General features: G+C 34.6%; 1 protein-coding gene across 2 annotated transcripts; it reads right to left on the bottom strand.

The window, feature by feature from the left end:
- Nucleotides 1-14,410: 14,410 nt before the first annotated feature.
- On the bottom strand, nucleotides 14,411-80,958 carry TFPI (tissue factor pathway inhibitor; the record flags this gene model as incomplete). 2 transcript variants are annotated; one of them, XM_082658659.1, is made up of 8 exons in its annotated part: nucleotides 80,760-80,958; nucleotides 49,655-49,777; nucleotides 44,053-44,250; nucleotides 37,266-37,310; nucleotides 30,878-31,054; nucleotides 30,112-30,207; nucleotides 15,188-15,367; nucleotides 14,411-14,517 (listed from the first exon to the last, which is right to left on the bottom strand). In XM_082658659.1, exons 2-8 carry the CDS (start codon nucleotides 49,773-49,775, stop codon nucleotides 14,411-14,413), a joined length of 924 nt encoding a protein of 307 aa, XP_082514785.1. In that variant the 5' UTR covers nucleotides 49,776-49,777; nucleotides 80,760-80,958. The 2 variants fall into 2 exon arrangements, with proteins under 2 accessions (XP_082514785.1, XP_082514786.1); XM_082658660.1 differs by lacking the exons at nucleotides 14,411-14,517; nucleotides 15,188-15,367 and adding an exon at nucleotides 25,601-25,725.
- Between the last annotated feature and the right edge of the window lie 54,322 nt (nucleotides 80,959-135,280).

Raw genomic sequence — 135,280 nt, 5'->3', positions numbered from 1 at the left:
ATTACTTATCATTTAAAAGCCTTATTTAGAAATAACAGGCAAACTGCATCCCACTAATCAGATTCTAAATTGCCATTTTATAAACTCCAGATGAAATAAATGGCATGAGGACTTTCAGGGAGCCACTCTGGTTATGAAGGGACAGGTGAAAAGATGGATCTCAACACTGAAACATGACAACAGATATTTGGAAAAAATGCAGTAGAACAAAGTGAAAGCATTTCAATAATCATTGAGGTGATTCTTAACCAGTGAGGCATTAATCAATATATTAATTTAGCCTTATGTATTTTATTTATAAAATAATTTTTTTCCAGAACAGATGATTAAAGACACTTGCAATCATTTAATAAGTGATCAAACCTATATTTTGAGCTCGACACTGTACTAGCTGTGTTGGGGAATTAAGAAAAAAATAGGATGTATTCTGTTATCTAGTTTATACAGCATAGATTGACGAGCACATGAGGAATCAAGTGCCAAATTCTCTGCAATTAACAACTAATGTTGCAAACGCAGAGTCTAGATGTAACCATGCAGGACGCTGTCAATAAGGTTTTCTATAGAACTCAGGAATGATGTACAATGCAGAATGAAATATATGATAATAATTAGTCATGCTTGCCCATTTCAGAATCCTAGACACAGATTTGTGCCTACATTTGTGGTCCCATCTAAGGCACATGAGAGCCGTAGTCTACCAGTAATGAGTACCAATTACCATGTGAAATGCACTTTGACTAACACTCAGGAGGAGATTATCTCAAAATATCTGGATTACTGTTTATATTATTTGACTAACGTAGTCAAATTAGACCAAAAATGTGGTTTGGGTTGAACTGACCACTTATTTTGAATTCGTGTGGCTACTGCCTTGGAGCATAGTTCTGCCACAAACAAAACAAAACAAAACAAAACAAAACAAAACACTTTTAAATGAAACATATTATGAACAGACTGTCCTTCGTGAGAGTGCAAGAAAGAACTTTAAAAATTATTTCTATGAAGTTTTTCAGGTATTATTGTGAATTAATAATTCCTCTGTGTTCTCAACTGTTGGAAAGTCATTACTTATACTCAGAAAATGTATGCATCAACAAAATTATGTATACCATGCATTGTTTAAAATGAACCAATAATTTGGGGAGAAACACAATTTTTATAATCTTTAAATCAAAAAAATCCTAGTAAGGAAGTCGACCTGACCTTCTATTATTTTACTTAAATTGCTTAACATATTTAAAGTTATTTTATTACTAAATGAATTGCATTTAGTAGAAGGACCCAGATCTGATGGCTGAGCCATTGAAAGTGAATATGCTATTTTCCATTATTAAAACCAAAGGGCTGATTTCACTCTAATTTTACACATAATTTATCATTTCAAGGAGATCTTGATGTTGTTTTTAAAATATTTACTATAAATACAAATTTGAAAAGAACAGAAAACTTTAAATTTGAAGTGAGTACCATGACATCAGGTCCCTATATGGATAAATAAAACTATTTTACTAGTTTATATAGAGTATTTCTTTCAGTATTTTATAATGTGTTTCCCCAAGAAAGTCAAACAACATATCAGTAACAATTGGCTACAAACCTGCCTATTCTTTTCATTGATTCTTATGAAGTTCTGATGGATTTGGATCTTCTAAGGAACTCAATATTTTCTTATAGATTTTAATGAGTGTTTGAGCCTCTCCTCCTCCAAAAGGGCTAACTGTTGCTAGAATTAAAAGCTAAGACTGGCAAATGAGATATGTCATGGACTAATTAAAGATTAATTTTAAAATACAATAAAATTATAAATGCTCACAAAATGAACTTTCTGAGGATGAAGTCCCCTAAGCAGGGTGATCATGTGCCCCAGTTTGCTAGGGCAGTTCCAGTTTATATATTTATATTCAAAAGTGTCCTGGTTTGGATGAAAAATTATATATGGTCACCCTAGCTATACTTATCCATATTGCACTGACCAGTGGTACATAAATACTGAGAGTGAGTAATTCATCTGGGAAACTAGAATCGCTTTTCCCAGAAGAGTTTAAAATAGTTCTTATTTCTAGGATAGTATTAGTTGGCATTGAAAAAGATGCCCTTTTCATCGCTGGATATGTATTGTGAACTTATTCTGAAATGCTTCTTATTTGCTGAATATCCATCTTCATTGTGAAAATAAATGGTTTATTTAATTTTGTGTTTATGCATGTTGACCTAAGCAACATTTGATTAAGTGACCACATCTTACATTTTGCTTAAAAAATTAATTATTAAGTTCTAAGAATGCCAAATAGTATGAATGTTTTCCCAGTACAGACTATTTTATTCAGCTATTGTCATATTTATATAACTTGTAAAATTATTAGCAATTTATATTTTCTTTTCAATAATTTATTTGTGTTTAACATCACTCTATCATACACAGTGAAAGCTTTTAAATATAAAGTAGTGTGGAACTATATATAATGCATATATTAAAGAATAATGCAATGTATTTGCCTAAGAATTCTTAACACCTTTGAGAAAGTATCATTTTTTTTTAATACTTAGCTTTGAGGAGTTGCGTATCTACAGTCTCATCCTGCCATCTAGTGTTAAACATTCTCAAATTGCCAAAGTTGCTCTCTTAAGTGAAATAATAATGGAATTCTGTCCTTTTTTTCTTTAAATAAAAATCCCAATAACTAGGGAAGATTTCTAAGAAAACAATCTGATGCACATGATGACTAGAGTTATAGTGGGCATGTACTTATGGTAGCTATACAATTAAAATATCCTTTTATATACAGCAAAAAGAATATGTACTTCATACAGTATTTAGATGCAAAGGCAAACAATCATTAAATAAATATTAAAACATGAGTGAAACATTACAAATTAAAATGACATACCACCTTTTTTCTTCCAATGAATGTACATATCACATATATGTAACATACATACATTTAAATATTTGAAATGATCTAAAGCAGGACAACTCTGAAGCCTATGGCTACGTTAAAGGGGATTAACTCCTACATATCTGATCAGGAATACAAATCAGATTTTCAAAAGCTCACAACAGAGTGAAAAGTGTCTTTCACATTTGATAAACAAGGACCTCACTGTATTCAAGCATGAAAGATATTTGTTTTACCACTCTGTGTTAGGGAAAAAAATCAATGATTAATTGGTTATAATCCTGCCAGTCTGGCTTAATACAGCTGATATTTGAGAGACAGTATTTGGGGGCATATTAATTCCCCCTGAAATCTACCTTTCTAAACAGTTGTATCATCAGAAAGCAAGGTTTCTGAACTAGAGCCATCCATTGGATGTTAACTGATCATCATATTAATTAATCATCTGCCATGTACCAAGCATTTGGATGGTTACTGGGAGTACAAAGTTGGATAATAGGGACATGGTCCCTGCTCTCAAGGAATTTAGTTTCTATCCTCAGGTAGACATTTAGGGAAATACACTTATTTTTACTCATATTGCTCAAATACTCCAATTGCTTAAAAGCAATATGTTCAATGACTGAAACACATCAGGACTGAGTGGATAGGAAGGTAGGATGGAGGGAGGACATACTTCTTGCAGAAGAGCATTTTCTCTGAAGGTAATAATTACTCTGGAACCTAAAAGTCAAGAAATATGAGGTATTCCATGGATTAGAAAGGAGTCTGTTCTCCGTAGGGCCCAGAAGCAGAGATTGAGAGAAGGATTTAGGTTCCCACAATTTACTGAAGGAGTGCTCTTTAGACTTTAGGAAAAAGCATTAAGGGAGGGAATGAAGCAGGACTGGAAGAAGAATGAGGTGAGCAAGCATGCGGTCTCAGGTAAAATCTGGATTTGGCCTAATGCATAAGGCTAGGGCTCTGGAGTACAAATTGCCTGTCAGATTTGTCCTCCCCTGCTGCACAGGAGTCTGTCTTTTCATAGCTTCTTCTTAGTCAGTCCTTGTGTGAAGCGCTCTGGGAGAGGGAAACAACTTCTAGGGAAAGTAACTACTATCAGCTGAGGACAATTTGCAGAAGGACGCAGCTGGGAACTATTAGCAGCCAGTTCTCCCAGCAACAGGGAGGTGAGTGCACCAGCTCAGTACGGGTGGTAAACCAAAACAAAGCTGACTCGGAATACTACTGCAAGTAAGCAAAACCTGTCCAAGTGCTGCACCTCGATTGTTCCTAGAGTCTGGAGATCAGTGAGCAAGAAGAGAGTTGCAGGTGAGTATATCAGGACATAGTAAGTAGGGCCATGTAGGTTGTGATAAGGAATTTGTATTTTAATCTATTTGCAATGGTCATGCACTCCAAATCAAGTTTTATGCTTTATTCTGTGAGGCTGGGTGGGACTGGGGTGGTGGGGGTGGCGTGAGTAGGCAAGTACAAAACCTTTCCCTGAGAAATGTTTCTATGTCTTTCTGCAAAGTTATTAGGAAGTTAATGTCTGCAGTGTCGACCATGGTCCCTTATATATGGTATCCTTAAAATGCATTTTTCATGGTATTTGTGACTATTCAGAAAAAAAATACTATGGTTGGAGGACCCTCTTTTTTTGGATTAATTGTAAGGAAGCATAAAAAATAGATTCAACTTTGAGTTGTATTAATTAGTGTATCTTTAAGTACTTAATATCTAGCAGTGCTTCTGTGGTCTCTGCTCTGTTTTAGGGGAAGTTGAGGAAGAAGAGTAGCATTGTTGATGACTGGCGTTTTTCCAGAAATATGCTGTATGCTTTAGACATTTTCTTTAACTCTGAATAAGATTTTATTTTCACTTTTCAGGTGAGGAAATAGAATCTTAGTAAGTTTACACAACTGGATAAATTGGTAGAACTGGAACTTGAAACTTAAGTTGTTTAGTTTTCAAACCAGTCCTCCTTCTTCGTGACATTATGAGTAAAGTATTTAATCTGGCAAACTACTTCAGATATTTCTGGGAGAAAACTGTATGGAATATAATTCAAATGATATTAGCTACTGGAGTTTCAGTTAGATGATTCTGCACTGAGAAAAAGAAAATAATGAGTAGTAGCAATATAGGAAAACACAGAACAGCGTTCAGAAAGTTTGCATTAAAGCATCACCAGACGCAGATGTAGAGAATGGACTTGAGGACACGGGGAGGGGGAAGGGTAAGCTGGGATGAAGTGAGAGAGTGGCATGGGCATATATACACTACCAAATATAAAATAGATAGCTAGTGGGAAGCAGCTGCATAGCACAGGGATATCAGCTCGGTGCTTTGTGACCACCTAGAGGGGTGGGATAAGGAGGGTGAGAGGAAAATGCAAGAGGGAGGAGATATGGGGATGTATGTATACGTATAGCTGATTCACTTTGTGATACAGCAGAAACTAACACACCATTGTAAAGCAATTATACTCCAATAAAGATGTTTAAAAAAAAAAAAAGCATCACCACTAGCTTGGCTATTTTTCTATTCAAATATATTTATAATCTGGTTTCTATCCAAAGCACACATTTCCAATATTACTCATATATGAATAATAGCATAAGTTTCTGAATATTTGGAAGGATGACACAAGGAATAATGGTGATCATTTTTTAAACTTAAAATTTCTTAGAAACATAAGATATAGTTAAATACTTTAATATGAGTTTTACATAGGTTCATTATAAAAATAAAAACATTCACTGCTTTTTACCCCTTTTACCCATGTTCCATATTAAAAATTTTATAGCACCTCTTAGGCAATTATCTCAAAAACAAATTATTAAAAATTTCTAAAATTCTAAATATAAAATTTTTACATTTTTCTTCATTAATCTTGTTAACAGTAAAACTACTTAATCTCATTTCTCATTTTAAGAAATTGTTACTTTAGCAAACAAAATTTACCTAAAATTTCCTACTCTAACTTTTAATTGCCTAATTTATTTGAATAATTCTTACAGCTCAAACTATTTTTTAAAACTTCGGGAAATAATAAATATTCAACACATTTTAATATCAATAGCTATCATCTTATGGATACTTACGGTGCAGCAAACACTATGCTAAATACTTTCCATGTGTGCTCTCATTTACCCTCATAATCATTTCACAGGCAAAGAAGAGTCAGGCTTATTGAGTACAAATCCAAATTGGTTTGAATCCAAATCCTATGCTGTTTATTATTGCATTTGATTTGGTGTTTTATGTTTTTCTTCTACAATACTTAAAATATTCTTCATTTGTGTCTGACAGTTTACTGGCAGCCAGTAGATAAAGAGAAACTGTGGGATTTACTGGATTTTAAAGATTTTCTTCCCAATTAAATGATGGTATGTATGTGTGTGTAGCTTGTGAAGGAGAAAAATAAAGAGAATATGCAAAAGGTTGAATAAAATTTTTCCTAACGTATACTTAGCTTTATAATTCCACAAACTTTCTCATCGAACAGTGGCAGATATTTTGAGTAAAAAAAAAATGGTAATTGTTTATTTCTTCATCTCTGGAGTAGAAACTTCTTGGCAAGATGGATCATTTAGGTAGCTCACAGCTGTTTGCATTTTGAAACTCTCTGGAAATCTCCCTAGAGTGATTTACAAATTTTGTAGAACATTCTGTTGAGAATAGGGAATACGTTAAAAAAAAATTGACTTTTGAAGGTCAAAATTCTTGCTTTCTGATTCCAAAAATTGACTAAGAAGGAAGTATTGAAAGTTTCTTCTGACTTCTAACTTGAGAGCACCTGCAGCTTAAGAAAAGAGGTCAGTAAATTGGAATTACACTCTTTATGAAAATACAGATTAAATATGGATTAAAACCCCAAAGACACTCAGGTTCATAACTGACTTAGCTGATATTATCTCATGATAAATGAAGAAGAGCAAATTATCAGTAGTGTTGACAGAAATGGCTTAATTTTGGTTCAATTGAATTTGCTTAAAACTTATTAGAATAAATTGTAGATTGAAATAAAATATTTTGGTACTTGAAATAATTTACGCTTCACTAAATTTTGCTAGCTCTTTCAAGAATTATTACAAAAAGAGATTAAATACTTTATCATAAGCAAAAGCCAAATGTTAAGGCATTCAGAATCTTCCAAAGTGAGTGGGCCCCCTGTAAAGTAGTAACTTGGAAGCTTGTCATAAAAAACTTCTGTTGTTTATGGACTAATCAGGCACTGAAAAAGAAAATCTGTTGCAGGTGTAGTCAGTTTAGATAAGGCAAGCTGCATCCACATAGGCTAGTTTTGGAGGAATATAGCAGACCACTGAAAATGACTTCCTTAATCTACATGGAATGCGGTTATTACCAACAGAAGAGCCTGGCCAGTGTTGACTTTTGTTTTTTAGTCACAGAACATCTTCACATTTGTTTTGGCTTACCATGTATCGGTGTTGGAGGCTTTAAAATAGAGAACATTTTTATAAAATTCTAAAATGCCAAACTGGAAGAATTTTTATAAGCAGTCAAGTCCAAAACACTATTTCTAAATATGAGTAAATGTGGGGTAAACAAATTAGATGACAAACAAATTCATCCACCAGGTAGTGTCAGTATTTGTATAATAAACAATATCTCTTAGTTCACACTTCAGAACTTTTCCCCACAGCCTCTGATGGAAAGTGAAAGCCTTAAACAACTTTACATTTATTTTAGTTAACATCTATTTTTCAGCAAAGCACTCCAGGCACATAATTGAAAGATCAATTAGTACTAAATGTGTATAACAAGTAAAGAGCTATTCCTCATCCCTCAGACTTCCACATCCAACTTTTTTCTGGCTTCCGTCAATTCTTGCCATTGAGAGGCACAATCCCTTTTTCTATTTCTGCTTCTCTGTATGTGACCTATTCCTCCATATTTTCCCCTGTTCTTTAGAATTTTCTCATCTGTAGTGTTTGAAATTTCGTGTGTGCATGTGTGTGTGTGTGTGTGTGTGTGTGTATGTGTAGGGAGTGTGCTGGGTAGGTTTCCCTTTGTTGAATACAATATCCCATTTCAATAAAGGAAACATGTTAGTTCCATAAAATTTCCCTCCCCTCAATTTTATCTCTTCTATTTTTGTAGAACTTCTATTACAACAAGTTTGGGCTCTTGAATTGAATTCCGAATTTTCTTACTCTTTTTTTCCTCTCCCATTTTCCTTTTCTATGGCTTTTTCCTTCTATAGCTTAGATATTTTCATCACTTTTCTCTCCAATTTCTTAATTTTAAAAATGTTTATTGTATTTTAGTGTTTTTTCTTCATAATCTAGTGTTCTTTCTCTGCAAATACTAATTATAAGGGTTACAATAAATAGAAAGGTATTTAGCTTTTTTTACATCCCTCAATAACATATTGAATTTTTCTGTGGGGTTTTTCTGTAAAGGTCATTTACACATCTTTTGTGGGATTTACTGTTAAGTAGATTAGGGTTTTTGTTCTATTGTCACTAGTATGTATTTTCTGTTTTTCTTTTTTTAAATTTATTTTTAATTTTATTGCTATTTTCCTATTTAGCCTACAGAAATACTATCGATTTCATATGTTAAAATTGCATAAAGTAATCTTGCTGAACGCCAGTGTTCTGTTGTTTTAGATTCTCTTGGATTTTCAATTATGACAAGCATATTATATGCAAATAACTAATATCATGGTAATATTTATACCTAATTTCTGTTTCTTGTCTTTTTGCTTTGACTGTAAAACTAAGCCTGGATATGTTAATAGCAATGGTAATAAAGAGCATCTTGCTCCTGTTCCTGAGTTTAATGAATATGTTTCTAAAAGTTTACTCCGAAGTATTATATAATTTTTGGTAGATATCCTTTACCAGATTAAGGACGGTCTCTTCTCCTAAATTTGCTAAATTTTTAAATCATAAAACAAGTATCAAATTTAATCAAATGATTTTTCTTTATATATTGAAAATGATAATTTGGCTTATACTTTTTATTAATATTTTTTCATTACATTAAACAACAATCGCATTTGAACCATCTTTATATTTCTTGTAAATCATCAGTATTATTGGTTTTTCCTTTTGCCTCAAATAACAATATGGCTCAGTTACTGACCCTGTCTTTAAAAAAATTTTATATTTTCATCATGGATATTTGCTTTATTTTTGATTTATAAAAATACTACATTACAGTATATTTATCTTACTGAGTTTGTTTATGTCCCTTCAAACTTTGTGCCTGAGGCAAGTGTCTCACTTGTCTCACTCTACTCCCAGCCCTGCCAGTCAGATCACATATTTCAGATAGTGCTGATACCAACCAGATATTTGGGACTAAATTTGTGAATCAAATCTGGTCAGTCAGAAAGTTACATTTCTCTAAACATGGCATTTGGCTCAAGGCTGGCCATAAGACATTTGGGTCAAAGAGAGGGAGGCCAGGATTTGTTTTTGTTTTTAAGTTAAGATTTTTATTATTATTATTACTGCTACTACTACTATTATTATTATTAAAGCAGTTTTAGATTCACAGCAAAATTGAAGGAAAGGTAGAGTTTTCCCATGTCTCCTCTACCATAACACATGCATAGCCTCTCCCATTATCATTATCCCTGACCAGAATGTTACATTAGTTACAGTTGATGAACCTACATTGACACATGATCACCCAAGGTCCATAGTTTACATTATGGTTCACTCTTGCTGTTGTACATTCTATGTTTGGACAATATATAATGACATGTATCCATCATTATGGTATCATACAGAGTATTTTCACTGCCCCCCAAATCCTCTGTGTTCTGTCTATTCATCTCTTCCTCCCCCATGCCCCCAACCCCTGGTAACCACTGATATTTTTACTGTCTCCATAGTTTTGCCTGTTCTAGGCAAATGCCATATATTTGGAATCATACAATATGTAGCTTTTTCAGATTGGCTGTTTTCACTTAGTAATATGCATTAAGGTTCCTCCATGTCTTTCCATGGCTTAGTAGTTCATTTCTTTTTCGTGCTGAATAATATCACATTGCCTAGATGTAACAGAGTTTATCCATTCATCTACTGAAGCACATCTTAGTTGCTGCCAAGTTTTGGCAATCATGAATAAAATTGCTATAAGTATCTGTGTGCAAGTTCTTACATGAACATACATTTTCAACTCCTTTGGGAACACCAAGGAGCATGATTACTGGATGGTATAGTAAGAGTATGTTTAGTTTTGTAAGAAATTGCCATGCTGTCTTTCAAAGTAGCTATACTGTTTTGCATTCCTACCAGCAATGAATGAGTTGCTCTTGCTTTACCACATCTTTTCCAGCTGTTGGTGGTGTAAGTGTACCTTATTCAACCATCCTAATACGTGTGTAGCTCACTGTTGTTTTAATTTGCATTTCCATGGTGACATATGATGTGGAGCATCTTTTCATAAGCTTGTTTGCTGTCTGTATATCTTCTTTGAGGTGTCCGTTAAGGTCTTTGACCCATTTTTAATAGGGTTATTTGTTTCCTTATTGGTGAGATTTAAGAGTTCTTTGTATATTTTGGATAACAGTCCTTTATCCAATGTATGTTTTGTAAATATTTTCTCCCAGTCTGTAGCTTGCCTTCTAAGCTCTTGATATTTTGCAGAGCAGAAGCTTTTAATTTTAATGAAATCTAGCTTATCAATTATTTCTTTCATGGATCATGCCTGAGGTCAGGACTTTATTTCAATTCTTTGAGGTAAGAGAGTACAAACTTTTCTAGAAAACTTTACTCTGAGAGGATGTGGGACTTAAATTCTGGAAGTCATCTTGAAATCCTGTGAGATTAGAAAATAAAGGCAAAAAATGTTGGACAGCAGAATCAGAGGTGAAGATAGATTGAATTCTGATGACAATATGAGGCCCTGAATCCAACCATAATGCAGTCAGATACCTTTGACTTTTTCAATTTTTGTGATAAAAAATATCCCTGTTTTGTTTCAGACTGTGTGGGCCAGAATTTTTCTCATTTGTAAGCAAATTGATGAGGAGATCATACCTGTTGTCCTAAAGCTCTATTTTATTTATTGTTACGTTATATGATTAAATGCCTGTGCACCTCTCTCTCTTTGGTAAGATGAATTATCATGTATTATTACTCCCTTTAAAAGTGGTCTGAATAATCCTAGCCAAGACTTCAGCTATGTGGTTAGAATAGTTCAGAGGTTGGGCCTGAGCGGCTGACAAGATCAAGGTTTCCGGTTCTGCAAAGCAGAATGCAGGGAAGGCAACTAAGATGTGTCCATGTTCAAGTCCTTGAGAAAGAACTAAAAGTCAAAAATTGGAGAGAGTAAATACAAACGCTAACTTCATGAAAACGAGACAAGAGCAGGAAGAGCTGGTGAAAAAATCAGAAAGTCCCCTAAATAATTGGTTACTTTAATGTCATATTCTTCCTTCTTCTGGTATAAAAATTGGACAGGCCTCCTTCAATAGTCAGGATCGGAAGTCATTTATATAATATATTGTCATATGATATATATTTAAATATATTTGTACAAATATGAGATGATTGGTAGAAATATATATGGAATAAATTAAATGTAGAATATATGGATTATAAGGCATAGCACACTAATTTGCTGAGTAAGAAATCATAACACATGGATGCCCATTTATAACTGAAAGGATTATTAGCAAATTCCAATTAAAGGAGGTAAGTAGAGTGGAGCTTGTGGAATAATTTTTTTCTTTGTCTTAGAACTCTTTATCTTTGGAATAACTGAAGAGCATTAATTTTTATTTTTTGAAGTATAAAAAACTCATGAGTATAACAGTCATACTTTACTATTCAGGATAATATATTTTATTTCTTATACTGTAAAAAATAAAATCATTTGAGCAATTTTCAGCATACATGGTTAATTTTGAACAGAGAATAAACAAAGTCGGTAAATAAGCATTATATGCTGTATAATGTAATTCTATATAAAATTCACAGTTAGATGCATTTGATTATGCAAAATAAGGGAAAACAATACCACCAGCGACAATCTTACTTAAAAACACAGTAAACATAATATTCACATGCATTAAACATTGCAAACCATCTCTCAGTGTGTGTCTTTCTTGACTAAGTAATGAAGCCATGAATAGTTGTTGGCGAAAATAGTCAACTCACCAATGTGCTGTTTATATGTCCTTGGTAGCAACTTGCAACTTGACCTAGGGAGACTTTACCCTTTATTTAAAGCTATCGCTATCCATGTATAAAAGATAACAGGAATATTTCACAAGAGATTTTGATTTCCAAAAGTTCCAAATTCCACAGCAGAGACTCAGTTTAAGGCAGTTACTTATGTATGAATATTTGAAATCAAGATAGAGAAATTTTCTTAAGTGAACAAATTGACACTATTTTTCAATGATATAATTTTTATGCCATAGGGTGTATATTAGAACTTTTCATATTATGCCTCAAAATACAGTGATTTTATAGTTCACATCAGCTGTACCCTGACTTCACATGAATGGTCTGGAGGGGATCATATTTTTAAATAAAAAATCAGCATGAATAAACTAAGTAATTAAACATATATTCAGTGATCAGTGAATACCACTTTAAATTGAAATAGTCATGAAAGAGTAGTGTAGGTAAGTGCAAAAATATATATAAATATATCAAAATTGAGGGATGGGGTGGGGTTAAGTACCAATTACTGAGTCATCGAAGGTTTGAGTGGTGGAGAAATATATGAATTAATTCTTAAGTGGTTTTCAAGGTTTGGGGAAGGAAAAGGAGTGAATAGGTAGAGCAAAGAGGATTTTGAGGACAGTGAAAATACTTCGTTTGATACTGTAAATGGTGGAATCATGTCATTACACATTTGTCCAAACCCATAGAATGTACACCAAGAGTGAACTATAATGTAAACTGTGGACTTAGAATGATTATGTTTTGTCAATGTAGTTTCATCAGTTGTAATAAATGTCCCACTCTGTTGCAGGATGTTGATAATGGTGGAGGCCATGCATGTGTAGGGTCAAGAGTTATTTGGGAAATCTTGAAATGTCCTCTCAATTTTGCTGTGAACCTAAAAGTGCTCTAAAAAAATAAAGCTTAAGGAAAAATTTAAAAAAGAAAAGAATTAAATTAATAATGATATGAAGAATGAAGTAGATGTAAAAAGCCTGGGAGTTAGATGAACTTTATGAAAAAGGAAGCGTTAGTGTTTAGAAACTGATTGGAAGTAGTATATGAGGGAAAATAAGAAATCAAAATGGGTTCAAACTTTCAAACCTGAGGAGCAGGCAGAATTATGATACTATTGCTAGAGAGAAGTAATTAAGCTAAACTAAATGGATAAAGTGGTTAGTTGTTTCTAGATGACAAGTTCAAATTTTAATGTGAAATTTGAAGTGAACATCATAGAATCTGAAATATCTAGAAGGCTGTTGAGATGTCAGACTGTACATGACTCAGCAGAGAAGGAAAGGTATAGATCTGGATAAAGTGAATTAACTCCAGAGAAATGTTAGTTAAAAGCCTGAGAGTGAATAACACATATGTTTTCTAGTAGAATCTTCCTTGCTGATAATTTTCTCTTCCTTTTCTACAGAAATAACATGATTTTGTTTTAAAAGCATGAATTACTGGTTGCTTTGTGTGCAAAGCCTAATTATAAATGAATAGGTTTCAGGAGTTTTAAATATACTTGCTATTTTTGGTAAGAGAAAAGTTTGTCAAGCAATAAAATTAGGAAGTACATAAACAATTTCCTTTTGATTGCCACTAAGAAATTCCCTTTCCCACCAAGTCTTTTCTTATCATGATCTGTATTTAACACATAGCTATTCAGCCGTCTTTACTGATATGATGAGCCATAAGCAAATAAAAGTTACATCAATCAAAATCAGGCAGGCACATGACGTAGAGTTGACTTTCTTTGTTCAGATATGGTTTGGCTCAAGATTGTTCAAGGTACTGGTTAATGCAAAAGGAGAAAAAGTATGTCTAGGGAGGGAATCACATGACAGAATTCTGTTATTACCAGCTCTTTCCAAATGAGTGATCTTTCCAAATTGAGTGATCTTTATCAGAAGAAGATGCTTGCCACTATTTTAGATGTGAAACCCCAAAACCACTTGATCTTTAATAGTTGTATTTCTTAATCTGGACATAGGCTGTAAAAAATATAATTGTATACATGATCAAAACAAATAAGTGACAACATATTCTCAAATAGGATGATCACCAAATGGTAAAATGGACTGATTTGATGTCAGTTGTATGATAAATTGTAGTTATGGCAGATAGTTAGAAAGGGATTGAGAGAATAATAAGTTCATAGTAGACAGTTAATAAGTTATAGCCATAGAATAAGCAATTTGACCAGATAAGTAAAGGAACTCTGATGCAAATGCATTAAGAGCAGGTAATATATGCATAGAAAATTCATGAAAAATTCATTAAAAAGATTTCAGGTGAGAAAAAATAGGAATCATAATGAAAAGTTTTATCCAAAATATTTAGTAGAAATAATGTTGTAATGTAACAAATTTATATCTTTTTAACAAAAATTTCTTCATATACTATTTTCACTGGCTGCTTCTTTCTTTTTCTTTTGGTTTTAATTAATCCCCCTTTTGATATTCTTTGGATAAAACCTAAAAAGGAAGATAAATAAATTTATGCATGATAAAGTAACAACATAATAAAACATTTAATCTAAAATTTCTTCAAATTATCTTTTAATGTTTAAAACCAAAAAACATGTAACTGGTTTAAAAGTCTTTAATTTGTCTATATCTTTGTGTAAACAACCTCTTTCTAAGGATGTCACTTTGCATAAATGGGTAAACGTTATTGATTTTTATTATTCACCTTGAGCTACAAAATAATACTCATTTTATTAAAGTGGACATGTGGCTATGTAGAGTTATAGATGATTTTTATTTACATATTAATACTCTATAAATATGCAACATTTTTATTGTCAGAAGAAAATAAATACATTAAAGTTTTGTGCATTAGAAAGCTTAAAGATATTTTGGTATAATCCTTTAAAATGAAAGCTTAGTATGTAAATATTAAAAGAATAAAATATTTTGTTTAAAATTGATTTTTTTCTATGAAGACACATTAAAAGGAATTACAGTTAACATATCTGGCAATATTATCAAAATGTAGTTGAAAAGGAGACAGTTAAATAATAATACTGTTTCTTATCATAAATAGAACTCATTTCATACTTTCATAGATTAAAAGTCATTCATAATTTCAATATAATTATTATCTTAAACACTAGTGAATTAATAGGAAGAATGTCCTCTATACCTTTTTTACAAGTCTTAAGACACGCTTTTTTAGAGGTAAAATTGTTTTCATTCCCTCCACATCCACTGTACTTAAATGGGCGGCATTTCCCAATGATTGAATTGTAGTAGAATCTACTCTCATTGGCTTGACATAATCCTCTGTCTGCTGGGCTCAGACACCAGGAGGGGCCATAAAATTCTAAAAACATCAAGAAAACATGGTAAGCCATATATGATAGTTAATCTGAAACTTTCATATTTATTGTTTATAGATTAGTCTTGTGGCATGTTTATGTAAAACAGTAATCTGAATGAATTAAAGTAACAAAATTCATGTATTTCAATTCCAGGAAAATGTTTAACCAATCTCCAAGTGTCCACTATACTGACACCTTTCTCCAATAAATGTAAAAGTAGGTACATTTGTTAAAGGAAAGTGCCGGGATTACTCTTTATGTGACAAAACTAGTTGTACATAATACAAACAACCACTATTCAGCAATTTAATTTGTGAAAATTTATTAACCATATCAATTTTTTAAAACATTATCATTGTTTACATATCATTTGTTCATGAGTATTCAACTTTGCAAAACAAGTCCTGATGAGCAAAATCCTTACTCATTGTATGACACAAACTGAAGCTGAGAAAGAGTTCTTTCCCTGACTAAAGTTCTGAATGATATAACATATCACAATTTAAAGCGCAGGGAATCAGGTATAGCAAATTCTAACCTTAAGCTTTGGAAAAGCTCAGAAGAGATGATCTGGCTTAGTAATAAAGTTTTCTTGTGAATTGAACCATCAGTTCTAGATGAGTTAGATATTTTTGCAAAGGAAGGAATATTGCTAAAGGCAGGAAAGATCAAACATTTACAGGTTTAAACCAGACAGACAGGCTGGTCTGTCAATGGGACCAACCACTTTCAAAAACAGAAGGAAAAAAAACATGCAATTAGGGTAATGAAAGGATAATTCATTTCCTTAAGGCGAAGCAGAAAAATGGTTTCAGCCCAATGATAATTTTTAGCTCCTTCTGGAATTCCTGTCAGTGAGGGGAAGCTGGTACTCTTCAGTAGCAGAGCTAAACTGCTTGATATTATTGGTAAATCAGTACTGCAGGTAAATTGGTGGATGGTCAGGAATCAATAAAAGAGAGCTTTAGTGGCTTTGCCAAATAGTGAGATGTGGTACAGCAAATGCAGATGAAGAGGATTTGCTAAATGTACATCACTGGCAGAAAACAGAACTTTGAGGAATCCAGTAGCAATGAAGGCAAATAGGTTGTGCAAAAAAGCAAGAAGTGGTTTGATGGCAAGTGAACCCCAGGTGAATAGACTAAAAGAGAAATAAAACAATTTGAGAAAAAAATGAAAAAGATCTTAAATTGATAAACACAATTTTATAACCTCCTGCCTTCTATGTATTTAAATATTAGAGTGTCTTGATATAACGTCTCATGTAAAGAGAAATTCTGGAACATATAAGAGAAGCAGTGGGAATACTATGGGAATAATTTATGATAAAACATTTTAGAAAGGTGACATTTTCTGTCAATTCAAGAACTGAAATCACATTAAAAATTTTTGTATTATTTAGTCTTTGACTAGGTGTGTAGACACTGATTTTTTTTTTTTTTTTTTTTTTTTTTGCGGTACGTGGGCCTTTCACTGTTGTGGCCTCTCCCGTTGTGGAGCACAGGCTCCGGACACGCAGGCTCAGCGGCCATGGTTCACGGGCCCAGCCGCTCCGCAGCATGTGGGATCTTCCCGGACCGGGGCACGAACCCGTGTCCCCTGCATCGGCAGGCGGACTCTCAACCACTGTGCCACCAGGGAAGCCCTAGACACTGATTTTAAAAGAAACTCCTAGGATCTATAAAACATCATTCAAAATCATGTAGTCTAATTTATGTTTGGCCTCACCCCATTTGGGGGTTACAGTGCATGATTATTGCCATCATAAATCACATTTAAAATGTACTTGGTGAGAATGTGTGCTTAATTTTTTAGAAAATGTCAAGGTCTTTTTGCCCCAACAATGGCTCAAGTAAGAGGAAATTTCTAACAACCTAGGAGAGATATGTTCTAATTGAGTCCAATATTGTGCAAGCTTTTCCAATAGGTATGTTGTGGATTCTCATTAATCCACAGCCAAGAATATGAGATGACGAGATGGTTATCAGTTGCCACCACTTCTAATTCCATGAGTCATCCAAAGTCATCACCTATGTTCAGAAACAAATGAAATACCCCACAAGCAATTAGCCTGATTTGAGAAACAGAGAAAACAGAGGAAATTGCTATTCTTTGAAAAATTATCCTCAGAAAGCACCCACAGATGCTTCATAGTATATGTGTAAGTATGATGATATGATTTATACATCAATTTCACTTTAGCATTTTGTACACAAGATGTCATTAGCCCACAGTAAGTTGAAAATAATAATATGGATGTACTTGTAAGTTGTACACTTCTTTTCAAATGTTAGTTATTATGTCTTAATTGCAATGCCCTACCTAAAGTGCCTTATTCCGGGACAGAGAGAGTTTTCTGATGACAGGGAGCAAAATCATCCTTCTTTTTGCTTAAAACCTAGAGTAAAACTGGCCCCATAACAAAATCAATGCCATTTCAACTTGAGCAAAAGTTGGCTTGGATATCTGGGGCTACAGTCCCTAGATTAAAGGTAACAAGGGATGTGTCTCTGTTACCACAGGCCAGGAGCCTCAAACATCTTGTGAAAGCTAGAACCAAAATGATCTCTCCAGTGGGATCTGAAACCATGGAGCATACACCACAGTTTTGGTGGAGAGAGGTACTGCAGCGTCTGTATTCCTTTGGCGACCCAGTCTTCCAACAGTTTGCCACTGAAAAGAGCATGTTTTGCCAACAGTTTGCCAAAGAAAGAACATGAAGAAGGCAGGGGATTAGTTTGAAAGCAAACAGACAGTTGACAGCACAGATCCATCAGAAAGAGTTTTTCTACCTGTTAAATTGTCCCAGGCATCAGATTGCCTCTACCCGAAGCTCTTTGTGACTTCTGAATCAGAGGATGTGTGGAATGCTGCTTTCTGACAGCCTGGCATCTGGTGTGCAGACTTGAATTGTCCCTCTTACCAGATAGCAGGTCCTACTCAGAAAGTGTCTGTCCATGACTGACCGGATGACAGCTGTTTGTCTATCTCATTTATTTGTCCTGTTTTAATCACTACCTACACAGATCATCAAACACAACTCACATTTGACCCAGGTCAATATAGAGAAGTAAGAATATTTTGATTACGGGGTTAAAGCTTGAAATTAATCACTAAGAATGTTGTATTTTAAATTTTAAAAATTATGTATTTAATAATGCAATAAATTATCATCAGTTGGGGAGTCTTCATAATGTCATTACTCTTCAGAAACATGAATTATACCCACTACATAAACTAATCTATTTCTTCTAAAATCATTTAAACTCTAAGCAGTTAAGACTCTCATTGGATTATTTTAGCATAAACAACAGAATTAAAATAATGAAGCAGATGGTTTCTCAAGGACATTTTAGCTCCAAGGATGTTTTGGGTCCTTGATTATCATTTGATTCAATCTCCAAAGGTGAGGAAATAGAAATATTTTTGCCCCCTGTGAGGAGATAAACTTGACTGTTTTCAATTAACATATTTATTCTAGATAAACACAGTCACTCACCTATTCAAAATCCAGACTTTGATATCTACAGTGAAAGAAAATATAAAGATTTTGAAGTAGTTGCACAATGTGATATTTTGGTCTAGATTATAATTATTCACAGAAATTTAAGATCGAATAAAAAGACGCTAACCTGACTTCTGTTCTTTTCCAAAGTAATTTAATAACCAAATGCATTCTGTCTTGATCTTGCCATTAATAATAATTTGGATAGCTTCCATTTAGAGGGTCTATGATAGATTTCAGAATTCAGGATCCACTTATATTCTGCCAGGAGCTGCCATGATGTAGTATGACTGGTAAACTATAAGGTGATGCTCCAGAGCCAGTTTCATATGTAAAGTGCCTTATGCAATTGCTTTGAAACTTATACACTAAACTTTGAATTTTGTACTCACTTGAATCTTTACTATGGTGTCTCTCTTACTGTCCCATTTTACATGCCTATATTTAGGCTTTTATTTTACCAACGAACTTAGGTTTTAGGAACTACCTCATCACTTGTTGAATAAATTATTTTTTGTCTTCTGAGATTGTTTTAGGGAATTGAATAACAAATCTTTCCTTTGAACAAATTCTTTTTTCCCATAATTTTATTGTGAAGAAAAATATAAAGATTTTTGTTTTCTAATTATACTTTATCATTGTAAAATGTTGAAATAATATAAAAGTATGACAAATATAAAACAAAAGTTCTCCATAATTTGACCCTTGCCCTTTAAACCACCACCAGTGGTTTGGGAATATCTTCCCCCAAATCGTTTGCATATGCAAACATATTAGTATACTGTTCTGTCTCATTATTATAGTTGATAATATTTTCTGGCTTGTTTCCACATTTCTTCATCTGTATACCTCATTCTTTTTTTTTTTTTTTGTGGTACGCGGGCCTCTCACTGTTGTGGCCTCTCCCGTTGCGGAGCACAGGCTCCGGACGCGCAGGCTCAGCGGCCATGGCTCACGGGCCCAGCTGCTCCGCGGCATGTGGGATCTTCCCGGACCGGGGCACGAACCCGTGTCCCCTGCATCGGCAGGCGGACTCTCAACCACTGGGCCACCAGAGAAGCCCTACTACCTCATTCTTTTTAATGTATGCACAGTATTTAATTTTTTGAATTGACTACAGTATACTTAATCCATTATTGTGTATACATAGATTACTTCCGTTTATTTTTTTCAGGTCCAGACAGTGGCTCATGAACATCCTTATATACTGGTTCAGATATTTCTAGGAGATATTTCTAAAATTAGAATTGTGCAAAAGCTATATTCAATTTATAATTTGGTAGATGCTGTTGCCTTTTCCACTAAAAGTTTATATAAATTTATACATTTACAATAGTGTTTAAAAGTGCCTAAACAATTTAACAAAAAGAAAAGTGCCTAAAAATTTTAACAAACTTGAACCTTACTGCATTGTATTTATTTACCATTTGTTGCTTTTATTTTCTCTTCATACCCACAAAAGTGGAAGTAATTGCTCATTACTCAAATGTTCTGCAAATTTACAGAACCTAAGGTGCCATTGATTTTAAGATGCACCATTATTTTATGCACTGCTTATAAAGAAAAAAAATACAATTACACTGTTACATACCATAAGTTACAAGTTTCATCATGATCTGAACCATGTTAAAACATGGAAAAATATGTACCTCACAGTCAATAAAATATGATAGTTTACCTTTCTGTGTCAACACCCCAAAATTAAGCACATACATATACATATATAAACACACACAAAAAGCTGAGAGGGTATGTAATCAGTGGGAAAGGTGATCACTGTAGAGATGTTTTTATGAGGTAGGGAGCTTAGACTTTACAACTCTGCAAAATAGATTCTTTTGTGCTAAGCCTATTCTATACTGCTGGGGATCCTCCAGAAGCTACTTTTACAGTATTTCATTTACTTCGTGATGAGTTGGAAACAAAAATAGCAAAGAAATAGTAAAAGGAAATATGTTAGAATATTAATGGTGAGTGTCTCCGCGTAATGCAAATATGGCTAATTTTTTCTTCTACTTTTGTATTTTTTGCAAGTTGTCTTCAATTATGCTCAAATTATGTAATAATAAAATATATTATATAATAAATATTAGAGATATTATATAATAAAAATATTTTTAGGGGATCCCAGTGTTATGGGGTCATAAAGGCTAGAGATTAGAATCTATATCAGATTAGGAATGAAGAATAAACCTGTCACTTGTAAATTTACTATTTACAGATAGTAAATTTGTACTACAGGGAAAGCATGTATCTCCATTCACTAGGTAGAACTGGTGTTAAATGGGTAGAAACTGACATGCCATATAGAAAAGAGGGCAGGGAATGGGAAAACAAGCACTATGGAACTTTCTTTTTTCTGTGTGTACTGGGCCACTTAGCTGAGGTTGAAATGTAAAAGGTAAGCTGCCAGGGCACTTGAAACTGAAAGGTCATGAGGAAATAGACTGTCAGAAACCTTGCCCAGACAATGAAGCCCCACAGATTAAACAGGAGGAAGGGAAATTAGGTAGATATTTATTCCTTGCCTAGATATTGCCTAATCCATGGACAAAGTTCACAAAACTATTTTTATCAAGGGATTTTTCTAAATAAAGCCACAAAGGAAGAAAGCCATAGTAAAATCACAAATTATGAGACTCTTATGAGTAAACTTATACTAAGATAATTATACCTTATAATACATTAGAAAAACTTTTCTTCATATCTGCAACATTGAAAACCCTATAAGATTTTAGTAAAAGGTGAAAAGTAATGCTTATTTAGTCCCTTGATCAGCTTTCAAGAAATTTTAATAAGCAAAGGAGGTAGAGGGAATATAGGTGAAGGAAAGCACAGGTCCGAATATTCCTGGTTTGTTGAGGTACTTCACAAACTCCAAGCTATCTGAAGAGCAGAGTGCATGGAGCGTATAGTGGGACACAAGGCTGGAAAAGCAGATTTAGACAAAATTAAGAAGGTCCTTGAATACTAATATATTTGGTTTTTATGATGTAGACATTAATAAATGACTGAACATATAAAAGGATGAAAGAGACAAATTCTGATCTATCTTTATGCGTGAAACAAACACAACCAGGCGTGTGTCAGCTGAATCCAGTAGGGGACTTGCAATAGAGGAGAATATAAGATAACCCTAACTAAAGCAGTTACAGTGGGAATGGCTAAAATTAAGCACCAGAGTGAATGTGGGTAGTGAGACAGCTAGAGAGAAGGTAATTCTAATATTTCTAGACTGGTTGACTTAGAAGATGGAATATTTCTAATGTATTATGAAATATAATTAGAGTATAAAATACAGTCAGTAGTTTCAAAATTTGTCATTTTATCATGGCTTTCTTTCAATGTGGCTTTACTTAGAAAATTCCCTGAATGAAGATGGAATTGTGAACTATGCCTATGGATTAGCCAGCACCTAGGCAAACAAGTCCAAGACGTTAGATAGAAGATGGAACTCAGGTTTTGAGAAGACAGAAAATTTTAATTTTGACAATCCTTCAGTGCAAGTACAACATCCTGACTATGTCCTCCCTTCATCTATGTATGCCCCTATTTCTCAGGCATGCCTGTAAAAGACAAAACCACCCTCTTATTTATTATTATTAAACTCCCAGTCTGCATGACAAATCCTGTCATATAGAAGGCACTCAATTATTATTGAACTGAATCGAAATTTAGAAACATAACAGATCTGTACCTAAAGTCATAAGATAAAGTTGGAAACACAGGTTTGCAAGTCCTCTGATTAGAAATAAGACCCAAAGACACGAAACAGGTATTGGTATTTTATAATTATGTTTGAATTTTACAAGTGCTTTATGTTATTTCAGGTAATCATAGTATTAAGTATATTAAATACAGGCACTTCAAATCAAGGTTACATACTTTAGTTGTATTAAAAATTATTACTGATAAAGTGCATACATATGATACCCCTGATTATTTTATTTTTTCCTGCTTTAAACCTCTGTTGATACTGGATAATCATTGATACCACCATCGTGAAAAATTCAAATATTAATACCTTTGAGCCCTTATTTATGCTAAACACTGGGTTAAGATAAGTCATTACAATCTTCCCCAAAATTTTATGAGCTATCACTCTTCACGTATAACAAATGAGGCACCTGAGACTGAAAGTTGTGTAATTTTTTTCAAGGCCACAGAGAGAGTCTGCAATAGCAGAACTGGAATTTAAACCACATCTTTCTGCCCATAAAGCCAATGTTCTTAACCACTATGATATGTCTTCTGAAAACTAACTAGAAAATAAAAATAACTGAGCAAATATATTTTAATAATTATCAGGTAAAATGAAAGTTGTCACAACTTATCCTTTATGTTTCATTCTCAAAGTCTCTCTTCTTTGAAGCTCAGATTCAGCATGTCTTAGAAGCTTCTTACCCTCAGTTATGTGAGTGGAGTTGGAATTTATCAAGTTTGTACAGGAGAAATATACCTAATCAAAACAGGTCATCAAACAAGGAGGCTGAAGACAAGTTTTGGGAGTAACAGTGCTGAGCCAAACGGTATTCAGAGAGCTCAAACATTTGAAGGCGAGAATTATTGAGTTGGCATGTTCAGCCTGGGCAGATTCTAGAAATAGACCAAAGTTCCAGGATTTTATGCCCTCTCTGATCATATTTGCACTGGCCAGTTGGATCCATTTAATAGCATTAAGATGTGATAGAAGACTAGAACCCTCATTCTGCTGTGTCCCTAGGAAAGATAAAGTTGGAATTTTCCTAAAATATACATTTTATTTCAATGCTTCTCAAATCCATTCCTGCAAAGATTGTCCAGCATTCAAATAGAAAAAGGGCAAAGGCTTACACGCAACACGGAGTAGCACAGGGTTTTCTAACCTATTCCTATCTCATTCCTAACATGTCCTATAGCAGTCCATACCAAAATCATAATATAGGGATTTTTCCTTTTTAGCCAAAAACATGTGCCATCAAATGAATCAATGAATTAGTAATTTGTTAGTTTGCAGTTTGTATTGTATTCATTTGTGAATAAGTTTTGATTTATAGTTGTGTAATGGTCACATGCCAAAGAAGTTTATTCCTACCATTTTACTTGTTCATATAAAATTAATGTCATTCAAAGTAATTTGGTTTTCAAAATGGAGGTCTGTGAATTTTCTCTTTTAAAGGTATCCATATATTTAGAAACACTTCTCTGGAGGAATCTTATGACTGGGGCAAAAAATTTATCCTTGTTAAAACCAGAGATGGTCCAGGAAGAAAAGGATTAGCAAAAGTAGTCAGTGGTCACCTAGAGTGACTATAGTCAGATGGCAGCACTCTTGGCAGAGATGAAGTGCTACATTTTTGTTTCTCACCAGATCTCCTGCCAAGAAATAGTAGGTCTGATGAATCCTTACCACAAGTTGTTATCAATTTTTGTAAAGCCAGCTTGAAGGCACCTGATTAACCACGCAGGAATATTTAGATTATGAGGGAAGTTTCTGTGCTTCTTGGTTTGAGAACACAGTATGAAAAACAGGATACTTCTTTGGGACTATGGAAGCGGGTTGTTGATGAGTGGGGTTTTCCAGAATTGTTGACACTGCTTAGTGATTAACTGTGGTATATAGCTAAGTGTGTAACTCTTCAGTTGATGGAGGTTATTTTCTTTCCAAAAAATTTCCATGGTTGTAATAGTCTCCTTTATGTAACCACATCTTCAACAAGAGGCCAAATAGGTGACAACATTCTCTTGCAAATCTGTAAATTGACCATATCAGTAATGGTGTTTGTTTGGTGTCAATCAGGCAATTTCTGAGCATAACACCTCTTCCAGATGAGCATAACACCTCTTCCAGAAGGCTGATAACCAAAATTTTTAAAAAGATGTGTGTGTGTGTGTATGTGTGTGTGTGTGTGTGTGTGTGTGTGTGTGTGTGTGTGTGTGTGTGTGTGTGTGTGTGTGTGTGTCTTTTCTACCCATTTTTTTCACATATATATGGAATCTGGCCACTAGGTCATACAATGAATACAGTCAGGAGAGACACAGAGTTCCAAGTACCCAAATGGCCTTCAGAATACCATCCAATCATTCTCTCTTGACCTGGAGGCTGCCAGGAAGCAACATGGGACTAGGTCAGGTATATAGATGTTCATTTTCTTAAATAGTAAGTACCAGACTGGGTTGGCAATAGACTTTTGAAGTCTACTCAAAGTTTTTCTTTCCGAAATATCATATAGCTGGTGTAGTTCCAAGACAGCTATTAAGAGTTGATATCCAGGGGCTTCCCTGGTGGCGCAGTGGTTGAGAGTCCGCCTGCCGATGCAGGGGACATGTGTTCATGCTCCGGTCCGGGAGGATCCCACATGCCACAGAGCAGCTGGGCCCGTGAGCTATGGCCGCTGAGCCTGCGCGTCCGGAGCCCGTGCTCCGCAACGGGAGAGGCCGCAGCAGTGAGAGGCCCACGTAGAAAAAAAACCAAAAAAACAGTTGATATACAGAAGCAAAGGAAGCTATGAGCAGCAGAAGGATAATCCACTTTTTTCATGAATGAGTCAAGTCCACTCAAAAGGCCCAGTACCAATATGAACACTTGAAAACATTAGTTTTTCTTTGCTAGTTAGATGTTTATCAAAGAGATATATTGAGAGGAATATATTAACTCTATGCATATAAATATTAAAACTTTATTAATAGTATCCTATGAAAGGCATCACATATACCATATAAATATTAAAGAAATACCAAAAAACAATTATTAACATATGCATAAAATGCTATGTAATCTTAAAATGAATATGGATGCATGAATGCAGATGTTCAGAAAGACTTGGTAAGTGTGATCAGCATTCTTCCAACCGTCATTTGTTCTTTCTGTTGTAACTGTGGATTACAAAATTAATAAATAAAAAAAATATTAATCTTCTATCCTGTGCCTAACAATGGGATAAACACTAGGGGAGGGAGGTCTACAAAATATATAATCCATGGTCTCTTCCTTCAAAAAACTTGTAATCTAGTCAGTGAGGCAGAGCTGACACATCAAGCAATATAAATATTAAATGAATCAAAATAAAAAGCCAGGGGAAAGAGAGAGGAAGAAGTCTTCCTTATGGTGGTAAAAAAGCAGCTTAGATACGATGAGGAAGGCCAGTGAGTTTTAGGTGGGAGAAAGCAGTGGATAACTTGTGTTTAATAATAATGAAGATAGTGGATAATTTGTGTTTAATGACAATATCTATTCTGAATGGACAAAAAACTTTTTTATTTACAGGATAGTGAGACAAAATCTGGAATAGGTAGACAGCTAACAGATAACAGACAAATTTAAGCCAAGTGGATGAGGCTAAATTAGCATGGGGAAAAAATGTATCCATTAAGTTAAAAATCTTTTCTATAAAGCAAGAGAAATATGTAAATTTGCTTGACTCTAATATAATGAATGTATCTAAGTAGGCCAGTCATGTCAAAAAAGGTCATATCTTATACATGTTATATGTAGCTCTGATTCTCCATCTCCGTCTTTTATGTCTATACATATACACACATATACATAAAATGTTTTACTTGACTTATGCCTGGTATATGACCATATTAATAATATATGTAGTATATCTGAGTTATAGCTGAACTCTGCGATATCTATTTATTTATCCTCCTTATCTACCTATCTAATGTCTATAACATCTGGTCTGCCAGAGCTAGTATTAGTTCATGCTTATTTTTTGGTATATCATGTTCCAACATATTGTGCTTTTTAAAAATTGAAATGTTTTAAAATAAAACTATAATATTTATCCACCAAAATGACAAACCCAATTTTCTGTCTATATGTATATATTTTAAATAAATAAAATTTTTTTTAGCATTCTCCTTTCATTTCTATTAGCATCCCAGTTTGGTTGACATATGATTGTTGTAATCTAAACATGAAGGATTGATAGTCTGAAGGAAACAGGCTAGATGGAAAATGGAGACGATGAGAATGGACATTTCATCAGAAAAAGCAATAGAATTTAATGACTGACTAGAACAGAAGTGATCAAAAGAGATTACCAAATGCTCAAGCTGAAATAAATGGAAAAATGGTGGCAGAATTCTGAAAATTTGGAAAGCTGGAAATACTGAAAACTATAAAAAAAAATTTTACAAATAAAATTCTTTTGGTTTCAAAGCCCCATGATACTTCTGCATGCCTATATTCTCAATTTGTTTCTAGGAAACACATTTGAACTGTTTAAGTTCCCACATATGTATTTAGTTCTATTGTGAATTCTCTTTTAAAGGTTAATTGTAATTTTTTTTACTGAAGCACTTATTTGAATAATTAGAGATTTTATAAGTGGCTGAAATACCACCTTTTCCTGCAAATGGGAATTTACAAAGAGTTGTTTTACAGATGAGAAACTAAGACCTGGGAACTAAGGCTTGTATTGCTCTGAATTACATGGGTAATAATGACAGATCATACTTATGTAGCACTCAATAGGTTATCAGGTACTGTCCTAAGCAAGTTATGTATATTGACTGATTTCACCTCACAATAAAACCTATGAGGTAAGTACTATATTATTAACATCCTCATTTTGCGGTGGGAAAAAATAAGGTTCTGAGAGGTTAAGAATTATCTTAAGGTTGCACAGCTAGTAAGTGAAAGAAATGGGATCTGAGACCAAGTCTTCAGGCTCAGAGTCATTTCTCTTATCCACTATATTTTAGTGCTAATCCCAGCAGGAAAGTCAAGAAGAACCAGTTGTGACAGTCTTTCATTCTGAAGATCTTACACAGAACTGCATACATTTAGAGATACTGTGTTAGAATTACTTCTCTCCCACATGTACTGAGCACATATTTATTGTAACTATGCAGAGATCCTCACAATTCAGGACAAAGAATTAAAATCAAATAATTTGCTCTCACTTTTGCACAGGGCCATGCTTACAAAACATTTATAAAAAATCTCTTTAGGGCTTCCCTGGTGGCGCAGTGGTTGAGAGTCCGCCTGCCAATGCAGGGGACACGGGTTCGTGCCCCGGTCTGGGAGGATCCCACGTGCCGCGGAGCGGCTGGGCCCATGAGCCATGGCTGCTGGGCCTGCGTGTCCGGAGCCTGTGCTCCACAACGGGAGAGGCCACAACAGTGAGAGGCCCGCGTACCGCAAAAACAAAACAAAACAAAACAAAACAAAAACCTCTTTAAGGAAGAGCAAGTTTCAATATTTGAGGTCACCTATGTAGCCTACTAATATTGAAATATGGAAATGAAAGAAAATTAAACCTCAGTTGTTCTTAATAAGCATTCAAATATCTTGAGTCAAGAGGGTTCACTGGAAAATATATATTCTCATGCTAATTTGCAATATTATGGTTGAGAATAAATAGCAATTAAAAAAAATTACCAAACCATTTTCCAGTAACATTGAACAAAATTTCTAAAATGTTTTTCTATTATCATCAGAAAGAGAAACATTAAAATTATATTTATAAATATTTCACTTAATAACAATAACACAATCTAGCTATATTTTTGGAATATTCAAATACCTAAGGATTGTTTTTAATGAAAAGAATTTTAAATGAATGCTATTCTATTTGTATTGTGGGGCACATTCTTATTCCTGTACACTGAATCAAAACCTTAAAGGATTTACATCTTTTCAAAAGAACCTAATATCCACGGAGAACCTTACACATTTGCTAAAACGTTGAACAAGTTTTTACATAAACATAGAACTGTATTTTCTTAAATTATTATAAAATGTATTTATATAATTGCAAGCAGTGACAGATGTAATACTTCACTGCTCTAATTATAAAATCTAAAGACCTGAAGGCATTTTGAATATACTAACTCCCTCTGAAATTTTGCATGCCCTTTATGACACTGCAAGTACTATTGGAACACTATTTGAATGCCTGCAATTTGGGGAATTTAGTCACTGAAGCACTCATTCATTTTTGAAGACCTCACATTAAAAATAAACACTTTACAGAAAGAAATTTGTACTTTAGATTTCATTCATTAATACTGATTCTTAGGCTGGGTTGAGGGAGATAAGGAACCGGGGGGATATGGACAGGGAAGACTGAAATGGAGAAGATTGAGTGAGGCATGTACAGAATTTAATTTTCCTTTCACATGACAGTGTTTCAAGTACTGAGAGTATATATAATGTTCTCTCTTAGATCTCACATCTCCTTACACTTTCCAGTCCTAAGTCTCAGTCCAGTGACTTCTAAGGTATGGCATTCAGGGCTGAAGCAAGTCCACAGACATCATCAGGTCAATGTAGGACTATATTCCTCATTCTAGATAAATCACAGACAACATTTGCAGTCCTTTAAATCCATCTGGGCAGAAGTTTTGCTTGTTTGTTTGTTTTTTGTAAAGAAAGATGCTCAAAGACATTCTGAACCCCGTCCAATTCTGACACATGGCTGGGGTAGAGAACCTGTGCCCCAGACACTATGTCTCTTTTTACCCTAAGGCTGAAATTTTAATAGCCACAGAACTCTCAACACATGCCACCTTTACGTTTAACACTTATACGGACTGCTTCTAAGCAAAATCTCCAATTTCTGAATAAGCACTTGTGATTTTTTAAATTTAGAAAGAATTACATTCATCCCATTAACTTTCAACTTTTTAGGTTGTTTGTCTAGATATTTGTAGTGTCTGGTTATGTTTTCCAGTATTTCCATTATTTTCCCAGCTCTGCATTTTTGTGAGCATATTTCCTGTATGTTTGTTTAAATTTGACAAATATGTTGACAGGACAGAGTCCAGAAAAGTGTTCTGCATACATCCAAAAGAAAATTCTCTCAGAGTGACATAGCCTCACGGATGGTTAGTCACCGAATTCCTAATCTGTCCTGTGACTAACACCAGAGAACTTCTCCAATGCTATGCTCAATTTAAGAACACTTTAGGATGCTTTTGACACACTGCTGCCATTACAATGATGAAGTTGATAATTCCTAGCATTATTTTATAAGATAAATTTGGTGCAGAGTTAAATATCATGTAAAAGTTTTCATGGGATATGTAATCAAAAGCCTACTACAAAGCATACTTTAAAATAGACTAGGAAAATTATCACTTTTCTGGGACAAAAGGTCTTAAGCAATTTTGAATCTCAGTATTTCAACACACGTATTATTAAATAACAAAAGAAGTATAATTTTCTAAAAAGCATAGTTCTCATGTACATTCTATTTCTATTGTTACCATGATAATATTTTTCTGGCAGCAATTAAAAGAGAGTCTTACCGAAGAAGCTGGGTACCTTGGTAGGCTGGGGAGTCAAGGAGTCATTATTCACAGCATCAAGCTGGGTTCTATAATCATCCACCTGGAAATCATTCACTGGAAAAAAATACAGCCAATTAAAATAAAAGACATTTTCACAAGCTCATAATTGTACACATAAAGCAAAGCACAGAAGTTGTGTTAAGAAAAGTAGATGTCTAGAAATTTTATTCACATTGGTATGTTAAATTAGTGAATCTTTATATATCTTTATATCTCATATATATAAGATATATATCTCTTTATATATGTATCTTATACTATAATATTTCCATGAGTAACTTTGTGGTTCTTTGTCAAAACAAAAAAGGTAACAATTAATGTTTAAGTCACTCCTTTAATTAATTTTAGGCTCAGATAAAACTGACTGATTTTAGGTGGTAGTTTCTAAAGAACCACGTGCTCTCAAATTTTTATAAGCCTAAGGGATTTCAGCAGTCCTACTCTTGTGCCTAAATTGCACTATAGTATTCTCAGAAAGGAAGATTAAATAATGTAACCTAAAAGCAATTTCTATGGAAATAATTTCCACTATAAATTTCTTAATTCTCTGTTTCTTAAATAAACTAACATGGTGACTAATTTCTATCAGATTAAGAGTGACTACAGTGGATCTTCATTTGCATGGCTGCAACAAAATCTGGGTAAGCCTGAACATCCTCTAGGATGCCTTATTTTAAAAAGAATGCTATAAAATGAAGTAAAAGGAGATGAGAAATGAACGTACATGAGTCCTCACAGGTGTCCTTGCATTCTTCCAGTGATTCAAAGTTGTTGAGATTGCCAAGGCACCCACCATACTTGAAGCGTTCACACTGCTTTGATTGATTGTTATAAAAATACCTAGTAATATAACCTCGACAGATTCCAGCATCTTCTTCCAAAAAGCAGAAATCTGGCTTTTCTAGAAATTATAAAAATGTCAGAAAGCAATATTCCTTTTTGTTAATAATTTAATTACGTTAATTAAAAATATAAATGGTTAAGTTGAAATTATTTAAGGAGTAAATATGAAAAGATAAAGATAAAAGGTAAAATATAACTTTATCCACAACTATACTATATCTACTGTGACATTTAGAATAAGGGAGTTACAACTGTTGTCATACATTGTGTCTATTGGAATTTCAAATTCTAAATTTCTCATAGTAAATTAATAGGGCATTAACTATCAGCTCTTTCATGAACTGAGAGAATAAAAGATATTTGGTTTTTTTACCCTTGGTTTGGAAGTCCAAAATATTATGGCAAAAATTTGGTTTAATTATTTTTATTAAGCTTATGTGCATCAACATTTAGGAAAGATCTACAAATATTTCTTATTTTTCAGGTGTGCAGTCTCATTTAAGCATACTTTGTTGCTTCATTAGAATGGTTTCAATTTTTAAAAAAGGGAGAAGCTTTGAGGGGTATGGAAGCTTTCATGGCTATACTTAGAATTTCCTGAATTCTTATTCTGAAATTAATATCTGTATTAGGTATGACATCCTCCTCCACTGTGTCTCTTATTTTTCTTCCAGGCATTGGAATGACTCCAATAGTGCAGAGGCAGACAGGAAATACATGTTCAAGGATTGGAGAGGCTTTTGAAAAAGTCTAATACCCATTCTTTGATAGTGCTCCAAACCAGGCTAAACATAGCTGTCACAAAAGTTGTACCACTGTGATCTACATTACAAGCCTTGTTTACATGCATACTCTGTAAAGAAAAGCAATAAATTATTTTCAAAATTATGATGATTGCAAGATATATTGGGCTTGAATTTTTTAGGGCAAAGTTCCAATTTCCCCATTTCTTTCCCCCTGCAACTATATATTACCATAGCTGCAAAAATGAAGAGTAGCATCTTTTCACATCTTAAAGCATCTTGCATTTATCTCAGGGAAGCAATATTCATGAGTGCTTTATTATAAAAACAGTATGTATTTAATAATGTTAATGATTTCTGCAACAGTAGAAAAACCAATCCCCTATGAAAAAATTGTTTTATTAATTAAAACATCCTATTTTAATATAGAGTAAAATATCTATTTTCTATGACTTCTCAAAGTACCAATTTGAAAGTTATTTTGTTCATTGTTTACTGCCTCTTGTTTCTTAAGGTGAATGTAACTATTATTCCCATGGTTAAGTTTAATATATGGGACAAGGAAAAATCCTACTTCTTTAAATTTTTATAATACACCTTATCTTTGATAAAAGAGGCAAGAATATACAATGGAGAAAAGACAGCCTCTTCAATAAGTGGTGCAGGGAAAACTGGACAGCTACATGTAAAAGAATGAAATTAGAACACTCCCTAACACCATACACAAACTCAAAATGGACTAAAGACCTAAATGTAAGGCCAGACACTATAAGACTCTTAGAGGAAAACATAGGCAGAACACTCTATGACATAAATCACAGCAAGATCCTTTTTGACCCACCTCCTAGAGAAGTGGAAATAAAACCAAAAATAAACAAATGGGATCTAATGAAACTTAAAAGCTTTTGCACAGCAAAGGAAACCATAAACAAGACCAAAAGACAACCCTCAGAATGGGAGAAAATATTTGCAAATGAAGCAACTGACAAAGGATTAATCTCCAAAATATACCAGCAGCTCATGCAGCTCAATATCAAACAACCCAATCCAAACAAACAACCCAATCCAAAAATGGGCAGAAAACCTAAACAGACATTTCTCCAAAAAAGATTGCCAACAGATTGCCAACAAACACATGAAAGGAAGCTCAACATCACTAATCATTAGAGAAATGCAAATCAAAACTACAATGAGGTATCACCTCACACTGGTCAGAATGGCCATCATCAAAAAATCTACAAACAATAAATGCTGGAGAGGGTGTGGAGAGAAGGGAACCCTCCTGCACTGTTGGTGAGAATGTAAATTGATACAGCCACTATGGAGAACAGTATGGAGCTTCCGTAAAAAACTAAGAATAGAATTACCATATGACCCAGCAATCCCACTACTGGACATATACCCTGAGAAACCATAATTCAAAAAGAGTCATGTACAGCAATCTGTCATGTACAGATTTTGTTGCAGCACTATTTACAATAGGCAGGACATGGAAGCAACCTAAGTGTCCATCAACAGATGAATGGATAAAGAAGATGTGGCACGTATATACGATGGAATATTACTCAGCCATAAAAAGGAAAGAGATTGAGTTATTTGTAGTGAGGTGGATGGACCTATAGTGTGTCATACAGAGTGAAGTAAGTCAGAAAGAGAAAAGCAAATACTGTATGCTAACACATATATATGGAATCTATTTTAAAAAATGGTTCTGAAGAACCTAGGGGCAGGACAAGAATAAAGACACAATCATAGAGAATGGACTTGAGGACACAGGGAGGGGGAAGGGTAAGCTGGGACGAAGTGAGAGAGTGGCATGGACTTATATATACTACCAAATGTAAAATAGATAGCTAGTGGGAAGCAGCCGCATAGCACAGGGAGATCAGCTCAGTGCTTTGTGACCACCTAGAGGGGTGGGATAAGGAGGGTAAGAGGAAAATGCAAGAGGGAGGAGATATGGGGATGTATGTATACGTATAGCTGATTCACTTTGTGATACAGCAGAAACTAACACAACATTGTAAAGCAATTATACTCCAATAAAGATGTTAAAAAAGTTCAGGGGCACCCCGCCCCCACCTCGGCCCCCGGGCTTCTGACCAACAAGGCTGTAAATCTGAGGTTCCACAGCCCCCTCTTTGGGTTTGAATAATTTGGCTCACGGAACTCCAGAAAAGTTTTCTTACTAGATCACCAGTTTATTACAAAAGGATATAATTCAGGAACAGCAAGGTGGAGGAGATGCGCAGGGCAAGGTATGTGGGAAGGGGCGGAGCTTCCCTCTCCAGGTATCCACTCTTCCCGAATCTCCCCAAGTTCAACAACCCGGAAGTTCCTTGACCTCCGTCCTTTTGTGTTTTTATGGAGGCTTCATTACACAGGCATGAATAATTAAATCATTGGCCATTGGTGATTGAACTCAACCTCCAGCCCCTCTCCCCTCTCCGGAGGTGGTGGAGGGGGTATGGGATTGAAAGTTTCAACCCTCTAATCAAGGGGTTGGCTCCCCTGGCAACCAGCAGTCCCCCCAACTGAGGAGCTGTCCCGGAAGTCACATCATTAACATAACAAAAGATACCTTTAAGGCTCAAGTCAGGAAATTCCAAGGGTTTTTTGAGCTCTGTGCCAGGGACAACAGGAGGAAGACCAACTGTATCTTTATTATAAATCACAATATCACAAATAAGAAACATTCAAACAACCCAACAGTAAAATAAGCAATGGATTTAAACAGGTAATTCATGAAGATGTTCAACTTCACTCAGAATTCTAAAAGGAATGCCTATTAGAACCACACCGAGGCCTAGGTGTCTAGGCCAAGAGAAATGAAATCGCATGTGCACACAAAAACTTGAACCCTAATGTACCTAGCAACATTATTCCCAAATGCCAAAAGGTGGAAACAACCCAAATGTCTATCATCTGATAAATGGATAAACAAAATGTGGTCTATCCATATAATGGAATATTATCCTGTCATAATAAGGAATGAAGTACTGAGATCTGCTACGACATGGAGGACCTTGACAACATTATGCTGAGTGAAATGAGTCAGACACAGAAATCCATATATTATCCATATATATCTATATATCCATATATTATATGATTTCATTTTTATGAAACATCCAGAATAGGCCAATCTATAGATGCAGAAAGTGGATTAATGGTTGCCTGGGGCTGGGGGAGCCGGAAGAAATGGGGCAGTGTCTGTTAGTGATTACAGAGGTTTTTTTGGGGAGGGGGTGATAAAAATGTTCTAAAATTGATTATGCTGATGGTTGCACTATACTAAATATACTAAAATTATTAAATTGTGCACTTTAAATGGCTGAATTGTTTAGCATGTGAATTATATCTCAATAAAGCTGTTTAAAAAAGTTTTATAATATACTGTATTACAAGAGAAAGAAAAATACATTTGATCACTAATTTGATTTGTTTAGGTCTTAGTATGTATGAAATTTTAAATCATATTAACAAATAATATAAGAATTCTATGTTTAACAAAAGGGAGTAGGTAAAAAATATTGCATACAAAGAAGAGAAAACAGTAATAAATTATTCTGAAAATATGATTAAGGAATTATACAACTGAAAGTTGCCATATTTATATGAGGCCCCATTCTAGGACATACATTTATTTTAGGAGTTGAAATTGCATACTTGTAAAATAATTCTGCTTAGGCCTAGAATTTAATATATCTATGGTCACAAATTAAGAAATTCATTCCCAATATTCCTCAGATAAATAAAGTTCTAACGTTTGTATTGAATCTGCATACACAATCCTCGCTCTAAATTGATGCTCAGTTAAAACCCAGAAGGCAGGCTTTAAGATATATGCCAACTTCCACAAACCACATGATTTTCACTACTAACTTTTGTTTGAGGCTGCATACTTGGCAATTGTCTTAAACAAAACTTTCTCCCAAAAGGGTTGTAAAGAATCCCCATTGTCCTTATAATTATTCTGATGTGATGTTAGGAAGCATATCACAAAGTTGACTTCAAATCAATATGCTTAAATGTCTTCATCATGGATTGGTTTTAGCATCTGAACATTTTTTACACATGTGAATAGTATCCATAGATTTACTCTCTAACTTTCATATATAATATCAAATAAGAATGTTTCAATTCTAAATCATTAAATATAAATTAAGTAGCATAATTTTCCAGTAAATTTCCCCTGCATATAATTTTTTCCTAAATCTACATTTTTTTTTTTTTTTTTTGCGGTACGTGGGCCTCTCACTGTTGTGGCCTCTCCCGTTGCGGAGCACAGGCTCCGGACGCACAGGCTCAGCGGCCATGGCTCACGGGCCTAGGCGCTCCGTGGCATGTGGGATCTTTCCAGACCGGGTCACGAACCCGTGTGCCCTGCATCGGCAGGCGGACGCTCAACCACTGCGTCACCAGGGAAACCGCTAAATCTACAGTTTTGAAAAAAAATATACTAATGTTTAAATGTTGAAGATATCATCTTTTACTTGATGGACAAAAAAACCCTATTTATAAATATGCTGTATTCTTTGATATTACAGATAAGAAGAATTTCATTTAATTGAAGTATTGAACACTTTTGTAAAAATTAATTCAATATTTATAGAAAGTTATTTTAAAACTTATAAATAAATACATTTACTTATGTTGTTTGTACAAACTTTGCTGAATTTATTTTATAACTTTTGATTGAAATTCTGGACAGTAGTTTGTCTTAAGCTTATCAGTGAGTTATAGAATTTTTCAGCTCTTTCCCACATAATTAAATCAAAGTTAGTAAAACTAAAATTCACTTCGAATTATGTAGCTTTTTAATGTCCTGAATTAAATAATTTGATCTTTTTGTTCAATATTTTCTCATTTAAATGTAAATGCTGTGAATGGTAATTGAGCAAAGTCAGCTTCTAGACCTTTATTAAAAGGAGCATGTCTTTCTTCATCTCTTGTAACATTTTTCTTGTACTGATATAATATATTCACCAAAAAGTAATTCTTTTTAGTTAAAAACTATAAATAATTTAAATCAAAAATATGCAAATGCTAAATAATGTTGACAAAAGCAATTATTTATTGTTAAATATCTCCACTTATTTTTGCATACAGGCTGTTGACAACTCAAAGGCATATATATATTCAGAGTAATACTGGATGAAACTTACTAAAGCCACACAATGCAGAGATTATGAAAGAATTAGAGATCTGAGAAATAAAGTAAGAACAGCAACATCTAAATCACTATTTTGGGGATGTTAAAATAGCATGTGCATGGCTCTGGATTGTTACTCATCTAATACCAGATATCACACTGAATTAGAATGAGTAAACACAGTGTTTGAAGTCTTCCCTTACCAAATATCATGTATGTTATTTCTACATTTTCATTATATGCACTGAAATAAAACACCATGTCAAAGATCACATGGATTTATGATGAATCTCATAGCAGAGAAAGCTAAGAATTGAATTGCCAAGTGCCTTATGTAAATGCTACTAATGAGCATACAAATGAATATTCACCTTTTTGCAATGTTGTCTTTGTCCTTCTAGTTTTCTTTGGATAATCTGCAAGTAAAACAGTATATATGTATCAATTACCACAATTTATAATATAATGTTATGACTTTCAATTTAACAAACTAGGGTGATATGTTTATTACTATTAAAATTATTCTTATACAGAATGTCAATAAATTTCTTATTTGCTCTAAAGATTAAATTAAATTATTACAGTATAACCATAAAGTCACCTACATTTTAATATAATAATGTCTCAAAAACTATTTTAAAACTTTCTAACGCATTTACAAAAATAATAATTCATGGTGAACTAAGTTTGCTATTCAAAATATCTATGATTAAAATAGTTACTTATTAAAATAATGTGAAATGTGAAAGTAATTCAAACAGATCATTTCTATAGAGGAATGGAAGTAGGGGTGAAAGGAACCAGAATTACCTCCTTCCCCGATTCCTTCTTCTGCTTCATTATCTTAATCCAATTACAAGCTTCATTATTATTTCCAATTACAGAGGAGAAATGAAGCAAATGGTATTTGTGATGTATTTTTTAGTTTAATCTCATAGAATTATTGGAATTACTCCACTTGAGAACTAGAATGCTACTTGTCTTTGACCCATTGTATTTCAAGTATGGATTCTAAATTCTAATTTAAAGGATAATGAAATTCAAATTGATATATTATGTAAAATTTTGATTTGTTCACATAAACATTAGGAAAACTAAGTGATATTTGATTTGTTGTATAATCAATTGTTTTACAGAGAAAAGCTTTGTTCAAGGCAGCTTATTATTAGTTGTATGGCCAGAGAGACGTAAAAGGGAGGGAGAGAGAGGCAAGAGAGAGAGAATATGAGTATGAGTTGGCTTAAATGCCCCTTTTAGCCAGTGATCAATCAGGTTATTCTTTGGAGAGTAAAATGTCTACAAATGATAAGGTGATGTGGTTCATCTCCCTTTTGAGCTTTACTATGTTTTATTCAACAGTCTTAAAAAAGATGTGTGTGTGTGTGTGTGTGTGTGTGTGTGTGTGTAATTCTAATTGTATTTTAAATGTTAAGAAAACCTGATTTTTTTTTTATTGTAAATAACCAACCCCCAATTAATGTTTTTAGATGGTGGATTGTCATAATAAGCTTACATTAAAATATTTTAATGTACAATTATTATGTTACATTTTTAATTTATGAAGGCAGGGAAAGAATATATACATATAAACAGTATATAAGACTAGAGAGCTGAGTAATCACTTTTGCTCTGTTTTACCTACTGACAATAGCCACGGAACAGGAACATAGAGATGCTTGATTTCAATATTCATGCAATATTAAAAGAGAGAACTTGTTCCTTTCTGGTAACAACCAGGATACCCTATTTATTTTTATGCCAATTACAGTCTGAAAAGATAGATAAGGTTTACAGCAAATTATCCAAGTTATCATATTTTCCTAGATTTATGCAGAACATAACATTTATTAATGATGTCTTAAGGAATAATGAGAGTATGTTTTACTAATTCTTATTTTAGTAATTCCTTGAACTCCAATGTATATGAATTCACATTTTAATATTTCATCATGAATATTAAAATTAATTGATATCAAAATTAATTCATAATTGCCTGATACATTTAAACAATTGTAAAAAAATATTTTTTTGCCCTATTCTTTCTTCATCTTTTTGTTTTCTGTTGGGAAAGGGGAGGGTAAAATCTGAATGCTAACTTTTATATTTCATATTTGTTGAAGTCAGCCTAGAAAATTTTCCAAGTAGATGGGAAAAGACTCTATGGACAGAATATTCTTGTTACTGGGTAAGTCTTCACTATTCCAAACAAATAAAACACAAAATAAACTTAAAAATAAAGAGAATGGAAAAAGTATTTACATGCTCTTTAATTCCCTGTGGAGAAAATTCCCATGTAAATCCCCATGAAAACCTGTAAGTCACAGTTAGCTCAACTAATAAAATAGTAATTAATATAAACAGAATACCTATTGGAACCTTTAAAAGTTGCTGTAGAGGCTGACTAGCTAAAAAGTTAAGTGGGAATTTGATCTCTTTCATCTAATTCTTTAATTTCCACACTACATACACCTATTTTTCAAAAAATAATAATCAAATACAATGTTGTTCTTGTATAGGCTATGGGAAAAAAGCAACTAAACCAAAAGACAAACATTTTGAAAGCCATGTGTTTAGAAACCATTTTACAAACTATATTTTAATTTTTTCTACCTTATTAACTTTGTTACCATGTCTCTATTATTACATAGGTAAATACATCATGCAAGATTATATATATTTGGAAACAACTGATAAAACAGCTTTACATGCAAAAGGACAGCTGAGCATACATATCAAACTAAACACATCCCTAGTTCCTATTCTCTGAAATATTTGGCTTGACTTTATTCTCAGGCATGGTAATTTACAAGCCATAGTTCTCGAAGGTCTCCAAAATAAAACAAAAATTCAGCTTCCAAGTCTTAATATATAAGATATACATCATATTTCTCCTTTCACTTCTGTCAGTTTTTTCTCTGAAAATTTTCCAGTTCTGTAATTGAGGCATACACATAGACATTGAGGATTTTTATGGTTTTTTGATTAATTGGCCCTCATTCTTATAATGTGTCTTCCCTTTCTCCTGCCAATATTCCTTGTCCTATAGTCTACTTTTACTAATCATTCTTCTGATCTGTGCTTGCATGGTATATCTTTTTTCATCTTTTCACTTTTAACCTCTCTGTGTCTGTATTTTTAAAACGTCTTTCCTGCAGACAACACGTACTTAGTTCGTGATTTTTTTATATTGTCTACTATATACCTTTTTTTTTTTTTTTTTCGGTACGTGGGTCTCTCACTGTTGTGGCCTCTCCCATTGCGAAGCACAGGCTCCGGACGCGCAGTTTCAGCGGCCATAGCTCACGGGCCCAGCCACTCCGCGGCATGTGGGATCTTCCTGGACCAGGGCACGAACCCGTGTCCCCTGCATCGGCAGGCGGACTCTGAACCACTGCGCCACCAGGGAAGCCCTACTATATACCTTTTAACTGGAGTGATTATACCATTAAAATTTAATGTAATTTTAATATGCATCTTTAATTCATGACAATTTGGCTTCAAGTAATTAATACCACTTTCATCTGTAGTATCAGAACCTTACAACAGTAATCTCATATGTTCCCCCTCCTTTCCTGTGTGCTTTAGTTTTAAATCTTTTACTATTACTCACAGTGCAAGTCTGCTAGCAATAAATTTTCTCAGACATTGTTAATCTGAAAAAGTGTTTATCTCCATTATGAGGGTATTTTTAATAGATCTAGATTACTAATTGGCAGTTTATTTTTTCCTTTAGCTCTTCAAATAAGATGTTCCATTTTCTTCTCTTGTGAATTGTTTCTTGATGGGAACTTGGGGATTCTTTCGATCTTCATTCCCTCATGTATCATTTTCCTCATTTTTTTATGATTTACTTTTTATCCACAATTTTCAGCAATTTGATTATTATATTCATTTGTGTAGACTTCTTTTTCTTTATTCTTTTTTTTATTTTTTATTTTTTCAGTGTTCTTGGTTCTACAAGTTACAGTTTTCATCAAATGTGGATAATTCTTTGCCATTTTTTTGTTCACATATCTCCTGCCCCAACTGCCAGGACTCCAATTACACATTTTGATAGACTTCTTGATTTCCTGCCATGGGTTATTGGGCTATATTCTTTTTTGTTTGCTTGTTTAGCCTTTTTTTAATCCCCACTGTCCTTCATCTTGAACAGTTACTATTGCTCTGTCTTTAAGTTTACTGACCTTTTCTTCTGTAATGTCTAATCTGCTTTAAGTACATCTGGAAAATTTCTTATTTTATATACTGAATTTTTCACGTTTAGAATTTCCATTTAGTTCTCTTTTATATATTCCATTTTCTCCTTATTATGTTCATGTTTTCTTTAAATCCTTTACCATATTTATAATAGCTATTTTAAAGTCCTTGTCTACTAATTTTGTCACCTCTGTCATTTCTCTGTTTGAATTGAGCACTTTTTTCCTAATTATGGATCACAGTTTGCTTCTTCTTCAAATGTTTAGTATTCTGGGCAGGGGGGATTATAGATATTTTTGAATATTATGCTGTTGGCTGCTGGATTTTATTGTCTTCCGTTAAAGAATGTTTTACCATCTTCCATTAAAGAAGTGCCTTCTGGCAAGTAGTTGAGTTACTTGTGGATCATCTGGAACTTTTATTTATTTACTTATTTATTTATTTTTATTTATTTTTTTTTGCGGTATGCGGGCCTCTCACTGTTGTGGCCTCTCCCGTTGCGGAGCACAGGCTCTGGACGCACAGGCTCAGCGGCCATGGCTCACGGGCCTAGCCGCTCCGCGGCATGGGGGATCTTCCCGGACCGGGGCACGAACCCGCATCCCCTGCATCGGCAGGCGGACTCTCAACCACTGCGCCACCAGGGAATCCCTATCTGGAACTTTTAAGGCTTGGTTTAAGCTTCACTATGGCAAGGTTAAAGTAGCTTTTACTCTAGGTCTAATTTAGTCCTAGTACTAAATTAAATGTAAAATTTCTCCTAGTCATGTGGGAGCTCTGGGAATTGTTCCACTTACAAATCCCTGTAATTACTTTCTCAAACTCATGGAATTTCACCAAGTGCATGCAGTTTTATTATTCAGTAACAAACTCAAAGGGACCCTTATCCAGATTTTTTAGCTTTTTCTCTACATATGTCCATTCTCTCTCACATATTGTCCCTCAAAACCCAGCCACATCAGTCTACCAGTCTCCAATCTCCACATCCTCCACCATGGAGACCACCATGCTGTGCTGGTATTTCCCTCCTTTAACTGTGGTCTGAAGTGCCTTCATGCAGATTGCTGGGGAGACCAGAGGGTTCACCTCATGTGTTTCCCGTCTCTCAGAGATCACAATCCTGCACTGCCTTTTGATCAATGTCTGTAAACAGCTGATTCATATATTTTGCCCAGTTTTCTAGTTATTTACATTAGGAGAGAAAGTTCAGCTCCAGTTACTCCATCACAGCTGAAGATGGAATTTTCTCCTTAGGTGATTTTTTAAAAGCTTAGTAATTCTTCTATGTCAGCTATATCCTTAACAGTAGCTTACTATATAAAACACTCAGATATTCAAACAGTAATATCAATGACTTTTGAAGAGATAATGAGGAGATGGGGGCAAAAGACATATAGTTATGGTAGGCAATAATGATGTTTGAGAAAACATTATAGCAGGACATTCACTGAAGAACAAAATCATATTTGATTAATTTCTAAAGAAAAGGGTAACTTTTCACAATGGTGAAATAAAAGATTTGTAAATTATAAAAACTAAATAGGTATGTATTTCAGGAAAGAGGCCAGTTGATGAAATTAAGTAGGCTGCTACATGAAAAAGTGAGGATTACAAAGAATGAGGCAACCAGGCCTCTAGCCAAGGTGCTGAACCTGAGTGATACTCAGTACGAAAGGATACTTGGCCCAGTATGGAATAGAACAGGGTATAGAAATCTACGATGAATGGGAAATGACCAGGCAATCACAAAAACCAAAGGTACTACAGAGGACCACTGAACTGCCTAATCTGTGTTAGTAACATTTCTAGCACATCTATGGAGAGGAAAGAGGGAAATAAGTGCTCTGAGATAAAGAAATTCATTCACATCAATTCTTTTCTGCCAGGTCTGGAGCATACAACAGTCACAGAGGAGAAAAGCTCTCTGTTTTTACCACACTGAGATTTTCCCATAGGCCGAGAGCATCATGATGCCAGGGCTGTTTTGTAAAAGCTGTTTAGGAAAGCATTATCAGAGTGAAAATGCAGACCTGCCTGCTTTGCAAAAAACAAGACACCAGTGTTAACTAAAGATACCATTGCTATGGCCCTACAGTTTAATTCAACTGTCTCTAAGAACATGCAGTGGGGAAACTTGGGACTAGAAACTGCAGAAATAAAGACAACTCAGGATTTTCTATCTCTCAAGTAGCTCTCAATTCAGAAGAATAAAACTGAGATAAAAACATTCAAAATTTTGACCAGTAATTGTTTGGAATTTATCTCAGTCTAAAGAGAGAAAACCACATGAAACATTGTAATTTGTAGAATTTGAAAAAAAAAGTTGTTTTAACATGATTAAAAGAATAAAAGTGTTCAATAAAGTTTAATAGTAGAATGTGATATGCTTTTAAACCTTATAACTCAGTAAAACTATGAAAAGTTGGGTTCAGTAAGGTCTTCATAGGTCATCAGGGATGATATTTTCTACATTATTCCAAGGCTCCAAAGAGGAGGATTTTACTTTCATATATATATTTCTATAATTTTCTAATTAGTAGCTGTTGAGAACCTCAAATTGGATTAATTCATTATCTTGACAGGGAAACAACTATGAGATCATTGTATTGGTAAAGGAAAGTCTAAGTCACTGTGAATAACAATTTATTTCCTGTGAACTCATAGCTACCCAAGGAGGCTGAATTACACTTAATTTGTTGCAGATATAAAATCTGTTCTGCAAACTTAAGGGTTTTCTTCCCTCTTTATTATGGGGAAGAGTATAGGACAATAAGCTTACTGTATTTTATAATGACTGATAAAAAAAATGAAAAACAGTAGTTGAACATTAAAGCTAAAAAAGTGAAAAAGATTCCTTGGAATGTTAAAATAGTTTTAACATTTTTTCTAAAATGATCAAATCTATGATTAGATCTAATAACTCTAAAGGTTTCTGGGTAATAAGTATCTCCAGAAACCTACCTCTTGTACATTTTTCTTTGCACTCTTCCAGACTTTCAAATCGATTCTGATTTCCTTCACATCCCCCATATATAAATTCTTCACATTGCTGAGTGTGAATATTGAAAAAAAATCTCTTTATCATTGCTTTGCATGGGCCATCATCTGCTTTAAATGCACAGAATGAATGTACAAGTTTCAACGGTGGCAACTCAGCATCTACAAGGTAAAAATAAAAGAATAACATTCATTTTTAATACATCTTAATTTTAAGGAGAAGTGCAACAATAATAAAATAGGCTGATATAAGAAACTATGAAAAGTTATCAAAAAGTTAGATAAAATATATAAACTCATCAAATGAGACAGGTCTTACCAACTTTATTAAACTTTAATAGTTGATTATTAACCAACTTTTAAGAAAAAATATCAAATATTTTTTCTAGACTCTTGTTATAGATGTTGCTTAAACTTGTACCAGTTGACCAATATGGAATTGAGTAGTAGTTATAAGGTAACTGATGTGTTGACATTACAGATAAGTAGAGATGTCTCCCTAATCCACAGCTGTGTCATTTTTTACATACAAAACAACTCTTTAAAAGCAACAATATCAGGGCTGGTACATGACTCCAATCCTCATGAAAGAAAAAGCAACAGAATATTTATATTCATACATGTATGTATATATCATACTACATTAAACCATTCCCTATTTATGAAAATTTAGGTGTTAAATACTATAAATTACAAATAATTAATTTTCTTAAATTATACACACAAGTACTTCTTTTCTCTAGAAATTAATAATATATAATAACATTTTAGAGTATTGTATATATCTGTATATAAACAAAAAATGACATGAAAAATATATATTTTCCCTTCATCACTGAAGTTACAACTGTCAATTTGAATTCAAAAATAAGCGAAAGCATTTTGAGTAGTACATTTATGCATGATTGTGAATGCTATTTATATTCCTTTCTTTACTTAAAGATTGATAATTCTACACATGACATTCTGAGTTGTTAAAAAATTGTGAGAAGTTAGAAAGCTTCAAGGACCCTAAGTGGTGCATCTGACTGAGAGATGACGCACAATGTGTCACTGAATTAGCACTTTATGTTTTATCTGCTCTATATACATTTTTGTAGGGCTGACAAAAATTTGACCTATCAGTTCTATAAATATCCTTAGGAGCAGATCTTAGAATCTCAGAAGTCACATAAATAATTTTGAGAAATGAGCTAGAATAAAAACTCTGACATTTTCATAACTTATGGCTATATACCATTATTTCAGAAATTCCTATAGCACTTCTCATACAATATGATGGTCTTGATTCCCAAGTTAATGTTACTTTAGAACTCTACAGACACCAAATCATTGAAGCAGTGCTTCAGACAGGCACCTTTAATATAGGCCACTTGTAGAACACAGCTTTACCTGAGTTGCCAAATACTGTATACTTAGGGAAACTATGTCTTATAAATCAATAACTTATATCAAATTATTTCTCATTGATTATTCCCGCATTTTTGACTTTTCATATATTTGATATTCTTTATTATCATGCCAAATCTTTTATTTTACATTTTCTGTATTAAGGATATACCATCTTATTTTCAACCTGCTATTTAGTAATGGTGCCACCAGGTGGTGGCAGCGTACCACAAACAAAGGATATTACACCATAGTTGTAGCAGTTGTCCTGGTAGTAAGAGCTAACGTTTACTGAGTAATTACTGTGCTCCAGACATTTTGCAATTATATTATTTAACGATCACAACAAACTTCTGAATTAGGCATTATTATCTCCACTTTACAGATTATAAAAGAGCACTGCAAAAATTAATTGTTCAGTTCACACCATAAGTGACGGCTTCAGAATTGACCCTCAGATAGTTTTATACCAGATACTGCTCACCTTCTTAATAACTGAGTGATACTGTCACAGATCTGTGTGACTGAGATTCCTTAATTGGCATTTAAGTCAAGCACATAGATTTAATTGTACAATTTCCACTCAATAAATTTTTCTAAACTTCACTTTATAAAAATTAAAAATGGTTTCAGTGATGAAAGCAGGTAATGATTTTATAGCAATTTCCTAAAGAAAACACTAAGAATTAACTTTGAGTAATGTATTTTACTAATTATTATCTAGTTACTCATTTTTACCATTCATATTTTATTGTATTTCTTACACGAATCCTATATTAGAATATTCTTTTGTGCAGTGACCTTGCAACCTCGCACTTGGGCACAGCATTCTTGATTTGGGGGAGTGATCAGGTGGCCCCTCTGGACACACAGCCATGCTGTGCCACTAAAAAGGGATGAAAGTTTGTCTTGTTTTGATTTTTTAATTTAGATAAACCTTTTCAAAAGTTAACAATCGTGTGTTGGTCATTTGTCAGGCACTGTGCTGTCATGGCAGATATGATAGTAAATTAGGTGGCAGTGACCACCCCCCCCTTCATGAAGCATGCGGACACTAAAGACTTAGTTATATAAATATTCAAGAAGTTCAGGATGCTGTGTAAGTGTATAATAAGATACTTAAGCTTTTCTGAGGGGATCAGGGGTAACTTTCCCAAGACTTGAAGAAAGCGTTGACTGTGACAAGGATCTACCTAAGGCCGTAAAACTGGAAAAAACATACAAGACAATGTAACAGGACTTTAATCTGATGTAGTAAGATAAACAGAATTATGGTTTATATGTAATTATTTTCATAATTAATTTCTTATATTGGGTTGGCCAAAAAGTTAGGGGTTTTCCATCACATCTTACGGAACTTTCTGGCCAACCCAATATTTTATGTCTCACAGTCTGAGAATTAAAATCTCAGTCTTCCCTCCCCCTGTCCTGGGATGTTGAATGGAAGGCTCGTGATATATTTGGGGATGTGTCATATCCTTGACTATTAGAATCCTCATTCTCCTGGAATTTGTTTGGGAACCTAGAGCTTTATGGTTAACCTACTATCTATATATATGCTACTTGACTCTCTAACTAAAATATTTGATTTCTCTGGAAAGGAAGAACACAGACGTGTACTCTGCCTCCTCTGTGCTAGGAAATATGCCAGATGCTTTTATGCAGTTTATATAACAACCATTTAAATGTAGTTATTTAGATCACTTACTTATAGATTAGGATACTGGGAGTCAGAGAGTTTACATAAACTCATCTAATTTTGCAAAGCTGCTATGTGGCAAACTACACATGCATACTTAGGTCTGTCTGATTCTAAATGTTATGAAACATACTTGCCTTTCTCTAAATGCTCCCTGCTAATCTTGTCTCTACCAGTCTAAAGGAATTTAAAAAAAAAAAAAAAAAAGTTTATCACCACTATTTTTTAATCATTTTTATCTTATCAAAAATTTCTCTATTTCATCCTCCCTGCTGGTTGAACTAATTTTAAAAGGTCTACTATTGACTTGTGAGAGAAGCCGTAAAATCTTGTAATGTTTTTCAATAAAATGCTAGTACAGTATTTCAATGAAATGGCATACATCTATAAAATGATGGCATGACCTTGGCATAATGTGATAGATGGTATCTCCAAAATTGAATCGATACAGACACAGGATCATGCTATCACAAGATTAATTAAAAACAAAACAAAAGAAAACCAAAACTGCATAAGACTGCGCAGCCAGTCAGCTAAGTGGTCTTCAAATCTAGCTTTAAGATCAAAATTTTTCCTTATCCAGGTGGGTTTGGTCTGGATTTATCCAGAGATTTTAAACTTGGGTTTAATTATTGATGGGTTAATTCTGGTTTCTTGGCTGACTGTGGCAGTAGCAACAGTTTCAGGAACATCCTGGTTAACTGGCATGCATTTTCTCAGCCTAATTGAGGGAGCTTGGAGGAGGTGAATATTAGGAACACTTGGACTCTTTCTCCTCCCACTTTCTAAGACGGGATTGCCTGCTTTGCCCTGTTGGGACTTACTGTAACCTCCGCATTCCTTCTCTACCCAACCTCCAGAATATTAGAACTTTAGCCATCCCTTTTGAAAAATGAGTGGAAGGAAGAATTAGAGTCCATCTCATAGTGCCCACATTCCTACTCTCATAAGGCACATAATGGTTTTTACTTTATCAAATAATGTTCCATCTTTAGGAAATTTTCCCAATAATATATATGTATTTTTTGGTGGCATATAATAATAAGCCTTTATTTTTCATTCATGGGTAGGATGTGAATGGCCCTTCTGATCTCAGCTGGGTTTGCTTCTTATCGACCGGTCAGCTGGGGGCTGATGTAGGCTGGGCCTGCCTGGGCAGATGGACTTCAAGCTGTGGGTCCAGTTGGTCTAGACCTTCAGATCTGCTCCCAGTGTCTCATTTTTGGGTGCAGGCTGAAGTGATGTAGCATGTACCATTTGGCCACTTCCCTGTGCCAAGCTCTCAGATAGCCAAGCTTAGATGAGTCCCCCTTTTCTTTGTATCAACAGCAGCACCCTTATGCATGCCTCTTATCATTTCACTTACCACATTACACTGAAATAATCTGTCTACATTAAAGTCTCCCTTGTGAAACCATGAAATTTTGGAGAACCTGGTCTCAGTCATCACTTCTTCCCTAGCACCTACCAGAGTCTCAGGCACATAAGATATATTTATTCAATCTTTATCAAAGGTTAGTACAAGGAACAAAATCACATTAAAGAGCTGTTGGAGATATGAAATCAAAATGTATTTATGGATATGTTTTGTACATCATAAACATATATACAAATGAATAGAAGCTATCACTTTGTTCAGTCTCTCATTATTAACAATGATGAGATTTTTATCACTAATTTACTAATTTGCCACAAAATATTACTTTTAAGAAAGAAATAAATCTATAATAACGATCACTACACAGTCTCCTCCTTGTTCTATTGTTTTATTGTTAAAACAGTTGATGCTTGAACAACACAGGTTTGAGATGCATGGGTTCACTTACACAAAATGTTTTTTCAGTAATAAATACTATAGTACTACATGATCTGTGGTTGGCTGAATCTGCATGCAGAACGCAGGACCTAGAGGAATCATGGATACAGAGGGCTGACTATAAGTTATATGTGGATTTTTGACTTCACTGATGGTTGGTACCCCGACTCCTGCATTGCTCAAGGGTCAACTGTATTTTATTTTTAGACACAGAACTTTACGGGATTAGAACTATCTTCTATTACCCAGATCTTCTGGTATCCTGCTTGACTAGATTCTTACTTTGGACTCATCTGAGAAGTTTTTATTTGAGGAATAAAGGCAAGAAGGAGAGAATGACTGAAACCTCAGATGTTTGTACTTTCCTTTTCCTTCTCATACTTTTCCCAGACAAAGGGTGACATCAAGGTTCATAGAGAGTTGTATCTATACCATTTTGCTCCTTGCAATTTTTCAGAGGTACTTCAGTATTTAATATATAGTCTGAGAAAAAAGAGATCTTCCTTGCTAAAGTGACTTTATTTTTTGGACTAAGATTTTGGAAAAATGTCACTTCAATAAAAACTGATTTTTCTACAAGATGGAGAAAAATGTATTAAATTTTTGTATTAAAATTGAGAGCATTGACTAGCTTAAAAAGATGAATACTTTTAAGATTTTACCTGTAATGTTTGTATGTTCTTCACCTTCCTCAGGAACAGCATTAAGAGGGGCAGAGGCACAACTAAGCAGCAGACATACAGAAACCAAAAAAATATGTTCTTTCTTCATTGCGTCAATCATCTCTGAAATACAGAACACAGATATATCTAATAAATAAAATGTTAATGTGGATTTATATACAGACTAGTAGGAACTTTATGCATACCTCCACATGTAAATTTCTATGACATTTAATGTGTATTCTCATACATTTCTGTCCACAAATTCCATGAGTCATATTTAAAACATGTGTATTAGCATTCAATATTGTAGATACACATACTTTCAGTGCATATAGCTAATAATATTCAAGTACAGAGGTCATATTTCAATCTTGAAAATATACATTAAAATGGCAATAACTGAGAGACATGGGTAATCCTGATCAATATGACTAAGTATGTATTAAGAACCATTTACATTTGCAATTCTATTTGCCACATCTTTCTCATAACTATTCTTTTTTTAAGTCAGAACTAATTTTACTTTAATTTTTCTTGCATTTTTCTATTATTTCTTTTTTTGTTGTTTTTTGTTTGTTTGTTTGTTTGCGGTATGCCGGCCTCTCACTGCTGTGGCCTCTCCCGTTGTGGAGCACGGGCTCCGGACACGCAGGCCCAGCGGCCACGGCTCACGGGCCCAGCCGCTCCGCAGCACGTGGGGTCTTCCTGGACCGGGGCACGAACCCGTGTCCCCTGCATCGGCAGGCGGACTCCCAACCACTGCACCACCAGGGAAGCCCTCTATTATTTCTTTAACGCAGCTTTCAATTTCTGATTCCTCTTTCCCTTTACTCCCATTTCAAAAAAGAAACACATTTCCAAATTTTCATCTTTGTTTCCTTTAAAGTATGTTTCTGTTTTTATAACCAATTTCCTAACCAGGTTTTCTATGAGATTGCAAACAGAACTGTTGAAAAAGAAATTGTCTAACATTCTAGCCAGTCCTTTGTCCCAGTTCTTCTCCCTCAACTTAGGGAGTTATCTGATTCAAAAGAGTTTCACAGAAAAGTGACTTTAAGTGGTAAATCAACACATTTACTCTCTATAGGAAACAGATTTCAGCAGGAGAGTGAGACTTCCTGTTTCAAAATTATTTAAAGATCAATAGCAAAAAATAATGGAAAAGCACATACAAATTTTTTTCTTTAAGGCTATTTTTCCTTTGGATTCAAAAGTGGAAGGAAATGTGTAATGTTTACACAGCACGGGAAGAGAAAAAGAAGAGAATACATGCACGTGTTCAGCCACTGATGCGATCGGAATCAGGAAGGAAAGAGCAATGTTATCAGTAAACATTCAGAAATGCAGGAACAGATATTCCATCAAAAACAATTTAGAGAATATTCTGTTTATGTCTATAGTGGATCACAGCTGCAATATACATCATTAAAGTGTAGTCATAATAAATAATAAAGTAATAAATGGCATTTGCTTTAAACTTCATTAAAATCACTAGTGAAATGTATAACCCATTTTCTCACACTTTGGAAATGATAACACATTTTTGAATTTTAGTCAGTAGCAGTGTTACAAAACTCCTAAATCATATCATAAAGTATTTGAATTCACAAATATATATGTATTTAAATGTATGTACAAATATACATATAAACTGTTGACCTTTGACCAGCATGGATTTGAACTGCATGGGTTCACTTATACATGGGTTTTTTTCAATAGTAAATGCTATAGTACTACACGATCCACGGTTGCTTGAATCCTTGGATGTGGAACCGCTGATATAGAGGAATTGTGGATATGAAGGAATTGTGCATATGGAAGGCCTAATCAGAATAGTGTGACTACTTTTCTTCATGGACTAGATTCACATAGCTTCAGTATAGCATTGATAGTTTTAGTTTGGAAGTGTCCCACCACTGGACCAATATGTTTGAGGTGGAGAGCTACAGGAGACTAGCACAGATTTGGTGGACCCTAAAAAAAGTCAGGGGTCAGGGAATAGGAAAATGTCAAAACACTGCAAATCTTAATGTAAGTATATGAGTTTAAGTGTGGAGTGGACAGGTGTAGCTCCCAGGAGGAGTAGATTATTGCTTCCAGAAGAAATCAAGGGTGTTGGACAGAAAACACTATGAGTATGCTCTATAGAAAGCCATAGCTAATTAATGACTGACACAGAACTTGAATTCAAGTGAGCAGATTGCTAGTTCAGTACTTTTTCTTCTCCACAGTGTTGCCTCTGAAAAGTGACCGAAACCACTAAATATTTCAATTTCTAAGAGCAGTGTAGAAGACTGATTTGGGTGTGCGTGCCACTGAAAAAATAGTACAACTTGTTATAACATTCATAAAACTGTAATTTGTGGAGATCAACTAGAGTGAACTGATGTAATTATATATTATTGTAATGAACTTATTTTTAAATTTCAAAACGCATAATTACATTGTAAAATGACCAACAAGATAACAAACCTGACCTGAAGCTATCCAGTGATTAACACACTTCTTACACATCCTTGTACCTTTCTGTACTCTATTGTCTTAAATAGCTGGCCCCATTAAAAATATGTATTACCCAACTTGGTATCATACACAAAAATTGATTCAAGAGAATTTAACCATCTAAATGTGAAAGATAAAACATTAAATTTTAGGAGAAAAAACATATGAGAATATACTCATGATGAGGTTGGCAAGCATTTTTGAATCAAGATATAGACAGCACCAATTAAAAATAAAATACTGATAATTGGATTTCATTAAAATCAAGAACTGTTCAACAAAGGAAGCACCCTTAAGATACTGAAAAGGCAAGTTGTGAGGAAGTATTTGAAATTCACATATCTTAAGATTATATATTGAAAATGTATAAAGAACTACATATAAATATGCAATTAAAAATGAATCAGGGCTTCCCTGGTGGCGCAGTGGTTGGGAGTCCGCCTGCCGATGCAGGGGACACGGGTTTGTGCCCCGTTCAGGGAAGATCCCACATGCCGCCGAGCGGCTGGGCCCGTGAGCCATGGCCGCTGAGCCTGCGCGTCTGGAGCCTGTGCTCCGCAAAGGGAGAGGCCACAACAGTGAGAGGCCCGCGTACCGCAAAAAAAAAAAAAAAAGGATTAAAGATTGTACAGGCACTTTTCAATAGATTATATATATACAGCCAATAAGCATATTAAAAGATGCTCAACATCATTACTCATCAAAAAATACAAATCAGCACTGTTATGAGATACCACAACTAAAATTAGTAAAAACTGACAATACAAAATGTTGGTGAGGATGTGGACCTTTAACACTGTTGGTGGGATTATGCTATGGTCTGAATGTTTGTGTTCCCCCAAGTCCTTATATAGAATTCTAACTCCCAAAGGTGATAGTATTAGGAAGCAGGACCTTTCAGAAGGGATTAGATCATGAGGGATGGGATGTGTTCTTATAAAAGAGATCCCACAGAGGTCCCTTGTACCTTCCATCATGTAAGGACACAGCGAGAAGGCACCAGCTATGAACCAGGAAGAGGGCTTCACTCTTGCTAAATCCTCTTTAATTTATGATCTGTCATCAGAAGTTATTTAAGCAAGAATATATTACATGAATGTGTTGAGTCAGTGACTTAGTTGTGCATAATAATATGTTAGTCACAAAGGGAGATTTAAAAATCTAGAGAAAGCCTTGACCCTTAAGGAATTTATGCTCAACCAATTGAATTAAATACAAATGCAATGTTAAGTGCCAAGATGAATTGTGAGAATATCTTTGCATATACCAGGCACATAGTAGTGGACGATAAATATATGTTAAATTATTTACCTTGAATAAAAATAGTATTTATACATTAGGGCAATAAACTAGAAATCCTAATCTCAGCTCTGCCAGCAACCTAAGTAACCTTCGGAAATTTACGTTTCTGAACCTGATTCATAAAATGCTTGACTTGGGCTAGATTGGCCTTAAATTACATTTCAGTTCTAAAAATTTATGCATTTGAACTAACACATTTTCCTCACTTTGCGGAATAACACAGTTATGTCATATAACTTACATTTTATAGTCACTTTAATGGTAATTTGCAGCATCAATTTTAACCTTTTTAGTCAAGGTATGTTCCTCGAATACCAGTTCAGCAAGATGTTATTAGTTATTATATTTAAAAAGTGTTCATAGATTAATATATATTTATATCTAAGTTTAAAAATTTATATAGGTTTCTTAACTCTAGGACTTTTAAAGAATGCTTAATGTGGTAATGTGCAATAGTATCTTCTATGGGAGATATAGTAACTGCATTTCCAAATTTATATGTCAAGGGACTATTTTCCCATAAAATATTTTTGGAAAATATCTTGAGAGATAACATTACAGATAAGAAAAAGTCAAGAAAAAGTCAGTAGGTTTTCTGAGCTAGAAAAATATTAAAAAGTATGATATGCTTTGTGCATTAATAAAATCCAGCATGTATGGAAAGATGTTGAGAGGGAAAAATTATAAGTGGAATTAACAGCTAGAATGTTGCAGATCAGATTGAAATTATGAAAAGGGAGTTATCAGTGGAACTACAGAGAAAGGGGCAGGTATTTTGAGTTAGTATTGATAAAACTGAGTCATTGAATAGATACAGAATATGAAGGTCAGAGGATTCAAGTATATCCTGAGTGAACTGTTGTGTGCTAGTCACACAACTTGGTAAATTAATGTAAATATTGATTGGTGTACATATTAGGGACAAATTCGGTCAGGACAGATTACATTTGAGGTTATGTTTTCTAAGTGGAACAGTATAAGGGCAGTTAAAGACACAAGGCAGGAGATAGGAAATATTTTGCTGTAGCCCCATCATCATCATCATCATTAGGGAGGATCATTTTGACAAGGGAAAAGGTGTCCAATATGTCATTCCCAGCTCCCCTTTCAACTTTATTTCCTGTCAGTCTTTTCTGTAATTACTCAGCTTTATGGATACTGCCTACTAATCCCTTGGCTCCACTGAAGCTGTTGATTCTTGAACATAGCATATTCATTCTAGGTTTAGTACTTTAAATTTGTTATTTCCTGTCATGGGGGCACTCTTCTACAAGATCCTGGAATGACAGACTCCCTTCTTTTAGTTAGGACACTTGTCAGGTATCCTCTCTCCAAAAGACCTTCTTTGAGCACCATATTTAAAAAGTAACAACCACCAGTTCCTCTATTACTCTCTATCTCAATAACTTGAGGGTTTTTTTAAAGATTTTTTTGTCTTTTCATTATTGAATTGTAGGAGCTCTTTATATATTATGGATATAAGTTCTTTGCCAAATATATATAAATATTCTATCTTGGTCTATCTTATCTCTTCAATTTTATATGTATCTTTTGATAAGCACAAACTTTTAATTTTGATAATTTCAATTTAAAAAATGTTTTAATAGCTATAACTATAACCACAGAGTTGTATAAACATCACCACAATCAATTTTAGAATATTTTCATTACCCTATAAGGAAATTCCCCACCCTTTAGCCATCACCCCCAGCAATTTTCCCATCCTCACGTTCCTAGGAAACCATTAATATAATTTGTTTCTATATATCACCTAATTCTAGACATTTCATATAAATGGCTTTGAGTCTGGCTTCTTTCATTTAGCATAATGTTTACAAGGTTAACCCATACTGTAGCATATATCAGTACTTAATTTCTTTTTTTAAAACTTTATTTACTTTATTTTCGGCTGTGTTGGGTCTTCGTTGCTGCGTGCAGGCTTTCTCTAGTTGCAGTGAGTGGGGGTTACTCTTTGTTGTGATGAACGGGCTTATTGTGGTGGCTTCTCTTGTTGCTGAGCACGGGCTCTAGGCGTGTGGGCTTCAGTAATTGCAGCACACGGGCTCATTAGTTGTGGCTTGTGGGCTCTAGAGCTCAGGCTCAGTAGTTGTGGCACATGGGCTTAGTTGCTCAGCGGCATGTGGAATCTTCCCAAACCAGGGCTCGAACCCGTGTCCCCTGCATTGGCAGGCAGATTCTTAATCACTGTGCCACCAGGGAAGTCCCAGTACTTAATTTCTTTTTATTGCTAAAAGTATTCTATAAATATACCACAATTTATTTATCATCATTTAATGAACATTTGTGCTGTTGCTACTTTTTGGATATTATGAATAATGCTGCTATTAACATCTGTGCACGAGTTTTTGTGAGGATATATGTTTTTATTCCTTTTAGGTATATACCTAGGAATGAAATTATTGGATCATATGATAGTTCTGTTTAGTCATTTGAGGAACTGCCAAACTGTTTTCCAAAGCAGCTGCACCATTTTACATTCCTAAAAGTAATGACTTGCTTTGTTTTTGGAATAGCACTTATCACCACTTACATATTTATTTGCATATATAGTCACTGTCTCTCCATCACTAAAGCATTTTCCATTCTTAGCATAACATTCACAATTCTATGTTCAATACCCAAAATAATGACTAACATGAGGATAAATAAATGAATTAATATGGATAAACTTTGTGAATTAAAATTAGGTTACAATATGGATCATTAGATATATCCATACAGTTTTATTTATTTCTACCAATCCCACCAAAATATAAAGACATTAGAATCAATGTGATGGAATGTCCATTTATCCACATTTATTTTTCTAATTGTGTCTTTTGTATTGCTTATTCCACTTTTCTGGAAGTATAAAATATTTTAATTGAAAAATTTGTTTAAAAAGAAAATTTTCAAAGAAAATGTAAAATGAATAGAGTAGATTTCTATTTGTAAAATTTTGCTTAAGTGATAGGTAATTTGCAACTCAAAGAAAGAAGACAGGGTGATTACTTAAATCCAATCAAAAGAGACGGTGAGTAGGTGTGCTTAGAAAAGAGGTAATTAGGTGAAAGAAATGTATTATTTATTACTTCACTATTTATTTATGATATTAATATTCTTGAGAGGGTATGTGAAAGAAAGCCAAGTGGTCTGTGTGAATCTAGTAAGTGAGGAGCAAAAATGGAAAGGAAAAATGAAGAACTTTGAGGTTTTCACTTGTTGAGGATATGAGCTCATCTATGAACTTCACATCAACTATAATACTCTTAAAAATCCTATCCTATATGAAATATTACACCCATGTTAAGAAAACTGAAGCTTAGAAAGTGAATATAATTTTTCCAAGTAGAATGAAACAGAGCTAATATTTGCACCTATATCTGTGTAACTTCAGAGCTCCAGGTCACATCACCATACCAAGCTGCTGTCCCAAGAATTGGTCAATCTGTCTCAGCACTGTCTAGAAAGCACCCTACCTCCAGCTGCCTTGAAGGTTATTCTGGTTTGCTTGACAAGTATATTACTGTGGTAGAGGTGGCTATATCCCATATGGAAACCAAGAGCCATCAAATCAATCCAAGTAATGCCCTAAGTAACATCTCTCTCCCTCCCTCCCTCCCTCGCCCCTTCCTCCCTTCCTTTTCTCCTCCATCCCTCCCTTCCTTTTGCATGTTTAGTGGTTAAGAGGAGGGATCTGGATTAACACTGTGATATGAGCTGAACTGTGTCCTCTCCAAATTCATATGTTAACGTCTTAACCCCTAGTACATCAGAATGTGACTGTATTTGGAGACAAGGCCTTTGAATAGATAATTAAGGATAAATGAAGTCATTGGGGTGGGTCTTATGACTGGTGTCTTTATTAAAAAAAAGAGAAAGCAGACACAGAGAAAGACTGACTACCTATAAACCCAGGAGAGAGGCCTTAGAAGAAATAAATCCTGTTGACACCTTGATCTCAAACTCTAGCCTCCAGAACTGAAAGGAAATACATTTCTGTTGTTTAAGCTACCCAGTCTGTCATACTTTGTTTATGGCAGTTCTAGTAACCTAGTACAGACTGTAAAACTTCAAATACCAGTTCTGTACCTTACTACTTATGTGAATTTGACAATATATTTATCCTCTCTTTGCCTCTATTTACTCATTTATAGACTGGGTATTTTACTAAAACCTATTTCAGAGGGTGTGAGGATTAAATGGAAAGGTCATTAGATTGATGACTAATACAATAAATTTTAGCTATTATAATCATTTTAAGTAATCTTTGACATCATTTTGGGTGTACTGTAAAAACGGAAACAAAATATTTTGCTTATTCTTTGTTGAGCTATATTGAGCTTATTCTTTGTTGAGAATGTCATCTCAGACTCTGAAAATCTAAACAATTGAAAATATAGCACTGATTTGTAAAGACCTTAGGCCCAAACTGAGAGACATTTTTGTGATAATTTGGTTAGGTATGGGAGGTTTCTTGGGCTACAAGTTGTAAGATGAGGCAGTACAGATCTTAATGTAAAATGAATGTTTTTCTAAGAATCCAAGTCCATTGGAACTAGAAATATGTTGGCAATTTGGCTTTGGTGAGAACAACTCAAAGGAAATGGCAATGGATGTTGATGTGGATGAGAACTTGTGGCAGGATTCAGAGCAAAAAGCTCACAGGTAATGGAAGAGACCAACAGTAGGCTGGAAGGATAGCATTAAATTTCTTTCTTTTTTTTTTTTTTTAATTTTGGCTGTGTTGGGTCTTCGTTGCTGCGTGCGGGCTTTCTCTAGTTGCTGCGAGCGGGGGCTACTCTTCGTTGCAGTGCGCAGGCTTTCTCATTGAGGCAGCTTCTCTTGTTGTGGAGCACGGGCTCTAGGCGTGCAGGCTTCAGTAATTGCAGCACGTGGGCTCAGTAGTTGTGGCATGCGGGCCCTAGAGCGCATGGGCTTTAGCAGTTGTGGCTCATGGGCTCTAGAGTGCAGGCTCAGTAGTTGTGGAGCATGGGCTTAGTTGCTCCGCTGCACGTGGGATCTTCCTGGACCAGGGATCAAACCCATGTCCCCTGCATTGGCAGGCAGATTCTTAACCACTGCACCACCAAGGAAGTCCCCAGCATTAAATTTCTAATACATCATTTTGGGAAAGGCATATAACAACATGTAGGCAGTTATTACTCTATTTTATCATTAGTTTTGGGGTACACTCTTGTTATTTTATCATCTTATAAATTTATCTGGAAAAATCACATGTTGTGTTTACGTGTATATTATCATCATGGTGCTTATATAATTTAAACTTCCTAGTTCAGATTTTCCTTATCACATATCACTAAACTTTTTCTTTTTTAAAATTTTACTATTAATCTCTAAGTTCAATGAGTACTTTGCCACGTCTGAAAGAAATTTCATGTTGGCTGCTTATTTATTTGCAGTGTAGCAATGAAAGACAGGAGAGACAAAACCTGACAACCAAAAAAAAAGGAAAAATGTAACTTGAAAAATAATTCCAATTTTCTGCTCAGCAGTGGCAATGTTGTTATCCTCTTGGTGTTTAATACTTCCCTCCACTCAATTTGGCTGAACCCTGGGGGGGGGCTGCCCACTAAAACCTAGTGCCTGTCTTTATCTCTAACCTTCGTGCTTTCTTGGCTGTTTCTCATTTTGGGTGAGTTTGCAGTGCCCTAACAACAAGGATAATGAATGAAGAAAGGTAACATGAGAATAAATCTACAGTAAGGGGAGGAAGACAAAAAGCCCTATCGGTATTCTTACAATTTTCTATTTTTTTTTTAATGTTTTGAAGTTCATTTTTTATAAGTAGTATTTTCAACTGAAAATTCCCAAATATTCACAACAATTAGAGTCTGGAAATGGATTTTTGTTAAATATATTTCTCACCAGACTTCCAACACTTGTTCCTGAATAGAGTTACTGAAATTGCATAATCTCAGTGAGAGATTTGAGAGCCAGATTTTTCTCAGGAAAAGAGTATTTTTCTAAATAAATACATTGTGGAAATACAAATGTTTGGGCAGTTTCCCAAGAGAGATCTAAGGCTGTGTAACTGCACGTTTGCCACATAGCAAATTCTAACAAGTCAGTACAGAGCCTTATCTCTTTATTAACTCCCCCCCTCCCCCCGCCCCCGGATCTCACATTACTGAGGCATTGAGTCATCACTATAAGCATTATTTTGGTATCAGGATTATTTATCTATGACCTACAATTAAAATTAAGATCAAATTTCCTGAGGCTCTGGCTGTATGGTATATTCACCACATTTATTTTAAGAATGATAATAGAAGTACAAAGATATATCATTATAAAACATTTGTATTTTGTAATGATTTTTTTTTTTTGAAGTGGTTTCTTACCTATTAGGTTACGGTATCTTTTTTTTTAATTTATTTAAATTTTTGGCTGTGTTGGGTCTTTGTTGCTGGGTGCGGGCTTTCTCAAGTTGCGGCGAGAGGGGGCTGCTCTTCGTTGCGGTGAACAGGCTTCTCATTGTGGTGGGTTCTCTTGTTGCAGAGCACGGGCTCTAGGTACGTGGGCTTCAGTAGTTGTGGCACACGGGCTCAGTAATTGTGGCTCGCGGGCTCTAGAGCGCAGGCTCAGTAGTTGTGGCGCATGGTCTTATTTGCTCCGCAGTATGTGGGATCTTCCCGGTCCAGGGCTCGAACCCGTGACCCCTGCATTTGCAGGGCAATTCTTAACCACTGCGCCACCAGAGAAGCCCCAGGTTACTGAATCTTGATAATAATGCTGTGTAGCCAGTGGGGCAGGTATACTGAATTTATATTAGAGATGCATGGTTTGTTTTCCAACCTCATATGCCCAGGTGGCTAGTAAGTGACAGAGGAAGGATAGGATCTCAAAGCACCGTTAAAATAAACAAGATTTGTGGAATAGAGACCAAATCCAATGCAGGAAACTATAATTAAATGTATTAATCACTTAGTCTCTCTCTGTTTATTTCTTTTTGCAATATACCTTTATTGTGACTTGAAGACGATGATTAGGCAATATCACCGTGGGAACTACGGGATAAAAATTGATTTCTCAAAATAATTGATTTCTCTGGTTTGCTAATCCTACAAGTACAATTAACTGACCAATATAAGTTTTTACTGTGATCATTACTGTAATTTTTGATTCAGTAAGTTGCCGAAATGTTTTCTATTCCTAGCTTTAGCTCTACACTTCATTAGTAATTATATTTATTACTGTGTAAATATTTCCACATCACTCTATCCATATATATGGGTAGCTGGTTTTTGGCCCAAGCCTTAGAGAACCATATTAGAGAAGGGAATAGGTCATAAACCTTAGAAAACTTAGGTGTTTGCCTCTCATACCTGGGAAGAGGATACAGAAGTTCACCCATCAGTCAAAGCCTGAATGAACAGATTAGAAGAAGTCTACACAAGGGAACATCTAAAAGAGGTACTTGAAAAATCTGTTAAGTAACATATTTTCTCTTTTTCTCCCAAACTTTAGAAGAAATAGAAACCACATATACACGCATTTTAAAAAATCTTGGCTAAAGACTAGAGTTGAAAAGAGCAAATTCCTATTTTATTTAAGCCCCATTTCAAACATGTAATTATAGTCAGCTCTTGAAATATCTGGGATAAATTTTCATATTGTAGATTAAGTCTTTGTTTAGATTTTCTCTCTAGATGCCTGCTTTTAAGCCACCTTATGTTTTGTTTTTACCGTGGGGTGGTGAAATTACAGTTTGTCACTTTAATGATAATAAATCATAATGTGAAAAGCAGTTTCCAATAATGAGCCTTAATTATTATTTCTTTCTCATTTATATTTCACACTCTGTCTAAGATAATGTTGTTAACTTATCCTCATTTGATAGAGAAAACAAATAGTGGTTCAAAATGATAAAATAACTTTTCTAAGAAAACAGCTTGCAAGTGATTGTGCAGATGTACTAATTCTAAAGCAAATGCCTTAGTTATTGTTTTATACTGTCAAATTAAAAAAAAGTTTTGGTAAAAGAAAATTTAAATATTATTAAAAATTATATTTACACATTCCTCTGTGGATTGATTAGTGTGATTTGTTGTAATAAAAATGGTTAAGTCAAAATTTGAAAAAGACACTACAGATTTGATTAAGGCAGTCATCATAGAATGGAACCATGCTCCAAAGCATGTTGGCAGCGTAAGTTTTTTGGAACTCTGAGCATGCAATATTATAAAGGAAGTTTATGTTGATAGGCCAGCTAGTAAAAAATGAGTGAAAGAGCCTCAATGCTTAAGGTAGGCAATCATCAATGACCTAGTCCAGGTTTGAGGTCTGGCAAGAATGCTGAATTAGACCTCGTTCAAGGTAGTTTTTCTTTCCTATCACTTCCAACCAGCCAACACGGCTTGAAATGGATCTTTGTCAGGTAAGGATACAAGTGATTTTGTGGATAAAGCTCACAGGAGCTATCTTAGTCTACTATGGCTGCCATAAGATGATACCATGAACTAGATGGCTTAAACAACAGAAACAAATTTCTCACAGTTCTGGAGGGAAGTCCAAGACCAAGGCATTGGCAGAATCAGGCTCCTGGAGAGAGCTTTCTTCTTGGCTTGCAGAAACCACCTTCTCTCTATGTCCTCAAGTGGCCCTTCTTCTGTGTGTGCATACATAGAGAGAAGGATCTCTCTCCCTTCCTCTTCTATAAGGTCACCAATCCTGTCAGATTAGGACACCACTCTTATGACCTCATTTTAACATTAATTATCTCCTAAAAGTCTTATGTCCAAATACAATCATATGGGGGATTATGGTTTCAACATATGAATTTGGGGTGGGAGGGACACAATTCAGTTCATAGCAGGAGCCCTCCTAGTTTCTTAAGAAAGTATCTCTAAACTTGGTGAGTAGATTTGTTTCAGAAGCAAGGGTCACTTCCCTTTTGTCATTAGGCTGTGGGAAGAGATACATCAGCACTAGAGTTTGCTTTTTAATGTGTAAGCCGATTCTTTTCTTTCTGCACAATTACAGACTACCATGTTCTATTTCTTGTTGCTTAAAAATTAAGCCTGAGGCAGGACTGGCCATGGCCTGCCACATTCCTATAGGAAATGTAGAATCACCTATACTATAAGGATGCTTAGTATCCAGTTCTCTCAATTTATGTGCTTTTGTTGGGTTTTTGTTGTTATTTACTAAGAGGGGATGTGTTCTGAGAAAATTGTTCTGTATAATCTCTTCTAGGAAGGTGTCTTTTAAAGTTCACAACAAGAAGGAAAGACTTGGCAGGTAAAACAGACCCTCACTGCCTAATCCCTTCTCTGCTTCATTCCTTAACTGTAATCACAAATCATATGTTCCAGAGCAGAAAGCACTGCACTGTATGTCAGTCCTTATAACTTTAAATTAGAGAATAATTTTTACTCAGCCAGTTAGTTTTCTGGGCTATGAAAAGTTTTATTTTAAGATTGGATTTTTTTCATAATTTTGCATAATAAAGTTTATTAAATTATCCTAAGGGCCTGAAAACTAAGTATGTACCATTTGCCGCAAGATATTAGGAAAATGAGAAGTTATGATTACTCTTATGGAAAAGGATGTAGAGACACTCCCAACTGCAGCAGAGAGGAAATTCTGTGGTAAATTCCTACTCACAGGGTCTTCCTTACCTCTCCACCTCTGGAATCATGCTCTGATTCAATCTCATAAATGCTATGGATATATTGGTTCTGTATCAAATCTCTGCACAAATGGAGTCTTTTCAGAATCCTGCCTTGAACACTGAGACAAAATAGCTCCATGATTATGTTCCATTCCCTTTCATGTTTTTTTTAAATCACTGCACTTATCCCTATATAACACATTTGCTTACTATCTGTTTTCTCTGTCCTTAAAAGCGGCAATTATATCTGTTCTTTCTGGTATCTAATAGGAGCTCAATAAATGTTTATAGAACAAATCAATGAATTAAGAGTTCTGCAAAAAAGAAAGTAAAAAGTCACTGGAGAAATTTAAAACAAATGTATAAACTAAAATTATTTAAAACTAAAAAGAAATTATTTAAAACTGTATGAATGAGAGGGAACATAATGGACTTCAATTATAACTTAATCCTCTACTAGAGATGACAATAAGTATTCAACTAATTATTTCTTCCTTTTCTCCACCCTTACTTCTAAGAAAACCTGCCCATATTCTCTACTCATAAAGTCAGCTCTCCAAACTCCTACTGAATGGATAATAATGAAGTCACATTAGCATCTGGCCACTGCTGACTTGCCAAGGGGTAGACATATACACAGAGTCAGATGATTTGCTGGTCTATAGAGAGAGGTGTGGTGTAGACTTCCAGAGAGGGCCAAATAACAAGAGCTCACTAGAGAGGCTGCGATGGTGATCTTAGTTGTTCTTTTTTTAAAAAAATTTATTTATTTATTTTTTATACAGCAGGTTCTTATTAGTTATCTATTTTATACATATTAGTGTATACATGTCAATCCCAATCTCCCAATTCATCCCACCACCAACAGCCCCCCGCAACCCGGTGATCTTAGTTGTTTACATTCTAGTCTCTGCCTTAGCTCATGACTGTATGTTCTCTATAATACTCCATAGTCTATCAAGGAATTCCAATTGTGCCCTTGAGGTCTTATTATATGTGTTGTTTATTTCATCTAAATGAGTCTTGTTTTATGACACATAATTAAAATGTGATATATTTTATTATCACCATATTTGACATAATGGTCAATATCTTTTTATTTAAAAAAGTCAATAACAGAAAAGTAAATGTATTTAAGGAATTTTTTCTATGTGTATTTTGCAACAATTTAGTTATAATTTTATGATACAAATTTAATTTTTCATTCAAAAATATCTATAGTATATACTTTTAATATAACTTTAAGACTATAATAAGCTTATAAGTTCTAGGTACCTAGAAATTTTATTTTTCCCGTCTTTACAATGAGAAAAATACAAAAAAATGTTAACAATAAAACCATCCAGAAATTGTCTATTTAATTTGTGTTTGATGCCATTTAGAAAAAAATGTAGTTTGGTTTTCATCTAAGTGATATATCTGTATAAATCTAAAGTAAGCATTCTGTGGTGGTTACTAGAGCCTGAGGGATGGGGAAATTGGGGAGATGTTGTTTAAGGGCACAGACTTATAGCCAGTAGATAAATAAGTCATGGAGAGCTAATGCACAGCATAGTGATTATAGACAACAGTACTGTATTATAAACATCAAAGTTGCTAGGAGACTAGATCTTAATTGTTCCTACCACAAAAAAGAAATGATAATTATGTGATGTGATAAAGGTATTAGCCAATGCTATGGTGATAATCATATTGTTATGTATAAATATATCAAATCTACACATCATGCACTTTAAATTCACACAATGTTATATGTCAAATATATCTCAATAAAAAAGTAAGCATTCTATTTGGTATTATTGAGATAGTATGAATCATAGGTAAAATTTTACTATGATTATGTATTACTAACTGTAATAGATTTAAATAAATATTTTCATCCAAAGCAGGAGAGTTTTAAGTATTTGTAAGATACTCATTGGAGCCACGAAATAAGAAGCTCAATATGTAGACATGGAGCTCAGGGTAGACATCTCTGTAGAGACAGAAATGTGAGAATCAAGATAAAAATGAAAATTACTCTGTGGAGTGCTGAGGTTGATTTGATTAACAAGTACTTAGGTAGCATGTGATATGAAGCAGGTGTTTTTCTGAATGATTGTGCAAATATTAATTCACATAATCCTGACAGTGACTCTATAAGGTGAGTGTGAAGATGGGGAAGGAACACCCTATAAGTGAACTGTGGAGAACAAGGATGAGGGAAATAGGTCTAAGAAGAAGATTAAGAAATAGACAGGGAAACAAAAGGAAACCTGGGAGGCTGTAGTGACATAGATGCTAAGGAAGTGAATACTTCATAACATTGGCACAAGTTGACAATATCTAGAGCACAGAGGGTTCAAGTACAAGAGTTAAAAAACATGCATGGGGTTTAGTGACAGTGGCATTGTCAGTACCCTTGCACACTGCAAAATAAAATTTGGTACAGTGGTGGGGGGCAGCAACTGGTGACCTGAGGAAGGAATTGGAACAAAGGCTGTGAAAACAGCAATTGAGGATATCATTTTATAAATCTATGCTGGAAAGTAAGAGAGGGTGTTTGAGGGATACTTTTGTGGAGGGCTTAGTTTAATATAATTCTGCCACTAGAGAGGAAGAGACAAAAGCTAAAAATAAAATAAATAGAGACTGAGATCCTGGACACAAGTAAAGAGGGTCTAACCTTGGCCTGAAGAAAAGAGTAACTTCCATTGAAATGAGGTTTTCTCTGTGGGGAGAGAAATAGGACACATTTTTCAGGGGTGTGTGTGTGTGTGTGTGTGTGTGTGCGTGTGCGTGTGCGTGTGCGTGTGTGTGTGTGTGTGTGTGTGTGTGTGTCTTATGATGGAGCTGTTGAAGAGTAGACAGAAAGTTGAAGATTTTCAGACTTCCCTGGTGGTGCAGTGGTTAAGAATCTGCCTGCCAATGCAGAGGACACGGGTTCAAGCCCTGGTCCAGGAAGATCTCACATACCATGGAGCAACTAAGCCCGTGTGCTGTAACTACTGAGCCCATGTGCTGCAACTACGGAAGCCCACACACCTAGAGCCCGTGCTCTGTGACAAGAGAAGCCACCGTAATGAGAAGCCCATGCCCCGCAACGAAGAGTAGCCCCTGCTTGCCACAACTAGAGAAAGCCCATGCGCAGCGATGAAGATCCAACGCAGCCATAAATAAATAAATAATTAATTAAATAAATAAATAAAAGAAAATTGAAGATTTTCTTGCTGTGATTCAATTTTCTATGTGAAGAAGAGGCAGAGATTTTCTGTTCAAAATGTCAAGAAATAATGGATTTTTAAAAATGTGAGGGTTTGCCATTTTCTCCAGGTAAAATAAAATGGCGTATCGAAAATCTTAAAGGATTATGGGCTGCTGGAATCCCAAACTATAAATTCATAGTAATTTGTGCCTTCAAAATTCAGTGCTCTTTCCCTCCAGATTCAGGAATTAAACTTTTGAAGGATTCAGAGTTGGATTTTATCAATTGGACAGAGATAAAGGACAAAAAAGGCAGAACTTTGAGTAGTGTTGGCAAGGGGAAGTATATAAGTGGCTTATTATTTAATCGTCAACTAAAAATTTTTCCTAAATGTGTACTTTCTTTGTTAAAAAACATAGATGATACTTTAAGGTACTGATATGACACTTGGGAATTTAAAAATATGAAAATGACTAAATGCACAATCTTTTTAAGAATAGAAATATTACATTTTTAAACAATGTAGGTATGCAACATTGACAATTATTAGATATGGCAGCACATCCATCCACCAGGTGTAATATTATACAAAGTTAAATTGGTAATGATAATGACTAGAAGATTAAGAGGGGATTAATCATGGTAATATGAATTTTAAAAGCTGTATACAAAAATATATGTACACTTTAAGATAAACTAAGCAAAAATTGGTGTTTATACAGAAAAATATGCTTTAATAAGGGAAATTAGGTCAGTGAGATTATGGATATATTTTTGTCTTTTTTTTTTTTAAACTTTGTAAGGTGTTGTTTCAGTCATCTCATTTGCTTATGCAACAACAATTCTGTCACTTTTCATTGATAGATGAACTGAATATGTTCATATGTCCAGTTCTCAGGGAAGGATAGCCTATGCCCACCTAAGGAATAAATTCATAAATAATAAACTCTTCATTAATCTACATTAATCATGGTGATTCCATTTCCCTTACAGACATTGGTTTAGATATTTCTATTTCATAAATCTCTGACCAATGAGATGAGAAAGGAAGTATGCTATCTTCCAGGGCTGGGGAACTTTTGAAAAAGGTCCTTATTCTAAATGGAGCCACATGGGAGGGCACATAATATTTCCTTCCACTTGTTTTGTCTGTATGTGATGCCTATGACTGAAGCAATCATCTTGTAATGTTGAGAACTATCCCTAGATAAGGATGACCTGCTGTTAGTGATGGAAATAAAAAGATGGAAAGCACTTAGATCTGTGTTGAATTAACAAATCTTGAAGCATCCTCTGTACTTTGTATATTGTGAACTAGTAAATGGCCTCATATTTAAGCTACTCATGCTATGGATTTTGCCTTCTAGCAGCCAAATGTGTAACCTGACAGTTATTCTGCTGTTTTTATTTCACAAACTGGCTATTAACCAACTTTTTCAGCATTTTTGATTGGAGAATGCTTGGAGGATGGGAAAATAATATCATTACTATAATGCTCAGGTCAGAATCCCCTTTTCTTATCATTAAAATTATTTTGGGACTTTCCTGGTACCACAGTGGATAAGTCTCCACACTCCCAGTGCAGGGGGCCTGGATTTGAACGCTGCTTAGGGAACTAAATCCCACATGCATGCTGCAATTAAGAGTTCACATGCCACAACTAAGGAGCCTGGGAGCTACAACTAAGGAGCCTGCCTGCCGCAACTAAGGAGCCTGCCTGCCGCAACTAAGAAGCCCGGCTGCCGCAACTAAGACCTGGTGCAACCAAATAAATAAACAATAAATAAATATCAAAAAAATTATTTTGCCCTTAAAATAATGCCTGATGTTTTGCTTTATAAAAGTCAGATTTTCAGATTATATTCTAAAACTACACCCAGACTAATGATAAAATATGGGAAACAATGAAGCAAAACATTCTGAACCTGGTAAGTAAATTAATATTGGAACACAGTAAAATACAAGCAAAACAACAACAAAAACAAGCCTCCCCAAATAGTTGCAGACTATTCACTCTAATCATGTTTACTAAAAGATTGGCCAATCCTTCAGGAAACATCTATTGGATTTGGCTCTTGTTACAGGAAGTCATATTTCTGGAGAACTGCTTAATGTGGAATTCTTTAATGTTAGCAAATATGTCAAATCACAACATTTATCTGTATTTTAGATTGTGACAATTGCACTGATAAAAAAGTTTTACTCTCTCTCTCTTTTGGATATGAAGTGGTTGTTAGGTATGATTTTATAAAGCAGGGACGTTTCCTCTAGGAATGAAATGTTAAAAGCTGTTTACTGTGTAGGTCTAATTTCTTGTCATTTGTAATACTATGAGAAAGAAAACTTAAAAAAAAAAATCCCAGAGAAAAGAAATAGCTATGTCAGGAGAAAACAGTGAATATCTTCATGTTACACCAAATAGCATACAACATAGGTAAACTAAGTTTATTTAAAAAATTTAAAAAAGCTGAAGTGAAGGGCAATGTCATAGAATTATATAATGCTAGAGATTTAAAAGACTACAGGGAGGGCTTCCCTGGTGGCGCAGTGGTTGAGAATCCGCCTGCCGATGCAGGGGACACGGGTTCGTGCCCCGGTCCAGGAAGATCCCACATGCTGCGGAGCGGCTGGGCCCGTGAGCCATGGCCGCTGAGCCTGCGCGTCCGGAGCCTGTGCTCCGCAACAGGAGAGGCCACAGCAGTGAGAGGCCCGCGTACTGCAAAAAAACAAAACAAAAAAACCCAAAAAACTACAGGGATAAGTATCTAGAATATCCTACGTTTTTTAATGAGGACACTGAAGCCCTGAAACTAATTTTTTCTCTCCAAAGTCTTACATTTGCATATTGACAGAGCTTCAACTCAAACACAGGAATTGTGACCATCCCAAAAAAGGGCAACTGCAAGCTTAAGAAAGACCCACTATTTTCATAAATATCTTCTTCTTTCTTTTTTCCCCTAAAGTGAATTTCAGATTATTTACATTCTCTAGAAATTAGCAATTCATCAAATCATAAGTAGGGGATTTTTATTCTCTGTTTTGGACTAAAGTTCTATAAGTAAAGTAAGTCAAGAAACTCACCAATTATTTTTTAAACTTTTGTGTTTATATTTTTAAGAGGAAAAATAATCTCCCTCTAAATAATAATAGGGAATATTAATTCTTATTACTAGCTAAGAGAGAAGAGTGAGAGAACTGGATGTGGAGAAGGAAAATTGAGAAGCAATAAGAGAGAGTGGGAGAGTAAAAAGATAATTATAAAGTTTAGTGGAAATGTAGGGAGTTCCCTGGTTGCACAGTGGTTAAGAATCTGCCTGCCAATGCAGAGGACACAGGTTCAAGCCCTGGTCCAGGAAGATCTCCCATGCCATGGAGCAACTAAGCCTGTGTACCACAACTACTGAGCCTGCACTCTAGAGCCCGTGTGCCACAACTGCTGAAGCCCACATGCCCTAGAGCCCACGCGCCACAACTACTGAGCCCATGTGCTGCAACAGCTGAAGCCCACGCTAGGGCCCATATGCCACAACTACTGAGCCCACGTGCTGCAACTACTGAAGCTCACATGCCTAGAGCCCGTGCTCCGCAACAAGAGAAGCCACTGCAGTGAGAAGCCCGTGCACCACAATGAAGAGTAGCCCTTGCTTGCTGCAACTAGAGAAAGCCCACATGCAGCAATGAAGACCCAATGCAGCCAAAATTAATTAATTAATTTTAAAAAGAATACTGGAAATGTAAATATGTAAAAATATTTCTGAAATTTGTAAGAAAGGTCCAAAGAGAGTGTATATATTTTACTAAGAAAAATACAATGAACAAAGGAAAACAAGAGAGAAATACATAATAAAAGAAATAATACCAAAGATTCTTCCTTATATCGTTGCCCATAGCTAACAAAACTCTTAGAAAAAAGGTGGGGAATTATTTTGTCTAGATATTACAGTTAAATTGGTAAGACATTTTGTCAAAAGAAGGTGGCACTCATTTCTTTGAACAAGTTCACCTTTCCTCACCACAGGGACTCTTCTTAATCTAATACAGTTTAACAGCAAAGATCTTCATAGTATGCTGTTTTCATTTCTTTCCTTTAAGCAGGAAAATAAATAAATAGATAAATAAATAAATAAACTTGGCATTATATATCTAAACCAAAATGGAGATTTCTGAGGATATAATTCTGGTCAATTGCTAATGCCAGTAGCCCCAAATGGAAGGAAATAAAAAAGAAAAACAAAGGAATACAATGAATTTTGGTGTGAGAAAAGAATATATTAACTATGTCTTTATTATCATTACTGTCCATATTAGAAAGAAAATTACATAGAAAGACCTATGGCTGCTTCTGTTTTTTCTCCTGTTTGTATCTGCTCTTCTAGGCATCCATTATTTAGTAAGATAAGAAAATGGTATTTCAGGACCGTTGCTTCTCTGATTATATGTCTATCAATCAATCTCCTGATTACATAATTAATTTATTAATTCTAATTAATCTATTAATTAATATTGAGTATGACATCTTAGGCAGGAGGTATATGTATTTTGGAAAGACAGTCGAGACCTTCCTAACGGGTTTCTAATTAGAACCTTGATTCATAGCTTATGTAATTCAGGTTATTTTACCTTTTTTAATTTTAAGGATCAATAGATAAAGTCAAGTCTGCTTCCTCATTTCCCCTCAAAGTCTGTTGCCATCTTAGATTTTGTCTCTGATTAGACAAATATATTGGAAACTTCTCAACTTCCTGCTTTTGATAGTATCTGTTGTAGTATGAGAAAAGGAGAGCAAAATGTTAGTCCATGTATGGGAAGTTCCCACAAAATATTCCTATACTGTCATTTCCTTGAGGGAAAGAGAAGCAAAATTTATACTCAATATACCTGAGGCTAGATATTTATAACATTCTGGTGTCAGATAAATAATCAGGTAACTTTGTTTCTATGAAAGTCATGATTCCAAATATTAGCTAAAGTTTTTATACTTAATTACAATAAACATGTTGAACCAGTAATGATCAATTTTCTCCCTCCTCAGTGAGGGTAATTCTGTGGGTAAAGTAAGTCCGAAAGTAAAAAACCCAGGAATTTCTGATTGTGCTCTAATGAAAAGCAACTGAGCTTAGTTCAAGATTGGAACCGCAGCTGTTGGTGACTACACCCATGACATCCTGAGTTCAACTTTCTGAGTCATCATTGTAAAGGAACAGGGGCCCCAAGCAGCTAAGTCATGGTCCTCCAGGAACCATTAACATGTTAATCTTCAGCCACTTCCATTCAGACTGTAAAATGTCAGACCCATGAAACAATGAACTATGGACTCAGAGAATGAAAGGAAACTAGTGCTACTTCCTTTTTTACTCATAGCATCCAATAAATAGTTCTTTTTTCTCTTGGTTCCTCACATTGAATGCTCATTATTTTACATTTTTATAAATATCTGCTAGTTTCTCTAAATTGCCATTCCTTTTTCTCCTATCCATATTCTACCTAACACATAATCTCAGGAATCAGATAGCATGTTCTTGTTAAAGGCCCTACTTAATTCCCCTGATTGTAATTTTTTGAGAATGAAGACCAGAGATTTTATTTGTGTTAAGTTACTTCAAATCCTAATAGGTTAATTTATAAATGATTAAAATTTATCATATTGGGCTTCCCTGGTGGTACAGTGGTTGGAAATCTGCCTGCCAATGCGGGGAACACGGGTTTGAGCCCTGGTGTGGGAAGATCCCACATGCCATGGAGCAACTAAGCCCGTGTGCCACAACTACTGAGCCTGCGCACCACAACTACTGAAGGCCACACGCCTAGAGCCTGTGCTCCACAACAGGAGAATCCACCGCAATGAGAAGCCTGCACACCGCAATGAAGAGTAGCCCCCGCTTGCCCCAACTAGAGAAAGCCCACGTGCAGCAACGAAGACCCAACATAGCCAAAAATAAATAAAAAAATAAAAAATAAATTTATAAAAAAATTATCACATTGTAAACTTTTTGTACCCTGCATAAGTTCTAATATATAAAAAGTACATAGTTAATGCTCAGCTTCAAAGATATTAAAAATTGAATCTGCTTATTCAAGTGTAACGATTGAACTGAAGATCTTAAAATAATTTAATCTCTTCCAAGGCTTCTCAGAAAAGATCTTTTCTCCAAGATTTCTTATACATAGGATAACTTATCCATCTCTACCCCACCCTTATCCCTCCTATGTCGAGTTTATCTGCCTTTGAAATCTTTATCTTGCCTTCTTCAAGATATATTATTACTTGACACTCTTTTTTGATCCCAGTGCTATATATTGTTTTCCTTGGATATTTAATCATGTCTCAGATATATTTTCATGGTGATATGTAAGCTCCTGAGAGATCTGAGGAAAACTATACATTCCCTTCTAAAGAGCAAATGCATGGCTCAGATATTTTTTCACATGTTTTTGAGGACCATCCATGAATGCCCATTTACTCATATCCTTTCAGAAGAGACTTCCAGTACCTGTTAGGAAGGATAGATGGTCACTTGTATCTCTTTGGCCTCTGAATAAGGAGATGGTAAGGTGGAATGCAGGTGGTGGTTGGGAGAGCAATGTTGACATAGTAATGATAGGGCAAACACTGTTACCTAAGGAACCTTTTCCTTTCTTTAGGGATATAACTAATAAATGCAAATGGCTTTAAAGGAGTTTCATCCAGAGTTCACCACAAATAGAAAAACAAAAAAAACAACAACTCTCTTTTGCCATGTTAATTGAGGCTAATCTAAATTCTCCCTAGTTAAACACTTTTCTTCCCCTGGAACATTCTCCAGCAATTCCTTAAGAGAAAAACATACAAAAAGAGGTTAATCCTGGGAAATCTGAAACTTGAAAAAAATTATTGGCACTGAAAGGAGGGCCTGAGTGTTTTTAAGGTAAATTGCTTATCTCATAATTTTTTTATAAACCTGCATTGGTGCCAGGATGTAGATACCATAATGATTTCTTTACTGTGTACCTGTTTTCCTTTCCTCATAGACAGAATAACTATGCTAAAGGAGACTAAAACCACAGAACTCAAATAAGATGCATAGAAACTTCAATAATGTACACACTCTTACATAATTATAAAAACAAATTCTAATGCTAAATATAATTTTTGTTTACAATATTTGTCATTTGGGATTATCTGTTTATATCAATTGGTATATATAATTAAGCAGGAAACACCTGAAACATCTTTCATAAAAAGAGAAAGTTTTAATTTGTGCTGTCAATGAACTTTCACAGCTTCCAATATGTAGAAGTATCCAGGAATCAGGGGAGGAAAGATAATTATGAGAAATTGTGATAGGAAACTATCAGTAAAGGCAATCTTTAATTCATTGCAAAACTCTGGAGGCTTTAGGTAAATAACAGTCAGCACTCAGAGTTTTGGAAATGCCTGTTGAACAAGTGACAACTTGATTGGTTTTAAGCTTGTAGAATGAATTTGTCATCTAAAATAGAAGAGAGTAAAATATTAGCCACCCAAACAACTACCGTTATCAGAAAATCATAATGAAACAAACTGCTTATCTGAAATAATTATTTTTTAGAAATAGTGAATTTAAGTTTTTCATTGTACAATCATGTAAATATATTTACTCATGAAACATAGTTTCTGAGATATAGCAGGCAAAAAATGTATTTATCTTACCCAGGCCAATGAACGAATTACAGTTTATATGCCCTTAAAATTTCTCATTCTATTTATGTTTATTATTTTTTAGGATATCATTAAAATATGATTTTAAAAAGTAGCCCTTCCACTGCACAGCAAAGGAAACCATAAACAAAACAAAAAGATAACCCACAGAATGGGAGAAAATATTTGCAAACGATATGACTGAGAAGGGATTAATCTCCAAAATATACAAACAGCTCATACAGCTCAATATCAAAAAAACACAAATAACCCAATCAAAAAATGGGTGGAAAATCTAAATAGACATTTCTCCAAAGAAGACATGCAGATGGCCAAAAAGCACATGAAAAAATGCTCAACATTGCTAATTATTACAGAAATAAAAATCAAAGTTACAATGAGGTATCACCTCACACCAGTCAGAATGGCCATCAAAAAAAATCTACAAACAATAAATGTTGGAGGGGGTGTGGAGAAAAGGAAACCTACACTGTTGGTGGGAATATAAATTGGTACAGCCACTATGGAGAACAGTATGGAGGTTCCTTAGAAAAGTAAAAATAGAGCTACCGTATGATCCAGCAGTCCCACTCCTGGGCATATATTCAGAGAAAACCATAATTCAAAAAGATGCATGCACCCTAATGATCATTGCGGTACTATTTACAATAGCCAAGACATGGAAGCAACTTAAATGTCCATTGACAGATGAATGGATAAAGAAGATGTGGTACACATATATAATGGAATATTACTCAGCATTAAAAAAGAATGAATTAATACCATTTGCAGCAACATGGATGGGCCTAGAGATTAACATACCAAGTGAAATAAGTCAGACAAAGAAAGACAAATATCATATGATATCACTTATATGTGGAATCTAAAAAAGAGATACAAATGAACTTATTTACAAAACAGAAACAGACTTAGAAAACAAATTTATGGTTACCAAAGGGGAAAGGTTGTAGGGAGGGATAAATTAGGAGTTTGGGATTACATATACACATTACTCTATATAAAATAGATAATTAACAAGGACCTACTGTATAGCACAAGGAACTCTACTCAGTCCTCTGTAATAACCTATATGAGAAAAGAATCTGAAAAAGAATAGATATATGTATATGTGTAACTGATTCACTTTGCTGTACACCTGATACTAATACAACACTGTAAATCAACTATACGCCAATACAAAATAAAAATTTAAAGAAAAATAGCCCTTCTACTTCCAGCCACAATGGATTAACATTGGATTTATCCTCCCACCTGAAACAACTTAAAAAAATAAAATAGTCAAAATGTATTAAATGATGGTTTTCCGCTAACTAAATACTGGTCAGTGAAGAGCAGTGATCCCATAAGGATGGGAAACAAGAGTTCAGCCCTACATTCTGATTTGCTCCAGCACACTGACTGAAGGGAATTTCCACATTCAAATTCAGGAAGAGGAGTTTCTGGAATTGCCCAGTGGTCTCCCTGAGTTTAGGAGAAAGCACATTGTCTGCAGAGGCCAGGGTAGCTAGAGTATGCACGGTTAAGTAACAGAGTAGAGAGCTATAGAGAAAGAGAGATCCAGAAATCTTCAGATGGCCCTCAAGTCTTCAGCCTAATACTGATCAGTACATATACAAGAGAAAAGTACCCAAGTTTGGGTAAAGAAAGGGCTAGAGGGGAATAACACTTAGAACACATGTAAAGCTGTGAATATTTTCTTGTCCCTAAATTGCAAAAACCTCCATTCATGGTGCATTAAGCAGAGTAGTCAGAAAGTTTTTTTCTCAGTACTGGGAAAAAAATTAACCATAGAATAAACATTTCTCTGATTCTGTCTAACAAAGCTTGACAGTGAGATAACAAAATACAAAATTGTTTCCAAGTAATTAAACTGCAACTCAGAACAGAGCTCAATATTATTTACAGGAATACAACATATTCAGCACTTAAGAAGGTAAGATTCATAATATCAGGCATTCAGATAAAAATTATAAGGTCTGCAAAAAACAGTAAAATATAACATAATGAGAAGAATCCAAATGACACAGAAATGACACAGAAAATAGAATTAACAAACTAAAATTTTAACTGCATTCATAAACTAAACTAAAATTTAACTAAATTTTAAACTAAAATTTAAACTAAAGTTTAAACTGCACTCATATGTTCAAGAATCTAGAGAAAATATTGAGTGTGTTAAATAGAGAAAGAAGATAGAGACTCAAACTGAGTTTCTAGAGATGAAAACATTATTTGAGATGAAAAATACACTAGATGGGATTATAAACACATTGGACATAGAAGAAAAGATACGTAAATTTGAAGATATGATAGAAACTACGTAAATTGAAACAGAAAAAAACTAAAAATATTAATATTTTTCTTTTACTATTTTTGATTGTGGTAAAATAGATATACCATGAAATTTGCAATTTTAACTATTTTTAAGTGTACAGCTCAGTGGCATTAATTACATTTATATTTTTGTGCAATCATCACCACCGTCTATTTCCAAAATTTTTCATTAACCCAAACAGAAACTTTGTATCCATTAAGCAATAACTCACCATTTATCCCTTCCTCCAGACTTTGGTAACCTCTATTCTACTTTCTTTTTCTATGCATTTGACTATTGTAGATATCCCATGTAAGTGAAATTATATACTATTTGTTTTTTTGTGTGTGTCTGGCTTATTTCACTTAGAATAATGTTTTCAAAATCATTCATGTAGCATGAATCAGAAGTTCATTCATTTTATTGTCACATATATTTGAAATTGGTTGCACATAGAAGAGTGAGTAGGCGTTTGATATTTTGATATAATCATTTTGATTCATTTCCTGGGATACTTTGAAGTTTATTCCTAAAAGAACTTTAAGAATATTACCAATATTTTGCAACAAACACTACTATTCTGGAGACTCACCCAATTTATGAGATTTACTCCATTTCTAAGCCTTGTGAAGTAAGGAATGAGGTGATGTTTAGATTACAGGATTATTACAGGATTCAAGGATGGGATCGATGTTGGTAAGAAACATGAATTGGAGAGACAGAATGAGGTTGGCAGCAGGGTGGTTGTGGCATTGAGGGTGTGGTACAGTTGAAGGGGGTCAATGGCACTCTATGCTTGGTAATAAAAACACCACAGTGTATCAGTGTTGTATTGATGGATACTTTTACATTCCTGATGTTGAAATAGCCTAATCAACAACATGTAATATTTATTCAGTCTAGAGAGAATGCTACCATCACATTTTGATTGAGGAATTTCTTGCAGTAAGTCTGTGTCTCCCCAGGCACCTGTGGTCTATCAGGTGGAGCAGGTGAGACAGAAATATTGCAGCACTGGGACTCCTAGTATGGATCATGGACCTCTTGTTTTTAAAATAATTTAAAAATATGGTTGTTCCAACTAAGAAAGAGCATAGAATCACAAAGGAAGGCCTGAAGAGAGATGAACATAGCAGATTTGACATGCATCCAGTGCTTTTTGTTATTGCTTTTGAAAAGAAGTGAAAATGACTAGGGTGCCCTCATCCTATTGGTAGCTGAATCCTAGGCTCTGGTTCTACACAGCACCTGCCACTTGAAGTGAAGACAGGGAGAGAAGGGTAATGGGAAGACTGGGCTCCTAGAGATAATACATCACACCAAGAAAGCAGTCACTGAGGATCTCAGAGACCCAAGAGAGGAGGTCTAGCATAATGAGAACTCTCTGGAATAAGAGAGTTGCAACCTTTCTTCATTTTGCTGAGATTTAATATCCAGAAACAAGGACTTCAATAGTCACTCCATGTTTTGAATTCAGATTTCTCCAAATGCAGATGGTAACAATCAAATAATTATAGTATTGGCATATTTCTATAAAAAAATAATGCATTTAAAAGTATTTTTGTTTTGGGACTTCCCTGGTGGTAAGACTCTGTGCTCCCAATGCAGGGGGCCCGGGTTCGATCCCTGGTCAGAGAACTAGATCCTGTATGCTGCAACTAAGGATCCTGCACGGCACAACAAAGATCCTGCGTGCCACAACTAAGACCTGGTGCAGCCAAATAAATAAATACTTTTTTTTAAAAGTATTTTTGTTTTAAAAAAGACAGCTCTGCAAATTAAGTTTCCTGAGTTACATGTTTTAGATGGTAAACAAGAAAAGGGTGGCTAAAGACAGCCTTTATTGAGAATAGATGAGTTGGACTGTAATACAATTTTTAGATCATGTCTACATATCAAAAATAAATTTATATAATTAACTAATTTTAATCAATATTATTCTACTTATTTAATTTATACCAATAAACAAGATTTTCTTGAAAACCCTATTCTGAGTACTTCCCTTTCCTTTTCATATTGTCTCTCCTGTCCCACCCTCCCTTTTTTTTTGGCAAGGATGTTTTACTTTTTTTTCTTCTATTAAGTAGAGATGTTTGATTCAGTTGAAATCTGTATTAAAAGTTTGTGACAGTGAATTTAGTAAGCCAACAATTCCTAAAGAATCTATAGCATATCTACTATTTGGTTAGATTGCTAGGTTAGATTGCTAGGTGTTCTGGGAATAAACAAAACCTTTTCAGCTTGGCTTTTTTCCTCTAGTAGTTTGTCATCTGTCCAATTATCATTATCATTGAATGGTTTTCTTTTTCTTATAACTTTATTTATCTATTCTTGGCTCCGTTGGGTTTTTGTTGCTGTGCGCGGGCCCTCTCCAGTTGCAGCGAGCGTGGGGCTACTCTTCGTTGTGGTATGCAGGCTTCTCATTGTGGTGGCTTCTCTTGTTGTGGAGTACCAGCTCTAGGCAGTGGGCTCAGTAGTTGTGGCACTCAGACTCAGTAGTTGTGGCTCGCAGGCTCTAGAGCGCAGGCTCAGTAGTTGTGGTGCACAGGCTTAGTTGCACCACGGCATGTGGGATTTTCCCAGACCAGGGCTGGAACCCATGTCCTTTGCATTGGCAGGCAGATTCTTAACCACTGCACCAACTGGGAAGTCCCTCAATTATGTTTTGAATTTGAATGATGTAGATAACTAAGATCAGGAAATTAATTCTTAGGAAGGAATGTTAGTGTTATGAAAACTATAGTTTAATACAAAAACAATTTTCTATTCCATAGATTATTATTTTTAAATTTAGCAATACTGTTTATAGTAGAAGATTCTAGGCAAAATAATTGTACAATCAATAAGCAAATGAAGCCTAGAGTTATGGACAACCAATCAGACCAGCAAGCACTACCTGATGGCATAACCCATTTGAACAGGACCACATTTCCCAAAGAGGTTTTGATCTAGTCATTGGAGATAAAAGAAATGCTTAAAGATATCAGACTGTACCTTTAAAAACAGAAAACAAAACTTGTACAAGTCAGCATACCTAATAGAGAACGGAACCAAATAGTAGTATATATGCCATTAAAGCTCTCTAATAAGATTGTATAGTTACCTGAAGAAGATAAATTTGGCTTCCCAATATAACCATTCAAATTGTTAAAAGTGAATATTTTAAAGTTTTACATCTGTAATGTTAATTATCTGTATTTACATTAATAGTTTTCCAACTCTGTTGATCCCTAAGGATATTTTATACCATTTTATTAACCCATAGGCCCCAAATTAAAATTTCATACTCCAATACATTTTCAGAGATTATTCACCCTTCAGTTTAAGTATTAGATAAAATATAGATTATATGTCTTGAAATAATCATGCACTAGAATGATGAGTATAAAATAATCCTAAAAACGTTTTATGAAAGGTTAAAAAACTTTTCAATATCTCAAAATTGACACAATTTTTCACCTCTGACGTAAATACTATGCTTTTACACAGAATAAAATATGACTCTCTGGGCTGTATGTTTCCTGCTTGGGTTCTGCCCTTTGTATTTAATGTTATCACAATTATACAAAGTCATTTTGTGACTAATTTCCAGAGCACTGAGTCACAGTGTGGCTGTTACTTATCTTTTCCTTTTTTTTTGCACAGCACTGCTCTTGACCCTCATTTTTCCATTAATACTCATACAAACGAGTGCTTTCCATAATTAATTTTTTTTGTTTCATTATTGTTCTGTGGTTGTGTACTTCTATACTATGTGCTTTCTTTACTACCAGAAGCTAAATTTAATATCATTTTATAAGCAACAAGAATATGACAGTACATCATATAGGTATGTAATCTATTGCTTTAATTTATGTAATTGTACTATATATACTGCAATCCTATCTATTCTTATTTTAGTATATTTAGAATATGAGCGTTTGTTTTTGGAGACTTGTAAAATATTTTCTTAGAGAGATTAGTTAATGCTGGCAAGAAATATTTAGACTACAAGGATTCTAATGTTTATACCTTATTTTAAATATCACCAATTAATGGCAATGAAAGAAGTTTCTTTAAACATAAGGCTGCCAGACAGTCTCTTTATGATATTTCTTTATATGTTACTAAATAATGTTTAAAGATTAAAAAAAAATCTTCATAAAACTCCAATTAAAGACACAATTAGTAAAGAACTGCCACTACAAGCTGAAAATTATAAACAAGGCTACATCTCACCAACTTTTTATGTTCATGGTCTTAAAAGCATAATCCTATAGTGCATATATATTTGCTTAAAACTAAATGGAAAATGCTGAGAATTTAGTTTAACATTGCAATGAGTTTGTTTACAGAGAAGGGTCGATTTTCATTGTAGGGTTACAGACAATGGTCCTCCCCTACAAGTCTTTGCCTCTCAACACCCTGGTTCCCCCCGCCCCCCGCCAAGGAAAAGAAATAAAAGTTACTTCTCATGGGCTAAAAAGTATATTGCCAAGTACTCACGAGTAAAATCTCTGAAGAAAGTTCTTGGAAAGATTTTTTCAAAGCGGAGTTGAGGTCATTTTGTTTTCCTTTCCAGGCATTGAAGAGAGGATTTATCTTTTCTACTTCTTCTTTTAAACAGATCAGGAAACTGGGGAGTGAAGAATAATAAAAGAAATGCAATCTGATCCTGCCAGCAGTGAAAGGGCGAGGTAAGAATTTGACTTTTATCCAGCTCAATGTCGCTCCCGTCTGTTGGAGCAAAGAGGAGCCTCAGAGCCGGTCTCAGAGATCACCCACAGCTGGGAATAGCCAGGCTTCCTGTTTAGGTCACTCCAACTCTTTTTAGGCTAATTTCGCCAAATTATTCAAAAGCCTTTTCAATTATGAAGGAAACAGACAAAGGAATCAGCTTACACTAAGATTTCAGAATTACTATTTTTGCATAACGATTTCTTTTACTTTCCAGGATTCTTTGTAATCAGTTAAAAAAAAAAAACACTTTTTTCCCCCAGATCTATATATTTTAAAAATATATTTGTCATCATGTAGCTACTTAATAAAGTGAACCTTTTTTTTTTGCAGTTTATTTCTTCTTCAAATTATTTCATCCATATTGTCAATATATTTGTGAAAAACACCTGAGGGCTATTGAACTTCCTTTGATTAGAGAGGCAATGCAATGTATTGCCTGTTGCAGAATGTCAGGCTGTAAACCCTGCCTCAGCTACTTACTAGCTTTGCAATTTTGGTCAATTATTTAAACTCTCTGTGCCCCAGTTTCTTTTTCCCTAAAATAATGATAAAAGTTCCTAAGTTTGATATAAGTAGTAAATGGATTAATACATATAATATATATACATATAAATAGACATATAAAGCACTTAGTCCTCCACACATAACAAACCTTCAATAAATGTTAACTATCATGTATATTGCTGTTGTTTATATCATAATTATTATTTTACATGATATGTAAATATTTAAAGGCATCACTCACTTTGCTCTGCTCTAGGTCACTATTGCTGAAGTTAACCCTTAGTATTTCAGTAATGGAATTATGGCCATATCAGGCTAAGATCACTAGAGATTTCGTAAGATGGCGGAATCTTCTTTGCCATGACGGCTGAAGTCATTTGATCAGAAAATCCATCAGTTTCTTGTTTTTTCCATCTCTGATTGTCTTCATGTCTTCAACTTTTCTTGCGTCCTTCCTTTGACCTCTGAGTAAGGGGTTGTTACCGAGTCCAGGCTCATACTGCTCGCCTCAGGACAGGCCAATAAATCAAGAGATGGGCTGTTGGGGCAAGGAATAGCGACTTTATTCAGAAAGCCGGCAGGCCGAGAAGATGGTGGACTCCTGTACCAATGAACCATCTTGCCTGAGTTAGAATTCAGGCTTCTTTTATACTAAAGGGGAGGGAGAAAAGTCAAACCTTTCCTGGTTCCCATCAGCCTCTGGAGAGGCTGTGTTAATTTCTTCCTCTCTGCAGTCATTCACAGGTGGGCCTAGTCAGGATGTTTTCTTGTGAGCTAAACAAAAGTATTTTAGTTTAATGCTCATTACCTGGGAGGCAGGGTTCCCAGAGATGGGCCATTATGTATAATTTAAGCTTATAGGCAACATCCCTTTAGTGATTACCTTGTAACAGAATACAAAGGTCCTTCCCTATTACAGGGTAACTTTCCCTCTTGTGTGTTTTTACTATTTATTGAATAATTCCTAGGTGTCTGGCACATAAATTACCTCATTTAATTCTCACAGCCAGCTTGTGAAGAAAGCCCTCTCTGCATGACCATTTCACCATTTCATGGGTTTAAGAAGGTTAGGTATAGTTTGTGGAGCTCTGATTCAAATCATGTAGTCTGACTTCAGAGCACAGATACTTAAATACTCTTCCATGTTTCTTTCTCACCCATGTTCTGGATTTCATACCACAACAAAACTTTGCTGTGTGTTGAAACTTTATTTTTAACAAAGTTAAAAGCAGTCCTTCCCCAGGCTTAGTTCAAGAACTTTGCTGCATAATTATACCCCCTATTACCTGTTGCAACTCAAGCACATTCAATGTTCCCTTCTTGCTTAGATTGTTGAGGAAACTTGCCTGTTTTTGGACTGGAGTGGACATTGATTCGTTTTTTGGCCAATCTGCAGGCTCTACTAAGGTAGCGGTAAGCTCAGCAAATCAGATTTCCTTTTTGGAAACTTGTACTAAGAGCTATAGATAAAAGTATACAGTGCCAAGCTCTTAACTAAAAAGCCAAGATAGAGGAAGTGCTGACATCCAAAATGGTGTGCACCAGATGATTATGTGGAGAAAGCTAGTTGACAGTGAATGGTGAAAGGGATGAATGAAAGAGGACGTGTAACCTCTGAGAGAGAAACAGGGCAAGAATGAAAGCAAGAGCAAGACTGAGAGATGAGATGAGTGATGAGAAAGTGATGCCTGAGCTCTACAGTAACAGTCCTTCCCAGGCCTAGTTCAAGTTTTTCTAAGTACTCAAGAACATATACCCTTGTAATAAACCCTTTTTTTCCCCTAAGGTCATTTAAGAAATCTCTTTTTCTTACTATGTAAAGAACCCTATTTGAAAGAGCCACAACTGAGCTGAAATTATTTTCTCAAAGATCATTGATTTCATATTTAAGTTGCACTTGACATCAGTGAAGACTTTTTACCATTTTATTTCCAGGTAATTTACACAGACTTGGGTATTCTTGTGCTGAAGAGAATGTGGGAAATTGACGTAAACTATCGTTAAGGTAAGACAACCTGATGCTGTCACTTAAGGGCTCTGTGGACTCAGGTTTTCTCTCCCTGAGGCTTGCGTGAGCTCCTTTTTGAGGTTTTATTACTAGTTTGCCTATCTATTTTGTACAACTCTAAGTCTAAATTATTTGGATAAAAAGATTTTCTCACCAACAACTTGACTATGTGCCATCCTATCTTAAAGTTCTTTGCATCTAATCATTATCTGGATGTTCCAAGTACCCACCTAATACTAAACACTGTCCTTTTCATTTCTCACCATACTCTGTTAATTTTGTCTTTCCAACTCTCACACAATTCAAATAACATTTCAGACTTTTATGAGCTTTATGAGAAGTTCATGAGTTTTATGATTCTATATTTTTCATTTTCCTGACAGATGATGTGCATGTCCCACATAAAGGTTACTCTTTAAAACTGGATCACAATAAAGATGACCCACAAAGGGGACTGAAAATAAATCCTTTCTTCATAAAAACCCTGTAGATTTTGGGATAGTTTGTTATCAAGCATAATTTAGGAAGAGATAAATAATATACTCCCTACCCCCTTACCTTCTTCCCTTAAAGATGTGTTATATTGACCACATATATATATTATTATGTTATGTAACCCTGGACCCCATACCCTCAGTCCCCCTGGTGTCCTGTGTTCCTTTTCACCCTTGGTTTGGTGAACACAAACAAAGAGAGAAGAGGCCATGGAAAGGAGAAGCAAAAATGCTGAGAATAAATTCACAGTCCTGTTCTTGAGGGAGATTAACCACCGCTGAGCTCACCTGAGTTTCAGTAAATACTCTTTCTCTAGGAAATCTGCCTGGAGACTCCCTTCAAAGAAAGTCCAATCTCAGATAACAATGGAAGGGAGTAATCTTAATTTCTATAGTTTCTACCTGCTTGCTTCTGCATTTGAATGTCAAGACTTGAAGTTTATACTTTCAACAACTTTGCGTTTTATCCTTTAATCTAGACTTTAATTGCTTTGCTTTATTTATTTTCTAGATTTAAAACCAGTTTTAGGCTTTTAGTTTTCCGGTCCTTTTAATTATTTTGTAATACTATTATTCTTAATCATTCTTCTGATTTATATTACTAGTACTATTAATCCCATCTACAATATTTTAACTAGTTTTATTACTTTTAGTGTTATTTTAATTCTCATTTTTATGGAAGTGTCTATCTTAAGTATTATTATTGGTACTATATTGATGAAGATATAATGTATTATGCCCATGTGTATCAATATAGCATGGTGTAAACCAGGAAAGTTGGGTCTTTATTTCCTTCAACTTGATATAGCAGCAAGCCCTCAATTCCCTAGGATAGACTATCCTTCCTTAACCAAAGTAGGACTCAGTGACTCTAAGATTACCGCATTGAATAATTTGATAGGCCCACAGAAGAAAATTATTTCCAACCACTGGCTTACCTATACTGCCAGGACAGACACTGGCAATTGCATGAAAAGTCTACCTTCTCACAGCACATACTTTCATTCTGAACCTCCCAGAAAGATGGCTTGTATCGATAGGTAAGTTTTATTCCAGTCTCTACTACCAACATACACATTAATTTACTACTTTTTATTCACTGTGTTTGAGGGGTAGTTACGTATACCGTAAATCACCTCTTATTGATTAGGAATGCTAAGGAAAGTTTGCCTCAGAGAGGATTATCCTTATATCCCCATTTCTATTGTTTTAGATTTAGGGAGTTAATCCCTTGATAGATTCTGCCCTCAGAAATCCTTGCTGATTAGATAATGTGATCCTGCCCAGAATTTCAAAGTATAGGACACCAGCTACCATCTCATTTTCTCCTTTATTGTAATATCAGCTGGGTTTTTGGATAATAATTTTCCATTCAAAATATTTTATTTTTATATCTCTTTGTTAAATATACATTTGTATTTTCACTATTCTTTTCTAAGAGGACTCAGAAAAACAATATTATACAGTGCCATTTGGAATTCTGAAAAAAAAGGAAAAAAGGCACATTATGATGGTGATTTTATGATTATCTGTCTCCCTTTGTCTAATGATAATAAGACACAACTACAAAAGCAAGAATGGTTGGTAGGCAGAGTTGAGTAGAGTTTTGGTAAGAAGCATAAAAATACTGTTAACGGATAAATTTTGTTTTAGAAATTTAAAACTTGTTTCTCATAAGTTTATACATTTTTATTAAATATTTTTACTTTACAAATTTCTTAGGGAAAACTTCAAAGTATAAAATAAGATAGCATATAAATATACCACACAGATGTATTTATTAAGCACCAGCTATATGACAAACACTGTTCTAGGATTTAAGGAGACAGCAAAGAACATGACAGATACAACTCTGTCTTCTTGGAACTTTAATTTTAGTGCCATAAAATGAATGCTACTAATGATAACAATTCTTACTTAGTGAATTAGGATTACAGCAAACAAAAGAATGTCTCACCTTTTAAAATATCTCCTTTTAAAGCTGCTTAGAAAGAAGTTATTCCAGGAGCTGCATGTGAGAGTTTATTTCTTCTTTCTAGTTTATAAAAAAATGTGTTAGTTTATCTTGTGGAGGTTTTCATCGATTATTCATTATCTGAAATTTAAAGACAAACTATTTATTACCATCTTGATTAATTTCTTAAAATTTTTAGAATAAAATTTCACGGTTAAAAATTATACTTTTAGGGGCTTCTCTGGTGGCGCAGTGGTTGAGAGTCCGCCTGCCGTTGCAGGGAACGCGGGTTCGTGCCCCGGTCCGGGAAGATCCCACATGCCACGGAGCGGCAGGGCCCGTGAGCCATGGCCGCGGAGTATGCGCGTCCGGAGCCTGTGCTCCACAACGCGAGAGGCCACAACAGTGAGAAGCCCCCCCCCACACACAAAAATTATACTTCTATATCAGTTTCTAGCCACTTGAACTTCACAGTCTGATAGTACGCATATACCAACGCCCTCAACAACACTTTTCTAAAAATTAACTTATTTATTTATTTATTTTTGACTGCGTTGGGTCTTTGTTGCTGCGTGTGGGCTTTCTCTAGTTGGCGGCGAGCAGGGGCTACTCTTCGTTGTGGTGCGCGCGCTTCTCACTGCAGTGGCTTCTCTTGTTGTGGAGCACGGGCTCTAGAAATTGGAATGCGATCCAAATTTTCAGGAACAGCGAGGAAAACGGTGGTACTCTGGTTACTATTTTCCTTTAAATTGTATGAAAAGGATTCATTTCTTGCTCAGAAAAACTCTTCGGAACTATTTGTGATAAATTACTGCCCTCTGTTGGCAGAATGTTATATAAATCTTAATTTATATTTTAAGAGTATTTAAAGTTAGAGTTATAACAAATCTCATCAACAAGATGAATAATTAAATCCCAGAGAATGGAAGTGCCTTGCCCAAGCAGCCATAGCTTTTAAATGACAAGGGCAGGATGAGACCCTGGGTGTCATGACCTACCATGTCTTTTTTTTTTTTTTGTCTGCTTGGGTCTAAGTAGTGGCATGCGGGATCTTCGTTGAGGCATGTGGGATCCTTTTCGTTGCGGTGCGTGGGCTCTTCATTGTGGTATGCAGGCTTCTCTCTAGTTGTGGCGCGTGGGTTCCAGAGCACGGGGGCTTTGTATTTTGCGGCACGTGGGCTCTCTAGAGGCACGCAGCTCAGTAGTTGTGGCACGCGGGCTTAGTTGCCCAGCAGCATGTGGGATCTTAGTTCCGCGATCAGGGATTGAACCCACATCCCCTGCATTAGAAGGCGGATTCTTTACCACTGGCCCACCAGGGAAGTCCCCTACCATCAGTCTTGTGTTGATTAAGTTAAAAACAGTAAATATTTTTGCCTGAGAATATTTCCCATTTTCTGAGTCAAAAAAGAAGTTTACAATAGTCAAAGGAATTAAAGAAATTATTTTATTTTAAAAATTGAAATAAGATGTTTGTTCAGGTTAAAAATAAACCATGTAAAAAATAAAAGTGAGAAGAGAAAAATAAACATCTTTCTCTCACTCTCCATCTAGATTCCACTCCAAGAGGTTGCCACTATTAACTGTTTCTTTGTCATTCTGGAAATTATATATGTGTGTGTGTGTGTGTGTGTGTGTGTGTGTGTGTGTGTGTGTGTGTGTGTTTCAAAATTGAAGTACTGTTCTCTGACTTTTTACAAATGTAAAACATATTTTAGAGTTTATTCCATATTACTTTGCAGAGATATAACTCATTTTTAAATATGACTTCCTTTTATTGACACTTTCGAGGATTACAGACAAATTTAGAATGTCCTTATTTAGGATTACCTGACATTTCTTGTAATTAATTTAGATTGTGCATCTCTTCTTGGACTTTTACACTAGTGAAGCTGTTTTGTTCTCATTTCATCAGGGGACACTTGATTTGGCTTTGTCTCATTACTGATGACAGATGTTAACTTTGATCACTTCATCAAGGTGTTGTCTACAGGCTTCTCCATTGTAAGCTACCTAGTTTTCTGCTTCTGTGCACAGATAGGATTGAGTGGCAGAAATGCTCAACAAAAATACAAAATCAAAATAATTACCTTGTCACATCCTTTCTCTCAGGTAGCAAGAAGAGTAGATCTTAGATGCTAAGTGTTATTTTCCCAAGAGTGCTGAGTGTCCATTTCCTGGCTTCTTGTTTAATTTTAATTCCTCTTTCTGGAAGACTATACAAATTAAGGAGGTATCTGTAGTAGTTACTCTTGGAATGTGGAATGGTTTGGTATATTAAACAATTCATGTAACTCTGAACTTTTTCATGTGTAAGTGTATACATAACATGTAGAGTAAAATAATAATTCTTTTCATTGGCAGTTAGATGAACACTGAACACCAGAACTGCTGACAGTTTTTTCTTAAAACATGTAATAATACAATCATATTTTCAAACATTACATTAAAATTTCAGTCATGTGAATTTTTACTTTAAATTTTGATATTAGATAAAACTTTTCATGTTGCATTTGTATTTTAATAAATAATTTTGATTGCTTTAGAAGAAAAAACTTTTAAAATAAAAGAAAATTTTTAATACTTAAATTTAATTTACATTTTGGACAAATTATTTCAAATTGCAGTAGAAGAAAATTATGTGATAATCTTGATTATCACGTAATTATTAATTGTGCTGAAATGAAAGCAAGAAAGATCAATGGTATGGAATAAATATACAAATACTCATAAATTATGTATGTATTTAGTTTATTATTCATCCAAGCAGCACTCACCAATTAACCTAATATCCAAATATGCACAATAATAACTCAATTGGGATGTCTTACAATTTTGTCAGCTTTCAGCCATATAAAAATTATAGCTTTACATATCTTACATATCTTACAATTTCATCTTATGAAGTATATTTGTCTAAGTAAGATAGAAAATATTTTTTGTAGTACTTTTCTAACTTGATTAATAACTTTTAATATTTAACACATGTTCGTCATTATGCCTTGCTGCCTTTCACTTTAATGCAAACAGAGCATTTTCTGAATCATTCATTTACTAACTATTTATTGACCACCTACTACATGCCACTATTGGGACTATTGCAGTAAACAAACCAGATAAACATTCCCGTTTTCTTGGAACTTACATTTTAGTACATTTTTCATCAAAAGAGTCAGGGGACATATTTAACATATTCAGGCATGTGATATTACTTTTGCCCTCTTAGTGGCACACACTAACTTTCTCAATTTTCCTCATTGGCATGACAAATTTTGCTGAATTAACATGTGATTTTGGTAGGAGAAAGCCATAACTGCAGAAGGATTCATCAAAAGACTTGGAGGAAAGGTCTGGCCTTGGGGAAAATGTTTAGGGGGCAAAAGAAAGCAGAAGAATAATAGAAAAATGTCAATGTAGCCAACAGTATCCTCAAAATTTAACGAGTAGAATTTAAACAAGAAAGAAAGAAAATATAAAATTAAACTGAGTTTTGTTTCAGGTTGGAAAGGTATTCCAGAAAGTAAGCAGAATAAGGTTGATTAATTGGTACTGTAACATGTAAAATAAGCAATCACAAAACCATAGCCTTTATATCTCCGTGGAGACATAGTGATAAACAGCTGCTGCCCATTTTGCACACACAGAAAATTAAGGTTAATTAGAAATACTGTAGTTGCAAATTCAGTTCCAGTAACAGCAAAATCAATTCAGCAAAAGGTATTTTCAAGGCATGATTTTTTGTGAGTTCTATTAGGATTGTGTCAGATCCATATATTAGTGATTCATTAGACAGCTTAGAAAGTGGGGTGCCTGCCAAAAACCCACCTGGACTGAGAAGAATATCTATTTCTACTTTTTTGGCAACAGTAATTTTTCTCTCTTTTGAAGTGGAAGTCATTCAAAACCCAGGTGACAATCATTATAACCAAAGTCAGACTAAATAATGAAGTCATAAAGACAATACGTGGTTTTCATTCTCTCACAACAATTTGAGATGAAACGCATAAATGACAAGGTTGATCTAGATTTTTCACGTTTATCTTAAAGTCAGGGAGTGTACCTTTGCTTCCACAAAAATGGATGACAACTGAGTAATGCGTTTACTTCAGCATGGTAGTTCAGGCTAAAATACCTATATGTCACTAAACGTGGAAATAATCGTTGGTGAGTATTAACATTCCTTTATGGCACATGAGTTATGGGGCTGTTTCTCATCTTGGGACATTTCTGCTGATATTTGTTCTATTCATGCTTTGTGGATAGTTTTACTACTCCTAAACAATAAGGACCCAGACTTACCTTACTCTGAAACAGCCTCAACTCCAGTCCACTTTACAGCCTCTCTGCCTCTTTAGAAGTAGTCAATATCCTGAAGTTGGGTGAATTTTTCCCATTTATGATGTTGTACATTGCTATATATGATATTTACACAATTTACACAGTTGCTCCCTTTTTAATGTGAGTAAATAGTATTATACTCAACTTATTCTTCTGGACCTCTCTTTTTCACACATCATTACATTTCTGAAATGTGTACATGGTCATATGTGTGGATCTACTGCTTTTGCTTTACCTATGGTATAGTATTCCATTTATTAAAACATACAATTAATTTTTTCCATTCCTCTGCTGAGGAGTAGTAGATTGATTAGCTTGCTTGCACTTGTTTTTGCTTCAGTGAACATTCTTAAACATGATACCTTGTATAAATGTAAGCATATCTTCAGGGTAGGTATGGAAGACTGGAATTGCTGGCTTGTAGAATAAGCAGTTTTTTAATTACACAAGGTATTGTTAAACTGCTCTACAAAGTAGTCTCACCAGAGCACTATATAAGAGTACTTATTTCTCCAAATACTTGCCAAAAGTGTTGTCAGAATTTAAAATTTTGCCTAACTGATATGTAAGAAAAGATGTCTTATTGTAGATTTGATTTTATTTATTAGATTTTTTGTGAGAAAGTGTTCATGTTTATTGGTTTACTCTTCTGAGAAATGCCTGATCATATCCTTTGACCATTTAAAATATTTGATTTTCTGTTCTGCCTTTTTCTTGTTTAAATAAGAGCTGTTTCTTATAGATTCTGAAAAAAAATCCTCTTGGTTCTATGGAATGGAGATTCCTTCTCCAAATATGTGTCTTGTCTTTTTAGTTTGTTTAGAGAATTTTTTGTCATATAAGAGTTAATATTGAAGTAGGTAAATATATCAATCTTTTCCTTCATGGCTTATGCTTTTAAATTTTTATTTTAAAAATCCTACTACCATAATATGATGAATATATTATTCTATGTTTTCTCTAAATTTTTACTTTTAAATCTTTATCTTTGAAATCGTCATCTTTGTCTTCTGTTTCAAACATTTCAAAGTTCTTCAGCTATTTTTCCCTTTATATCTTCCATATAAAGTTTAATATCTGGTGTGCCCATTTCTTTGAAAAACTTAATATTAACTGGTATTGCACTAAGTTAATAAATTAATTTGGAAAGATTAAGCTTGAACAGTTAAGGGAGCTGGACTTTAGTGATCTGGTGGATGTACTGACCTTAGCTAGGAGACAGGCAGCTCATCCACAGAAATAGAAGTGAAGGCTGGTTAAAGGCTGGCTTCATGGATATGCTACTGCTGAGATCACACAGGGCATTGCACTGAGAAGGGTCCTGTGCTTGGTTTGATACCCTGCTGTCATCACCTTGAAATTGATAAATTTTATAATGTGTCCCCCAAATATGTAGCTGGTCCTGGAGAGGATATGGGTTCAGTTGCAAAGCATGGGTAGATAGGGTGGTGGGTGTATATGGAAGCAGCTTTTATTTTCTCATGGAATAGGACGTAAAGGTCATTTATCTCCCTGTGCTGCATTCTGGGTTATGTCTCAAGGTCTCATATTCAATTCACCAAAACTCCCTGTGCCTAATCTGCTTTCAGTTGATTCAATTAATTTATTTTATTTACATATATTTTTGAATTTTATTTATTTATTTTTATACAGTATGTTCTTATTAGTTATCTATGATTCAGTTAATTTTTAATTGCAGTGACTGTACTTTAATTTTATAGGTTCTACTTGATTTTCTTTCAGTTCTGCCTTTTTTCATAATTTGGTGTTTTTTTGATTTATGCTTTTAGTTTCTTGTTTTTCTTTAATAACTTTATACATACTTATTTTCTGGTCTTATTATTCTTTTGTATTTTTTTTCTATTTTTTTTTTTGAAGTTTTTAGGTCTTTAATCATCCTGGTGGCTATGGCTGCTAGTGATCATTTATGATGCTAACAATTTTGGAAATGTCCTCACCTTCACAGTGAGGATGTTTGTGAGAATCTTGTCTTGGATTGTGTATCTTTTCAGAGAAATTGTGCATGTGCATATGCCAGATATCCCAAATGACTGCTATTATCCCACCTGGGAACTTTTTGTCACCTTTTCTTGTATTTTATTCCATAAAGTTGTCATAATGCATTAAGTTTATTAGAACAATACAACTTACTGTCATTACTGGAAAATTGTTATAGAAAAATACAATCTATGATGTCAAAGATATGACTCACTCTCCTTGAAAGCGGCACCATCGTGTAGTGCAAAACCTGCCCAAAAATCCATGATGGTGCTGGTTCCACTTATTTTTAAGCTTCTTTTTTTCACTCCTACGGGCATTTTAAAACCATTAGAGTTGTGCAAATTTGATCTCAAACTCACTTAAGGAGCATGCTCATTGATTTAAGTAATTGAGGGAAACTTGTTTTCCTGCTTTAATCCCAGGAAAATGTTCCTATGATCTACTTGTGCAGGTGCATAGATATCGCCATAGTCTTCCTTTTCAGTAATTGTGTAACTCTTTGCCTATGTCAATTATTTGTAGGTGCCTCAGTTCTAACTTCCTGTTCATATAGATTCAAAACTTATTTCTTGTCGCCATGGGTATGTAAAACTAAACTCAGTGCCCAGCCACAGCCACAAGATCAGCCTACTATCTCCATTTCCTTTCTTGCTTTTTCCCCACCAGCCCTGGGGTATTCTCATTCTATACTGTAAACACAACAATATATTGTATCAGAAAAGTTATATTTTTATTCAGCACTCGAGAAATTTCTAGCCAAAATTTTTTGTGTCATTCTATGCATTGCCTCAATCAGAATATTTCAATTGAATTCCACTAGTTCAGGAATTTACATTTTCCCTTCAAAACAAGAGGACAACTATGAGGACAACTACAAAGACAAAGGCAAGTTTTTGAACACCAATGCAAAATAAAATATTTATATTCTGCAAGTCCCTACTCCCAACACTTTACTCTTTACTCTCAGTAGAAAATTTTATTTTGTTTGGGGAGAAAAAGGAGACTGCCAGATAGCATGTCATCAAATTTCCTGTTCCCCACTAGCAATCTTTTCTTTATTCATGTTATACCTTTTTTCTAAGTTGTATGGATCATGGTTGAGTTAAAGCAAACAGAACCTACAATCTATTGTACACCATAGTGTCTATAGTTAACAATACTGTATAGTATACTTAAAAATTTGTTGAGGATAGATCTTATGTTAAGTGTTCTTATCACAAAAAGATAAATAATATAATAATAATAAGGAGGGTAACAGAAACTTTTGGAAGTGATGGATATGTTTGTGGCATAGATTGTAGTGATTGTTTCAGATGTGAAATTAAATATGCACAGCTTTTTGTGTGTCAATCACGTCACAATAAAGTGGTTTAAAAAGAATAAGTATATTTTTACAGTGTTCTTAATGGGTTATAAATCATTGAGAGAGCTGTCAAAAGAGACCCTAATGTAAATTATCAATAGTAGAACTGTTGCCAAAGCACCAGCAGCTCCTTCCATAATGAGAACTTGTCTATTGCATTGGTAAGTTGTTTCTATAGTTGCTGTTTCCAGACAAATGCCAACAGATTCACATGAGCACATGTGTGCATGCACAAAGCACACACACATACAGACATGGTGCCATTACAATTGCTCACTTCAGAACCATGCTGCCTTTTCCACAATATGTGCAAATAATTAGAGAAACACGCACTCTGCTTCCCTCATCAATAACCTCAGTTCTTTTTTTATTATTAATTTTTATTGGAGTATAGTTGCTTTAAAATGTTGTGTTAATTTTTGCTGTATAGCAAAGTGAATCAGCTATACGTATACATATATCCCCTCTTTTTTGGATTTCCTTCCCATTTAGGTCACTACAGTGCACTGAGTTCCCTGTACTATACAGTAGGTTCTCATTTGTTATCTATTTTATACATAGTAGTATATATATGTATGTCAACCCCAATCTCCCAATTCATCCCATTCCCCTCTTCTCCCCTTGGTATCCATGTTTGTTCTCTACATCTGTGTCTCTATTTCTGCTTTGCAAATAAGTTCATCTGTATCATCCTTCTAGATTCCACATATAAGCGATATTATATGATATTTGTTTTTCTCTTTCTGACTTACTTCACTCTGTATGACAGTCTCTAGGTCCATCCATGTCTCCGCCAATGGCACGATTTTGTTCCTTTTTATGGCCGAGTAATATTCCACTGTGTGGGGGGTGTGTGTGTGTGTGTGTGTGTGTATGTATATATATATATATACCACATCTTCTTTATCCATTCCTCTGTTGATGGACATTTAGGTTGCTTCCATGTGCTGGCTATTGTAAATAGTGCTGTAATGAACACTGGGGTGCATGTATCTTTTTCAGTTATGGTTTTCTCCGGGTATATACCCAGGAGAGGGATTGCTGGGTCATATGGTAATTCTGTTTTTAGTTTTTTATGGAACCTCCATACTGTTCTCCATAGTGGCTGTATCAATTTACATTCCCACCAAGAGTGTAAAAGGGTTCCCTTTTCTCCACACCCTCTCCAGCATTTATTGTTTGTAGATTTGGCCATTCTGACCAGTGTGAGCTGATACCTCATCGTAGTTTTGATTTGCATTTCTCTAATAATTAGTGATGTTGAGTGTCTTTTCATGTGTTAGTTACCCATCTCAATAACCTCAGTTCTGATTCAAGTCTCATGTATGTGCATTTGATTATGGAGTCTAAAACACATTTGGAATTCTAGCTATGAGGTAATCTGGGATTTGTTTTAAGCTTTCCTGTCTCTGCAGTATAGAAGGAAATACTAAAAGGAATCTGGAATAAATATTGAATGAGTAAATCTTTAATATCTTCCCCAGAAGATTTCATTTGTAGTTTATTTCATTTCACATCCTCAAGCATCTCCATTAATTACTCCTATCACTTTCTTTCCATATTAGCTCTTTCTGTACATCAGTAACATAATCAAGTTTCATCCCTCTTAAAAAGGAAAGCAACCTCTTCCTTAAACTTGCTTTCTGTTTAGTATTTTACAGCCTCTTTTGGCTTTTAGAATAAAGACTCTTGAAATAGTCAATACTTGTTATCTGCACTTCTGCATCTCCCAGTCTCTACTTCAGTCATAGCAAAAGTCTTTTTCCCAACACTGTTCCAGTGAAGCCCTCCTTTCTAATGATTGCAATGACTCCCTATTTGCTAAGTCAAATGGACACTTTTCAATGACTCTTGACCTCTCTACACACCTTGACAGGGGTCACTGTGTCTTTTTAGAAATTTCCAAATGGTTTTGTAAGTTTTTTTCACAGTTTTATTCTATAGATCCTCTTTCTCTGCTCATCCACTAATTGCTGATATTTTCCCAAATTTTATACATTTCTTTCTTCTAACCTAAAGGCTGAACCTCAGTTATCACCCTCATATCCTTGGTATCAAGTATACCATATATGTATCGAATCTCCAATATTTTTCTCTAATACTTCTTTTCTAAACACAAATGTTATATTTTTAATTACCTACTGTATATATCTTTTTGGATAGTCAAAAGATGTCTCCAGAACATCATGTATAAAGCTGAACTATATCATTGATTTCCTAAACCCATCTTTTTTTTTTTTTTTCTGCGGTACGCGGGCCTCTCACTGTTGTGGCCTCTCCCGTTGCGGAGCACAGGCTCCGGACGCGCAGGCTCAGCAGCCATGGCTCACGGGCCCAGCCGCTCCGCGGCATGTGGGACCTTCCCGGACTGGGGCACGAACCCGTGTGCCCTGCATCGGCAGGCGGACTCTCAACCACTGCGCCACCAGGGAAGCCCTAAACCTATCTTTCTTGATACCCTAGAAGATTCTCTTAACTCCTCCTTCTCCCTTATGTCCTGTGGATTATAGTTCATAAATAGTATTTTTATCTTTTCCATCTCCTCCAAACCCACAGCTACCACCTTGGTTCTTCATTTCTTATTCAATAATTGCCATATTGGTCTTCCTGTCTGCAGTCTTAGCCTCCTATAATTTAGTGTCCAAATTGATATCAGTGTGATCCTTTACAAATAAAACACTGATTATGTCACTCCCTATGTAAATATTTGACGCATCAACTTTACAAATACCTATTAAATACTATGTTTTAAGTATAATACAAAATAGGCATAGTTTCAGTAGTCTCAGAATATATAATATAAAATAATCATTGCAGTGGTATACCTATCCTATGACACGAGAGTGAATTATTTTTCTTAACATCTACCCATCTCTTATATGACAAAATTATTATTTTTTAATGACCATGAAGTTAATTTATACATAACATTGGATATTCCATAATAGATGCAGACATTGCTGCAATTGCTTCCTAGTATATTTTTGTTGTTGCTGTTTGTTTGTTTTTGCTTTGTTGTTTTTTCCTTGTTGAGTTCTACTGGATTGACAGGAGGAGAGGAGTTTGTTGGGGAGTGATAGTATTAACTGTGAGGAGAATAGCAAATTGCTGAAAAAGGAGACGCTGGACTGGCTTCACACCTTCCCACATGGATGAGAGGACTGAAAAAGGAGTTAGTCACTTAAGACTTAACTTATGGAAAATAAAGAAAGGAACTTTCAACTCACTGACTTTCTGATGTTTATTTTGGCTACTGAAAGGGTTTTCCACTTATATCTGTTATGACATAGTGGTTAGCAGTGTAACATTTCAAGTGAAAACTCATTTTAATTGTTTCATGTTGGTGTATTCAATTTTCTTTCTGAAATTTACAATAATTATGAACAAGTTGCTGGTTATACAAAAATATTGCAAATGATTACAAGTTCCTCCAAGTTTTTATAGGAGAAAAAAGTACAATATTTATACAGTAGTTTTTATATCTACTTAACAATTGTGTCTATCATCCTTAGGTACAGTCTTATAAAATAAGTTTTTATGTAAATAAGTGTCCAATAATTAGTAAGTGAATTTTAATACAATTGGAACATCTGCAAAACAATTTAAGTACTACTACCTCATAATTCTGATGTAATATTTTATTTTATTGATTTGTTCTTTAGTTTCCCAATAACAAATTAACAGTAAAAAAAAAAAAGAGGAGTGAATTTTAGTTTTAAAAATATTATTTAAATTTAGCAAAAATTTTCATGTGTGGGATAAAATTTTGCACTTGCCAAAAATTATTATTCCTTCCAGTTCATACTCTATTTCAATGTTTTAAATTTTAAACACACATGCACAAAACCCAGGTGGTTACATAAAATGACAGAATTGAAATAACGTAAGTTTTGTTTCTCCTTTTTTATAATCATTGTGTTATCATAGTTTATTTTGAATCCATTCATTAAAGGCAGGAATATGTGGTTCCCCAGGATCGGAGAATCAAATGGCACAAGAAGTGAGCTGGTAATTAGAACAGTTTTATAGTCTTTGAAACTCAGCCCTATTCATCTTAAAACTCCCAAGTCAAGCCTGATTCAGTACTCTTCTTCCCCCAACACCTCTGGCTCCAACACTTGGAGAGTCTCACTCTGAATATCTCTGCCCCTGCCCCCTCTCTTTTTTTTTTTTCTTTTTTAATTGGGGTACAGTTAGTTTCTACTGTACAGCAAAGAGAAGTAGAGTTCCCTGTGCTATACAGCAGGTTCTCATTATCTATCTTATATATATTAGTTAGTGTGTATATGTCAATCCTAATCTCCCAATTCATCTCACCCCCGTTTTCCCCCCTTGGTGACCTTACGTTTGTTCTCTATGTCTGTGTCTCTATTTCTGCCTTGAGTATGATTTTTCCAATAAAACTGTCACATAAATCCAAAAGAATAAAAAAATAATAAAAAAAAAGTGAGTTGGAATGATTCTGCACAGTTGTGAATTGAGTGTTATGTACTATTGGAGTTAACAGAATTAACATCCACATAAAAAACAATGTTTATAAGAGGGTTATTAGCAAACCTGTGTTAATTTGAAGCTTACTATTCCAGTTATCTATTGACGAATAACAAACCATCCTAAATCTTAGTGGCTTAAAACAATGACGATCATTTATTTAGTTTGCACAGCTGTAAGTATGGGTAGGCTCAGTAAAGACAGTTTGTATCTTTTCCAAGTGGCACCATCTGGGGTAGCTAGGAGGACTGTCGGGTGCTGGAATCTTAATATTCACTTACTCAAATGTTGAACAGTTGATGCTGTCATCTGGGGCCTCACCAGAGAGTGAATCAAAGAAAAAAATGCATTGGATTGAGTTAAACAGAGAGGAAGACTATTCAAGTATATTGCAGTAGAGTTAAAGACTACTGCAATAGGGAGAGAGATTGAAGAGTTTTTAAGTGCTGGGGTGAGTCAGTAGAAAAGTACTAGAGGACATTAGGGGAGAATTTGGTCAATGGAATTAGGTCATTTGTGTTGGCTAGTTTATCAAAGTTAGGCTCCTACCCTCCCTCAGACACTGGGAAATAAGGGTGATATCTTTCTGAATGATTGCATGTTAAAGGAATGGCTCCCAGGTCCTCAAGAAAGACTTTCCTAGGTTATAAAACTGGCAGGAGGCTGAGAGATTTACATTTCAAAAAGGCAGAGAAAGAAGAGATGACTGCAAATCTTCTAAAGTTAGTGCTCTAAAAAGAGGAATGTCAGAAAGACAGGAAGAAAGCTGTGTACAATTTAATCAGCTGAGGGGACGTTAAGGCCATCTTGGTCAACTGTCATCATGTTACATGGAGAACATCTCCATGTAACTTCTGCAAGTTACTCCCTGGCTTCCTCATAGTAAGGGTGACTGGGTTCCAAAAGCAAGCATTACAAGAAAGAGACACTTAAGACCTATCCACACTTCTGCTGCATTCTACTCAACAAAGCAGTTACAAAAGTCCACCCAAAGGCAAACAGAGGGGAGAAGGTTTCCACCTCTTGATGGGAGAGTGACAAAATTTTGGAAGAGCATATGGTACTGGAAATACCATTGCAGCTGTTTTTGAAAAATACAATCTGCCGCACTGGCATATATAGTATTAAAATTCAGCAATAACTGCAGAAGAAATTGTTGAGAATTAGACCAATAAAATATTTTTCTGGGAGGACTATTTTATCACTGACTGTTTAGAATTGCTGGTGCATTAAAAAGAAAGACTAAATAAGTTGATTTTATTATTGTTTTTAGGTTTTTCTAGAGAAAATACACTCAATTACTGCCTATACTCATGCAGTTCCTTTGCACTGTTCTGAACTTGCTAAGATATCACCCAAATCCTTCTGAATAAAATATGAATTCCCAATATTGCCTTAAAAAGGGCTTCATAAACTAAGAATTGCCTTTCCTTTAGAACTGTTATCTCAGAGTCCCCAGTTGAGCCTTATATTCTAGATATACTGAGAATCTTGCAGTTCTTGGGAAAAAAAAAGAACTGACTTATTGCCTGTTTTTTTTTTTTTTTGTATGTACTTTCCTTCTGTGTGAAGTGAAAACTGCCTCAGCTCTACCTATCAATTCAGGTTTCACTCTTCAGGAAGCCTTCTTAGACCACCAGCTGAGACCTTGGACCATTCAGCCTCAGACATAGATATCTGTCATCTATTAGGGAGTTGAGTTATGACTCAGCTTTTCCTGTCTGATGTCTAAGCCCAAGCTCCTACTCACAATGCAACCTTGTCACTTTTCTAGGACTAAGATCACCCCAAGATAAAAATTTGGAATTAGATTCATGCCCTCTAAGATCCACATTAGGGCCAAGAGTTCTTGGCTTGTATATTAGCTAACTTGTGTATTTGCTCCATAGCATCAAATAGAGACTGTAGCGGCGTAATTCACACCACTTTATCACTAAGCCAAATGTATTAAGCTACTTTAGATATACAGACACCTATCCTTTGCAGAATGACTGTGAGTAAGAGGAAATCTGCAGTTTCTCTCACCAATGCTTTCTTATGTTTATCATTTTTGCCAGGAAAGTACTCCTTAAATAGGATATAAATCCTCTGTTCTCTTGCTTCTTTAGAAATAAAACAGTCATCATTCTATTTGGAAAAAGCTTTCATGTACTTCAATCCATTATCCAATCTCATTCAGAGTCTTTAACAGAGAGAATAAATCCAGATCTCTTAATGTCCCATCACACGTCTAATATTCTAGTGTTTTAGATGCTATTTAATCAATTTGCATCATGGAACTTTCCATTGAGTATCTTCTTTTTCATCTTTTTTGCAGACTGTAAATGTATATAGAACATGTATTTCATATAATAGAATGATTATTTCATGGTTCTTACATGCAATAATCCTGGTTATACACTTGAATAATTTGCTTACTTGTGAAATTCCTGTGATGCATCACAGAATGAAGCTTTGCTTTTTATTTGCTCTTGCCTGGATTGTTTCTTCCTGTCCTTGCACATAACTAGAAATTTGCCATCTGTGACTTACACAGTTTGTTTTTCAAGTTATTACTAAATTTCCTTTTCTGTTTCTTGTTTCTGATTCAGTGAACCAAAGTGACTGTACTGTAAACACTGACAGTTTTTTTTTTCTTTTTTGTAATGCAAGTCCCTGACTTAAGCTTTGATTGCTGAGATGCCACTTCAAAGGGGCATCCGCTTCAAAAATGGCTATCTCGAATATACACATTGCCAGCCATATAACCAGATAAAAAACCAGGTGGCCTTCCCCCACTAAGGCTCCTTTGTCTAAAGATCTTGGTTGATTTCAATAACTGAACATTTCAGCCACTTGCTTTTTTCCTTCCTTGCTGTGAATTTCCACTCTCATATTTTAAATTCACTAATAAAGAGTGAGCCCATGAAACCCTAGGCTCCCACCCTCAACCTCAGTAAAAGCAGAATCCCAGGACCGCTCTCAATCTCTCTGTCTGAGACCTTGCTGTGTAGCTCCAGGTGTGCCATGTAATATCCAGGGCTTGTAAGTAATAAACCTTTCTTTTTTTTCAAAGTTTCCTGATGGTTATTGCTGCAGGGCATCTTGCAGTCATAATAAGGACCGTAAGGGCCTATCCAGCCATAACATTGGTTTTGGGCAGGCTGAGACCAGCACAAAACAATTGGCATAGTCAGCAGAACTCCAAGATTACCTTTGCAATTGAATGCCTTTTACCTGAAACTTGCTTACTAACAACCTAATTCAGGTGGGTAACACTATCTGGGGAAGGGACATTGCTTGCTGAGGTTCTGTCCCACTGTTATGTACTTTTGGGTACTGCCTCTGTCATGTGTTACCTGTGGTATTCAGCCCAAAATGTCAGGGCTGCCATAATATTCCAATGATCTTCCCAGAGCAGTGTGATCAAGGCCATATGGTCTAATGAGGTGATCAGACCACTATTTATATAGACTTTAATTAACTACTAATGTGCATGAGGGTCTTCCTCGCCTCAAGACCAAGAAGAGCTAAGGAGGGTGAATTGAATTGAAAAGATTTTGGCACTGACCAAGGAGAGGTTCTGAGCTAAAGGCACAGGGAAAGGATTCTCATAGGTGAGGAGGATGGGAGACGTCCATCTGCGAACCCTGAGTTGGTGAGTCATGGCTGGACTACATGTCCTAACTCAGAAGAATGAAAGAGCCTTGAAAGGAGGCCAGTGGCATCATCAGAGAAAAAATACAAAGAGGCCTATGGTCACTTCACTCACTACTGTTGGTCTTCGTTCCCTGACCCAGTGGGATATTGTGGGTCCAATCACTGGTATGATATTGCTAAAAAAAGAGAAATAATAATGGACAAATATAAATGTCATGAATATCTGGTGCCAGCACCTCCGAAGAACCCTGAAGAGGTACAGCAGTTCCTTGATAAATGCAAAACCCCATGGAAGCTTCCTAGGTGTTGTTCAGTGGCATGCATACCAACATGCCAAGACTCTGGAATTACACTCCAGAAACCTAGGGGCTTCCCCCAGAGACCATGTGTGTATCATACAAGTGGAGGCAGATTCCAATCCCAGAGAGATCAGCTGGGACAATTCTGGAAAGGAAAGTGACCACCCACGAAGAGGGCTCCCAGTGGCATCATCCAAACCTTTGCAGTGACAACACATAAGATTAAGGTAATGGAAGAAAATCAATAAGTAAAACTGACATCAAAAAGTGTTACCTTAACTGAAATTCAAACCTTTCTTAAAGATTTTATGTAGCAAGTAGGAAAGAGGGGAGCTAATCAGCCATTGTCGGGTGTTTGTTTGGAAGGGGCTCTGAATTATTACTCATGGTTCCCCAAATGCCTCAACTGGTCAGTATCTCTAATGACCTTAAAATGTGTAACTTTCTTCAAGATCCATAAAGGATATATGCTTGCTTCCTCTGAGATACCACAGATGTTGAGCCCCCTTGGCCTTCCCCTGAATGTGTCAGAATTAAGAAACATTCCTCAAGAGGTATCCCTACCACCAAGGGAAAGGCTGACAGGGTTCTTGAGGCCTCTAGAGAGGAGGAAGAGGGAAACTGGGAGGCAAAGGCCCCCAGAGCCATCGATATTCATACCAGGGCCCTCCTTCTCCTCATCTGGGTATTTATTGCCTGGTACCCTGCCCATTCTTCCATCACGGCGATCACTGCTAAGGCTCACAGTGAATGGAAAACGTCAGATGAGGCTTGTCTCCTGCCATGAAAAGTTGGCGTGGTCCAATGGGCTTATCATTTCCATGACCGTAGTGACCAAAATGATGCCCCTCTTTATGTCCAACCCTGAACATGTCCCATTTGACCCTGAGTCCAGAGAAATTATCTTTACAAGGTGCTTCCCCTAATTATAGGGCTGTGCTACTACATTTTATTGGGATTACTGAAACCATCCAAAAGGCACTGATACTCCTAGGAGAAAATTTACATTCTTTCTCTATCACTTGAAGATGTAAACCTTACCATGTGTTGGAAATGTAAACACCCCAGGTGGCAACTAAAACACTGCCCACGATCACTTGAGACTGAAGGGTTTAAATAGCCGGGCCAGGGGGAAGGCGGGGAAGGGGCCTTTTAAAATACAAACTGCTGTAAAAGCTCTCTTGCCCAAAATCTAGTCCGCAGCCTCCTTAAGATTACTTGTCAAGGACAAACACAAATCTTAAAAAGTCTTCTCCACAAATGTTAGTATAAAGTTTCAGCCATTGAAGCAGGTAACTTCTACTTGTTCTGTCTGTCAATTTGGATTCAGCTGTTATTTGTAAACTAGTGAGTTTTATATTGCTGTACCTAATTCATGGCTAAAATTTTGGAACAGAAGCTATAGGGTCTCTGTTTGTGTCTGTCCGCATGTTTACAAAAGTCTATGTACGTATGTTAGGTGTATGTGATTATTTTTTCTTCTCTACCTCCGGATGGTATTGCCAAAATTAATTCATAAAAGAACTCTATTTAATTGTCTTAAAAATAAACTCTTATGAATTAACTATTACTTAAACTCAGAAATATAAAAACTAACTCCGAAGTTTTTCAAGTTTACATGATCTAGGATAATTTTTGGTAAGTAAAAGCTAGTTTATATTTGGTTTAATTAAAATAAGTATGTCTTCAGAGTTATCAGCATTAAATATAGTGCAGATAAACTATTTATATTCTACCTGAGTTTTCTAGTCAAATAAATTCATGTTATCTCTATTATAAAATCTGTCAGCAAGAAAAGTAGCTTGGGATGATGGCTGACTTTTTCTACTGCCTAATGAAGTTTTCACAGGTAATCTAAACATAATTGTTGGGAGCAAATGATTTAAATAGATGTAAGTAGGAAAAGAGTTTTTAGGTGAACTTTTCAGCAAGAATTATATGTTATAGTATGTCTATTTAAAAATAGTTTCCCAAATCTTTGGTAAGTTCCAGGCTTAGACTTTTGCTAAGTTAAAATAAATGATGGGAATTCATTGACTATCTAGATCATTTCCAAATAAGATAAACTAGTAAAACATTAATTATCAAACAAGTCTAAGTTTACCGACTTTTGACCTCTTATTATAGAGATTTGAGTCTGTTAGTAAACATGATTTTTGCAACATTGAAAAATTATTCTATGAGGAAATGTATGTTTCTACAAATTATAAAATATATTCACAGATTTGCCAAACTTAAAAAATGCTGGTGTAAGAGACAGTTCACAGTTGCTTACTTCTTAGTTTTCACTAGAAATTAAGGTTTTTAAGGGTTAAGGACCCTAGTTAATATATGTAATTAAAACTCCTAGAAATAATAAGGAAAAAAATCTCGATATGCAAGAAAAGTAAGATGTGTTTTGGGTAAGAAAGCTATGATGTATGGAGATGCATTTTTAAGGGAAATGCAAGTAATTATTTTGGGTTTTTTTTTTTTTTGGTCTTTTGTCCTAAAGTAAAGCTGGTTATTTCAGAATGAGAAAGAGGTGGATAAAGGAAAAAATGGTATAGAAAGTTAAGAAGAGAGAGAAAAAGAGAATTTTACCTTGTGTGGTCAGGTTGGCTAAAATTGAATTGTTATTATAAGAGTTTTTTTTAATAACATTTAGTATCAAAGTACACTTATGCAATTTTCTTTCATCTGCCAAAAGGACAAAGGTTTTTTGGAATATTGGTCTGCTCCTCATAAGAGATTGTGAAAGGTATTTCTTTACCTTTTAAGTGATCTGGCTACAAAGCAAAGATTATGAGTTTTATCAGAATAATTTTGTGCTTCATGTTGTCTTAATCAGGTCTTTGATTACTTAAGAAAACTGAGCTTCCTCAACATTAAAAGAGCTGTTTTGCTTACAACTATGTAACCTCCTGTATTTGCCTTTAAAATCTTTTGTCACTTTGGTTAAGTAGATAATTAAGTACTGTTTCATAATAATTGGTGATCCTATTTCGTCAAATGTCCAAAACCTTTTGATATTTTTGACAGACTTCCCCAAATCAAATTCTAAATGAAGTCTTTTGGCCTGGAAGTAACTTTGGGATTTCCAGAGGGCCTCTCCTCATAAAAGAGAAACATTAAACTAATTAGGCTTATTTGACATGTTAAGTTATATGGGAAGCATTGTCAAATAAGAAATAATGCTAAACCTTCTTTATGGATATATGTTATGAATATGTGTTTCAGAAATTATATGAAACTGAAAATCTGATATGTAATATTATCAGTCATAATTCTAGTTATCATCTTGAAATGTCCTGTGTTAGAGAAAGAACCAAATTTCCTTATCAATTGCATTATAATGAACACTTATCAGATCTTTAACCATGAGCATTTTTAAGTCTTTCATCACTTACAGATAGCTTTTGTTTTACTCTGATGCTTTTGCAAAAGTGCTTCATCTTCAAGGAGATTTGTGGAAGGGACTCTGACAAATACAGGTTTCTGCTGTCAGATCATACCACTGAACTAGGTAAGAATTTACAGAACTCTAAGAAAAACTGGATTCATAAAATAGCTAACAAAAGATCAAGACCAAAAATTAATTACATAGGACTGAATGAATTGATGAATGTGATTATAATTTTTTTATGACTTTTTGTTTGAACATTGCTGGCCCTTTCATCTTTTGTTTTCCAGATTTAAGAAAACTTTTTCTCTTAAGCTATGACTTACAGCAATTTGTTAAAGTATACCTTTGTGAACAAAAGTGAAACAATTACTTTTTCTCCTTACTTGATCCCTCCAGAATTCTGAAATTCTCAAACTAAAATTGTCCGTTCCTCCAAACTATGCAAGCTAAAGTAGGACAACTTAATATAAACTTAGATAAATCATCACAATAGCTTGTGTATGGACAATCTTTGTGTCTGTTGCTATGCGGCTGCTCAGAAGGATTACCAGAGACATTCAAACTGCTAACCAAGAACCTGCATTAGATTTCCACTGCCTTCCCTCACTCCATCTGAAGATGCTTTAAACTCAACATCTAGAAATCTTGATTGGTCACCCTTGGGACTCAGACTGGGTTTATAGTCTGCTCCAACCATTAACCATTTTTTTCTTTTGTTTCTATAGAAATGCCTTTTATTAAGTAACCTGATGCAAATAAGCACCATATATACCTAACTCTGGGAGCCCACCTGCAATACCACCTCCTGAAATGAGACACGACCCTTTAATTAAACTGACCATTCTCAGAACTAAGAAACTGATTTGATGAGATATGGAACAATCTACCAGCTCAGGTCAGATTCAAACCAACTTACACCAGATGACCCAAGATGTTAAAATACTTCACAATATTGCCCAAATCTTTGAGCATATTCCCAGTCTGGTCCCCAAGATCACTGACATATTTTGATGGCTGGATCCTTTCAAGTTTGAGGCAGCGGCTACAGACTGGATTTCAAACCATTGCCTGTACAATTGTTATAAATTTGCTACTATACCCCTATTTAGATATGTAATTTCTGGGTTACAACAATGCCCTGTCCTTGAATTTTAGCATATTAGATATCATATCAGTTTTTTCACCATTGACTCTGAGGCCTTCAAGTATTAATTCTGCTTACCTCTAATTCCTTATCTGCCTTGTTCTGCAGCAGGCCACGCATAAAATACAGGATCAGTCAGGACCACTTCACATTAACATTAAACAATTCAGGCTGAGGGCAGGAGGGAGCAGGAAGTAGCCATTCTTGTGTATTTCTAGAATGAAATGCCATGACTTCGCTTACTGGAAGTGTTAAGCCATCCCATGGAGTAACATTAGGATCCCCAGGTGATTACCCTTTTTAAAGATTATTCTGTTTTTCCTAGTTTAAAACTAAAAATCTAATTTTTATCTTAGAAAAAATAAAAGCTCTTTAATGTAAATATTTCCCCCAAAGAAAACGACCATAATTTACTTGGGTAGAGGGGAGGAGAGGGATAGAAAAGGAAAAAAGAGTAAATTGAGATTTGTGTGGGACATAAGTAATTTGAACTCTGGACATGGACATGGATCTTTACCATTAGTAAGTGTTCTGCTATTCTGCAGGAGAGGAAGGATGAAGCTAGGGTTAGAAACAATTCAGGATTGACCAGAGATGAAAGCACTAATTCCAATTAGGGTGGAGGACAGGATTCAGAAATACTGGAAAGCTTTATTTTCCTCACCCTGTGTCTTAGAGCTGCCAGATCAGAAGTTGCCAACTCTGTATTAAATATCATAACAGCTGGGATGAGGAAACTTCACAGAAGGGCCACCCTAAAAGTCAGAAATGGAAAAATGCTAGAGGAATAAACACAACGAAATCCCTCAGGAAAACATATCTGGCCATTGGGTGGGTATCAGCCTTGTGTCATACTTTGTATTTTTTCTTCCTGTGAAATATTTGTTTTCCTTTCAAAAATAAAATAAAAGTGTTGGGATCAAAGAGAAAAACCATAAATGGGACTTTAACTAAATTTTTTTAATAAGAAAAGTTTATTATAAGACTGACATAATATAGCCAATGCAGACTGAAGAAAAATAAGAAAGACTGATGAAGTGTCCAAATTAAAACATTAGGAAAAAAAAAAGAAAGAAAGTGAAGCCAAAGAAACAGAGAATGTAGATCAATGAATGTTGAAATGATTAAATACAAAACAGTACAAAGTAGTCTAAATCAACCGGCCAAAAGTTTCTTTAAAAATGTCAGTTAGATAAACTTTTAACAAATCTGACAAAAGAACTATAAGACATAGCAAAATTATGCAATATTTAGATTGATAAAATAGATATAACTTTAGAAAAAGAAGAGGATAAAAGAACAAAGGAATTATAAAATATTATGAACAATACTATGGCAATAACTTAGAAAACCTAGAAGAAATAGATGATTTCCTATAAAAATATAATATAAACTATCAAGAATGACTTCAAAAACATAGAAAGCAATCACCAAATAATAATCAATAATTACAGAAAACAATTGGAAAGATATTTGTAAATCTCCCATTGAGAGCCATAAGACCCTTATTGTTTTATAATTGAGCTCTATCTAAACATTAAAGCTCTATGTAATATGAAGTATTCTAGATCATAGAAAAATGGAATTTTTCTCATGTCATTTTATGCATTTATCATAATCTTAATATTATAACATGTTAAGAAACTCTAGAACAATTCACTTGGCACTATTAACTTTCTAAATACATTGTTCAGAAAATTAAATTCCCATAATGTGAAAAGAATAACAACAGAAACAAAAAGGATTTAGACAAAAATATAAGTTTTGTTCAAAATTAGGGCATCAATCTTAAGTAATTACATATACACATTAAAAAAGAGAAACCGTATGCCAAAAAGTATTTGCTAAAACTCTGTTTCCAATCTGAATTAAATTTCTAAACTTTATTAAGGAAATAGGAATGGAATAAGACTCCTTAAAAACAATGAAGAATATTCACCCACACTCACAGATAAACCAGCAAACAACATATAAAATAGTAAAATACTGAGATAATTAAAAATAAGAAGACAGGGATGTTCATTATCATGATATTTTTCAAAATTATTTTTGTATTTTCTATACACACTGTCCAGTACAGTAGGTGCTGTTCATATGTGACATTTTAAATTAAAATTAATTAAGTTAAATGAAATTAAAAAGCCAGTTCCACAGTTGCATTAGCCATGTGTGCCTAGTAGCTACCTATTGGCAGTGAAGTTTTAAAATATTTACATTACTGCAGAAAGTTCTGTTGGACATTATTTTTCTAGGTAATGTGACAAGACAATACAAAATAAAACAAGTTGTATAAAAAGAGAGAGAAACTTACTCTTAGATCTAGATAACATGAGTGTATACCTAGAAAACTAAAGAAACTGTGAGTATATCAATAAGAAAATTTGTTGATTGTTTAGGTTAATACACAGAAGTCAGTATAGCTTTTTATCTCTACTAACAATTGCCATTGAGAAATGGAAATAAAAATACCATCTTATGATAATGAATAATAAATACATAAATAGTAAATGATAAAATGCCTATAAATAAATTTTATGGCAAAAATGAAAAACCTATATAATTTTTTTCAAGACCTGCACAAAATGGAGAAACCACGTAGCTGAATAAAAGTGATTGTAAAATTAATGAATAATTTCAAACAAGTCCACAGTAATTTGATTTTACCTTAGATTTTAAATAGGTTTTTATAGGTCAGAAGAATTATACCTAGTAAAATTTTAAAGAATTGGAAAAGGAGGTTCTGTTCTTGTTTTACTAGATATTAAATTTGAGTATGAAAACATTGTATGCAGAAGAAAGTGTATTGACATATTAAGGCACACAGTATCTAGTGAAATATATAAAAAGCAGTTTTGGAAGAGATATAAACCCTATAAAGGAACCTAATATAGTATTATAAAGGAAATATTTTAGTTCAGTGGGAAGTTATTTAATAAATGTTGTTGATGGGGTCGATTAATCATCTAACAGAAGAACAGCCAGATTCTTACTTCATTATTTAAAAATCAATGTCAATGAAGTAAGTATTTAAATGTAAAGAAAATGAATAAATATTGTACAAGAGTAATAGTATTTAGAAAAATGGAGGGGTTTTTTTGTACGGCAAAGGATACCACAAAATAGCTAAAGACTAAGACAAATAAATAATAGATTAAACAAGTATAACTTAACATAATCTATGAAAAGTTAATACCTCCTACAAATACTCCTGGTAAACTGGTTTAAGAAAAGACAGATATCAAGTTATAAAAATGGCAGTTGTTGTAGAAATGGTTAGTAGCTATCAAATATTCGCCAAACCCAGCTTGCTTGTACTTCCCAGCCCTACTGAAAGTTAGATTGGTGCTATGGGACTAGTTAGTGTAAGAAGACGTGATGGGTATTATTTGGCAGCTAAGGCTGCTATGAGCTGATAGGCCTCCTTTAAAATTCTTTGCTTCTTTGGAAGCTCCCTTGGAACAAATATTGCAGGTGGTTCAAATACAACATCGAAGAACATTTTTTAGTCTGTGGGTTTGGGATTGCTGCTAATCCACTTTGGGCATGTAACATGATTGAGAAGTAAAATTCTCCTGTGTCATACCAGCAAAGTTTCTGGGTTAACATATTATCAGCATACCCTAGATTATCCTAACTAATACAGCAGGAAATTTACAGAAGAAGAAATATAACAACAAACAACATCATAAAAAATATTTTCAACCTCACTCGAGGGAATGCAAATTAAAGCAACAATTAAATAATATTTTTGTCTTCAGATTTACCAAACTTTTAAAATTTGGTAATATCCAGTGCTATAACACGATGGGGGAAATGAAATTCTCTTTCCTTTTCTTGCAAGCCTTGCTACAATTTTTTTAAAAAGTAATTTGTAATATCTATTAAACAAAAGAAACTCATAATCCTTAAACTAGCATTCCCACTTTTAAAAATGTTCCTACAGAATAATATATAAAAATAAAAGCAATAGTAACTAAATACACATATATACAAAATGTTTGTGGCAAGCAGCATGACTGCAATGTAAAACTAAAAAGTAAAAAACTGTGAATATCTATCAATAGAAGGAAGATTAACAAACCTTCTGATCTGAGGAATAGTTAATATGCTTATCAAGAGATTTTATTTTACATTACAATGTACTATTTGTGATCCATATTTTTGGAAAAGAAATGAATAACTTCTACGTGTGCATGTATTTAATATATTCATATGAATATAGAGGGAGTATGGAAGAATATACAAAAGACATTTGAAATTTATTAATTTAAGGTTGTGGGAAAGGAGATGTATGACTGGAGATCATTAAAGTTATCTTCACATATTTTTGCATCTTTCACTTGAGACAATATGCCCATACTAATTTGGTGATGAAAGAAGAAAACTAGTCAATTTAAATATTACAAGGACAGTCTTTCATATGGACAGACATTGAGATAATTTGTTTATAATTTCATAATTGGTAATTAGCTGCAAAAAACTGTATGTTTCTCTCTCAAAATTTCCATCATTTGATTTTACATATGTTGCATAAAAATAGAGATGGGGGGCTTCCCCGGTGGCGCAGTGGTTGAGAGTCCGCCCGCCAATGCAGGGGACATGGGTTCGTGCCCCGGTCCGGGAAGATCCCACATGCCGCGGAGCGGCTAGGCCCGTGAGGCATGGCCACTGAGCCTGGGCGTCCGGAGCCTGTGCTCCGCAACAGATGAGGCCACAACAGTGAGAGGCCCACATACCGCAAAAGAAAAAAAAAAAAAAATAGAGATGGGTTCTAATTATGTTTCAAATAAAAAACACCAGGTAAAGTATCTTAATGTTTTGTTAATATAATCAAATTCAGCATGAACAACTTATGTTATCTTAAGTGAAAATTGTTAAAAGTTGTTTCCCTGTAATTTTCACTTATTGCTTACAGTTTCCCTGTAAGACTGAAGGAAATGTTATCTCCCAGAGGGAGGCTTCAAATATTTAAAGGTAACTGTAACTGATTATCTATGCTTTTCTTGAGAATTTAAAAATTCTCAAGTTTCTTCACCCCTCATATTACATACTTCAACATCTTACCTGTTCTCAAGATGCTTTCAGTTGTCAATGGCCCTCTTAAAACGAGGCAACAAGGACTGAGCACAGTACTCTAGATGCAGTCTAACCAGCTGGAGTTCACAGTTGGCTTATTTCCTCCCTTTGTTTTCAAATAAAACAGAATAAAAATGAAATTAAGGCAGACTAAATATTGGCTTGGCCAAAAAGTTCGTTTGGGATTTTCCGTAAGATGGCGTGGAAAAACCCAAACGAAGTTTTTGGCCAACCCAATAAAAACCTCGTCACAAACAGGTTATATTGAATCTATGTTCAACTAAGAATCTCTCTAACATTTACTTTCCAGTGTGAACTATTATCAAATTATAATTTGATAGTATAATTCTGTGATTGATGTGACATTTTGTATGCACCCTTGTTAGTTTCATAGTAGACAGTCCATTTTTTTCAGCCTATCATGATTGCATTAAATTGTGAATTTTTTTTTGGTATCTATTGTATTAATTTTTCCACTGTGCTTTTAGAAATGGTGAATTATGAGGTCAAGTTTTCAATATCAATGATATTAATGAAAATAATGAATAATGCAATGATGAGGACATAGCAAAGTAACATGACTGTGAAGTCCTCATCGTTCCAAACACATACAACATACAATTTAATTTTTGCAATTAAAAGTCATATAGTTACACAGTCACCGTGTTACTCAATATTCACTACTTCACGTATTCAATAAAAATTATGAATAATGCCATTCAGTATCTTGGCGACAATCCACCATTCAGTAAAATACCTTAATTCAGTGGAAAAGATTAATCTTGAAATGATAATTTTATTGATTGACTTTTTTAAATTAATAGACTTTACTTTTTAGGAGAGTTCAGAGTTACAGAAAAAATGAGAAGATAGTACAGAAAGTTTCCATATCACCCCACACAAATAATTTCCATTATTATTAACATCATGCATTAGTGTGGTACATGTTGCAATTGATGAATCAATATAGGTACATTATTATTAACCAAGTCTGTGGTTTACATTAAGGTTCACAATTGTATTATACACTTCTACACGTTTTGAAAATGCATAATGCCATGTATCCACCATTACAGTATCATACAGAATAGTTTCACTGCGCTAAAAATCCTCAGTGCTTCAACTATTCATCCCTCCCATCTGTCACCACCCTCTGATAACCACTGAGCTTTTTAATCTCTCTATAGTTTTGTTTATTCCAGAATGTCATTATAATTAGAATAATACAATACATAGTCTTTTTAGACTGGTTTCCTTTTCTTGGAAATATGCTTTTAACTTTCCTCTGTGCCTTTCTGTGGCATGATAACTCGTCTTTTTATGGCTAGATAGCACCCAGCTGTATGGATGTACCACAATTGTTCATCCATTCACCTAGTGAAAGGCATTTTAATTGCTTCCAGTTTTGAGCGGTTATGAATAAAGCTGCTATAAATATTGGTGTGCACGTTTTTTTGTGGACGTAAGTTTTCAACTTATATGAGTAAATACCAAGGAGCACAATTGCTGGATCATAAAGACAGTGTTAGCTTTGTAAGAAACTGCCAAACTTTGGCAGCAAAATGGCTGTAACATTTTGTATTCCCAACAGCAATGAATGAGAATTCCTTTTGCTCTCTATCCTTGCCAGCATTTGGTATAATCACTTTAAAAACTTTTTTAGCCATTTTAACAAGTGCGTAGTAGTATATCATTGTTGTTTTAATTTGCAATCCTCTTTTGACATATGATACTGAGTTCTTTGTGTATTTTGGAGATGTCCTTTTTCAGACATATGTTTTACAAGTATTTTCTCTCAGTCTGTGGCTTATCTTTTCATTCTCTAAATAATTGACTGGTTTTTATTTTCATCCAATAACTTTTTTTACAGACACATTCTTAGAACAGGTAAAAGTGTGCAGGTTAATATTTAATAACTTTTTCTTTTGCTTGTATGGCAAATCTATAAAATATTCTTTGAATAAATCTGAACTGTCACTGGATGTCACTGTTGCTTTACCAAATATGACTGTTTTGTTCATAAAGACAACAATTTATAGTATTTTCTAAATAAGCACTTTATTAAAAGAAGCAAATACACATCTTAAGTACTTGTCAACTAGAGTTAGGTCCAAGTCACATAAGATATAAAAAATTAGGAAAACATTTTTTTTAATTTAGAAGATATAATGTTTTTTCTAGACACGCTTCAAATAGCACAAAGAATTCATTAGGAAGACAGTACAGAATCAAAAGACATTATTTGAACAATAATTTTATTTTTAAGATAGAGGATTAAGATTTAGGCTACATATGGTACATGGCTAATATATAATACATGAAACATTTTCAAAGTATTCCATTACTTATAAAACTTTTAAAATATATATGCATATAAAATATATATTTACATATACTCAAGTACTAAAAACTTATATGTTTAATATAAAATTGGAATAAATTCATCCTGTATACATTTTCCACCACATTTTTTTGAATTTTTTTTGAAAACTTTTTTGAATTTTTTTTTCCTTAAGAAAGAAATGTCTGAAAGAAAGCAGTTTATCACAATCTCGGTATAACTACCAGATACCATAACCACAGCTAAAACTGTCTAGACAGACCGGCTTCTCTTGCAAAGTGCCTTACGCTAAAACAGCTTCTGGCCGTGTTCTTCCATGCTTTGAACATGTCCCACCCACACCCCATTGTCTGGCTAAACGATTCCACCTTAAGCATCCTTTCCTCAAGGGCTCCTATACTGGATTAGAGTCTCTTAATTTACATTATCTTAGAACATGACTTCTCTCTCTTTCTTTTCTTTTTCTTTTTTTTTTTTTTTGTGGTATGCTGGCCTCTCACTGTCGTGGCCCCTCCCGTTGCGGAGCACAGGCTCCTGACGCGCAGGCTCAGCGGCCATGGCTCACGGGCCCAGACGCTCCGCGGCATGTGGGATCTTCCCGGACGGGGGCACAAACCCGTGTCCCCTGCATTGGCAGGCGGACTCTCAACCACTGCGCCACCAGGGAAGCCCTCTCTTTCTTGTTTTTAACATTCACCATCCACGTTGGTACTTGAATGCCTACCTGCCTTACTTTGCTGTGAACTTCCTAAAAGCGACACCGTATCTGCTTTACCGATTATTAATGTCTAGCGGCACATAGAAGATTATCCATAAAGATGTGTTAAGTTGTGAAACTTTGGTTAAGCAATAACAATTTTAGCATTGTAGGATATTACACTAAAAATACCGTCCCCAAAGAATAAAATAGATTTACTCACATTTCTCTTCAGTGAAGGAAACAATAGAGAATGGAAGAAGGTAAATTATAGACTGGGAGAAGATGACAGAAACCAAGGGATTAGAACCTAAAATCTAGGGAAACTCTTACCCGTTAATAAGAAAGAGATAGAAAACTATGAGAGAAACATTCAAATGATATAGTATTTATTAGCAGAAATAATTTGCTGGCTAATCTGTTTATGAGGAGATGTTCAATTTCACTAATAATCAAATAATTAAATGCAAATAATTAAAACATCAGTGTTACGGGGTGAATGTTTGTCCTGGTTTGCATAGCATAATTTATGATTGATATCTTTTACAGTTATCATGATCTCTCCTCTTAACTATTAAAAAAGTCCTGGTTTGAATAATACTCAGCCATAAAAAAGAATGAAATAATGCCATTTGCAGCAACATGGTTGGACCTAGAGATTATCATTCTAATCAAAGTAAGTCAGATAGAGAAAGACAAATATCATATGATATCACTCATATGTGGACTCTAAAACAAAATAATGGTACAAATGAACATATTTACAAAACAGAAACAGACTCACAGATTTTGTAAACAAATGTATGGTTACCAAAGGGGAAATGTAGGGGGAGGGATAAATTAGGAGTTTGGGATTACATATACACACTACTGTATATAAAACAGATAATCAACAAGGACCTATTGTATAGCACAAGGAACTCTACTCAGTACTCTGTAATAACCTATTTGGGAAAAGAGTCTGAAAAAGAATAGATATATGTATGTGTATAACTGATTCACTTTGCTGCACACCTGAAACTAACACAACATTGTAAATCAACTATACACCAATACAAAATAAAAATTTAAAGAAAAATAGCCCTTCTACTTCTAGCCACAATCGATTAACATTGGTTTATCCTCTCACCTGAAACAACTTAAAAAAAATAAAATAGTCAAAATATATTAAATGATGGTTTTCCACTAACTAAATATTGGTCAGTGAAGAGCAGTGATCCCATAAGGACAGGAAACAAGAGTTCAGCCCTACATTCTGATTTGCTCCAGCACACTGACTGAAGGGAGTTTCCACATTCAAATTCAGGAAGAGGAGGCAAGTGAGATAATACCAAGTGTTAGTGAGAATGTAGAGACTTGAGAGCAGGTTTATCTTGCTGATGGGAGTGAAAACTGGATGAGCTGTTAGGGAGGGCAAGCTACCAATCCTTATTGGAATTGTGATTGTGTGTTTCCTAGGACACTGCAATCCTGCTACTGAGTGTGTAACCAACGGACAGTGTCACTATTTATTATTGCATGACAGTTTGTGGAAGCAGAAGATTGGGGACACCTATGTGTCCATAAAGGAAAATTAAAAATTAATTCTAGTGGAACGCTGTGCAGAATTTTAGGACAAAAAAACTATATAAACATACAACAAAGATCTTCGAATATGATGTTGAATGAAAAAATTGGAGAAATTATATTTGTAGGTGAATATCATTTATACAAACTAATTTAAACACATGTTCCTATTACAGTAATTTTCACAAAGAATATTTTCAATTGGAGAAAACATGAGCATAAACCACCATTCTCTTTTCTAAAAAGGGGAGAAGTTACAAGATAGTAAAAAGTATAAAAACTGACAAATAATTCTGTTCTTCATATGTAGATGATTAATTAATGTGAAGTTGATAATGACTATAACCTCCTACTTTCTAAACTAGGCAGCATCTGAGACATCCCAGGTTCTTAAAATAGCAGTATTTATGCATAAAATATGTGATTGCTTAGATTTAAAATATTTATAAGATGAGATTTTAGAAAATAATTTTGAGTATTGGCTACATGACTCTTTTCTAGTAGTCAAAACTCAGCAAGATAAATACTTTACTTCCCTTTCTCCTCCGACTCTTCCTCAGAGAAGAAAGCCCTGTGAGGTTTGTTGCCTCTAACCCAGTTGTCTTCTCTGTTCCTTTTCTCTACTATTCTCTCTCCAAGTAATTTCAGTTAGAATATCAAACTACAATATAATTTTGAAACTTGACTCATTTTTTTACTTAATAACAATAATTTATTAATGCATCTGTAATAATCATTGACTAAAAAGTAAGATATTTCTGTCATTAACTCTGTTAAAATTGATATTGTCTACTTTAGTTTCACCTTTGAAGAAGTCAATGTTATTTATTTAGTTCTAGAAACTTAAAATAAAAAATAGCAGAAAGTTGCAGTTTAATTTTACACAATCAATCCAGTATATCAAATAATAGCTGATATTAAAATTCTATTTCTATACTATAAAACATCACCCTGATAAATGAAATTGTATAATATAACTTGTTTTATCTTATTGTTTTATGTATCCAGAAAGGCAAAAAATGAAGTGCAATAGGAAATGAATATGGCCAGGAACTCTTAGAGGAATGTAATATTTCAATAGTAGAGGCAAATTCTTATCATTTAATAGAGTAAAGGGAGCTTGTTTATTTTTCCATAAATAATGTTTTGCCATTTATGAGTAGCTTGCAGTATACCTACACACTGGTAAAATGTCTTAAGAAAATATATTCTTCATAATAATCCTATCAGTTCCCTTTCCAACTCCATTCTAGAATACAACATCTTAAAACACAATGTGGTCAGGAACAAAATTCAGATGATAAATCTATTAACCCGAACACTATTTACTTATCTATTTACCCTCACAATATCTAAATTTTTAAAAATTTGGAACCTTATGAAAACAAAGTTAAAAGCAAAAAGAGGTGTTAATAAGCACAATACAATAGTCAATAATGTTTAATTCAAAATTAATACTATACCAGAGAATATAATAATATATATTCTTTTACAGTTTTGTCCACATTAAGAAACTAAAGTACTCTTAGTCCAGTACTGTCCTGATAGGATGTCCCTTGTTTCAGATATTGATCAATTGTTGCTGATTCTTTTTTGTTAATTATGTGTTATTTTGATTTGAGTTGTAATGTCTCTTTCTTTTATATGAATCATTTTCAGCAGAAAATGTCTATCTTCTTATGTGTTATCTCACTGTTTTTTTTTTAATTTGTTCATCTATTGCTCCAACACGTTGTACAAAGTTGCTGCTACAAATTATAAATTATACAATTAATAGTTTCTTTTCTATTTGTGAAGTATTATACTTGCAGGTTTATCTCTCTGCCCTGCTTTCTCTATTCCTGCTTTCTGTTTTTCTATGTATGTGTCTGTGTTTGTGTGTATGACCTGAATCTCCTCTATCTTCAGTGTTTTCTGCTCTTAGGGTGAAATGAAAATAGATCCTCAGAGTTCCTACAGAAAACAGATGACTCACATACATTTAGATACTTCAAAAAGAGTTTATTTCCAAAGTACTAATTATAAAGGTTTGGGGGGGTCAGGGGAAACACTAGTATAGTGCTGGGATCCAGTCCTAACAGCAGCTTAGTTATCAGTACCCCTAGGCCTAAAGTATCAAAGGGATGGAGGAAACTAAAATCCAGAAGTGAGTCATGATAGAGCAGACCACCTTGAGGGGAGCCACCTTGATGATAAGTGACCTTTATGTAAAGGACATAACTAGTACAAGGCAGCCTCACAAAAGACACCATGGGGATCCATACCTTGATAACTCTCTCCTCTCCTCTCTCTCCCTACCACTCTCTTCTTAACCTGTCTCTGTCTCTTTCTCACCTCCTGCTGGATTCCCCAAAGTGCCACTGCCTATCAAGCATATTTCTTCTAGATGTGACATATGGTAGGCTCAGTAAATTTCATGGGCATGAGCTCATTGCTACACTTCCTTTGTTAGAAAATATGTCCCTGGCCTGTGATGATTCTGTGCAGTTTAACATAATAGTGAACAAGGAATTCTATAAATCCACCAATGATGGTGCTTGCAGAAGCACTGCAGTTCATGAAGGCAAATCCATATCCACGTAATTGTCTATCCATATGAAGATACTGGAAAGAAAACTAACAGAAGTTATCTGACACTAGTTACTTTTTTGAGAAGGGTTATTTCACTAAGGGTTTTAAGGTACACACATATTACTTTAACCAAAAATATATGGCATACTACTTTCTATGTAATATTGGTTTCCTGTATTTTTAGATTTTATAGTCAAGTAACATTTTATTTAAAAATTAGGTGCTCTGCAGAGAATGTTAACATTAAAATTTTCTAAGTAAAAGCAACTAAAAAATAACTTTTCCATTCACTTTAGTCACATAAAGGAAAGAATATTTTAGCAACTAAAAAGAAGGAAAAACATAATCTCAGAATAAAGTGATTATTTCAAAAGTAAAATTTTAACTTAATAAAAAACTTTCTATAGTGTCTTTAGTTTTCTTATTTTTCTGTGAAATGTTTAAAAAAAATCACAGACCGACATCTGACTGAAATGTTTAGGTAAGATTATATTGTTTTATTCCATCACAATTCCAATATGGTGTAAAGTAAGACCAGTGAATTCCATGGGCATGAGATCATTGCTACACCACCTTTATCGTAAGAGTTCCTTCCTGGAACTAATAGTTCAGGGATGTTACTGATTATCATTATACCTATAAATATAGTGTATATTTGTGTTGAGTGATATGACAGGAAAACATAGAATGATTTAAAGGGTTACCAAGACCTATTAAAGAACCTGAAGTGTTATGGCTACTGTTTCATATCAATCTAATTGTTGGATAATTGATGAATTCTAAAGATTTTTTTTTGATGTGGACCATTTTTTAAAGTCTTTACTGAATTTGTTACAATATTGCTTCTGTTTTTATGTTTTGTTTTTTTGGCTGCGAGTCATGTGGGATCTTAGCTCCCAGACCAGGGATCGAACCTGCATCCCCTGCATTGGAAGGTGAAGTCTTAACCACGGACCGCCAGGGAAGTCCCTAATTGATGAATTCTAAAATCTCCTCTGTATCTGATGTATACCCTTCTGGCGCATGAATATAAAGGAATACCAGACTCCTATCACACCTTCCTCTAGCTTGTCAAATTATATAAGAATTTTAAATGCCTATACACACTATGGGAAATAAGGTTATGGAAATATTCACATTCCCCACCAACTTTATTCTGGCCTCAAAATATTATATTAAGATACATTTGGTGGGGCTTTCCTGGTGGCGCAGTGGTTGAGAGTCCGCTTGCCGATGCAGGGGACACGGGTTCGTGCCCCGGTCCGGGAGGATCCCACATGCCGCGGAGCGTCTGGGCCCGTGAGCCATGGCCACTGAGCCTGCGCGTCCGGAGCCTGTGCTCCGCAACGGGAAGGCCACAACAGTGAGAGGCCCGCGTACCGCAAAAAAAAAAAAAAAAAAAAAAAAAAAAAGATACATTTTGCATTCATTCACTTTTTCATTTCTGTTCTTAAGGGGAGAACCATCAACTTCAGTTTTTTACATACACAATACTATGCAGGGGAGAAGGATGTTTATGGAGGGTTCTAGTAATGAAACCAAATAAAAAGAACAATTTCTTGAACTCTAAAGTTGGAACAAAGCTTCTCTATATCCCCAAAGAATAGATTATTTATATTATGGTGGGTTTTTTGTTTAAAGCTCAGTCTTAGGATAAAAATTAATATGGGACTTTTAGTTTAGAAATCTCAAATGCTCTATGACATAACAGATGACTGGTGGATATAAAATTATGTTGCAAATAAGAGATATAAAGATACCTGTTAAAACATATCAAAAATAACCTCTGCTAAAGTGCCCTCAGAAAATAGCAACTTCACCTTTGAAATTAGCCTTATTTCCTTCAGGGTCCAGGGTAAGTCTCATTCGTTTGATTCTTTGATCAAAAGCAATGAAAATCTGAAAAAAATATTCAGTATCCTGTGGTAGAATTATTCACCAGTTGGCATCAAAAGCTTAGTGTAGAGAGTATGGACTTCAGAGCCTGCCAGATCTGGGTTTTAATCTTGCCCACATCACTCAATAATTCTGCAATCTCTGGCAGGTTACATAAACTCACTGAGACTGAGATTTCTCATCTGCAAAATGAAAACACAATATCAGGCTTGGGGCTTTCCTGGTGGCACAGTGGTTGAGAGTCCGCCTGCTGATGCAGGGGACACGGGTTCGTGCCCTGGTCCGGGAAGATCCCACATGCCGCGGAGCATCTGGGCCCGTGAGCCATGGCCGCTGAGACTGCGCGTCCGGAGCCTGTGCTCCACAACGGGAGAGGCCACAACAGTGAGAAGCCCACATACCACAAAACAAAACAAAATCAGGCTTGATGCCTAGCTCTAACATTCACCAGCTGTGTGACTTTGATCAAGCTGTCTCAACACTGGGCGTCTTATGTTTCTTATCTGTAAAGTTATGATAATGATAGTACTCCCTTTCAGAGGCAGAATAACCAAGTGGCTAATAGAGAATCCTTCTAAGACCCTGTACCTAATTATATATTCATACTTTTATATTATTTTTTAGCTTCCCATACTAAAATCTTCAGGCCCCAGGAAAATTTGGATCCTCTTTTGCTCACTACCTTGGGCAGTTCTGGTATTATTATTGTTTTCTATATTACTATAATCTTTCAGGATTAGATAGTATTATGCATTATGTCTGGATCAAAATAGGTGCTTATTTAAAGGTAGCTTTAATAATAATGTTAGCAGTTGTTATTATTGTTGTTATTCTGTAAAGACAAGATCATCTCATCCACCTTGATTGTACAATTTTTGCATGTGCAACTTATGATACTTAAATTCTTATTTAACCGAAGGAAGTTCCTCTTCCAGTTAGTTCTTATTTGCAAAAATACCCTTTTGATGTACCAGTATATATTTTGTTGGTTAATAAAAATAATAATGGTTACTTTAACTGTCACTATTGCTAGCACTGATTGGGTGCTTATTTGGTGTAAAGTATTATAAAATACTATAAAGTATATATACTATAAAGTGTTACCTCTAATAATAGTAGGTAATACTAGTAATAGTAATTAGCTCATGCTATGTTTGGAATTATATAGTTTTTTAATCTTCATGATTTCTATGAAATTAACAATGGGATGCAATGAGGCATAGATAAATTATAAAACATGCTCAAAGTTCTATAACTTGAAGAGGTAGAACTAGGATATTAGGCAGGTATATCTGACTATAGGGCCTATATTGTTAGAACACTAATTATAATGGCTTTTCCTATTTATAGAGAACCTAAAAGTATGTCAGACAGAAGCACTTATTTACTGTAGTTTTGAAATGTCCATTATTTTTTGCTATTTTGCCTGTTCAGTATTCATTTCCCCCTTCTTCAGCAGCCCTGATTTCCTTTACAGGTGTTACTTCATTCTCACTTTGGATGGTCTCAGTGGAACTGTTGATCAAGTTGTTCTACCTTCCTCTAGGGTCCATGTTAGAACTTTACAAGGCAGAAAGTGGGAACTTTCTCATTGGAAAGACTCTCTATCCAGTTGAGTCTAAACCTTGGCCTTAAACTTAGCAATGAACAGTTTTGCCATGGAGATTAGATTTGCAAACCCAGGACTGAATGGATATTTGACAATCACAAAGCAAGTCTTTTAACAGCTTTCAGTGTGCATGAATGATAATAACTATAAAAGACTGTAAACATAATTTATCTGTGGTGTTAAAAGTAGTGGAAAGTGAGACTCATATGACAACACTTTCTGTTAAAATATTACTACTTTAAAAGGTTAATAATCTCTTCTGGATGAATGAAAAATGTCATGGTTTTCCCCTACAATCAAAAAACTCTAGAATAAGTTCCAATTAGAAAGTAAAAGCCATCTTATACTGAAGTGAAGGTTGTCTTCTATGATGTCACACAGTTTATTAAATCAGTGCCATGTTTAGGGATATACAAGTTCCTGAGAGTCGTCACATTGTTAATATAGTACACAGCACCAAAACTATACAATAATCTCTGACAGATAGTATAAACTACTGGAAACATGTAGAATAAAAAAGAAAATTCCGCTAAGTAATCATAGAGAATTCTTATGTAATGTCTGTCTAATGCTAATGAGCAGTGAAAGGATCTTTAATGAAACTGTGTAATGTGTCAGCCTGGTAATTGCCGTGGTCAAATTCTTTAAATCATTGCAAGGCTTCTAAAGGAAGATCCAAATGCCGTTGATTAAAGGAGGCATACTTCAGCAGATCTGCAAGGAGCATCCAGCTGTGCGGCTTTCCATAACCACTGATGAGTTAGCTTCCAGCACATTATGTAAAAGATTTAGATAGAATTTCTGTTAATAAAGGGAATTTTATTTGGTGACATACAGTGCTGATTTATGGAAAGATATTAGCACTTTTCACCCTCTTTTTTTTAACCATCCACAATATGGATTTCTGTAATAATTATTTGCAGAGTATGTACAGCAGAGCAATTTTTTAAAAAAATTTCATGTTCAACAACCAGGTTGCTCTGCAACATCATGTTCTGATGGCTTTTAATGACCTGAAGAATGCTCAGAAGTGACTGATAAGCAAACTGCTTTTGGTAGCCACACCAGTGGCCAATATGCCTGATGGAACAGACCTAGCATGCAAGTGGTAATCTCCTAATGAAGGCTTTTGAGGGGAAGAAGAGAATCTACTTCATGTGTGGCCTCAAATTTCCTGGAACTCTAGAGATTACTCTCTGCTTCTGGTAAATGGCATTTTAGAAATGGTATTGGAGATATGAGACACAATAGACAGAATGGAAATCAAGTGCAAAATCAGAGAATTAAAAATATCTTTAAATTTACCTAAAAATATGCTGTAATGTATATTTATTCATCTTATTTGTGCCTTTTCTCTATCATATATGAGTATATGAGCCATATACCTAATGGGAATATAATTAATTTTGGTTTGTATAATAAACTAATGGATCAAATTTGTAGATTATCCATATTTTTGAGCATGATAATAAATGGTATGAAAATATTAATTCCCTAAGGTAACACTATATATTTCTGTATCAATATGTGTATTAATACCACTATCTATGTTAATATTAAACTGTATTATTTCTCTGAATATATTACAAAAAAGAATAGGTGTTTACAATTTGAAAATCATATTTTGTTTTTATTAATTTCTTGGATAAGGATTTATTTTGTGAGTAAATATTACACAGAAAATTATTCAAGACACATTTTTATATTATATTATCAATTAATAATAATATAGTAATTATGTTCTTAGCATCTCCAGTTGCTCTGGTGTCCATGTACATATGACAGCACTTAGATTTGTGGATGAACTTTAAATTTTTGTTTGTCACAGGTCCTTGAAGAACTCTCCCTTTTATAAATACTGTTTCAGTGTTAAGGTTTCTCAGTATGTAAATGGTTTAAAGAGAAAAATAAAGAATGTCTTGTAACTCCTGTGAGAGGATAAACATAGCCTGAATGAATGATTATGAAAAGAAGAGATTAAGTTGTTTTCCGGAAATCACAGGTATGAGCTAAGAGGACTAAGTTATAATATTGTGTTAGAGATTTTTTATTTAGTCAGTAAATTCTGGCCAAATAGTCCCTGGAAGTTACATGATTCAGAATTTAATTCTTTATATTATAGACACCTCCAGGGTTACAAAAAAGATTAAGTAACGCAAAGGTTATTTACACAATTAGACAGAAAACAAATCTATTTCTCTAAAGTTAAGTGGTCTAAAAGAAACTTGGTATATTTATATCTTACCAGCTAGCAACCTATCGATATCTCAAAAAATAAGATTAAAAAAAGACTAGCTATATTTTATGAGTTATTGTTATACCAAAGTGAGAACTGAAATTTCTGAATATTGTGAGACAGCAGTCAGAAGCTGAAAGGTTTCAGCAGTATTTATTCATACATAACAACCATAATACTTAATCTAAGAGTAATAACTCTTTTATTACTAAGATCCTTGTAGCTTCCTGATGCAACTTATCAGAGTAGATGAATTATCCTCCAGTTTTCAATTGTGGTAAACACAAATGCAGTACCGCATCAGTAAGAATAATGACTGTTAGGGGAGTAATATAATAAGCCAATGGAATACTTGTAAGAATGAAAAAGTCAAGAGTAGCCCTCATGTTAATAATGAATGATTACTACTTCCATTTTTCTTCTCCCTTGTCAGGTATTCTTAATTTAGGACAATTATTCTTCTTTTCTAAACACAAAATAGAACTTAAAAAATTGTCCGTTTGTGTATTTGGCAATATCCTTAAATTAAAATGTCAAAAATACTGGTTTTCAAACTTTTAGCAGACATTTTGGGAACAGCCAACAACAAATTTTACTTTGGGGAACAAGTGAACTCTTAAAACTATGTAGGTAAGTTGGGAAACTATTTGATTGCTTTGTGAATTTTTATATCTGAGATCATCGAATGAAAGTACCTTGGACTTTTTAAGGCTGTGATGTCACAGAGCCTGTCTGGTTTCTCTCATAATTTACTCCTCAGCATCTTACATAGTCCCTAGCACATACAATGGCACTCAGTGAGCACTTAATGTCTGTTGTTGTCATCACTGTCATTGTTACTCTCCACAAATATAAAAGAAAAAATTTCAATAACTGAAGAGATACTTTTCTGTTGTAATATTTCCTTTTTCCCACTCCAACTACTAGAACTTTCTAATATTCTTAGAAACATCATTTGGAGAAGAAGAAAAGCTATTTTATTTTTCCAGTTAATTTGCTTTTTCCTTTGAACTGCTGGGCAAACACAAGAGAAAATTTGAGTTGTTATTCTCCACAGAGAATCTATAAATGACTAGAGCAATCCTTAATTTATAATGTAGGTGCAGGTTCTCAGGATGCTAGAAAATATGGCCTCATAACTCTGAGTGTATGCAGCAGAATAAGAAGAAAAATGTATTGTTTGAGGGAAAAAGTCTTTTTTTTTTTTTAGATGTTGGGGTAGGAGTTTATTAATTTATTTTATTTATTTTTGCTGTGTTGGGTCTTCGTTTCTGTGCGAGGGCTTTCTCTATTTGTGGCAAGCGGGGGCCACTCTTCATCGCAGTGTGCAGGACTCTCACTGTCGCGGCCTCTCTTGTTGCGGAGCACAGGCTCCAGACGTGCAGGATCAGTAGTTGTGGCTCACGGGCCCAGTTGCTCCGCGGCATGTGGGATCCTCCCAGACCAGGGCTCGAACCCGTGTCTCCTGCATTAGCAGGCAGATTCTCAACCACTGCACCACCAGGGAAGCCCTCTTTTTTTTTTTTTTTTGTCGAACAGTGCAATTGTTTTTGAAGCTCAGTCAAAAACACACAATATTGAGTAATATACATCTATGGTGACAACCTCTGAGAATACAACATTTTACTAAAATTGCTGAGATAAAATGAAAATTTCTATATTATAATATTTGTGATTTGGGAAACCTGCCAGAGATTTATGGTTTGGTCATGGGAATATAGCAAATGGAAATTTAATAAAAGCAAAACTTTTACAAGTTGAAGAACTAATCAGATACAAAGAGCTTTTTTTCTTCTTTTTTTAGCTTAGCTATTTATTGACTAATCACTGACTAATATTCTGTCAGATATTAATATATTCTGTTATCTAATGAAGATACTTTGCCATTAAAAGTGGTTGAATAAGGCCTAAATTGTTATGTGTTTAAGATCATAGGCATTAATTATAAGGACTAATTGTTAGTATATGGATTCTTTTCTTTCTAGTTCCCCATGTTACTCTTTGTTGGAATATTAAGTGAAATAGACTATATTGATTAAATCAGGAAGGATAGCTGTTTGAAGCAAAGACTGCCTTGCCAAAGTATATAGTTATTAACCAAGCATAACAAAGATAACTGAACAGTCCAAGTGATCAGAACAGCAAAAATAAAGGCAATAAAGTGTGAAATTAAAAGTTAAGCTGAGTAGCTAAGATGGGCAGAAATGGACTTTTTAAATCAGAAGTGAAACCAATTAAGACCATCTCTTTGCTGACAATAAACACTTTTTGCATGCTGCTGGACTCTCCCCCTAAAACCTGAGGGTACAACTGTGATATCTTTGCATCTGTTCCGGGAGAAAACAATCCAAAGCAAAGGGTTTTACAGTATAATGTAAATCATAGTTTCCTCCATTTTAAGGCAGAGTAAACTCGCACAAAGTTGCCACCAAATCCTGAAAGGGGGACAAGAGTGGACACCCACGCCTCTGTGCTTAGGTGTGTTGGAGTCACACAGGCATGGGTACCAGGAGGGCAGAGTTGGAAGAACAAGTGATAGGAACATAACACAAACATGTTGGAATAGGTGTAGCTGCCAACCTTCTGTGAGACTTCTGTCATTCAGGTGTGACAGTCCGCTTCCCGTGGGAATTCTATCTTTCATGTGGCATGTGCTTCCAATGGTACTCTGTTTTTCTGATTATGAAATGACAGTGATGGAGATCATTATTTTACATAAACCATTAGTGACTAAGGAGTGAACATAGTAGAGAATAGTGATTTTAAGCAGAATAACTAGATGGGTTTCCTTATTAATTACTATTTTGAGTCTCCTTTTCCCTCTAATGGAAAGTAAGGTTCATAATGCCTATCTCTCAGGGTTCTGTGTGGGTTAAATAAAATGAGATAACAAATGAAATATTCTTTATTGTGTCTGGCATTTGGGGGCCTTTGTTAAAATACACATGTGCTTGGGATTCACTAGATCTGGTTGCACTGTGGGTTGAGACTATTCACATGAGTTTTGAAAGAGGTTCCTAGGAGATTTTGAGTATAAGTATAATGAAGAAAAGCATAAAGGAGAGGCGGGTCATAAATGTAAACTCTTTTCACATGTCCTTTAGAAGGTACATTATTAGGACTTTCACATACCAAAGGAAACATTGATTTTGATCATAGAGCCTTTATATTTGAAGCCATTTCATTTCCTTGTAAGCTGTTGCTGGCATAGCAGCAATCCTTCTGACTTTGTAGCATTGCTCTACAGTACTCTGAATTAACCACCATCTATCAACGTGATGGTTATTGGTTTTAACTATTGGCCATTTTGCCACTACCTAATTTTAGTCTTGACTCTTAATTCCTTCTGTGCCCTTTAGCATTCACCTAGTAGAAGAATGAATTCTGTAAAACCCTACCACAAATTAATGAGTTATGCAACTCCTGATTAATGATCAACAGCAATAGTCAGATCTGCAAAGAATTCTGATTTTAAAATTTATGGACTAATGAGTATTGCTTAAATATTAAATCACAATGTTATTTAAAGAAATAGAATTGCTGAGTACATAGTACATTTTAGAAGTAATACAAACAGTAAAAATATGCCTACAAACAGCTTAAGGAAAAGATAGAAGAAATTAAGAGGTGAGTTTTTAAGAGAAAAAGTGGTACAGTTTAGTTTAATGGCTCCCCAGTTTTACTTATTAAAATAAGAGGAGCTTTATATTTCATTAGTAATATCTGATAACTATGAAGATTATATATTTCTCTCCAAATGTTGCTTTTAAAAATAACAGTGAATAATATGAAATATGGGGAAGCAGTGGAAGACACAATATGTGATAGCAGTAATGAAGACTGAGTACCTTAGTAAGGTATATGCTCTGAAAACAAAAGTTACAAACGTTACCTATTCCTATTATAACTATACAAATTATTTTGATTTTTGGTAACAATAATAAAATAACACATTCAGGGTATAATTATTGTGTTATGACATATTTATATTTAGGAATTTTTCTTCTTACATCAATTGAGTTATAATTAGTAGTTCAATATTGTTCCAAAATTTTAAGTTCACTAAATTGATGTTATTAATGTAAAGACATCACTTTAGTATTTACTGTTAAGTTCTTAGAGTGTGGTTATTGAATGAATACAGGGACTGTCATTTCAGTGTTAATGCAAATTCTGAGAATTGTCCCCATAATTACAGGCTGGCCCTGATTGCATTACATTCTATAACGAACCTCTATCCTTCTAGACTTTGATAGATAATGCCAAGTGGCAATTTCCAGTTTCAATGTCAACAAGAAGAGCCAATGTGCCAGGTGCAAGCCGAGATGATTTTTCAATACATAATAATTTGGATGCCAATGTCAGTGCTTTGCTTCCTCTGGGTCAGCTCATCTTTCTGACATTGAGCTGTTACTGGCTCAGTGCTCTGGTGTTATGAGGTCAAAATAAATGGAAGTCATTGTGGGTGATTCTTGCTACACAGATATCTTTGTGCAAAAAGTTGTTAATTTTATTGCTGCTTAGTACCTTCCTTTTCAAAGTCAGAATCATGACCTCTTGGAATTGTCATAGGTTGAATGACTGGATTTACAGCATCTCTGAATATAATAGATCTACTTATAAAGTGAGGAATCATAAAACTTCAGATTTGAACTAGACAACTGGTCCAAAGTTAAATGAAGTGTGTTCCTCAGAACTGCAGTTCTATAGGATGTTAATAGCTGTTACATGTCAGTGGCATTTGTAATTTCTTGACCATCTGCAATCCAAGTTCCTTTCACAATAATTTCCTAAATTCTTTTCAGTAAATTACTTACTTTCAGGGGACATAAGCCTAAACTCGCTGGAAAACAGAGCCTGAGGCAAACTTTCATGCTACTGTATTATTGGTGAATGTCATTCAAATGAAGAAAACACAGGGGGAAAAGAAATGAGGCAGAGAATGAGGAAAAGCAAATACAAGCATTTCCAACTCCCAAGAAAACCCAGATGTTGGTTCAGTCATGAAGAATATCTCCAAAGAGGCAGTTTAAAACTACTGCTCATTGAACAGTCCTATTTCTTGTTCCCCATTAGATAAAGTCCATCCTATATAGTGTTATGTCCTTCACACTTCCGAATTGTGTTGACTATCTCCTCTTGATAGCACCTGGGGGAAGACAGAGTCTACATTGGTTTGGTCTCCTTGGCACAGGAGTTTCTATAACTCTTTCAGTGATGCTTTTAATGGAGGCCATGGGAGCCTGTTCCTCACCCCCAGCACAGACTGAGACAATGGTATGTGTTATAAGATTGTGGCTTTATGACTGTGGGGACTGTAGAACTACTGTGTGAGGCTATCAACTGGGGAAATAGGTCAATGGGGAGAAGCCCTAAAGGCAGGTGGTGCTGAGCTATTCTGTAGAAGGCATAAACCAGGTACATATGCAGGATGCATAGTTTTGAAGAGGAGGGGAAACTTCTGTGGTCAAAGGGACCCTATCATCCCATCCCCTCCTTCAGCCAGAAATAGGAAAATAAATGATGCATTTATTCACCTATCCAGATTTGCAAAAGAGTTTTCAAAAACTGTATCAAAACACTTGGGTTCTTAAACATTTGATGATATAAAAGCTAAGCTGAAATGGCTTTCATGATAGAGTTATAAATTTGCTGTGAGGGGATCATGCTTCCCCCTTACCTCAGATATAATGATAAAAACTTATATAAGACTACTTGGAGAATTTGATAGGTGTTGCTGAAGTCTCTAAGTTTGAGGAACAAATGAACTTGTATTAGGAAAAATAAAAAAGAAAAATAAAAGAGTTTGTGACAGCAAAGTAGTGGTCTGGGGTGGTTTGGAAAAGGACTCCTACTAATGGCTGGTCAAAGGGCTGGGTGTATCATGGACTATTAGAGCAGGAGAGAGAAGGGCCTAATTAAGAGAGTCTATTTGGACCATAAGCTGAAGGAGTCATAAATGTCCAATGTATCTCTTTTACATTGGAACTGCAGATGAGAGAACTTCACTTAAGAAAGACTGCATTGGGACTTCCCTGGCGGTCCAGTGGTCCAATGCAGGGGGCACGGGTTCGATCCCTGGTTGGGGAACTAAGATCCCATATGCCTCCCAGTGCGGCCAAAAAAAAAAAAAGATCTCATTATCATTTACATCTTCTCCCCGATATCTCTCCAACTCTGGAGTTGTTAGATGAGAAGCTGGTCTAGCTGGAATATGGAAGAATTTCAACTCTGAAGTTATTTGAGAGTTTTAATTATTATACCTGTTTGGGTACATTAACTATAGAGCAAGACTGTTTCAGCAGTAAACTGAGCAGGGAAGTTTTGTTAACTAAGAGTTAACAGCTGGGTGTTCTGGCCAAATTTTAACCTGGACAGAGACAAAATGGTCTCATGTAGTAAGTTTTCAGGGGCAGTCCTAAGTAAAAAACCCAAGGTTGTTTTATATTGTTTTCTGATTGTTTCCTATGACTCCTGTTCTCTCAATGTGCTGGCAAAGTAATATTCATTTTCTTCTTTCCTATTTGCAGAAATGAGTTAAGGAGTTTTCTTCATTGTTATCTTTTAATAGTAAACTATCATTCCCATCATGGGCTACTTTTTCACGCTTTTTCCTCCAATATTTCTGTTAAAGTCTCTTCTAAAATATCTGGTTTTGATTACAGTATAATTTATTATTTATTGTAGAGGAGTTTAAAAATAAAGTCAAAGAAAGGTATGTAAAAAGTAAACCAGAAATGTACTATACAGGGAGAATCAATGTTATCATCTTGTTTTATCTTTCAATAGATACGTTTGTATACACAATATGAATATTTCATACTCACAATATTTTTAACCTGATTTTAAACATCACTTGTAGTCATTCCCCCTACCATCAGTTTTAAAAGTTCTATTGTATTTCACTGTGTGGACATCTCAGTTTACTTAATATTTCCATATTTGGGGGCATCTAAGTTGCTTCCATTAAAAAAAAATAACACTTAAATGAATATTCTTGGGGAGAAAGTTTACTTTGATTTCTGCAGTAATACTTTTCCAAAATTCATATATATTTTTTACCTGTATTTGATGCTTATATTTTTTGTTTTATCCTTTGTTCATATCCTTGTGGCATATTCTCTGACTGGACCATCAGTTCAATATTTTTCTCCTTACTCATTCTTGGATAAAGAAAACTGTATCTGATATGGATAGAACTGTGCTGAGCCCTCTAAACCATTTACTTGAACATTTGGAATCACCTTAGGTCTTAAGCTTACTCTTTTTCCTATAATCCAGCAAGAGTACTACAAGGAAGAAGCTGGGCCTGGAGTATTCCTAAAAGAAAACTTTGATCTATTTTTTGTCTCTGAACTTTAGTATTATGGGCTGACGGTCTAGAACTAACTTGGCCTTTCCTTTCCTTGAGATATGTGTTTATGGCCTCTTTCTTACTCTACTATTAATAAAAAAATGAAATCAATTCAATATTCTAGGTATCTATACAAAAGTAGCAATAAGAATCTCAAATAATGATTCAATTGTTTGCTTTTCTGATATCAAGCTTTTGAATATTTAGAAATAACATTTCAAAATTTGTTTTTTAATTTTTCCTTCTTGCCAGTGCATATTATTTTCAAATATGCCATTTTAAATTAGGCTATCTGTTCTTAAACTAATAATGTACCTTAAATAATTTTGATGAAAGCTTTTTATATTTAAAATATAATGTGGTAATTATTTATATTAATTGCATCATAATCTAGCTTTGTTTCTCATTTCTCTATCCCAAAGATAGTTCTTTACTAATACATTGTGAATTATATAGTTGTCCTTCAGTCTTAATAACCATATAATTCTGAATGCTTGTTAATCATAGACCTCAATTACACATATAATATCTGAATTCAGTTCGCACAAATCATGATTGCAAATTGTTTCTTCATAGGGGAGACTGATCTCTGTACTTCATACACAGACACTATATATGGATTATGTGGCACGATTCATAGACAAAATTTTGGTTTAAATTAATGAATTATATTTATAATACAAATATATATTATATTTATAATATATTTATATTTAATCAATATTTTCCAAAAAGAGGCTTTCTTGAAAGCATAAAATAACAAATTTCAGCAACTTGTTTAGATGAGAACAAATTAAATCAAATGTATCAAATAAATGCATGATGATAAAACATTACTGTTAACTTAAGTATCACACATAAAGACATATTTTTACTAGAATTTTACAGACCTACAATTTAGTAATTTGATTTTGTATAAGGTATCACTGGTATTATCATCTGAACCAGTCATATGATAGAAAAATAGTGTCTTTAAATATAAATCATGTTCTTATAATTTTATCTTTTTCTGATGAAAGACGGAAGGAATGCTAACCCTGAGAAAACTAATATTCAAGAGTAAAGATTTACAGTTACATTTTAACATAGAAAGTAATAGAAATCTTTCCAAGTTTCAGAGACAGAAAAATTATCTTTAATAAATAGAAGATATAAAAAAACATGGATGGCTTCATTGAAGCAAATGCTAGATGACTTAAAGAGATATAATGAGCTAAATCTTTATAAGGTAAAAGGTACAAATTTAAAAAAAAATGGTATTATCCAGATATTGAAAAAAAATATGTTCTGTCTTTGCTTTAAATAAAGGTTACATAAAGTAGCAACATATAATGTAATATGAAAAAGAATATGGAAAACATACATAAAGCTAAGATAATTAACACAAGTCAACAGTATACTTAGTCATTGAAATACACATTAATTTTAAATGGTGTTTAACTTTGATTTGTAGATAAACAGTTAATGACAGAGCTAAATAATTAACATCAGAAAATCTTTATATTGTATTTCTAGGATATTACAACTGTTTTCTTTGCATGATATGTAGAATATCTATTTCATAAATGAGTTACACCTTTCAGACCCCAGGAAGTTCACATTTATGTTGCAAGGCATCAAGATGCAATGGCGATGGACTGTGATTCAGAAGTCTTGGGTTTTATTGCTGATTTTGTAACTAATTCACTATGTAAAACAAAACAACAGGAACAAAAACAGCAACAAAAAGCCTACCATGAGTTCTGTATTTCTGATGTCTTACCTTCTACCTATTAGTTTGCACAATTATAATACTGGTATTATATACATATATGTATTGTAAGCATGATAAGATAATGTTAGTATTCATTACCATAAATATGTGAGATAAGTTTCAGTTACAGGTAGGTTGGAGACACTATATTCTGGGGACTCCTGAATGTCCGGTTTTTGACCCCCGGCTAAGGTAAGGGCAGTAGAATTTATGAAGATTTATTTAAATTTCTAAACTACCCCTAGAAATCCCCCAAACTTTACTGATGGTTTGCAACCAGCCTAACCAGTTAAGTCAGTCTGGCTTATTATGCAGCCAGAGAGGCATAAAAGCCCTGCTCAGGACTTTTGCTTTGAGGTCTCCCAAAGTTAACAGTCTTTGCACAGATCTTGCTGGTTTAAGCTGGAGACAGAACAAGGTCAGCATGTGTGAATTAAGACTCCTGAGGAGCTTTCTCATGGGATGTTTTGTGGAACCTCAATGTTTGCCTGTATTGTCTCTTTCATTTGCTTTTAAATAAAGACCTACATAAGTATGCTGTGTGGAATATGGTAAGCTTTTCAAATATCTGAAATTGGGCAATCTTTGCAATATGTACTGGGAGACTGAATTAAAGCCCCCTCAGGATATTATCCTTATAGAGGAGAATTGGCCTGAAGAAGACTTAGACCTCATTAATGGTAGATTGTTTTCTTAGCCATTCAGCAAACGTATACCATAAAGTACAGAAAGCTGTTTATCAGGGAGATGAAACACTACTGTTAGCGCAAAAATATGAAAAAGTTTATGCTGGTATTACTGGATGGTTTAGCTGTATAATTCCATCTAAACCCAAACATTTGGGTATTACAAACATTTGGAATCTGTACGTAACTTTTGATTATCTGACTATATGATGTTGTAAGGCAAGTACTGCTGACAAACTAAGAATGAGCATTTTGTCACAAGAAGGCTTTAACTATCAGTTGGCAGGTTGACTATACTGTAAGAATTAATTTCAGGAGGTCTGGAATTAGCCTTAGCTCTCTTAGTGAAATAAGAAATATACATGTATGACACTGCCCTCTGGTCAAGGTACGAACATATTGATTAACAGTGTTGCTTTGGGGCTTCTCTGGTGGCGTAGTGGTTAAGAATCTGCCTGCCAATGCAGGGGACACGGCTTCGAGCCCTGGTCCAGGAAGATCCCACATGCCGCAGAACAACAAATCCTGTGTACCACAACTACTGAGCCTGCACTCTAGAGCCCGTGAGCCACAACTACTGAGCCCACGTGCCACAACTACTGAAGCCCGCGTGCCTAGAGCCCGTGCTCCACAACAAGAGAAACCACTGCAATGAGAAGCCCATGCACCACAACGAAGAGTAGCCCCCACTTGCTGCAACTAGAGAAAGTCTGCGCACAGCAACAAAGACCTAACGCAGCCAAAAATAAATAAATAAACTTAAAAAAAAAAATAGTGTTGCTTTGTGACCTGGAACTGAGCAGATTTGTGGGGTTTGTACTAGCTCGTCAGCTTTGTTTATTGATTACAGTGAGACTGATGATTTGAATTTGGGCTCAATGA

This window comes from Grampus griseus (genome assembly GCF_964374135.1).
Source record: "Grampus griseus genome assembly, chromosome: 7".
NCBI lineage: Eukaryota > Metazoa > Chordata > Mammalia > Artiodactyla > Delphinidae > Grampus > Grampus griseus.
Note: the sequence above shows the minus strand (reverse complement) of the source record. Positions and strands in the feature narration are given on the sequence as shown.